Here is a 121342-nt window from a genome sequence, read left to right as displayed (position 1 = left end):
TCAGTGAACACCGTAAAAAAAATAAAAAAACGAGGCAAAAAAACCCCGCTTTATTATCATACCACCGAACAAAAAGTGAAATAACACGTGATCAAAAAGACGGATACGAATAACCATGGTACCGCTGAAAACGTCATCTTCTCCCGCAAAAAAACGAGCCACCATACAGCATCGTCAGCGAAAAAATAAAAAAGTTATAGTCCTCGGAATAAAGCGATGCAAAAATAATTATTTTTTCTATAAAAAATAGTTTTTATCGTATAAAAGCGCCAAAACATAAAAAGAAGAAATAAATCAGGTATCGCTGTAATCGTACTGACCCGAAGAATAAAACTGCTTTATCAATTTAACCAAACGTGGAATGGTATAAACGCACTCCACAAAAGAAATTCATGAATAGCTGGTTTTTGGTCTTTCTGCCTCACAAAAATCGGAATAAAAGCAATCAAAAAATGTCACGTGCCCGAAAATGGTACCAATAAAAACGTCAACTCGTCCCGCAAAAAACAAGACCTCACATGACTCTGTGGACCAAAATATGGAAAAAGTATAGCTCTCAAAATGTGGTAACGCAAAAAATATTTTTTGCAATAAAAAGCGTCTTTTAGTGTGTGACGGCTGCCAATCATAAAAATCCGCTAAAAACCCGCTATAAATAGTAAATCAAACCCCCCTTCATCACCCCCTTAGTTAGGGAAAAATGATAAAATTAAAAAAATGTATTTATTGCCATTTTCCCATTTGGGTTAGGGTTAGGGCTAGGGTTAGGATTAGGGCTAGTGTTAGGGATGGAGTTAGGGTTAGGGTTGAGGCTAGGGTTAGGGTTGGGGCTAAAGTTAGGGTTAGGGCTACAGTTAGGGTTGGGGCTAAAATTAGGGTTAGGGTTTGGATTACATTTACGGTTGGGATTAGGGTTAGTGGTGTGTCAGGGTTAGGGGTGTGGTTAGGGTTATGGTTAGGATTAGGGATAGTGGTGTGTTGGAGTTAGGGGTGTGGTTGGGGTTAGGGGTGTGGTTGGAATTAGGGGTGTGCTTGGGTTAGGGTTTCAGTTAAAATTGGGGGTTTCCACTGTTCAGGCACATCAGGGGCTCTCTGTTGTGAATTCTGCTTTCGAACTCCCTCCTGTGGTCATGAATGGTACTTCGGCGAGTTCTGTCCATGGATTCCCTCTGGTGGCTGTGAGTGGAGCTGCTGCTTCTGAGGTTCCTTCCACAGGTGACGTAGTTTATTCTTTGGCTGGCTGTTCTATTTAACTCCACTCAGATCGTTACTCCATGCCAGCTGTCAATGTTCTTGTACTGGTTCAGTTCGCTCTTGGATCTTTCTGGTGACCTGTCTACTCCAGCAGAAGCTAAGTCCCTGCTAGTTAATTATTTGTTCATTGTTTCCTTGTCCAGTTGGCTATCATGATTTTGCCTTGCTAGCTGGAAGCTCTGGGATGCAGAGTGGCACCTCCGCACCGTGAGTCGGTGCGGAGGTCTTTTTGCACACTCTGTGTGGTCTTTTGTAGTTTTTTGTGCTGACCGCAAAGATACCTTTCCTATCCTCAGTCTGTCTAGTAAGTCTGGCCTCCCTTTGCTGAAACCTGTTTCATTTCTGTGTTTGTGACTTTCATCTTAACTCACAGTCAATATATGTGGGGGGCTGCCTTTTCCTTTGGGGAATTTCTCTGAGGCAAGGTAGGCTTTATTTTCTATCTTTAGGGCTAGTTAGCTCTTAGGCTGTGAAGAGGCGTCTAGGTCGTGTTAGGTACGCTCCACCGCTATTTCTAGTTGTGTGATAGGATTAGGGGTTGCGGTCAGCAGAGCTCCCACTTCCCAGAGCTTGTCCTGTGTAAGTTTAACCATCAGGTCGTTCCGGGTACTCCTAACCACCAGGTCCATAACAGTACAGCTGGCCCAAAGTATTAATGCATCTCAATAGAGGGAGAAGAGAAGTTCTGAGACCATTTTTTTTTCTCTGCAGTGTTTTTTGACTTTCTTTTTCCCTTAACCTCTGGGTGGTTCAGGACACAGGTGTAGATATGGACATTCAAGGTCTGTCCTCTTGTGTGGATCATCTCACTGCAAGGGTACAAAACATTCAAGATTTTTTGGTTCAGAATCCGATGTTAGAGCCTAGAATTCCAATTTCTGATTTGTTTTCTGGGGATAGATCTAAATTCCTGAATTTCAAAAATAATTGTAAACTGTTTCTAGCTTTGAAACCCCGCTCCTCTGGTGACCCCATTCAACAAGTAATCATTATTTCTTTGTTGCGTGGTGACCCTCAAGACTGGGCATTTTCCCTTGCGCCAGGAGATCCTGCATTGCGTGATGTAGATGCGTTTTTTCTGGCGCTTGGATTGCTTTATGATGAACCAAATTCAGTGGATCAGGCAGAGAAAATCTTGCTGGCTTTGTGTCAGGGTCAGGATGAAGCGGAGGTGTACTGTCAGAAGTTTAGAAAGTGGTCTGTGCTTACTCAGTGGAATGAGTGTGCCCTGGCGGCAATTTTCAGAAAGGGTCTTTCTGAAGCCCTTAATGATGTCATGGTGGGATTTCCTACGCCTGCTGGTCTGAACGAGTCTATGTCCTTGGCCATTCAGATCAATCGGCGCTTGCGTGAGCGCAAAGCTGTGCACCATTTGGCGGTATTCTCTGAACATAGGCCTGAGCCTATGCAATGTGATAGGACTTTGACCAGAGCTGAACGGCAAGAACACAGACGTCGGAATGGGCTGTGTTTTTACTGTGGTGATTCCACTCATGCTATCTCCGATTGTCCTAAGCGCACTAAGCGGTTCGCTAGGTCTGCCACCATTGGTACGGTACAGTCTAAATTTCTTTTGTCCGTTTCTCTGATTTGCTCTCTGTCGTCCTATTCTGTTATGGCATTTGTGGATTCAGGCGCTGCCCTGAATTTGATGGACTTGGAGTTTGCCAGGCGCTGTGGTTTTTTCTTGGAGCCATTGCAGTATCCTATTCCATTGAGAGGAATTGATGCTACGCCTTTGGCCAAGAATAAGCCTCAGTACTGGACTCAATTGACCATGTGCATGGCTCCTGCACATCAGGAGGATATTCGCTTTTTGGTGTTGCATAATCTGCATGATGTGGTCGTTTTGGGGTTGCTATGGCTACAGGTCCATAATCCAGTATTGGATTGGAAATCTATGTCTGTGTCCGGCTGGGGTTGTCAGGGGGTACATGGTGATGTTCCATTGCTGTCAATTTCGCCTTCCACTCCTTCTGAAGTCCCTGAGTTTTTGTCAGATTACCGGGATGTATTTGAAGAGCCCAAAACCGGTGCCTTACCTCCTCATAGGGATTGTGATTGTGCTATTAATTTGATTCCTGGTAGTAAGTTTCCTACGGGCCGACTGTTTAATTTATCTGTGCCAGAGCACGCCGCTATGCGGAGTTATATAAAGGAATCCATGGAGAAAGGTCATATTCGCCCGTCGTCATCACCGTTGGGAGCAGGGTTCTTTTTTGTGGCCAAGAAGGATGGCTCTTTGAGACCTTGTATTGATTACCGCCTTCTTAATAAGATCACAGTCAAATTTCAGTACCCTTTGCCGCTGCTGTCTGATTTGTTTGCTCGGATTAAGGGGGCTAGTTGCTTCACCAAGATAGATCTTCGAGGGGTGTATAATCTTGTGCGAATTAAACAGGGCGATGAATGGAAAACAGCATTTAATACGCCCGAGGGCCATTTTGAGTACCTGGTTATGCCATTCGGGCTTTCTAATGCTCCATCTGTGTTTCAGTCCTTTATGCATGACATCTTCCGAGAGTACCTGGATAGATTCATGATTGTATATTTGGATGATATTTTGGTCTTTTCGGATGATTGGGAGTCTCATGTGAAGCAGGTCAGAATGGTGTTCCAGGTCCTTCGTGCGAATTCCTTGTTTGTGAAGGGGTCGAAATGTCTCCTTGGGGTTCAGAAGGTTTCATTTTTGGGTTTAATTTTTTCCCCTTCTACTATCGAGATGGACCCTGTTAAAGTTCAGGCCATTTATGATTGGACTCAGCCGACATCTGTGAAGAGCCTGCAGAAGTTCCTGGGCTTTGCTAATTTTTACCGTCGCTTCATCGCTAATTTTTCTAGTGTTGCTAAACCGTTGACTGATTTGACCAAGAAAGGTGCTGATGTGGTCAATTGGTCCTCAGCGGCTGTAGAGGCTTTTCAGGAGTTGAAGCGTCATTTTTCTTCTGCCCCTGTGTTGTGCCAGCCAGATGTTTCGCTCCCGTTTCAGGTTGAGGTTGATACTTCTGAGATTGGAGCAGGGGCTGTTTTGTCGCAAAGAAGTTCTGATGGCTCGGTGATGAAACCATGTGCCTTCTTTTCTAGAAAATTCTCGCCTGCTGAGTGCAATTATGATGTTGGCAATCGAGAGTTGTTGGCCATGAAGTGGGCATTCGAGGAGTGGCGACATTGGCTTGAAGGAGCCAAGCATCGCGTGGTGGTCTTAACGGATCACAAGAATTTGACTTATCTCAAGTCTGCCAAACGGTTGAATCCTAGACAGGCTCGATGGTCGCTGTTTTTCTCCCGTTTTGATTTTGTGGTTTCGTACCTTCCGGGCTCTAAGAATGTGAAGGCTGATGCCCTGTCAAGGAGTTTTGTGCCTGACTCTCCGGGTGTTCCTGAGCCGGCGGGTATTCTCAAAGAGGGGGTAATTTTGTCTGCCATCTCCCCTGATTTGCGGCGTGTGCTGCAGAAGTTTCAGGCTGATAGACCTGACCGTTGTCCAGCGGAGAAACTGTTTGTCCCTGATAGATGGACTAGTAGAGTTATCTCTGAGGTTCATTGTTCGGTGTTGGCGGGTCATCCTGGAATCTTTGGTACCAGATTTGGTGGCTAGATCCTTTTGGTGGCCTTTTTTGTCACGGGATGTGCGTTCTTTTCTGCAGTCCTGTGGGACTTGTGCTCGGGCTAAGCCCTGCTGTTCTCGTGCCAGTGGGTTGCTTTTGCCCTTGCCGGTCCCGAAGAGGCCCTGGACGCATATTTCCATGGATTTTATTTCAGATCTCCCTGTCTCTCAAAGGATGTCGGTCATTTGGGTGGTTTGTGATCGCTTCTCTAAGATGGTTCATTTGGTACCCTTGTCTAAATTGCCTTCCTCCTCTGATTTGGTGCCATTGTTTTTCCAGCATGTGGTTCGTTTGCATGGCATTCCGGAGAACATCGTCTCGGACAGAGGTTCCCAGTTTGTTTCGAAGTTTTGGCGGTCCTTTTGTGCTAAGATGGGCATTGATTTGTCTTTTTCTTCGGCTTTCCATCCTCAGACAAATGGCCAAACCGAACAAACTAATCAGACTTTGGAGACAGATCTGAGATGCTTTGTTTCTGCTGATCAGGATGATTGGGTGTCCTTCTTGCCTTTGCCTGAGTTCGCCCTTAATAATTGGGCCAGCTCGGCTACTTTGGTTTCGCCTTTTTTCTGTAATTCTGGTTTCCATCCTCGTTTCTCTTCAGGGCAGGTTGAGCCTTCGGACTGTCCTGGTGTGGATACGGTGGTGGACAGGTTGCAGCAGATTTGGACTCATGTGGTGGACAATTTGACATTGTCCCAGGAGAAGGCTCAACGTTTCGCTAACCGCCGGCGCTGTGTTGGTCCCCGACTTCGTGTTGGGGATTTGGTTTGGTTGTCATCTCGTCATGTTCCTATGAAGGTTTCCTCTCCTAAGTTTAAGCCTCGTTTCATTGGTCCGTATAAGATTTCTGAGGTTATCAATCCTGTGTCATTTCATTTGGCCCTTCCAGCGTCTTTTGCCATCCATAATGTGTTCCATAGGTCGTTATTGCGGAGATACGTGGCGCCTATGGTTCCCTCCGTTGATCCTCCTGCCCCGGTGTTGGTCGAGGGGGAGTTGGAGTATGTGGTGGAGAAGATTTTGGATTCTCGTATTTCGAGACGGAAACTCCAGTACCTGGTCAAGTGGAAGGGTTATGGTCAGGAAGATAATTCCTGGGTTTTTGCCTCTGATGTTCATGCTGCCGATCTAGTTCGTGCCTTTCATTTGGCTCATCCTGATCGGCCTGGGGGCTCTGGTGAAGGTTCGGTAACCCCTCCTCAAGGGGGGGGGGGTAACGGTTGTGAATTCTGTTTTCGAACTCCCTCCTGTGGTCATGAATGGTACTTCGGCGAGTTCTGTCCATGGACTCCCTCTGGTGGCTGTGGGTGGAGCTGCTTCTTCTGAGGTTCCTTCCACAGGTGACGTAGTTTATTCTTTGGCTGGCTGTTCTATTTAACTCCACTCAGATCGTTACTCCATGCCAGCTGTCAATGTTCTTGTACTGGTTCAGTTCGCTCTTGGATCTTTCTGGTGACCTGTCTACTCCAGCAGAAGCTAAGTCCCTGCTAGTTAATTATTTGTTCATTGTTTCCTTGTCCAGTTGGCTATCATGATTTTGCCTTGCTAGCTGGAAGCTCTGGGATGCAGAGTGGCACCTCCGCACCGTGAGTCGGTACGGAGGTCTTTTTGCACACTCTGCGTGGTCTTTTGTAGTTTTTTGTGCTGACCGCAAAGATACCTTTCCTATCCTCAGTCTGTTTAGTAAGTCTGGCCTCCCTTTGCTGAAACCTGTTTCATTTCTGTGTTTGTGACTTTCATCTTAACTCACAGTCAATATATGTGGGGGGCTGCCTTTTCCTTTGGGGAATTTCTCTCAGGCAAGGTAGGCTTTATTTTCTATCTTTAGGGCTAGTTAGCTCTTAGGCTGTGAAGAGGCGTCTAGGTCGTGTTAGGTACGCTCCACGGCTATTTCTAGTTGTGTGATAGGATTAGGGGTTGCGGTCAGCAGAGCTCCCACTTCCCAGAGCTTGTCCTGTGTGAGTTTAACCATCAGGTCGTTCCGGGTGCTCCTAACCACCAGGTCCATAACAGCTCTCCAAACGCGACATGGCGTCCGATGTCATTTCCAGCCAATTCTGCGATGAAACAGTAAAACAGTGCTCCTTACCTTCCGAGCTCTCCCGTGTGCCCAAACAGGGGTTTACCCCAACATATGGGATATCAGCGTGCTCAGGACAAATTGGACAACAACTTTTGGGGTCCAATTTCTCTTGTTACCCTTGGGAAAATAAAAATTTGGGGGGCTAAAAAAACATTTTTGTTGGAAAAAATGATTTTTTTATTTTCACGGCTCTGCGTTATAAACTGTAGTGAAACACTTGGGGGTTCAAAGTTCTCACATCTAGATAAGTTCCTTGGGGGGTCTAGTTTCCAATATGGGGTCACTTGTGGGTGTTTCTACTGTTTAGGTACACCAGGGGCTCTGCAAACGCAATGTGATGCCTGCACACCAATCCATCAAAGTCTGCATTCCAAACAGCGCTCCTTCCCTTCCGAGCTCTCCTATGCGCCCAAACGGTGGTTCCCTCCCACATATGGGGTATCAGCGTACTCAGGACAAATTGGACAACAACTTTTGGGGTCCAATTTCTCCTGTTACCCTTGAAAAAATACAAAACGGGCTAAAAATAATTTTTGTGGAAAAAAATGATTTTTTATTTTCACGGCTCTGCGTTATAAACTGTAGTGAAACACTTGGGGGTTCAAAGGTCTCACCACACATCTAGATAAGTTCCTTAGGGGGTCTATTTTCCAACATGGGGTCAGTTGTGGGGGGTTTCAATGTTTAGGTACATTAGGGGCTCTGTAAATGCAACGTGACGCCTGCAGACTAATCCATCTAAGTCTGCATTCCAAATGGCACTCCTTCCCTTCCGAGCTCTGCCATGCACCCAAACGGTGGTTTTCCCCCCACATGTGGGATACTTGACCTCAGCTCCATTCATTCTCTATGGGGCTGTGTGAAAATACCAAGCACAGTGCCGGGCAGTCCAATAGAGAATGAATGGAGCGCAGGATGAACATGTGCACTCAGGCGCCAATCTAGGTGATAAACGCTCCCATTGGTCGGACCAACACGATCTATGTTACAGATGATAACTTGTATTCACCAGACAACCCCTTTAATTCCAGCGGCCCTGGGATGCTTCTATATGTTGCCATGGCAACCAGGTACCTATCAGCTACCATAACATAGAGGGGGCTAAAAAAAATCAAAATGCCTAAACAAGCCCTCATGCAGCTCCATCAATCATAAAGGTGCAGGAAGATGGTGACGACGTTATGGACACATTTCCCCAATGTCCTTCCAGCTATTATGTGGGATGGAGCCTGTTTGCGACTATCATTTCCGGCAATACTGGATTGTGGCCGCGGTGGGGCGCTGTTCTGAATGCGGGTAACTTTATAACAGCGCACAGTCCCTGTCACCCCAGACTGCGGCCGCACCGCGAGCACAGGTGGAAGACGGCTGCACGCCCAGACAGACAAACGGGGCGGGGACAGTGGACAATTAACCAATCAACTGAGCGGAAGATGCTCAACCCCGCCCATTTCTGCTACTCCGAAATAAACTTTTACGCCGGTCTAATAGACTCTCCGTAACCTGCCCCGGGGCAGTATGGGAAGTGTGCGCCTGTACAGGAGCCGGTACTCGCCCCGTATACTGGGTGTGGTAGGCACCTCGGTCCGGTACAGGTAACAGGAGGTTCCGTCACCCGGCTGTAGGGGGCGCTGTGCACTGTGGGAGGTAGGAGGTGGGTGTGGCGTCCTGCAAGGTACTGGCAGCTCTTACCTCAGCTGCGCTCACTCACGACATGTACATGACAGGGATGGAGCCGGAGGGGGTCTCTCTACAAGACTTGGCCAATTTGGCCATTGGGACCCCAGAAGTCGGGGCAGTGAATTTCACTGCACTGCACACTCTTCTTCATGCCTTCATCAAGCACCTACAGATCCAGAATGTTAGTGTACAGCTCCCAGGTGGCACCGGACAGCACCCACCATCAGGAGGAGTCCTGGTGATGAAAGAGAAGAATGGGCAGGTGGACAGGATGGAAAACAGGATCCTGCACTTGGAGCAGCAGCTAGAGGCCTTAAACACCTTGCCTTCTGGGTTAGATCTCATCGAAAGGAGCAAATCTGGACAGGAGAGGGGAAGTGGCGCCGTGGAGGACATGTGGCAGATACTGCAGCTGAAGAAGAGACTGGAGGTGAATGAGGAAGGAGTGAGCAAGGTAATGGATGTCCATCGCCTTACTGGGTCTTGGGGTTCAGACCGGAATATGTCATCTCCAGTAGTCACCAGTGTAGACCACATATCTCTGATCAGATCCTGGGGGTCCTGTATGAAGAAGACAATACTGACCAGAATATGTCATCTCCAGTAGTCACCAGTGTAGACCACATATCTCTGATCAGATCCTGGGGGTCCTGTATGAAGAAGACAATACTGACCAGAATATGTCATCTCCAGTAGTCACCAGTGTAGACCACATATCACTGATCAGGTCCTGGGGGTCCTATATGAAGAAGACAATACTGACCAGAATATGTCATCTCCAGTAGTCATCAGTGTAGACCACATATCACTGATCAGGTCCTGGGGGTCCTATATGAAGAAGACAATACTGACCAGAATATGTCATCTCCAGTAGTCATCAGTGTAGACCACATATCACTGATCAGGTCCTGGGGGTCCTATATGAAGAAGACAATACTGACCAGAATATGTCATCTCCAGTAATCACCAGTGTAGACCACATATCACTGATCAGGTCCTGGGGGTCCTATATGAAGAAGACAATACTGACCAGAATATGTCATCTCCAGTAGTCATCAGTGTAGACCACATATCACTGATCAGGTCCTGGGGGTCCTATATGAAGAAGACAATACTGACCAGAATATGTCATCTCCAGTAGTCATCAGTGTAGACCACATATCACTGATCAGGTCCTGGGGGTCCTATATGAAGAAGACAATACTGACCAGAATATGTCATCTCCAGTAGTCATCAGTGTAGACCACATATCACTGATCAGGTCCTGGGGGTCCTATATGAAGAAGACAATACTGACCAGAATATGTCATCTCCAGTAATCACCAGTGTAGACCACATATCACTGATCAGGTCCTGGGGGTCCTATATGAAGAAGACAATACTGACCAGAATATGTCATCTCCAGTAGTCACCAGTGTAGACCACATATCACTGATCAGGTCCTGGGGGTCCTATATGAAGAAGACAATACTGACCAGAATATGCCATCTCCAGTAGTCACCAGTGTAGACCACATATCACTGATCAGGTCCTGGGGGTCCTATATGAAGAAGACAATACTGACCAGAATATGTCATCTCCAGTAATCAGCAGTGTAGACCACATATCACTGATCAGATCCTGGGGGTCCTATATGAAGAAGACAATACTGACCAGAATATGCCATCTCCAGTAGTCACCAGTGTAGACCACATATCTCTGATCAGGTCCTGGGGGTCCTATATGAAGAAGACAATACTGACCAGAATATGCCATCTCCAGTAGTCACCAGTGTAGACTACATATCACTGATCAGATCCTGGGGGTCCTGTATGAAGAAGACAATACTGGCCAGAATATGTCATCTCCAGTAATCACCAGTGTAGACCACATATCACTGATCAGGTCCTGGGGGTCCTATATGAAGAAGACAATACTGACCAGAATATGTCATCTCCAGTGATCACCAGTGTAGACCACATATCACTGATCAGGTCCTGGGGGTCCTATATGAAGAAGACAATACTGACCAGAATATGTCATCTCCAGTAATCAGCAGTGTAGACCACATATCACTGATCAGGTCCTGGGGGTCCTATATGAAGAAGACAATACTGACCAGAATATGCCATCTCCAGTAATCACCAGTGTAGACCAGATATCACTGATCAGGTCCTGGGGGTCCTATATGAAGAAGACAATACTGACCAGAATATGTCATCTCCAGTAGTCACCAGTGTAGACCACATATCACTGATCAGATCCTGGGGGTCCTGTATGAAGAAGACAATACTGACCAGAATATGTCATCTCCAGTAATCACCAGTGTAGACCACATATCGCTGATCAGGTCCTGGGGGTCCTATATGAAGAAGACAATACTGACCAGAATATGTCATTTCCAGTAATCACCAGTGTAGACCACATATCACTGATCAGGTCCTGGGGGTCCTATATGAAGAAGACAATACTGACCAGAATATGCCATCTCCAGTAGTCACCAGTGTAGACCACATATCACTGATCAGGTCCTGGGGGTCCTATATGAAGAAGACAATACTGACCAGAATATGTCATCTCCAGTGATCACCAGTGTAGACCACATATCACTGATCAGGTCCTGGGGGTCCTATATGAAGAAGACAATACTGACCAGAATATGTCATCTCCAGTAATCAGCAGTGTAGACCACATATCACTGATCAGGTCCTGGGGGTCCTATATGAAGAAGACAATACTGACCAGAATATGCCATCTCCAGTAATCACCAGTGTAGACCAGATATCACTGATCAGGTCCTGGGGGTCCTATATGAAGAAGACAATACTGACCAGAATATGTCATCTCCAGTAGTCACCAGTGTAGACCACATATCACTGATCAGATCCTGGGGGTCCTGTATGAAGAAGACAATACTGACCAGAATATGTCATCTCCAGTAATCACCAGTGTAGACCACATATCGCTGATCAGGTCCTGGGGGTCCTATATGAAGAAGACAATACTGACCAGAATATGTCATTTCCAGTAATCACCAGTGTAGACCACATATCACTGATCAGGTCCTGGGGGTCCTATATGAAGAAGACAATACTGACCAGAATATGTCATCTCCAGTAGTCACCAGTGTAGACCACATATCACTGATCAGGTCCTGGGGGTCCTATATGAAGAAGACAATACTGACCAGAATATGCCATCTCCAGTAGTCACCAGTGTAGACCACATATCTCTGATCAGATCCTGGGGGTCCTGTATGAAGAAGACAATACTGACCAGAATATGTCATCTCCAGTAGTCATCAGTGTAGACCACATATCACTGATCAGGTCCTGGGGGTCCTATATGAAGAAGACAATACTGACCAGAATATGTCATCTCCAGTAGTCATCAGTGTAGACCACATATCACTGATCAGGTCCTGGGGGTCCTATATGAAGAAGACAATACTGACCAGAATATGTCATCTCCAGTAGTCATCAGTGTAGACCACATATCACTGATCAGGTCCTGGGGGTCCTATATGAAGAAGACAATACTGACCAGAATATGTCATCTCCAGTAATCACCAGTGTAGACCACATATCACTGATCAGGTCCTGGGGGTCCTATATGAAGAAGACAATACTGACCAGAATATGTCATCTCCAGTAGTCATCAGTGTAGACCACATATCACTGATCAGGTCCTGGGGGTCCTATATGAAGAAGACAATACTGACCAGAATATGTCATCTCCAGTAGTCATCAGTGTAGACCACATATCACTGATCAGGTCCTGGGGGTCCTATATGAAGAAGACAATACTGACCAGAATATGTCATCTCCAGTAGTCATCAGTGTAGACCACATATCACTGATCAGGTCCTGGGGGTCCTATATGAAGAAGACAATACTGACCAGAATATGTCATCTCCAGCAATCACCAGTGTAGACCACATATCACTGATCAGGTCCTGGGGGTCCTATATGAAGAAGACAATACTGACCAGAATATGTCATCTCCAGTAGTCACCAGTGTAGACCACATATCACTGATCAGGTCCTGGGGGTCCTATATGAAGAAGACAATACTGACCAGAATATGCCATCTCCAGTAGTCACCAGTGTAGACCACATATCACTGATCAGGTCCTGGGGGTCCTATATGAAGAAGACAATACTGACCAGAATATGTCATCTCCAGTAATCAGCAGTGTAGACCACATATCACTGATCAGATCCTGGGGGTCCTATATGAAGAAGGCAATACTGACCAGAATATGCCATCTCCAGTAGTCACCAGTGTAGACCACATATCTCTGATCAGGTCCTGGGGGTCCTATATGAAGAAGACAATACTGACCAGAATATGCCATCTCCAGTAGTCACCAGTGTAGACTACATATCACTGATCAGATCCTGGGGGTCCTGTATGAAGAAGACAATACTGGCCAGAATATGTCATCTCCAGTAATCACCAGTGTAGACCACATATCACTGATCAGGTCCTGGGGGTCCTATATGAAGAAGACAATACTGACCAGAATATGCCATCTCCAGTAGTCACCAGTGTAGACCACATATCACTGATCAGGTCCTGGGGGTCCTATATGAAGAAGACAATACTGACCAGAATATGTCATCTCCAGTGATCACCAGTGTAGACCACATATCACTGATCAGGTCCTGGGGGTCCTATATGAAGAAGACAATACTGACCAGAATATGTCATCTCCAGTAATCAGCAGTGTAGACCACATATCACTGATCAGGTCCTGGGGGTCCTATATGAAGAAGACAATACTGACCAGAATATGCCATCTCCAGTAATCACCAGTGTAGACCAGATATCACTGATCAGGTCCTGGGGGTCCTATATGAAGAAGACAATACTGACCAGAATATGTCATCTCCAGTAGTCACCAGTGTAGACCACATATCACTGATCAGATCCTGGGGGTCCTGTATGAAGAAGACAATACTGACCAGAATATGTCATCTCCAGTAATCACCAGTGTAGACCACATATCGCTGATCAGGTCCTGGGGGTCCTATATGAAGAAGACAATACTGACCAGAATATGTCATTTCCAGTAATCACCAGTGTAGACCACATATCACTGATCAGGTCCTGGGGGTCCTATATGAAGAAGACAATACTGACCAGAATATGTCATCTCCAGTAGTCACCAGTGTAGACCACATATCACTGATCAGGTCCTGGGGGTCCTATATGAAGAAGACAATACTGACCAGAATATGCCATCTCCAGTAGTCACCAGTGTAGACCACATATCACTGATCAGGTCCTGGGGGTCCTATATGAAGAAGACAATACTGACCAGAATATGTCATCTCCAGTAATCAGCAGTGTAGACCACATATCACTGATCAGATCCTGGGGGTCCTATATGAAGAAGACAATACTGACCAGAATATGCCATCTCCAGTAGTCACCAGTGTAGACCACATATCTCTGATCAGGTCCTGGGGGTCCTATATGAAGAAGACAATACTGACCAGAATATGCCATCTCCAGTAGTCACCAGTGTAGACTACATATCACTGATCAGATCCTGGGGGTCCTGTATGAAGAAGACAATACTGGCCAGAATATGTCATCTCCAGTAATCACCAGTGTAGACCACATATCACTGATCAGGTCCTGGGGGTCCTATATGAAGAAGACAATACTGACCAGAATATGCCATCTCCAGTAGTCACCAGTGTAGACCACATATCACTGATCAGGTCCTGGGGATCCTATATGAAGAAGACAATACTGACCAGAATATGTCATCTCCAGTGATCACCAGTGTAGACCACATATCACTGATCAGGTCCTGGGGGTCCTATATGAAGAAGACAATACTGATCAGAATATGTCATCTCCAGTAATCAGCAGTGTAGACCACATATCACTGATCAGGTCCTGGGGGTCCTATATGAAGAAGACAATACTGACCAGAATATGCCATCTCCAGTAATCACCAGTGTAGACCAGATATCACTGATCAGGTCCTGGGGGTCCTATATGAAGAAGACAATACTGACCAGAATATGTCATCTCCAGTAGTCACCAGTGTAGACCACATATCACTGATCAGATCCTGGGGGTCCTGTATGAAGAAGACAATACTGACCAGAATATGTCATCTCCAGTAATCACCAGTGTAGACCACATATCACTGATCAGGTCCTGGGGGTCCTATATGAAGAAGACAATACTGACCAGAATATGTCATCTCCAGTAATCAGCAGTGTAGACCACATATCACTGATCAGGTCCTGGGGGTCCTATATGAAGAAGAGAATACTGACCAGAATATGCCATCTCCAGTAATCACCAGTGTAGACCACATATCACTGATCAGGTCCTGGGGGTCCTGTATGAAGAAGACAATACTGACCAGAATATGTCATCTCCAGTAGTCACCAGTGTAGACCACATATCACTGATCAGATCCTGGGGGTCCTGTGTGAAGAAGACAATACTGACCAGAATATGTCATCTCCAGTAATCACCAGTGTAGACCACATATCGCTGATCAGGTCCTGGGGGTCCTATATGAAGAAGACAATACTGACCAGAATATGTCATTTCCAGTAATCACCAGTGTAGACCACATATCACTGATCAGGTCCTGGGGGTCCTATATGAAGAAGACAATACTGACCAGAATATGTCATCTCCAGTAGTCACCAGTGTAGACCACATATCACTGATCAGGTCCTGGGGGTCCTATATGAAGAAGACAATACTGACCAGAATATGCCATCTCCAGTAGTCACCAGTGTAGACCACATATCACTGATCAGGTCCTGGGGGTCCTATATGAAGAAGACAATACTGACCAGAATATGTCATCTCCAGTAGTCACCAGTGTAGACCACATATCACTGATCAGGTCCTGGGGGTCCTATATGAAGAAGACAATACTGACCAGAATATGTCATCTCCAGTAGTCACCAGTGTAGACCACATATCACTGATCAGGTCCTGGGGGTCCTATATGAAGAAGACAATACTGACCAGAATATGCCATCTCCAGTAGTCACCAGTGTAGACCACATATCACTGATCAGGTCCTGGGGGTCCTATATGAAGAAGACAATACTGACCAGAATATGCCATCTCCAGTAGTCACCAGTGTAGACCACATATCACTGATCAGGTCCTGGGGTTCCTATATGAAGAAGACAATACTGACCAGAATATGTCACCTCCAGTGATCACCAGTGTAGACCACACATCACTGATCAGATCCTGGGGGTCCTGTATGAAGAAGACAATACTGACCAGAATATGCCATCTCCAGTAGTCACCAGTGTAGACCACATATCACTGATCAGGTCCTGGAGGTCCTATATGAAGAAGACAATACTGACCAGAATATGTCATCTCCAGTAGTCACCAGTGTAGACCACATATCACTGATCAGATCCTGGGGGTCCTGTATGAAGAAGACAATACTGACCAGAATATGTAATCTCCAGTAATCACCAGTGTAGACCACATATCACTGATCAGGTCCTGGGGGTCCTATATGAAGAAGACAATACTGACCAGAATATGTCATCTCCAGTAATCAGCAGTGTAGACCACATATCACTGATCAGGTCCTGGGGGTCCTATATGAAGAAGGCAATACTGACCAGAATATGCCATCTCCAGTAATCACCAGTGTAGACCACATATCACTGATCAGGTCCTGGGGGTCCTATATGAAGAAGACAATACTGACCAGAATATGTCATCTCCAGTAGTCACCAGTGTAGACCACATATCACTGATCAGATCCTGGGGGTCCTGTATGAAGAAGACAATACTGACCAGAATATGTCATCTCCAGTAATCACCAGTGTAGACCACATATCACTGATCAGGTCCTGGGGGTCCTATATGAAGAAGACAATACTGACCAGAATATGTCATTTCCAGTAGTCACCAGTGTAGACCACATATCACTGATCAGGTCCTGGGGGTCCTATATGAAGAAGACAATACTGACCAGAATATGTCATCTCCAGTAGTCACCAGTGTAGACCACATATCACTGATCAGGTCCTGGGGGTCCTATATGAAGAAGACAATACTGACCAGAATATGTCATCTCCAGTAGTCACCAGTGTAGACCACATATCACTGATCAGGTCCTGGGGGTCCTGTATGAAGAAGACAATACTGACCAGAATATGTCATCTCCAGTAGTCACCAGTGTAGACCACATATCACTGATCAGGTTCTGTGTCCTGTATGAAGAACATATGACCAGAATATGTCATCTCCAGAAGTCACCAGTGTAGACCAGGGGTCCCCAACTCCAGTCCTCAAGGCCCACCAACATGTCATGTTTTCAGGATTTCCTTAGTCTTGCCCAGGTAATTGCATCACCTGTGCAATGCAAAGGAAATCCTGAAAACATGACCTGTTGGTGGGCCTTGAGGACTGGAGTTGGGGACCCCTGGTGTAGACCACATATCACTCATCAGGTTCTGTGGGTGCTTTATGAAGGATGCTTACCAGAATATGTTATCTCCAGTAATCACCAGTGTAGACCACATATCACTGATCAGGTTCTGGGGGTCCTGTATGAAGAAGACAATACTGACCACAATGTGTCATACTAAGTGATCACCAGTGTAGACCACATATCACTGATCAGGTCTTGGGGGTCCTGTATGAAGAACATATGACCAGAATATGTAATCACCAGTGTAGACCACATATCACTGATCAGGTTCTGGGGGTCCTGTATTGAAGAAGACAATACTGACCACAATGTGTCATATCCAGTGATCACCAGTGTAGACCACATATCACTGATCAGGTCCTGGGGGTCCTGTATGAATAAGACAATACTGACCAGAATGTACTATATAATTGTCTAAGGGTCACTTCCTTCTGTCTGTCACGGATATTCATTGGTCGCAGCCTCTGTCTGTCATGGAAATCCAAGTCGCTGATTGGTCGTGGCAAAACTCCCACGACCATTGCCACGACCAATCAGCGACAGCCATAGTCTGGCAGCGAAATGGCCACTGCTTTACTGCCCTGCAGTCAGCGCTGAGCGCTCACAAAGGGTTAATGCCAGCGTTAACGGACCGCGGTGTTACGCACTCCGTTAACGCAGCCATTAACCCTGTGTGACCAACTTTTTACTATTGATGCTGCGCATGCAGCATCAATAGTAAAAAGATCTAATGTTACAAATAATAATAAAAAGGTTATTCTCACCTCCTGACGTCGCGCGCTGAAGGTTCCGGTGCCAAGGATGCTATGCGAGAGGGACCTGCCATGACATCACGGTCATGTGACCGCGACGTCATCACAGGTCCTGCGCTCATACCAACCCTGGGACCGGAAGCTGCCGCGTGAACCGCACACAGGCGCCAGGACTTCAAGGGGCCTTCGGAAGGTGAGTATATGTTTAATTTTTATTTTAAGTCTTTTTTAACCACTCATATAGTGCCCACATTGCTATATACTACGTGGGCTGTGTTACATACTACATCTCTGTGCTATATACTATGTAGCTGGGCAATATACAACGTGACTGTGCAATATACAACGTGACTGTCCAATATACTACGTGGCTGTGCAATATACTACGTGGCTCTGTTATATACTACGTGGCTGTGCAATATACTACGTAGCAATGCAATATTCTACGTGCCTTTACAATATACTACGTGGCTATGTTATATACTACGTGGCTATGCTATATACTACGTCGCTGACCAATATACTACATAGCTGTGCAATACACTACGTAGCTGTGCAATACACTACGTGACTGTGTTATATACTACGTGGCTGTGCAACATCCTACGTGCCTGTGCAATATACTACGTGGCTATGTTATATACTACGTGGCTCTGCTATATACTACGTGGCTGACCAATATACTACATACCTGTGCAATACACTACGTGGCTATGTTATGTACTACGTAGCTATGTTATATACTGCGTTGGTTGTGTTATATACTACGTCACTGTGCAATATAGTATGTAGCCTGTGCTATATACTACCTACATATTCTAGAATACCCAATACGTTAGAATCGGGCCACCATCTAGTATGTCATATCCAGTGATCACCAGTGTAGACAAGATATCACTGATCAGGTCCTGGGGGTTTTGTATGAAGAAGACAATACTGACCAGAATATGTCATCTCCAGTAATCACCAGTGTAGATCACATAGCACTGATCAGGTCCTGAGGGTCCTGTATGTAGGATACTTACGATAATATGTCATCTCTAGTAGTCACCAGTGTAGACCACATATCACTGATTAGGTCCTGGGGGTCCTGTATGAAGAAGACAATACTGACCAGAATATGTCCTAACCAGTGGTCACCAGTGTAGACCACATATCACTGATCAGATTCTGGGGGTCCTGTATGAAGAACATATGACCAGAATATGTCATCTCCAGTAGTCACCAGTGTAGACCACATATCACTGATCAGGTTCTGTGGGTCCTGTATGAAGATGACAATACTGACCTGAATATGTCCTATGCAGTGGTCAAAAAAACACAAGAGGAAAAAAAGACCTCCACTATTCTTGACAAAAAACCAGTACACAGGCAGAGATGCTTACCTGTCCAAGGCCGCCAAACAATTACACTAACCAAAGTGCAGCGGACCCAAGTTAACATTGGTGGATGACAGTTGCACAGGTGCAATAATACCGATAATGCAGCCAGCCTACAATCAGGATTTGGCCGCCTGGCACACCTGTGCAAAATAATCTGTATGTGGCATGTTCACACAGAAATGCAGAGCATATGGCTCAAGGCCTATTAGTGACGCCATAAAGCGGGCCAGCCATTGCTATAATGCATCCTGTGTGAACAGAGGCCACAGTTTACAGAGCCATCTAGGGCCCAGCTGCACCCTGAAAAAATGACGTGCCCAAAAACATTACAATGTATGTAAGGTATTGGTTGGTATTATGGCCATAATATTTAAGCTTGCAACCCACGCCAAGGGTCCTTACATATTGCCAGTCCTACTCTAACAAAAAACACCAGTGTAGACCTCATATCACTGACCAGGTTCTGGGGGTCCTGTATGAAGGATACTTACCAGAATATGCCATTTCCAGTAGTCACCAGTGTAGACCACATATCACTGATCAGGTAGTGTATTAAGCAGACAATACTGACCAGAATATGCCATCTCCTGTAATCACCAGTGAAGACCACATATCACTGATCAGGTCCTGGGGGTCTGTATGAAGAAGACACTACTGACCATAAAATGTCATCTCCATGTAATCACCGGTAAAGATCACATTGACCTGGGGGCCCTGTTTTAATCATTTAATGCTCTATGTTGGATATATCTGTTACTAGATGGTAGCCCGATTCTAACGCATCGGGTATTCTAGAATATGTATGTAGTCTATTTATGAAGATTTTCGAATAATACATTGAATACACAGGATTTGGCCGGCCGCTACCAATTAGCAAAGCATGGTTCAACTCCCGCACCAATTCGCGGCCGTACTGCACCTGTCGCTGATTGTTCGCGGCCGGCCACGTAGTATATAGCACAGCCAGGTAGTATATAACAGCCCACGTAGTATATAGCACAGCCACGTAGTATATTGCACAGCCACGTAGTATATAACAGAGCCACGTAGTATATAGCACAGCTCACGGAGTGTATAGCACAGCCCACGGAGTATATAGCACAGCCACGTAGTATAGAGCACAGCCCATGGAGTGTATAACAGCCCACATAGCATATACCACAGCTCACATAGTATATAACAGCCCACGCACGCAGTATATAACACAGCCCACGCAGTGTATAACACAGGCCACATAGTGTATAACAGGCCACGTAGTGTATAACACAGGCCATGTAGTGTATAACACAGCCCATGTAGTGTATAGCACAGCCCACGTAGTATATTGCACAGCCCACGTAGTACATTGCACAGCCCACATAGTACATTGCACAGCCCACGCAGTATGTAGCACAGCCCACGCAGTATATTGTACAGCCCACGCAGTATATTGCACAGCCCACGCAGAATATAGCACAGCCCACGCAGAATATAGCACAGCCCACGCAGTATATTGCACAGCCCACGCAGTATATTGCACAGCCCGCGCAGTATATTGCACAGCCAGCGTAGTATATTGCACAGCCCGTGTAGTATATTGCCCAGCCCGCTTAGTATATTGCCCAGCCCGCATAGTATATTGCACAGCCCGCATAGTATATTGCACAGCCTGCGTAGTATATTGCACAGCCGATGCAGTATATTGCACAGCCTGCGTAGTATATTGCACAGCCCGCGTAGTGTATTGCACAGCCCGCGTAGTATGTTGCACAGCCCGCGTAGTATATTGCCCAGCGTGCGTAGTATATTGCACAGCCCGCGTAGTATATTGCCCAGCCTGCGCAGTATATTGCACAGCCCGCGTAGTATATTGCATAGCCCGCGTAGTATATTGCCCAGTCCGCGTAGTATATTGCACAGCCCGTGTAGTATATTGCCCAGCGCGCATAGTATATTGCCCAGCCCGCGTAGAATATTGCACAGCCCGCGTAGTATATTGCCCAGCGCGCGTAGTATATTGCACAGCCCGCGTAGTATATTGTCCAGCTTGCATAGTATATTGCACAGCCCACATAGTATATAGCAATGTGGGCATCATATCCCTGTTAAAAAAAAAGAATTAAAATAAAAAATAGTTATATACTCACCTTCCGTTGGCCCCAGGATCTAGGAAGCATTTACCGACGCTCCTCGCGCGCTCCGGTCTCAAGAGTGCATTGCGGTCTCGCGAGATGATGTCGTAGCGGTCTCACGAGACCGGTACGTCATCATCTCGCGATATCGCAATGCATGAGTGGTCACCGGAGCGTCGCGAGGAGCGGGAAAGGCCTGTTGTGGATCTGTGGGTCCAACAGACGGTGAGTATATAACGATTTTTTATTTTTTTTATTATTTAACATTAGATCTTTTTTATTATTGATGCTGCATAGGCAGCATCAATAGTAAAAAGTTGGTCACACAGGGTTAATAGCAGCGTTAATGGAGTGCGTTACACCACGGCATAACACGGTCCATTAGCGCTGCCAGTAATCCTGTGTCAGCGCTGACTGGAGGGGAGTATGGAGCGGGCACTGACGCAGGGCCGCGCTTAGTAACCCGATGTTTACCCTGGTTACCATTGTAAAAGTAAAAAAAAAACACTACATACTTACATTCCTGTCGCGTCCCCCAGCGTCAGCTTCCCTGCACTGTGTAAGCGCTGGCCGGAAAGCAGAGCGGTGATGTCACCGCTGTGCTCTGCTTTACGGCCGGCCGGCGCTGACACTGGGGGACGCAGGGAAGCTGATGCTGAGGAACGCGACAGGAATGTAAGTATGTAGTGTTTTTTTTTTACTTTTACAATGGTAACCAGGGTAAACATCGGGTTACTAAGCGCGGCCCTGCGCTTAGTAACCCGATGTTTACCCTAGTTACCAGTGAAGACATCGCTGAATCGGCATCACACACGCCGATTCAGCGATGTCAGCGGGTGATCAGCGACGAAATAAAGTCCTGATCATTCCCCAGCGACCAACGATCTCCCAGCAGGGGCCTGATCGTTGGTCGCTGTCACGCATAACGATTTTGTTAACGATATCGTTGCTACGTCACAAAAAGCAACGATATCGTTATGTGTGACGGTACCTGTAGACAATGATATAGTAGATGGAGCTTGTTCTGATCACTGCTGTTAACCTTCAAAATGTCGCTGTCAGTCACTTATACTGGCATTTAAGCCATGTGATCTTGCCTAGGCATTCTTCTGGGTGCCCATCACCCTCCTTCACGTGAAATAATCACTTGGTACCTATGGCTTGCAATGGCAGCCAGTGGCCTGTTGAAGGTCCTTGTCGCCTTGCTGGTACTCCTGTGAAGCCAGGGTTTCATAGATAGGAGACCAGGATTAGGACTATGTATTGTAGTATACTGTACAATGATAGGTTCTAGTCCGCTATGGAAACTACAAAAAATTGTTTTGAAAAATAATCTAAAAATAAATTATGGTAACCCTTTTTTCCAATTAAAATAATTACATGTAAAAAAATAAGCATAATGAATATTGTAGCCTCTGTAAAAGTCTGATGTATGAAAATATGAAAAGTTTATCCCGTACAGTAAACATAAAGAAACCAAAAGTTGAAACTGCAAAATTACCATTACACACCCCATGGACAGAAAACTAAAAACGTTATGGGACTCTGTGTGGCATATTTATACATATTTATACTGTTTTCGCCTATTTCGTGTTTCGTTCCCCTTCTTTTTCCCTGATATTGATTGGACAGCACTGCATACCTACTAGATGGTTTGCAGTAAAAATAGTATATATTTAGGGGTGTGATGTTTATCTATCAATTATGTGTGCTCCTAAGCATCAGCATACTATCTATTTAGGATAAGGTTGTTGTGAGTGTGGATTTACATTTTCCGTACCTTACGCAATTGTTGGACCATGTGTGCCCAGTTCTAGAGAACACGTTTTGGGATAACTATCTCAGGTAGATATCCATATATAACATCATCTTTGGGGGCATCATTAGGGGCTTTGTTTTTTGTGCATCTAGCTATGTCTTTTTATGGACACATAGGTTTGTATACCTATACACATCGAGTTACAGAGTAATACACTGTCACATATAAATGGGGCTGGTTTTGTGGCCATCGGAAATACCGATAAGGGAAACAACATGGCCAGTCATAGGGTAGGTGGCTCAGTACCGACAATATGGCGCCTGCACGGTTGCTACTTAGTGTGAGATGACACACAAGAGAATGGTGGCCAGGACGCGTGCGCAGTTATATGCTGTGCATTTTGGCCTTCAGTACCTAATAATGGTGCGTGCAATTGGAGATATGCCGGTTAGCCATACAGTAGAGTCGGTGGAAAGTGTATCAAGAAAAACGGGGTGCTCTGTGGGTCACTATGTAGATATGACAATGTATTGCAGGCACATGTGGTTATGTAGCTTTATATCGGCGGTATGTAATCTATGTGATCCTATTTCTATGCGGGGCGGTGCACAAGAAAATGGCGACTGGGCGCATGCGCAGCCGCTATCCGTGCATCACGACCTCTAGCGCCTAATATCGGCACATGCGCAATGGAATAGGAGCGATGCACGGTAAAATGGCGGCGGGATGTGTGCTGAGTCGCTAGCTATGCATTTCGACCTCTAGTGTTTGTTATCGGCGCATGCGCAGTGTGAGGACGCCGTTTGGCCATGCAGCAATGGCGGCGGAAGATGCACTCAGGTAAATGTGAGGCCCTGCAAGTCTTTACATCTATGAGACAACATGAATAATAATGCGTCTGTATGGGTTACAGCCCCTGTATTTTCTATTCTGAAGGAGGGGGCTATTTAAGAGGGGTTTTGGTTAATGTTCTTCCTGCACCTGCAACTAGGCACAGCATGCATCTCCGATGTGATATGAACACACGGAAGTCTAATTTCCCATTTGCCTCCTGAGGAACCATATCATGGGGGGGAAACGCGTAGAGGCAAAACCGGACCGCAGATAAGTGGATCTGGTTTTTTATTGTTATTTCTGTTCTTTGGTATTTTTCACCAACTGTGGATATATAATTGGTACACATAGGACATCAGTGTTCTGAGTATTTGGGATAGAACTTTATTTCATTATTTATGTGAATATTTACCATGTGTCCTATCGTGGTTGGGGGTGTAATTCTGGCTACACTGTTGAGGCCAGTGCGTCTTCATCTATGTATATATCTTTAAAAGCTCAGCAGCCAATTTGTGTTCAGTACCTTAGAAGGTGCAGTGTATACATCTATATATTACAGTTAGCACCAGTTTGTGTGCCTTCATACAGCTTGTATCTTGTTTTTTGGTCTGGCCGAAGGCTGAGGGATTTAGAACTACGGGTCACCGCTTTAGCCCCCAAGGCACCATCTCTGTTTAGGCTTCCCTTGTTTATAGGGACGGAGTAAGGGCCAACAGGGATAGCCGCCGAGGAGCGGGGGCGCCATTTTGCGTTCAAGAGGGTGCCAACCTCCGCTGGCAGGCAGGGACGTTTTACTAGGGACTCAGTAGGGTATACTAGCCTTAGCCATCTATGTAGTTTATTAGGGCGTAGGGCCCTGTATGGTCAGACCTGTCTATTTGTTTATTGTTGGTGAAATACTACCTGGTATTTGGTTTATGTAGGTTTTTTCAATTTTTCCTTGGGCCCGGTGGTGTAGGCCATTTAGATATATCAATAGGCATTTTTCATCATCACATCAAGGGACGTACAGGGCATTTAGGGTGAGCCGTCGTGGAGCGGGGGCGCCATAGTGCGTTCAAGAGGGTGCCAACCTCCGCAGACAGGCAGGGAATAATCTTTAGGGATATTTAGAATTTTTGTACCCCTTTTTTTCCCTTTTTTCGTCCCCTGTATTTTTGCCCTTTTTAACCAGACCAGGCTTTTATGGACCCACTCCCATTATCAGGGGTTTGGGTGTCGTGCTTATTTTTTAATCCTATGGTTTTGAAATAAAGTTATTGTGTATATATTAGTTTTTTTGTTTTTTCATATTTATACACACAGCACATAAACATGCACATCTATACACAGCACACACACACACACACATACAGTACAGACCAAAAGTTTGGACACACCCTCTCATTTAAAGATTTTTCTGTATTTTCATGACTATGAAAATTGTACATTCACACTGAAGGCATCAAGACTATGAATTAACATGTGTGGAATTATATACTTAACAAAAAAGTGTGAAGCAACTGAAAATATGTCTTTTTCGGACTGACTGACCTTCATTTCTTAAAGTAATGATGGCCACTAGTTTTTCTTTACTTAGATGTTTTTTTCTTGCCATAATACAAATTCTAACAGTCTATTCAGTAGGACTAACAGCTGTGTATCCACCAGACTTCTGCTCAACACAACTGATGGTCCCAACACCATTTATAAGGCAAGAAATCCCACTTATTAAACCTGACAGGGCACACCTGTGAAGTGAAAACCATTCCGGTGACTACCTCTTGAAGCTCATCAAGAGAATGCCAAGAGTGTGAAAGCAAAAGGTGGCTACTTTGAAGAACCTAGAATATAAGACATTTTTTCAGTTGTTTCACACTTTTTTGTTAAGTATATAATTCCACATGTGCTAATTCATAGTTTTGATGCCTTCAGTGTGAATGTACAATCCAAACTTTTGGTCTGTACTGTATATTTGCAAAGCAAATAGATACACATGTATATACACAGAGCACATACAGATACATGTATATACACACAGCATGTACACATGTACAGTATTATATACATACTGCACATCTATACACATATATATACAGGGTGGGCCATTTATATGGATACACCTAAATGGGAATTGTTGGTGATATCAACTTCCTGTTTGTGGCACATTAGTATATGGGAGAGGGAAAACTTTTCAAGATGGGTGGTTACTATGGCGGCCATTTTGAAGTCGGCCATTTTGGATCCAACTTCATTTTTTCCAATGGGAAGAGGGTCATGTGGCACATCAAAGTTATTGAGAATTTCACAAGAAAAACAATAGTTTGCTTGGTTTTAACATAATTTTATTCTTTCATGAGTTATTTACAAGTTTATGACCACTTATAAAATGTGTTCAAAGTGCTGACCATTGTGTTAGATTGGCAATACAACCCTCTTCTCCCACTCTTGACACACTGATAGCAACACCACAGAAGAAATGCTAGCACAGGCTTCTAGTGTCCGTTGTTTCAGATGCTGCACATCTTGAATCTTCAAAGCATAGACAATTGCCTTCAGATGACCCCAAAGATAAAAGTCTAAGGGGGTCAGATCGGGAGACCTTAGTGGCCATTCAACTGGCCAATGATGATCAATCCACTTTCCAGGAAACTGTTCATGAAGGAATGCTCAGACCTGACATCCATAATGCGGTGGTGCACCATCTTGGTTGTCAGGTCCGAGCATTCCTACATGAACAGTTTCCTGGAAAGTGGATTGGTTGTCGTGGGCCAGTTAAATGGCCACCAAGGTCTCCCGATGCATGTTTGTACGCACAGCAAATAAAGCACACACATACATGTATATATATGCAGCAAATACATATATATGTATTGTGGGATTGCTACTTCCTTGAGTGCATCGTGAGGCAAGACAGCAAGCGTGTAAATGTCCATGCCGGTTTATCGCTGCTTCATAAACCAGCCACAAGCAGATAAAAAAAACAGCCTTTTAGTGCAGGCAAAATAAAATAAATAGTTCTTGACAAAGTCTCTTTAGAGCTAGTCTTGGTTACACAAGCTGGAGAGCATTTAGTATACCGGCTCAGTCTGGATATAACACAGAGGAGGTCTTCTTCCTCCATACACACAGACCATGTGTCAACAACAGACTCCATTTTAACATCTGAATTAAACCCAAAGGTGGGATATGTGGGCAACCAGACCCACCCATCTCTCGGGCTGCCCATAAAACCAGGCCCAAATGCACCAAACCAGCCTTTTAGTACTATGTGCACTAGAGAAACAGTCCAAGATTACATTACAGATGACAACCACCTCTGTGATACATCAACTATGTGGCCGGTAGTTACCTTACTGTATATACTGTTATGACCTGGTGGTCAGGACAATAATGGACCTGGTGGTTAAGAGCACACGGAATGACCTGATAGTTACTGATAATAAGGACGAGCTCTGGGACGTGGGAACTCTGCTGACCGCAATCCCTAAACCTATCAAACACACTAGAAATAGCCGTGGATTGCGCCTAACGCTCCCTATGCAACTCGGCACAGCCTAAGAAACTAGCTAGCCCTGAAGATAGAAAAATAAAGCCTACCTTGCCTCAGAGAAATTCCCCAAAGCAAAAGGCAGCCCCCACATATAATGACTGTGAGTAAAGATGAAAATACAAACACAGAGATGAAATAGATTTAGCAAAGTGAGGCCCGACTTACTGAACAGACTGAGGATAGGAAAGGTTACTTTGCGGTCAGCACAAAAACCTACAAAAAGACCACGCAGAGGGCGCAAAAAGACCCTCCGCACCGACTCACGGTGCGGAGGCGCTCCCTCTGCGTCCCAGAGTTTCCAGCAAGCAAGACAACAAAAAAATAGCAAGCTGGACAGAAAAATAGCAAACCAAAGAAATACAAGCTGGAACTTAGCTTCTGATGGGAAGACAGGCCACAAGAACGATCCAGGAGTGAACTAGACCAATACTGGAACATTGACAGGTGGCATAGAGCAAAGATCTAAGTGGAGTTAAATAGAGCAGCAGCTAACGAATTAACCTCGTCACCTGTGAAACTCAGAAACACCCACCAGAGGAAGTCCATGGACAGAACCAGCCGAAGTACCATTCATGACCACAGGAGGGAGCCCGACAACAGAATTCACAACAATATACACACTCACATACATACACTACAGAGGGCTTACCAGCCTCTCATCAGTACCTCTAGACTCTCGCAGGGCAAAGGACCTTTGGTGACATCTTGGTCACATGATTGTGATGTCTCCAAAGCTGCTTCTGAAGACTTAACCTCGGAAACTACATTGATGATACAAGTCTCTTATTATCACTTCAGTCTCTGCTTGAAATGCTGAGGGCACCTAAGATGGTGGAGGCTATGGGAAACTACCCATGAAACCCCTTTCATTTTTTATTATAGTTATACCTTTGTAGAGGGAATTACTTTTACAAAATGGGAGGAAGAGAACTAAGCATCAGCACGTGTGAAAAAGACTTGGGTATACTAATAAATCACAGACTACACACGAGTCAGCTGTGTGATGCAGCAGCAAAATAAAGGCAAACATGTTGTGAGTTCTGTTTTTGGGCTCCCTCTGGTGGTTACTGATGGTACTGGGTGATTTGTGTTCTGCTGTCTCTGGTGTCCACCTGTTCTATTAGGATTTGGGAGTTTCCTATTTAACCGGGCTTTCTTGTCATTTCCCCGCCGGCTATCAAGGTTATCAGAGTGTTTTGTTACCTCAGCTTCTGGCTTCAGTAATCTTCAGGACTAGCTAAGTTTTTGATTTTCTTGTTTCTCGTTTTGCTTTATTTTTGTCTTGTCCAGCTTGCATGTAATTGTTTCTTTGCTGCTGGTTGCTCTAGTGGGCTGTAATTGCTCCTCATGTTCCATGAGTTGGAACATGAGTTCAAGTAATTACAGGATGGTTTTACAGGAGGGTTTTTTGCTGACCGCGCAGTTTACTTTTGTATCCTCTGCTATCTAGTTTTAGCGGGCCTCATTTTGCTAAATCTGTTTTCATACTGTGTATGTGCCTTCCTCTCATTTCACCGTCATTATATGTGGGGGGCTGCTATTTCTGTGGGGTATTTCTCTGGAGGCAAGAGAGGTCTGTGTTTCTTCTAATAGGGGAAGTTAGATCTTCGGCTGGTGCGAGACGTCTAGGATCAACGTAGGCACGTTCCCCGGCTATTGTTATTTGTGTGTTCAGGTTTAGGGTCGCGGTCAGCTCAGGTTCCATCACCCTAGAGCTCGTGGGTGCTTGTCCTTTTGTGATTCCCTGCCATTGGAATCATGACACAAACACTTCTAGGATGTATTAAGAAAAGCATAGAGATTTAAGTCATGTTAAATAATTATCCTCGTCTACTCCTCCTTGGTCAGGCCTCATTTGGAATACTGTGTCCAGTTCTGAGCACCATATTTTAAAAATGACATTGAAAAACTGGAGCAAGTTCAGAGAAGAGCTACCAGGATGCATACCAGGACTAAGAGGAGACTTAATAGGTGTCTACAAATATCTGAAGGGATGTCACAGTGTAGAGGGATCATCATTATTATCATTTGTACATGGAAACACGAGAAGCAATGGAATGAAAATGAAGAGTAGAAGATACATATTAGAAGAAACTTTTTGACAGTGAGGGTGATCAATGAGTGGAACAGGCTGCCACGAGAGGTGGTGAGTTCTTGTTCAATGGAAGTCTTCAGAGGCTGGATAGACATCTGTCTGTGTTGGTTTAGTGAATCCTGCATTGAACACAGGATGGACATGATGACCCTTGAAGTCCCTTCCAACTCTAACATTCTATGATCTCCATGTAATCATCTGTGCCCCCCATCACTATGATAGACCACATGTCAGTCATGCAGCCAGCCTGGGCTCACATCTGCATTTGGGAATTCCCATTGTCTGCTCCAGTCTAGGAACAGATAAACAGAATTCATGTCCAGAACAGATGTGTTGAATAACTGATGCAAATAGAAGCAGAGGGTCTCCACTGATTATTATGGGGTCCCTCTGAGTTACCGTATATACTCGTGTATAAGCCGAGTTTTTCAGTACTTTTTTGTGCTGAAAACGCTCCCTCGGCTTATACACGAGCCATTGTCCCAGAAAGACAGCAGGGAAGTGGCGGATCAGCCGGTCACAGAGGCAGGAGCCGGCGGCTACGGCTCAAGACTGTGCCTGCTGCTAAAGAGAAATGAATATTCATTGCGCTGGCAGTGAATATTCATTTATCTCATAGCGTGCACAGTTACAGCCACCAGCTCCCAGCAGCAGCCGAGCTCTCACGGGTGCCCGCTCATTAAGGTAATGAATATTCACCTCTCCACTCCCATAGGCATGGAGTGAATATTTATTACCTTAATGAGCGTGGACACATGATCGCTCGGCCGGAAGAGCTGCTGGAAGCTGCAACGAGATGCAGTTAGGGCATGCAGGGAAGGTAAGTAGTTTTTTGTTTTTTTTATAGGAAGCATGCATACAGGGATGGGGAGCCATGCATACAAGGATAGGGGATAAGGAGCCATGCATACAAGGACAGTGATAAGGAGCCATGCATACAAGGATAGGGGATAAGGAGCCATGCATACAAGAACAGGGATGGGGAGCCATTCATACTAGGATGGGGATGAGGAGCCATGCATATCAGGATGGGGATGAGAAGCCATGCATACCAGGACAGTGATTAGGAGCCATGTATACCAGGATGGGGATGAGGAGCCATGCATACCAGGATGGGGGTGAGGGACAATGCATACCAGGATAAGTATGAGGGGACAATGCATACCAGGATAGGGGATAAGGAGCCATGCATACAAGCACAGGGATGGGGAGCCATGCAGACAAGGATGGGGATGTGGAGCCATGCATACCAGGATAGGGATGAGGAGCCGTGCATACCAGGATGGGGATGAGGGGACAATACATATCAGTATATGGGATAAGGAACCATGCATACAGGGACAGGGAGCCATGCATACAAGGACAGGGATGGGGAGCCATGCATACAAGAACAGGCATGAGGAGCCATGCAAATAAGGACAGGGATGGGGAGCCATGCATACAAGGACAGGGATGTGGAGCCATGCATACAAGGACAGGGATGGGGGCCATGCATACAAGGATAGGGATAGGGAGCTATGCATACAGGGATGGGGAGCCATGTATACAAGGACAGGGATGGGGAGCCATGCATACAAGGACAGGGATGGGGAGCTATGCATACAAAGGCAGGGATGGGGAGCCATGCATACAAGGACAGGAATGAGGGAGCCATGCATACAAGGATAGGGGTGAGGAGCCATGCATACAAGGACAGGGAAGAGGGCCATGCATACAGGGACGGGGAGCCATGCATACAAGGACAGGGATGGGGAGCTATCCATACAAGGACAGGGATGGGGGCCATGCATACAAGGACAGGGATGGAGAGCCATGCATACAAGGACAGGGATGGGGGCCATGCATACAAGTACAGGGATGGGGAGCCATGCATATCAGTGTAGGTATGGGGAGCCATGCATACAAGGACAAGGATGGGGAGCCATGCATACAAGGATAGGGGTGAGGAGCCATGCATGCAAGGACAGGGATGGGGGCCATGCATACAAGGATAGGGATAGGGAGCTATGCATACAGGGATGGGGAGCTATGCATACAAGGACAGGGATGGAGAGCCATGCATACAAGGACAGGAATGGGGGCTATGCATATCAGGGTAGTGATGGGGAGCTATGCATACAAGGATAGGGATGGGGAGCTATCCATACAAGGACAGGGATGGGGGCCATGCATACAAGGACAGGGATGGAGAGCCATGCATACAAGGACAGGGATGGGGGCCATGCATACAAGGACAGGGATGGGGAGCCATGCATATCAGGGTAGGGATGGGGAGCTATGCATACAAGGACAGGGATGGGGAGCCATGCATACAAGGATAGGGGTGAGGAGCCATGCATGCAATGACAGGGATGGGGGCTATGCATACAAGGACAGGGATGGGGAGCTATGCATACAAGGACAGGGATGGGGAGCCATGCATACAAGGACAGGGATGGGGAACCATGCATACAAAGGCAGGGATGGGGAGCCATGCATACAAGGACAGGGATGGGGAGCCATGCATACAAGGGCAGGGATGGGGAGCCATGCATACAAGGACAGGGATGGGGAGCCATGCATACCAGGACAGAGATGGGGAGCCATGCATACAAGGATAGGGATGGGGAGCCATGCGTACAAGGACAGAGATGGGGAGCCATGCATACAAGGATAGGGATGGGGAGCCATGCATACAAGGACAGGGATGGGGAGCCATGCATACAAGGACAGGGATGGGGAGCCATGCATACAAGGACAGGGATGGGGAGCCATGCATACAAGGACAGGGATGGGAGCCATGCATACAAGGACAGGGATGGGAAGCCATGCATATAAGGACAGGGATGGGGGCCATGCATACAAGGACAGGGATGGGGGCCATGCATACAAGGACAGGGATGGAGAGCCATGCATACAAGGACAGGAATGGGGGCCATGCATATCAGGGTAGTGTTGGGGAGCTATGCATACAAGGACAGGGATGGGGAGCCATGCATACAAGGACAGGGATGGGGAGATATGCATACAAGAACAGGGATGGGGAGCTATGCATACAAGGACAGGGATGGGGAGCCATGCATACAAGGACAGGGATGGGGAGCCATGCATACAAGGACAGGGATGGGGAGCCATGCATGCAAGGACAGGGATGGGGAGCCATGCATACAAGGATAGGGTTGAGGAGCCATGCATACAAGGACAGGGATGGGGAGCTATGCATACAAGGACAGGGATGGGGGCCATGCATACAAGGACAGGGATGGAGAGCCATGCATACAAGGACAGGAATGGGGGCCATGCATATCAGGGTAGTGATGGGGAGCTATGCATACAAGGACAGGGATGGGGAGCCATGCATACAAGGACAGGGATGGGGAGATATGCATACAAGAACAGGGATGGGGAGCCATGCATACAAGGACAGGGATGGGGAGCCATGCATACAAGGACAGGTATGTGGAGCCATGCATGCAAGGACAGGGATGGGGAGCCATGCATGCAAGGACAGGGATGGGGAGCCATGCATACAAGGATAGGGATGGGGAGCTATGCATACAGGGATGGGGAGCCATGTATACAAGGACAGGGATGGGGAGCCATGCATACAAGGACAGGGATGGGGAGATATGCATACAAGGACAGGGATGGGGAGCCATGCATACAAGGACAGGGATGGGGAGCTATGCATACAAGGACAGGGATGGGGGCCATGCATACAAGGACAGGAATGGGGGCCATGCATATCAGGGTAGTGATGGGGAGCTATGCATACAAGGACAGGGATGGGGAGCCATGCATACAAGAACAGGGATGGGGAGCCATGCATACAAGGACAGGGATGGGAAGCCATGCATACAAGGACAGGGATGGGGAGCCATGCATACAAAGACAGGGATGGGGAGCCATGCATGCAAGGACAGGGATGGGGAGCCATGCATACAAGGATAGGGATGGGGAGCTATGCATACAGGGATGGGGAGCCATGTATACAAGGACAGGTAAGGGGAGCCATGCATACAAGGACAGGGATGGGGAGATATGCATACAAGGACAGGGATGGGGAGCCATGCATACAAGGACAGGGATGGGGAGCTATGCATACAAGGACAGGGATGGGGGCCATGCATACAAGGACAGGGATGGAGAGCCATGCATACAAGGACAGGAATGGGGGCCATGCATATCAGGGTAGTGATGGGGAGCTATGCATTCAAGGACAGGGATGGGGAGCTATCCATACAAGGACAGGGATGGGGGCCATGCATACAAGGACAGGGATGGGGAGCCATGCATATCAGGGTAGGTATGGGGAGCTATGCATACAAGGACAGGGATGGGGAGCCATGCATACAAGGATAGGGGTGAGGAGCCATGCATGCAAGGACAGGGATGGGGGCCATGCATACAAGGACAGGGATGGGGAGCCATGCATACAAGGACAGGGATGGGAGCCATGCATACAAGGACAGGGATGGGAAGCCATGCATATAAGGACACGGATGGGGATCTATGCATACAGGGATGGGGAGCCATGCATACAAGGACAGGGATGGGGAGCCATGCAAACAAGGACAGGGATGGGGGCCATGCATACAAGGACAGGGATGGGGAGCCATGCATACAAGGACAGGGATGGGGAGCTATGCATACAAGGACAGGGATAGGGGGCCATGCATACAAGTACAGGGATGGGGAGCCATGCATACAAGGACAGGGATGGGGAGCTATGCATACAAAGGCAGGGATGGGGAGCCATGCATACAAGGACAGGAATGAGGGAGCCATGCATACAAGGATAGGGGTGAGGAGCCATGCATACAAGGACAGGGAAGAGGGCCATGCATACAGGGACGGGGAGCCATGCATACAAGGACAGGGATGGGGAGCTATCCATACAAGGACAGGGATGGGGGCCATGCATACAAGGACAGGGATGGAGAGCCATGCATACAAGGACAGGGATGGGGGCCATGCATACAAGTACAGGGATGGGGAGCCATGCATAACAGGGTAGGTATGGGGAGCTATGCATACAAGGACAGGGATGGGGAGCCATGCATACAAGGATAGGGGTGAGGAGCCATGCATGCAAGGACAGGGATGGGGGCCATGCATACAAGGACAGGGATGGGGAGCTATGCATACAAGTACAGGGATGGGGAGCCATGCATACAAGGACAGGGATGGGGAGATATGCATACAAGGACAGGGATGGGGAGCCATGCATATCAGGGTAGTGATGGGGAGCTATGCATACAAGGACAGGGATGGGGAGCTATCCATACAAGGACAGGGATGGGGGCCATGCATACAAGGACAGGGATGGGGAGCCATGCAAACAAGGACAGGGATGGGGGGCCATGCATACAAGGACAGGGATGGGGAGCCATGCATACAAGGACAGGGATGGGGAGCTATGCATACAAGGACAGGGATGGGGGCCATGCATACAAGGACAGTGATGGAGAACCATGCATACAAGGACAGGAATGAGGGCCATGCATATCAGGGTAGTGATGGGGAGCTATGCATACAAGGACAGGGATGGGGAGCCATGCATACAAGAACAGGGATGGGGAGCCATGCATACAAGAACAGGGATGAGGAGCCATGCATACAAGGACAGGGATGGGGAGCCATGCATGCAAGGACAGGGATGGGGAGCCATGCATACAAGGATAGGGATGGGGAGCTATGCGCACAGGGATGGGGAGCCATGTATACAAGGACAGGGATGGGGAGCCATGCATACAAGGACAGGGATGGGGAAATATGCATACAAGGACAGGGATGGGGAGCCATGCATACAAGGACAGGGATGGGGAGCTATGCATACAAGGACAGGGATGGGGGCCATGCATACAAGGACAGGGATGGAGAGCCATGCATACAAGGGCAGGAATGGGGGCTATGCATATCAGGGTAGTGATGGGGAGCTATGCATACAAGGACAGGGATGGGGAGCTATCCATACAAGGACAGGGATGGGGGCCATGCATACAAGGACAGGGATGGAGAGCCATGCATACAAGGACAGGGATGGGGGCCATGCATACAAGGACAGGGATGGGGAGCCATGCATATCAGGGTAGGGATGGGGAGCTATGCATACAAGGACAGGGATGGGGAGCCATGCATACAAGGATAGGGGTGAGGAGCCATGCATACAAGGACAGGGATGGGGGCCATGCATACAAGGACAGGGATGGAGAGCCATGCATACAAGGACAGGAATGGGGGCTATGCATATCAGGGTAGTGATGGGGAGCTATGCATACAAGGACAGGGATGGGGAGCTATCCATACAAGGACAGGGATGGGGGCCATGCATACAAGGACAGGGATGGAGAGCCATGCATACAAGGACAGGGATGGGGGCCATGCATACAAGGACAGGGATGGGGAGCCATGCATATCAGGGTAGGGATGGGGAGCTATGCATACAAGGACAGGGATGGGGAGCCATGCATACAAGGATAGGGGTGAGGAGCCATGCATGCAATGACAGGGATGGGGGCCATGCATACAAGGACAGGGATGGGGAGCCATGCATACAAGGACAGGGATGGGGAGCCATGCATACAAGGACAGGGATGGGGAGCCATGCATACAAAGGCAGGGATGGGGAGCCATGCATACAAGGACAGGGATGGGGAGCCATGCATACAAGGGCAGGGATGGGGAGCCATGCATACAAGGACAGGGATGGGGAGCCATGCATACCAGGACAGAGATGGGGAGCCATGCATACAAGGATAGGGATGGGGAGCCATGCGTACAAGGACAGAGATGGGGAGCCATGCATACAAGGATAGGGATGGGGAGCCATGCATACAAGGGCAGGGATGGGGAGCCATGCATACAAGGACAGGGATGGGGAGCCATGCATACAAGGACAGGGATGGGGAGCCATGCATACAAGGACAGGGATGGGAGCCATGCATACAAGGACAGGGATGGGAAGCCATGCATATAAGGACAGGGATGGGGGCCATGCATACAAGGACAGGGATGGGGGCCATGCATACAAGGACAGGGATGGAGAGCCATGCATACAAGGACAGGAATGGGGGCCATGCATATCAGGGTAGTGATGGGGAGCTATGCATACCATGACAGGGATGGGGAGCCATGCATACAAGGACAGGGATGGGGAGATATGCATACAAGAACAGGGATGGGGAGCCATGCATACAAGAACAGGGATGGGGAGCCATGCATACAAGGACAGGGATGGGGAGCCATGCATACAAGGACAGGGATGGGGAGCCATGCATGCAAGGACAGGGATGGGGAGCCATGCATACAAGGATAGGGATGAGGAGCCATGCATATAAGGACAGGGATGGGGAGCTATGCATACAAGGACAGGGATGGGGGCCATGCATACAAGGACAGGGATGGAGAGCCATGCATACAAGGACAGGAATGGGGGCCATGCATATCAGGGTAGTGATGGGGAGCTATGCATACAAGGACAGGGATGGGGAGCCATGCATACAAGGACAGGGATGGGGAGATATGCATACAAGAACAGGGATGGGGAGCCATGCATACAAGGACAGGGATGGGGAGCCATGCATACAAGGACAGGTATGTGGAGCCATGCATACAAGGACAGGGATGGGGAGCCATGCATGCAAGGACAGGGATGGGGAGCCATGCATACAAGGATAGGGATGGGGAGCTATGCATACAGGGATGGGGAGCCATGTATAGAAGGACAGGGATGGGGAGCCATGCATACAAGGACAGGGATGGGGAGATATGCATACAAGGACAGGGATGGGGAGCCATGCATACAAGGACAGGGATGGGGAGCTATGCATACAAGGACAGGGATGGGGGCCATGCATACAAGGACAGGGATGGAGAGCCATGCATACAAGGACAGGAATGGGGGCCATGCATATCAGGGTAGTGATGGGGAGCTATGCATACAAGGACAGGGATGGGGAGCCATGCATACAAGAACAGGGATGGGGAGCCATGCATACAATGACAGGGATGGGAAGCCATGCATACAAGGACAGGGATGGGGAGCCATGCATACAAGGACAGGGATGGGGAGCCATGCATGCAAGGACAGGGATGGGGAGCCATGCATACAAGGATAGGGATGGGGAGCTATGCATACAGTGATGGGGTGCCATGTATACAAGGACAGGGAAGGGGAGCCATGCATACAAGGACAGGGATGGGGAGATATGCATACAAGGACAGGGATGGGGAGCCATGCATACAAGGACAGGGATGGGGAGCTATGCATACAAGGACACGGATGGGGGCCATGCATACAAGGACAGGGATGGAGAGCCATGCATACAAGGACAGGAATGGGGGCCATGCATATCAGGGTAGTGATGGGGAGCTATGCATTCAAGGACAGGGATGGGGAGCTATCCATACAAGGACAGGGATGGGGGCCATGCATACAAGGACAGGGATGGGGAGCCATGCATATCAGGGTAGGTATGGGGAGCTATGCATACAAGGACAGGGATGGGGAGCCATGCATACAAGGATAGGGGTGAGGAGCCATGCATGCAAGGACAGGGATGGGGGCCATGCATACAAGGACAGGGATGGGGAGCCATGCATACAAGGACAGGGATGGGAGCCATGTATACAAGGACAGGGATGGGAAGCCATGCATATAAGGACACGGATGGGGATCTATGCATACAGGGATGGAGGCCATGCATACAAGGACAGGGATGGGGAGCCATGCAAACAAGGACAGGGATGGGGGCCATGCATACAAGGACAGGGATGGGGAGCCATGCATACAAGGACAGGGATGGGGAGCTATGCATACAAGGACAGGGATAGGGGGCCATGCATACAAGGACAGGGATGGAGAGCCATGCATACAAGGACAGGAATGGGGGCCATGCATATCAGGGTAGTGATGGGGAGCTATGCATACAAGGACAGGGATGAAGAGCCATGCATACAAGGACAGGAATGGGGGCCATGCATATCAGGGTAGTGATGGGGAGCTATGCATACAAGGACAGGGATGGGGAGCCATGCATACAAGGACAGGGATGGGGAGATATGCATACAAGAACAGGGATGGAGAGCCATGCATACAAGAACAGGGATGGGGAGCCATGCATACAAGGACAGGGATGGGGAGCCATGCATGCAAGGACAGGGATGGGGAGCCATGCATGCAAGGACAGGGATGGGGAGCCATGCATGCAAGGACAGGGATGGGGAGCCATGCATACAAGGATAGGGATGGGGAGCTATGCATACAGGGATGGGGACCCATGTATACAAGGACAGGGATGGGGAGATATGCATACAAGGACAGGGATGGGGAGCCATGCATACAAGGACAGGGATGGGGAGCTATGCATACAAGGACAGGGATGGGGGCCATGCATACAAGGACAGGGATGGAGAGCCATGCATACAAGGACAGGAATGGGGGCCATGCATATCAGGGTAGTGATGGGGAGCTATGCATACAAGGACAGGGATGGGAAGCCATGCATACAAGAACAGGGATGGGGAGCCATGCATACAGGGATGGGGAGCCATGCATACAAGGACAGGGATGGGGAGCCATGCATACAAGGACAGGGATGGGGAGCCATGCATACAAGGACAGGGATGGGGAGCCATGCATACAAGGACAGGGATGGGGAGCCATGCATGCAAGGACAGGGATGGGGAGCCATGCATACAAGGATAGGGATGGGGAGCTATGCATACAGGGATGGGGAGCCATGTATACAAGGACAGGGATGGGGAGCCATGCATACAAGGACAGGGATGGGGAGATATGCATACAAGGACAGGGATGGGGAGCCATGCATACAAGGACAGGGATGGGGAGCCATGCATACAAGGGCAGGGATGGGGAGCCATGCATACAAGGGCAGGGATGGGGAGCCATGCATACAAGGACAGGGATGGGGAGCCATGCATACAAGGACAGGGATGGGGAGCCATGCATACAAGGATAGGGATGGGGAGCTATGCATACAGGGATGGGGAGCCATGTATACAAGGACAGGGATGGGGAGCCATGCATACAAGGACAGGGATGGGGAGCTATGCATACAAGGACAGGGATGGGGAGCCATGCATACAAGGGCAGGGATGGGGAGCCATGCATGCAAGGACAGGGATGGGGAGCCATGCATGCAAGGACAGGGATGGGGAGCCATGCATACAAGGACAGGGATGGGGAGATATGCATACAAGGACAGGGATGGGGAGCCATGCATACAAGGACAGGGATGGGGATCCGATGCATACAAAGGCAGGGATGGGGAGCCATGCATACAAGGACAGGGATGGGGAGCCATGCATATCAGGGTAGTGATGGGGAGCTATGCATACAAGGACAGGGATGGGCAGCCGTGCATACAAGAACAGGGATGGGGAGCCGTGCATACAAGGGCAGGGATGGGGAGCCATGCATACAATGACAGGGATGGGGAGCCATGCATACAAGGACAGGGATGGGGAGCCATGCATACAAGGATAGGGATGGGGAGCTATGCATACAGGGATGGGGAGCCATGTGTACATGGACAGGGATGGGGAGCCATGCATACAAGGACAGGGATGGGGAGCTATGCATACAAGGACAGGGATGGGGAGCCATGCATACAAGGGCAGGGATGGGGAGCCATGCATACAAGGACAGGGATGGGGAGCCATGCATACAAGGACAGGGATGGGGAGCCATGCATACAAGGATAGGGATGGGGAGCTATGCATACAGGGATGTGGAGCCACGTATACAAGGACAGGGATGGGGAGCCATGCATACAAGGACAGGGATGGGGAGATATGCATACAAGGACAGGGATGGGGAGCCATGCATACAAAGGCAGGGATGGGGAGCCATGCATACAAGGACAGGGATGGGGAGCCATGCATACAAGGGCAGGGATGGGGAGCCATGGATACAAGGGCAGGGATGGGGAGCCATGCATATAAGGACAGGGATGGGGAGCCATGCATACCAGGACAGAGATGGGGAGCCATGCATACAAGTATAGGGATGGGGAGCTATGCGTACAAGGACAGAGATGGGGAGCCATGCATACAAGGATAGGGATGGGGAGCCATGCATACAAGGACAGGGATGGGGAGCCATGCATACAAGGACAGGGATGGGGAGCCATGCATACAAAGGCAGGGATGGGGAGCCATGCATACAAGGACAGGGATTGGGAGCCATGCATACAAGGGCAGGGATGGGGAGCCATGCATACAAGGACAGGGATGGGGAGCCATGCATACCAGGACAGAGATGGGGAGCCATGCATACAAGGATAGGGATGGGGAGCCATGCGTACAAGGACAGAGATGGGGAGCCATGCATACAAGGATAGGGATGGGGAGCCATGCATACAAGGACAGGGATGGGGAGCCATGCATACAAGGACAGGGATGGGGAGCCATGCATACAAGGACAGGGATGGGGAGCCATGCATACAAGGACAGGGATGGGGAGCCATGCATACAAGGACAGGGATGGGGAGCTATGCATACAAGGATAGGGATGAGGGGACAATGCATTTCCGGCTTATAGTCGAGTCAGTAAGTTTTCCCAGTTTTTTGGGGCAAAATTAGGTGCCTCGGCTTATACTCGGGTCAACTTATACACGAGTATATACGGGATGTGTCTGTTTTAGAACAGAAAAAGTGCAGTCTGCAGAACTTTTTATGGTTCTAAAAGACAACGTAAATAAAAGTTCTGCATACTGCACATTTTTTCTTTTCTAACAACTGACACATAACAGAACCCAGACGGACCCCACAATAATTAATAGGGCCCCTTTGCTTCCGTTTCCATTTGTTATGTGACAGATCCGTTTTGGACATGAATTCTGTTGACATGTTCTAAGGAGCAGACAATTGGTATTCTCCAATGCAGATGTAAAACCATCCTTGGGGTTAAGTCAGGTCATGTTTATGAGATGCTGGAGAATAGCAACTAAGCAACATTGTAATAGAAGAATGAAGTGCAGCTATAACTAGTAACATTGCATCTTCTCTTGTCTTCCCTGCGGCTCTTGTTATTCTCCATAGGGATCAGATGTATAAGGACTTTATACTCGGCTGGTGGAATAAAATGCCATTTGGGGAATCAGCCACAGACAGAATTGACCATTTCACCTTTGGAGCTGTTTTATTAACACTGCTAGCAGTCATCAGGGCACTCTTCTACACAGTGCAGCTCATCCACACATAGAAACTTTCCATTCACCGAGCAATCTGCTATAAGGGTATGAGCAAACGATCAGGAATTGGCTGCACATGTCCGCTGCATCCAAACCTCTGCCGTCTATTGAACGCAGATGAAGCCACGTGATCACTGACCTGATCGAATAGATTGTATGGGTGAAATTTCTCTTGCGTAGACTCGCGGGTGAACATGTACGTCTCTGTGGGTGATCCGCGGGCGTCGGTGCACACATAGTGGCCATGGGATTTCTTGAAATCCCATCCACTATGCTGTAACATCTGGACGCTGTGAGTTGGACGCTGCATAAGTACGTAACGTCCAACCGCGGCATTTACTGATTGTTGGGTTGCCCATATTTCTGTAGTCTTAGGATCAGTTCATCACTGTAGATTTTACTCTTCCATTGGGCGTTTTGGTATTTTTTTGGCACAAATAATGCCATCTTTAACCCTATTTTTGCTGACAAATCTAGCCTTCTTTATAAGTCAGTGGGGATTTGCCATTATTCCCAGGTCAATGGGAGTCTGACTGCTTGACCCCCAGCGATCCTCTGGAGGAATGACCTGCAGCACTAGCTAGAGAAAGCTGAGGGGTCTATGGTTCCTTTCTGCTCAGTATTGGGAGATCCCAGTGGTCGGCCCTCCGCGAACTGAGCTGTCCTCGATTATGAGGAGCTGTAGTGGAGCATTCAGCTGTATAGATGAATCGCTCATACGTCTTAAGTGGATTTTGCTGCTTAGAAACCAGGCAGGGAAAAGGGAGAGCATAGGAAGGAATGTTCTGGACAGGAGATCTGAACCACAGGGATACTAGATAATAATTTACCAACCTCCATAGAACAGCACTCACATCCATGTATCTCATAGTTGTCCCCTTTGAACTCATATTAGTCCATAGGATCAGCGATGCATAAAAAAGCAACTGAGCTATACAGAAAGGGAATCTGTCAGTAGGATCAACCCTCCTAGGCTTCTATATGGACATGTAGGTCATAGGAAGCTGAATAAAGTGATGCCTTTATATCTGCAATCAGATGTCTTATTCCAAGGAAATGCGTGTTTTTCTTATGGGAAGGTTAATCCTACTGACAGATTTCCTTTAATCTCCCCAAGTCCAGTGTAGTATCTCTTCCACCACCTCTGTGTTTGTTATTTGGCTGCAAAGGTGATGTCACTTTGACAGCGCTGCAGCTAATCACTGAGCTCAGCGACTTGTGTCTTGTATAGGGTTGAGCGAAACGGGTCAGCCAGATTCAGAAGTCGCCGACTTTTGGCAAAGTCGGGTTTCATGAAACCCGACCCGACCCCTGTGTGGGGTCGGCCATGAGGTCGGCGATCTTCTAAACTGGAATCGGAATTCCGATACCGATTCCCGATATGTTTAAGATATCGGGAATCGGTATCGGAATTCATATTAATGTGTAAAATAAAGAATCAAAATAAAAAATATTGGAATACTTACCCTCGGACGCGCCCTGGTTGTAACCGGGAGCCTTCCTTCCTAAGAATCAGCGCCTGAAGGGCCTTCGATGACGTCGCGGCTTGTAATTGGTCGCGTGAGCGGTCACATGGGCGTCACGCGACCAATCACAAGCCGCGACGTCATCTAAGGTCCTACAAGCGCTGATTCTTAGGAAGGAAGGCTGCGGGTTAGAACCAGGGCGCGTCCGAGGGTGAGTATATTCCCAATAGGTATATACTCACCTTCGGACGCGCCCTGGTTCTAACCCGCAGCCTTCCTTCCTAAGAATCAGCGCTTGTAGGACCTTAGATGACGTCGCGGCTTGTGATTGGTCGCGTGACGCCCATGTGACCGCTCACGCGACCAATCACAAGCCGCGACGTCATCGAAGGCCCTTCAGGCACTCATTCTTAGGAAGGAAGGCTCCCGGTTACAACCAGGGCGCGTCTGAGGGTAAGTATTTCAATATTTTTTATTTTGATTCTTTATTTTACACATTAATATGGATCCCAGGGCCCGAAGGAGAGTTTCCTCTCCTTCAGACCCTGGGAACCATTAGAAACCCAATGCACTGCATTGAGTTTCGTGTTTCGGCCGACCCCGACTTTTCTATAGGATTGGCCGATTTCACTCGACCCGTCTTTTGAAAAAGTCGGGTTTCGTGAAATCCGACCCGATCCTATAAAAACAAAAGTCGCTCAACCCTAGTCATGTATATTTAATTCACATGTGCTTTATCCAAAAAACAACTTGGCATCGACCAGTCGCTTTTGTTATTCTGATGAGACTGCCCTGTTGTGAATTCAGCTTTTGGGCTCCCTCCGGTGGTTGTAGAGGGTAATGCAGTTGTGCCTGTACTGCAGGAGTGGACAGGTGTGTCTACTAATTGCAAGACTGACTGGGGTATATAGCTTTGCTGGATCCTTTAGTCAGTGCCAGTTGTCCATTGTTCTTGAAGGATTCACTTCCCTGCTGGTCTCTCCAGTTTGCTGTGTTTTTCTACAAAGATAAGTCCTGGCTTTGTTTTTGCTGTCCACCTGCAGTGGACCTTATAGTTCTGTGCATTTTCATGTTTTTGTCTTGTCCAGCTTGGTCTGTGAAGGATTTTTTGCAGCCTAGCTATTTCTCTGGAGATGCAGATATACCCCCCATGTCTTTAGTCAGATGTGGTGATCCGTATTTTCTGCGGTGGATATTTTCTAGTGTTTTTATACTGACCGCATAGTACTCTGTTCTATTCTTTCTTTTTAGCTAGTATGGCCTCCTATGCTAAAATCTGATTTCATATCTGCGTATGTTATTTCCCTCTCCTCTCACAGTCAATATTTGTGGGGGGCTATCTATCCTTTGGGGATTTTCTCTGAGGCAAGATAGGTTTCCTGTTTCTGTCTTTAGGGGTAGTTAGATCTTAGGCTGTGCCGAGGGGTCTAGGGAGTGTTAGGTACCCCCCCACGGCTACTTCTAGTTGCGCTGCTAGGTTCAGGGTTTGCGGTCAGTACAGGGACCACCTTCTCCAGAGTACGTCTCATGCTGCTCCAAGGCCACCAGATCATAACACTGCCCATAGAAAATCCAAGCATGCATGCTTTAAAATGGATGCCATATTGACTATCTGGATTGCATGATTTTAAAGGGTAATTTGTCACCAGGATTGTTATGTCCCATGAATGAGACATTTTACAGACTGTCCTGTATATTTTACATGCTGTATTGCAGTATCTCATATTATTTATTGTTGCTATGTGTTCCTGTGTTTTGCATAGCTGAAATTCTCCCTTTCCATGAAGTTTGTCCCTTCTGTCTCCCAGTCTCCCTCAGCTGGGTGTCATGTCACTTCCTTCTTCTTCTCCCTGTGTCTCAGTCTCCATCTTGGTTCATTAGAGGCACATGTGCTTTCAGCTTGTCTGAAGAAAGTCTTTTTTACCTGCTGCTGTTTGTATGCATTCAACAAGAATTCTTAAAGAAGTCAAAGTCTCTTCTGGATTCTTCATGACATGTGTGCCTGCAGCTGAGTTAAGCTATCTGCGACCGTCGCCAATTGTAAGTAAGGTGAAGAGATCCAGCATCTCACAGAGCCATATTTGCAGCCACAGGCCCCGAGGACAGAGTAAGGTTTTTGTTCTGTAATCTGAGAGCAGCATTATGTAGTGGAAGAGAACCTGATTCCAATGTTGCATCACTTGCTGGGCTGTGGTTTGCTGTTTCAATACAATCAGTGTTTTATCAGCTGGAGATAATCACTACAAAACAAGCTGCCTCGTGCATCCTAGTCCAACCATTCTCCTAGCACTGATTAACAGCTTCCAGTTATTGCACAATGTACACAGAAAAAAATGTGGTTTGGTCGGGGTTATACACAACTCAACAACTGAGCTCTGCTGGATCTCCTGCAGAGAAAACTGTGACTATCATAACTGCTGCACCCAGTAAACTAAGTGATAAATCACAGAAATCAGGGTCTCTGTCTCTACATCTTATCTCTGTCAGATTGCATAACAATACCTGCCGACAGATTTCCATTTATGCATCCATTTTTTGAAAAAGTGGATGCAAATAAATAGGATGTCATTCATATGACAAAAATGGACATGCCAAAGACATACAGACATGAACAATGAACATATGGAACACCATACAGATGAAAAATTCTTTTTTTTTTTATTTTGAATAACAGACATTTTTTGGAAACACTCAACTGAACCCGGCCTTAAGATTGGATGGACAACCTTGGGGGCACACAACCGCATGAGCCATAATAAAATATTATACATAGGTGCCAGGCTATTGCCAAACTACAATTTCCAGCATTCTCGAGGCATGTTTGGAGTTGTATTGCAATGGCTGGTCACAGGTTGGGGCAACTGATTTGGGTCAATGGAAAATATATATTAGGCCTCTTTCCCACATCCATGTCTCTGGTGACCGTTTTCACATGAACCAGAGACACACATGTAGACTCATTCAAATGAATGGGGCTGTGCAGATGTCAGTGTGATTCCACGGACCATTTGTCCATGGGCAAAACACGTTAAGATGTCTGTTTTTACAGGCAGCACACATGGATTTCTTCTGTGTGACACGCATCGGCGACAGGGAAGTAGAAGTACAGTAATCGCTGTTCCTGAGTGCTGAAGACGGCTCTCATCATTCTCCCCTGCTCTGCAGTCAATCCGCGCGAGCAGGAGAGAATGATGAGAGTTATATCCAAGTGACAGCAGGAGCGGCTGATGAGAGTATTCCTCACCTGCCGTCTGCGCTATAAATAGATTTTAAAAAAAACCTGCTTGGGTTCCCCTGTATTTTTGATAACCAGCCAGACAAAAGTGACAGCTGGGGGCTGCAATCCTCAGCTGTCAGCGTTAGCAGCCTCGGTGACCGGCGATAACCATGATGATGTCACCGCTGGTTTATATTGCACTTGCAGCAGCTTATTCACTAGTGGTTCTCAGCCTGAACGGTCGCATCTTGGCACCGTCCAGTTTAAAAACGATTTATCCCCCTAACATGGATTACAGCGTGGGACTGAACGACAGACAGGTGAGGGATATGGTTATTTTTTTATTTTTGTTTTATTACAGGAGACGAGGAATTCAATGGAATTAGTCATTCAGTGAGTATAACTGTGTTTGTTAGTTTTAAATAAAAATGGAAAAGTGTTATGTTTTATTTCAAATTAAGTACTTTATACTTGCTGTGACAATTCAAACGTGACATCAACCTCAAAAATATGAACCCCATAAGAGGCGGGCAAAGTAAAAGATATGCTCCTTTTCTGGGTGGCTGCGGGCTGCTATTTTTAGGCTGGTGGGGTCAATAAAAATGGCCTGAGAATACCTGCCCCCAGCTGTCTGCTTTAGCAAGGCTGGTTGTCAAAAATGGGGGGGTCCCCACGCCGTTTTTTAAAATTATTTAAACCCCCCTCTATTCTTGATAACCATCCTTGCTGAAGCTGAGAGTTGCCACAGCTGTGAGTTTTGCCTGGCTGGTTATAGCAAGTACAGGGGAACCCACGCCGGACTTTCTATTTATTTATAGCACAGGACATTCCTGCTGTCACTGTTGTTAGTGGCAGCAGGTGTAGGCTGATGGGAGTAATAGTCCCAATAGCCGCTGCCTGCTGTCATTGTTATTACTTGAATATAACTCATCATTCTCCCCTGCTCGCGCTGATCGCCAGCAGAGCAGGAGATAATGATGAGAGCTGCCTTCAGCACATGGTGCCGTTGAACAGCGCTCACTGTACCGCTACTTCCCTGGCGTCCATCCTTGTGGTGCTGTTGCGGTACACGTGTGCCAAATGTATCACACACACGGACACTGACATCTCCGGCAGTTTTTTTCCAGTACCGGAAAGGTCTGGATGTGTGAAACCGGCCTTAGAAAGATGTGAACGGTCATCAAAATCAGTTCTGGAGCAAAAGCCATTCCAGTGTGAACCCAATCTAAGGCTATGCTAATACGGAGGGTGTTTTTATATTCACAGGCTATCATTTAGTGTCTGCCACTTTTTTCTGCAGTGCATGACTGCGTGTGTTGTCTTCCAGTATAAGACGTGCTTCGTAACCTGTATATTATTTCCTGAGTACATTGTAACGTGATCGTCTCCACTGAAGGCATTTTCTTTCAGGACATGAAAGCTTTTCCCATAAAGATGGCGTCTCTTGTTAACAGGCAGTAAGTCAAGGTTACACTGCCTCAGGAGGCGGCCTGTTTTGTGCAGCTTCTCCCCATGGATGTTGTTTATCTGGTTAGAATTATACAAGTGCTTCTTACTAAATTAGAATATCTTCAAAAAGTTAATTTATTTCAGTTCTTCAATGCAAAAAGTGAAACTCCTATATTATATATAGTCCTTACAAACAGAGTGATCTAGTTCAAGTGTTTATTTCTGTTAATGTTGATGATTATTTATGTCTTACAGCCAATGAAAACCCAAAAGTCATTATCTCAGTAAATTAGAATACTTTATTACACCAGCATGAAAAATGCAAACTGTTGGCCTACTGAAATGTATGTTCAGTAAATGCACTCAATACTTGGTCGGGGCTCCTTTTGTATCAATTACTGCATCAATGCAGCATGGCATGGAGGCGATCAGCCTGTGGCACTGCTGAGGTGTTGTGGAAGCCCAGGTTGCTTGGATAGCAGCCTTCAGCTTGTCTGCATTTTTGAGTCTGGTGTCTCTCATCTTCCTCATGACAAAACCCCAGATACTCTGAGGGGTTAAGGTCAGGCGAGTTTGCTGGTCAATCAAGCACAGTTATACTGTTGTTTTTAAACCAGGTATTTGTACTTTTGGCAATGTGGACAGGTGCCAAGTCCTGTTGGAGAATAAAATTTCCATCTCCAAAAATCTTGTCGGCAGAGGGAAGCATGAAATGCTCTAAAATTTCTTGGTAAACGGCTTGCGCTGACTTTGGTTTTGCTAAAACACAGTGGACCTACACCAACAGATGACATGGCTCCCCAAACCATCACTGATTGTGGAAATGTCACACTAATCGTTTACATATGATAAATTCACATATTTTTCAACATTTACACTTTTTTAGCACATTTTTTTTAATGATTTTAAAATCCAAAATGTTGGCCTACTGAAATATATGTTCAGTAAATGCATTCAATACTTTGTCGGGTCTCTTTTGCATCAATTACTGTTGTTTTTAAACCAGGTGTTGGTACTTGTGGCAGTGTGGACAGGTGCCAAGACTGGCTGGAGAATGAAATTTCTATCTCCAAAAAGCTGGTTGGTAGAGGGATGCATGAAATGCTCTAAAATTTCCTAGTACATGGCTTGCTGACTTTGGTCTTGATAAAACACAATGGACCTTCACCAACAGATGACATGGCTCCCCAAACCATCACTGATTGTGGAAACTTCATACTGGACCTCAAGCAGCTTGGATTGTGTGCCTCTCCACTCCTCCTCCAGACTCTGGGACCTTGATTTCCAAATGAAATGCTAAATTTTCTTTCATCTGCAAACAACACTTTGGACTACTGAGGAACAGTCCAGTTCTTTTTCTCCTTGGCCCAGGTAAGACATTTCTGGTGTTTTCTATTGGTCATGAGTGGCTTGGCACAAGGAATACGACACTTGAAGCACATGTCCTGGATACGTGTGCGTGTGTGTGTGTGGTGGCTCTTGAAGCAATGACTCCAGCAGCAGTCCACTCTGTGACGCTACTCACTTCTCGCGGCGAAGCCGTGAGTCAGAATTGTCAAGGAGTCCAAAGTCAGAAGCCAGGAGAGTACGTCATAAACAGAAGGAAGAAACAAAAGCATGATCAGGTAACGTTCCGAGGTCAGAATACCAGGAGGATGACTGATCACAGCAGAAGGGGTTAAACAGTTGGATGGTCAGAACGAAGTACAAGGTCAGGCAGCAAATGATCAAGCATACAGAACTCAAGGCACAGGGAGCACAAACCTCACAAGCTGAATGTACATCTGGCAGAGGTCTGGGAGAAGCAGCTCAGTTAAGTAGCATGGCAATCACCTGGAATAGTGAAGACTTGGAGCCATCCGATGCATCCCAGTCACAGATTGGATAGCTGACTTGACAGCTCAGCCCCCCTGTATCAGATTGGATGGCCAAGCTGTCAATCAAAGTACTGATAGCTTCAGTACGCCTCTGTACCGGATTGAACGGCCGAGCTGTCAGAAACTGCATCCCAGACACCCTGAGGGGTGGAACCATGACACACTCCTTGTGAATCTCCCCCAAATTTTTGAATGGTCTTTTCTTAACAATCCTTTCAAGGCTGCAGTTATCCCGCTTGCTTGTGCTCCTTTTTCTACCACACTTTTTCCTTCCACTCAACTTTACATCAAAGGGAACCTGTCACCCCCCCTGGCATTTTTAACTAAAAGAGCCACTTGTGCAGCACTAATGCATTCTGTGAAGGTGGCTCTTTTTTGGGGGTTCCTTCCAACGCTGCAATATCACTTTTTATAATTTGCCCACCATACCTTTAGTCTGTCCGGGGGGCACTTTTCCCCGGACACAAACGCTTTTCCAGCCATCACTCAGCCCCTCTGTGTGCCGGGCGCCGCCTCCTCTGCCTTCATTAACGTCCCCGGCGCCTGCGCTGTAAGTTCCCATCATGTGATGTGAGTCGAAGGGCAGCGCATGCCCAAAAAAGGAACTTACAGGGCAGGCGCCGGGGACGTTAATGAATGCAGAGGAGGCGGCGTCCAGAAGGGCTAAGTGATGGCTGGGAGGCGTTTGTGTCCCGGGGGAAAAGATGTGCCCCCCGGACAGACTAAAGTTATGGTGGGCAAATTATAAAAAGTGATATTGCAGCGTTGGAAGGAACCCCCCAAAAAAGAGCCACCTTCACAGAATGCAGCATTAGTGCTGCACAAGTTGGCTCTTTTAGTTAAAAACGCCAGAGGGGGGTGACAGGTTCCCTTTAATATGCTTGGATACAGCACTCTGTGAACAGCCAGCTTCTTTAGAAATGACCTTTTGTGGCTTACCCTCCTTGTGGAGTGTGCCAATGACTGCCTTCTGGACATCTGTCAAGTCAGCAGTCTTCACCATGATTGTGGAACCTACTGAAACAGACTAAGGAACCTTTTTAAATGTTTAGGAAGCCTTTGCATGTGTTTTTTGTTAATTTTTCTAGAGATAGTGGCTTTTGTGTTTTCATTGGCTGTAAGTCATATTCATCAACATTAACATAAATAAACACTTGAAATAGATCACTCTGTTTGTAATGATTCTATATAATATGAGTTTCACTTTTTATATTGAAGAGCTGAAAGAAATTAACTTTTTGATGATATTGTAATTTAGTGAAAAGCACCTGTATGTTGTCCTGTAAAAACATTATTATAAACTTGTATGTCCTTACAGTGATACCTCTGCTCCCAGTTCCTAGACCACCATAGTCCTGGAGGAAGAGATCAGGGCTGTTATACTGGGCTTGTAATGACTGATAAACATTACATATTAATTACATTCGTTATTAAGTGTGTTGTTTTACACAGGTATGGCAGAGCCACAATCCCCACATGTGTTGCAGATGTCTACTGCCACAAAACATGCAGCCGCAGCAGTAGCATAGCTACCGGGGGGGGGAGCAGAGGGTACGGGCGCCCCGGGCCCTGAGTGCAGAAGGGGCCCACCCAGAGCTACGCTACTGCAACTGCATCGGCGCGCAGCACCGAAGATCGAAGAATCGATCTCCCTGCTCTGCCGCTATGGGGCCCTTGAGCAGGCTGGGGGGCCCGGTGCCAGCAGTGGGCCCCCCGCCTGTCATCGCAAGGTTGAGCTGTATCGGTATCTAGCCAATACAGCTCACTGCATTTGTGGCACCCCTAGGGGTATTTGCCACAAAAATAGTTACTGACACTAAATGCGAATACTAAAATAGCAAGACTGCACTACCACCTCCGGCCAGAAGGGGGCGCTCCAGAGACTCCCCTTGATCCATTCTGGTCTGAGAGAAGAAATGGCAGTTGGGCCAAGGAGCTGATAGTGAGAGGTCATACAGCTGAATTTCTAACAGCCCTATGATGGTTTCCAGGCCCAAATCACCGGCCTGAGGAGAAGAGGGACAGAGAAAAGGGACATTGTGAGAACCGGGTAGCATTAATCACTACCCAGAACAGGCGCAAAGACGGATACCGGATCCGTGGCTGTATTCATTATATATAATACAGCAACCGGAAAAACGTGAGGTGATATCAGCTTCACTAGGGCCGGACGCAGCAACAGACACAGAGTTCAGCGGTACTCCCGGAGGGGGTAAGCCGATAAAAGGACTCGGGTTGCCCGTCGAACCAGGACCCGGAGGGGACAGATTGGGCCGGCAGCCAGTTCACATACAGCAGCAGGGCCACACAGAAATTGCGCACAATAAGAGGCGAAGACCCCGGCAGGGTCAAAGTAACTCAGAGTTCCCATACAGACTCCGGTGACAGGACTGGTTGTAAATCCTTTTATGTTAAAGTAAACTGGTTAAACATTTCAGTGCCTCAGTCTTTCATTTGGACAATAGCCATCTATCCAGGATCGGGATCGTCACCGCTGGGAGAACCTGCTGCTGATCAAGTAAGTGCCTGTCCCCTCACGATACCCCTTACACTGTGCATTGCCTGAGGCCACAGCACCGGGTCAAGCCACCTGTGACATCCCCCTCAAGAGACAGACCCTATTGGTCCGGTGCTGGGTATCCCGGTCTCCTGGGCGTCACAATTGGCGTCACGAACAGGATCTAGCCAGCCCATATACCGGGTATTGTGTGCCGTGATTGGAGCCCAAAACTGTGAAAACTTGGATGAAAAATCTTGAAAATTGGCTTTATTAAAGAAAAATCCATTCCCCATTGAAAACTATTGAAAGTGACTTTTCCCCATTGGTTATAATGGAGTAAAGATGGCCGCCATCCCCTGAGGTAATCACCTCATAACCGTTAGGCACGAGACTGTTAATTGAGTTACGCCATCACCTGAGCCCCAGTCTAACTGAAAAACTTCAGAATCCGCCATTACGGAGCGCGCGGCCGGCAGGAGCAGCAGGGGGCGTGTCATTGTGGGCGGCACCAAGCTGAGCGCTCTGACGTCAGAGCAAGGGGAAAACCAATCCTGCTGCACAGCAGAACGAATCTACACTATCCCGACGGAAGCGGAGGACCGGAAGGGTCCGGATTAACTAAGGGGGCACAGTATGTCGCAGCACGGAGACGCCGCAGCATCCGGCGACGCTAATGCAGCTGAAAGACAGAGTGTCGATAGAGAGTCCGGTAGCGCAGCGGTGCAAGGAGTGGCGCCCATCATGCCGGTGCTGATGCCATATACCCCGGGTGGCCCATGGCTTCCAATGTATGAAGGTGAGCCTAATACCCTTGACGATTTCAGAAAAAAGATGCTGGCCCATTTTGACATGTTCCCCGTGGGTGAAGTTCAGCGTGTTAGTCTCCTGATGATGCAGTTAAGTGGCCATGCTAAGCGAGAAGTCACAGCATGGGCAGCTGATCTAAAAGGCACTGTTGAACGCATATTTGCTGGATTAAAAGCTACATTTGAAACCACTGCCAGCAGCAAAGCTAAAGTACGATTCTTTAATTGCAAACAAAAAGTTAATGAGGGCGTGAGAGACTTTGCCTTAAACCTGCAGGAAGCCCTTAAATCACTTACACTGGCTGAACCCATTTTTAACACCGGAGCGGATAAACTGCTAAGAGATCAATTTATTGAGGGACTCTACACCCCTTCTCACCGGGGGCATGTGAGCATGCTTGTTTTTAAGAACCCTGAATTGACATTTGCCCAATTAAAGGAGAGCGTTATACGTCTCCAGCTGGCAGAGGCACCTCGGGATCAGGAGCCTGCGCAACTCATGGCAGAGGCTCCTCAACAACATGGAGTACCAGTGACATCAGCTATGTCCGGGGCCATTGCTAAGCCCCTGGGGCCCAGTACTAATGAGGCTTTTCAACAAAAGCTTGACTCTTTAACTGATGTTGTTGCTTCAATGGCTAAAACCATGCAGGAGATGAGAGGACCCAAGATGGAGTTGTCAAACCGTAGAGAAGGTGTTCCATGGATGAGACCCCGGAGATACCCGACATGGAGAGGACGACCCCGCGACCGCTACCAACCGGATGGACAGCCCATTTGCCGCCGTTGCCAGCAGCCAGGTCACTTTGCACGAGATTGTGATTTAAACGGGAATCCCCTGGGAATGCGGGCCGCTTCGCAGGAATGAACTTTCAAGGCCCAACACCCTGGCACGACAGGTACATCGGAGGCAGACCCATTATCCCTATCGTGCTGGACGGAATGCCCCTCAACGCTTTGCTGGACACAGGTTCCCAGATTTCATCTATACCGTATATCCTTTATAAGAGGTACTGGGCTGATGCAGATATTGATAAAGGGCCCTCTGATGTTGAACTAGATATATGGGCCAGTAATGGTAAGTTGGTACCGAAACTAGGATTCAGGGAGATGACCATAAAGATTGGTAAAGTAGAATTGAAGAAACAGGGTATAATTGTTGTTGATGTTGACCGGCGGAACTGTGAACCAACTGTATTGATAGGAATGAATGTGTTAGAGAACTGCTTTTCCGAAGTAATTTCTGTCTTACAGCAGATTGCTGAAACTGCCCAATCCTGCCAGCAGAGAGTTCTCCGGAGGGAAATAAAAGTATTGATGTTAAGGCAACAGGTAGAAGTTGCAGGTGGAGAAATCGGCAGTGTGAGGGTAAGTGATCCAACGTCTATTGTAATCCCACCAAAAACAGAAATGCTGGTATGGTGTAGAGCAGCCATTGGTACTAAGGGACGAGATTATCAAGCCTTAATAGAACCAGTGTACACCGACAGCAGGCCCACTATACTCACAGCACGAGGGATAGTCGAGGTACACCGGGGACGAGTGCCGGTACAACTTTTGAACTGTGGAGAGGAAGAGGTCACTTTGCCAAGGTATGCTACAATGGCAAAGCTATATACTGTTGACAACAATGCCATCACAACCATTGAGCCCTTAGAACCAACCTGTCAGGTGGAAGGCAATGGCTCAGACGGAGAATTGGAGGATTGGTGCCAACAGCTACACGTAGGCATAAATTCAACACCTACCCATCAAAAACAAGGGGTGTATAGGCTAGTGACGGAATATGAACAAGTCTTCAGTAAACACCCATTGGACTTCGGACGGATAGAAGGGGTAGAACACACAATCCCCACCGGTGACCATCCCCCAATAAAAGAAAGATATAGACCCATACCGCCCGCTCACTATCAGTGTGCAAAAGATATGCTGAGGGAGATAAAACAGGCCGGGGTAATAAGAGACAGCTGTAGCCCCTGGGCGGCCCCTCTAGTGATTGTCAAAAAAAAGGACGGAACCATGAGAATGTGCGTAGACTACCGGAAGATTAATAACATCACCCATAAAGACGCCTACCCCTTGCCTAGGATAGAAGAGTCCTTAACTGCTTTGAAATCTGCTAATTATTTTTCCACCTTAGACTTAACAAGCGGGTATTGGCAAGTCCCTGTGGCTGAGAGAGATAAGGAAAAGACGGCATCCACCACACCAATGGGTCTATGTGAATTTAATCGCATGCCGTTCGGACTCTGCAACGCATCCGGTACCTTCCAGCGGCTGATGGAATGCTGCCTCGGACACAAGAACTTCGAGACCGTCCTCCTGTACCTAGATGATGTGATCGTCTACTCAAAGACTTACGAACAACACTTAATAGACCTGGCAGAAGTGTTCGAAGCCTTATCCAGGTATGGCATGAAAGTCAAGCCATCCAAATGTCACCTTCTCAAGCCAAAGGTACAGTACCTGGGACACATCGTGAGTTCGGAGGGACCAGATCCCGAGAAAATAAGCGCCATAAGGGATTGGCCAAGACCTACCAGTGCAAAAGAAGTGAGACAATTCCTGGGATTGGTGGGTTACTATCGCAGATTTATAAAAGGATTTACCAAGTTGGCAGCACCCTTGCAAGACACCTTGGTAGGGCAGAGAAAGAAACCTTCAAACCGAAACCCTCCTTTTCAGTGGAACGACGAAAGGGAAGACTCCTTTGAACAACTAAAGAAGGCACTAACCGGAGAAGAGGTTCTGGCATACCCAGATTACCATCAACCTTTCATCCTCTACACCGATGCCAGTAATGTGGGACTAGGAGCGGTGCTGTCACAAAAGCAAGAAGGTCGGGAGAAAGTCATCGCCTTTGCAAGTAGAAAGCTCCGGCCTACTGAAAGAAATCCGGAAAATTATAGCTCCTTCAAATTGGAACTACTGGCAGTAGTTTGGGCTGTGACTGAACGTTTCAAACACTATCTGGCCGCTGCAGAATTTATTGTCTATACTGACAACAATCCGTTGACCCACCTGGACACAGCCAAATTAGGTGCGTTAGAACAGCGATGGATAGCCCGGTTATCTAATTACAACTTCAAGATCAAGTATCGAGCAGGTCGCAAGAATGGAAATGCCGATGCCCTATCCCGGATGCCACACTTGAGAGATGTAGAAGAAGAAACGGGGGAGCTTGAAGAAATTGAACTACCAGCCTTCCATCATCCCAAGGCAAAACATCATCAGTCAAGTACCTATCAGAAACAAGAGGTGAATTTTAATCCGTTAGCACACCATAGATGGGCTGACACCCAAGACAGCAATCCGGCTGTGAAGTTGGTGAAGGAACTGTTAACTGAGCAAAGTGCATATCCCGATGAGGATGCCCCAGAAGAGACGCATCAACTCTGGAAAGAGAGAGGCAAAATGTTCCTGTATCAAGGGAAGCTCTGTAGAAGGTACACCAATCCGAAAACACATGAATTGGTTTGGCAGATTATCGTGCCTAAACAAGATGTCAAGATGGTCCTCGAAGCTTACCATAATGGTGCTGGTCACTTTGGTTGGAAAAAGTTAGAAGTACTTCTAAGAGAAAGATTTTATTGGGTCGGGATGAGAAAATCAATCGAACAGTGGTGCAGAAATTGTGGCCCGTGCAACCTCAGAAGAAACGATCAAAAGAACCAAAGAGCACCACTGCAGCCCATAATCACCAAACAACCACTTGAACTTGTAGCCATAGACCACGTGAAGTTAATACCAAGCCGGTCCGGCTATGTCTATGCCTTGACCATCGTGGACCATTATTCACGCTTCTTGGTAGTAGTACCCGTAAAAGATCTGACAGCAAAAGCAGCAGCCAAAGCGTTCCAAACGTACTTTTGTAGACCCCATGGATATCCGGAACAGGTTCTCACCGACCAAGGTACAGCCTTTGAATCAGAGATCTTCAGAGAATTCTGTAATATGTATGGTTGCAAAAAGATCCGGACGACGGCCTATCATCCACAAACAAACGGCTTATGCGAGAAGATGAACCATATTGTAATAGACCTACTAAAGACTTTACCTGAGACAGAAAGGAATCAATGGCCAGAGAAATTGCCTGACTTGGTGGATCTGTATAATCATGTCCCGGTGAGCTCCACCAACTGCACCCCAGCTTACCTTATGCGTGCAAGACCCGGCCAATTACCAATCGATCTAGAAATGGGAATTCTGAAACCAGACGCAGGAGTTCAAGACTCCAATTGGGATATCATACGGCAAAAGCAGTATCGCCAAGTGCAAGAGAGTGTGGAAAGAAGCCTTCAGAAAACTAGAGAAAGACAAGAGCGAACTTTCAACCAGAATGCTCTAGCGACCCCATTAAGACCGGGTGACCAAGTGCTCAAGAGAAATCGTCGAACCAATAAACTGGACAATCAGTGGGAAGCCGTACCCTACACAGTTTTACCAACAAGAGTGGATAATCCTAAAATGTGTCTCATTAGCAAAAACGGAGGCTTAACATCTGTACTAGTGTCAAGAGACAATCTTAAATTATGTCCGGAAGCATTGAAAGAGCCAGACGTTGTCCAGCCAGAACCAGAAGTTATTCAACCCATACAGGTTCAACCAGTAAAGGAAAAAGAAGAGGAAGTGTATCACACCTGTATAGGAGACTTTCCCAAAACCCTACTAACATACCATGGTGCAGTAGTGGTTCCCATGGTGGCCTTTTACCCAACACCGAACCCAATACCAGAAGTCCCAAGACAGGAAGAGGCTGACCCCGTACTACAGGAGGTTCCAGGCCAGGAAGAACAGATTCCTGGTCAGAGTAATCCCATTCACGGTGGACTTGCCAACTCCATAGTCGTGGAATTATCTTTAGCAGAGCGGGCAGATACTACATCCGCAGTAGACAGTAGTACACCACATGAAGAGACACCGCTATTACGTAGATCACAGCGTAGTACCCAGGGTCAATTACCGGCCAGGTATGCAGATTACCAACTATAAAGCTCATAATGTGAATTGTATATATGTTATGCCGTATATAGTTAAACAGAAAATGTAGTATAGTCATTGTTATCAGTCTGCAACGTTTAAGCCAGTGCCTACAGAGACTTGTCTGTATGAACTTCTTGCATATTCTTGAACTTTTTATCAGCCTGGAGGCACTAAATCAAAGCTCCGGAAAGACTGCTTTTTGAATTTTGCTTTTTGCTCTTTTTGAACTTTCTTTAGACTTTATATTGATAACTCCGTTGGAAAAATGGAACTAAATTCCTGGACACTAAGTACAGTGCCTTTCCTAGTACCTTCAAGGATAGAACTGTATTAATGGACGCTATTTGAAGTGACTTTTTACAGAACTCTATTTTTGTTTCCTTGAGTGGTTTTTGTAACTTTTCATTTTTAAGACTCTGTACATATTAATTGTTATTTCAAAATGTTATCGTCCCACAGTCCCGGAGTACTGTTCTTAACTAAGGGGGAATGTGGCACCCCTAGGTGTATTTGCCACAAAAATAGTTACTGACACTAAATGCGAATACTAAAATAGCAAGACTGCACTACCACCTCCGGCCAGAAGGGGGAGCTCCAGAGACTCCCCTTGATCCATTCTGGTCTGAGAGAAGAAATGGCAGTTGGGCTAAGGAGCTGATAGTGAGAGGTCATACAGCTGAATTTCTAACAGCCCTATGACGGTTTCCAGGCCCAAATCACCGGCCTGAGGAGAAGAGGGACAGAGAAAAGGGACATTGTGAGAACCGGGTAGCATTAATCACTACCCAGAACAGGCGCAAAGACGGATACCGGATCCGTGGCTGTATTCATTATATATAATACAGCAACCGGAAAAACGTGAGGTGATATCAGCTTCACTAGGGCCGGACGCAGCAACAGACACAGAGTTCAGCGGTACTCCCGGAGGGGGTAAGCCGATAAAAGGACTCGGGTTGCCCGTCGAACCAGGACCCGGAGGGGACAGATTGGGCCGGCAGCCAGTTCACATACAGCAGCAGGGCCACACAGAAATTGCGCACAATAAGAGGCGAAGACCCCGGCAGGGTCAAAGTAACTCAGAGTTCCCATACAGACTCCGGTGATAGGACTGGTTGTAAATCCTTTTATGTTAAAGTAAACTGGTTAAACGTTTCAGTGCCTCAGTCTTTCATTTGGACAATAGCCATCTATCCAGGATCGGGATCGTCACCGCTGGGAGAACCTGCTGCTGATCAAGTAAGTGCCTGTCCCCTCACGATACCCCTTACACTGTGCATTGCCTGAGGCCACAGCACCGGGTCAAGCCACCTGTGACATCCCCCTCAAGAGACAGACCCCATTGGTCCGGTGCTGGGTATCCCGGTCTCCTGGGCGTCACACATTGATGGGAAAAGCAGCATTACGCTCCTCCCATCCCCTGTCAGCATCTGGCGTCGCAGACACTGAGAGCAGGAGCGATGACGTCACTGCCCGGCGCCCTCTGTCAGGAGATGAGCGAGAGCTCGTCGCAGCGCAGGAAGCAGGAGGAAGAAAGGTGACTTGTTTTTTATGGGACTGCCTTAAACTACAGGGTCTGCCTATGGGGGTACTGTCTTATACTACAGGGTCTGCCTATAGGGGTATTGTCCTAAACTACAGGGTCTGCCTATAGGGGCAGTCTTAAACTACAGGGTCTGCCTATGGGGTACTGTCTTCAGCGCTGCCACTAGAAATTTCGGGGCCCCATACAGGCAAAATTTTCTGCCCCAGTGTCTCCATTCTACCTCAGTGTCTTCATTCTGCCCCAGTGTTTCCATTCTGCCCCAGTGTCTCCATTCTGCCCCCATGTCTGCATTCTGCCTTTGTGTCTCCATTCTGCCTGTGTCTGCATTCTGCCCCTGTGTCTGCATTCTGCCCCTGTGTCTGCATTCTGGCCCCGTGTCTCCATTCCGCCCCCGTGACTCCATTCTGCCCCTTTGTCCCATTCTGCCCCTTGTCCCATTCTGCCCCTTTGTCTCCATTCTGCCCCCGTGTCTCCATTCTGCCCCCTTGTCCCATTCTGCCCCCTTGTCTCCATTCTGCCCCCTTGTCTCCATTCTGCCCTGTGTCTCCATTCTGCCCCCGTGTCTCCATTCTGCCCCGTTGTCTCCATTCTGCTCCGTTGTCTCCATTCTTCCCCCCTTGTCCCATTCTTCCCCCTTGTCCCATTCTGCCCCTTGTCTCCATTCTGCCCCTTTGTCTCCACTCTGCTCCCTAGTCTCATTCTGTCCCGTGTCTCCATTCTGCTCCCTTGTCTCATTCTGCCCCCTTATCTCCATTCTGCCCCCTTGTCTCCATTCTGCCCCCTTGTCTCATCCTGCCCCCTTTTCTCCATTCTGCACCCTTGTCTCCATTCTGCCCCCTTGTCTCCATTCTGCCCCCTTGTCTCATCCTGCCCCCTTGTCTCATCCTGCCCCCTTTTCTCCATTCTGCACCCTTGTCTCCATTCTGCCCCCTTGTCTCATTCTGCCCCCTTGTCTCATTCTACCCCCTTGTCTCCACTCTGCTCCCTGTCTCCCTCCTGTACCGGGCTGGATGGAGACACATGGTCCACATTGCGGCTTGCCTCTTTCAGTTAAAAAAAATAAAAAAAACCTTTCTTCTAAACTTGCTGCGCTCCTGCGGCGAAGCGAAGATCTCTCCCGGCGTTTCAGCACGCACTCGCTGGCGAATGACAATGACGTCATACGCTGGCGATGCGCACTGACGTCAGCTGCCAGCCTCCGATTGGCTGGCGGCTTTAACCATTGTAGTGCGGGCCCACACCGGCCCGCAAGGATGCAATAGAGCAACTGAACTTGCGTCTCGGATGCAGGTTCAGTTACCGATAGAAGCCTGCCGCTGGGGCCCGGGTCCGATGAGCAGAAGAGACAGGGCCCGATGCGGGCCCCCTCTGCCACCGGGCCCCATATGCCAGTCAGGGCAGTAATGCCCTGATGGCGGCCCTGACTGTCTTATACTACAGGGTCTGCCTATAGGGGTGCTGTCTTATACTACAGGGTCTGCCTATGGGGGTGCTGCCTTATACTGCAGGGTCTGCCTATGGGGTACTGTCTTATACTACAGGGTCTGCCTATAGGGGTACTGTCTTATACTACAGGGTCTGCCTATGGGGGTACTGTCTTTGGGTGGTTTCACACTTGCGTTTTTGTCTGCAGCGTTTTTTTCAAAAAAACGCATGCGTTTTTTCCCCCTATATTTAACATTGAAAACGCATGCGCTTTTGTTTGTACGCGTTTGGTCGCGTTTTGCAACGCATGCGTTTTTTACTGCATGCGTTCATTTTCAGAAATGCAACTTGTAGTATTTTTTAGAGGCGTTTTTTGAACCAAAAAAACCGCATGCGTTTTCATGCATTTTTTTTGGGTCAAAAAATACATTGGAGTCAATGGGGACGCATGCGTTTTTTTGTGCATGCGTTTTTTTGCGTTAAAAACGCATGCGTTTTTATATTAAAAAACCAGAAAACACACTGATATGCCACCCCCCAACATAAAGGTGATAAAGGGATCCTAACCCTACCCCTAACCCTAAGGGATCCTAACCCTACCCCTAACCCTAATCCCTTTAGGGGTAGGGGTAGGGTTAGGATCCCTTAGGGTTAGAGGTAGGGTTAGGATCCCTTTAGGGTTAGCGGTAGGGTTAGGGTTAGGATCCCTTTAGGGTTAGGGTTATGATCCCTACCCCTAACTATTTCTGTTTATAGTGGGTTTTTTACTTTATTTTGATGATTGGCAGCTGTCACACATTTCTCAGCATGCGTTTAAAAAACGCAAACGCATGAAAAAACGCATGTAAACGCGTCAAAACGCCGCGCTTTTTTCACCACATGCAAAAACGCATGCGTAAAAAAAACGCAGCGTTTGCACGTGTTTACATGCGTTTTTTCACCATGCTTCTTTTGCGTTTTTTACCGCAAAAACGCACCCAAAAAAACGCAAATGTGAAACCAGCCTTATACTACAGGATCTGCCTATGGGGGTAATAATAATAATAATAATTTTATTTATATAGCGCCAACATATTCTGCAGCGCTTTACAAATTATAGAGGGGACTTGTACAGACAATAGACATTACAGCATAACAAAAAACACAGTTCAAAACAGATACCAAGAGGAGGGCCCTGCTCGCAAGCTTACAAACTATGAGGAAGAGGGGAGACACGAGAGGTGGATGGCAACAATTGCTTTAGTTAGTCAGATCAGCCATAGTGTAAGGATCAGGTGTTCATGTAAAGCTGCCTGAACCAGTTAACTGCCTAAGTATGTAGCAGTATAGACACAGGGGGCTATTAACTGCATAAAGTGTATGAGAACATGATGCGAGGAACCTGATTATGGGTGTTTTTAGTTTTTTTTTTTTTAACCCCTTCAAGACCCAGCCTATTTTGACCTTAAAGACCTTGCCGTTTTTTGCAATTCTGACCAGTGTCCCTTTATGAGGTAATAACTCAGGAACGCTTCAACGGATCCTAGCGGTTCTGAGATTGTTTTTTCGTGACATATTGGGCTTCATGTTAGTGGTAAATTTAGGTCAATAAATTCTGCATTTATTTGTGATAAACACGGAAATTTGGCGAAAATTTTGAAAATTTCGCAATTTTCACATTTTGAATTTTTATTCTGTTAAACCAGAGAGATATGTGACACAAAATAGTTAATAAATAACATTTCCCACATGTTTACTTTACATCAGCACAATTTTGGAAACAAAATTTTTTTTTGTTAGGAAGTTATAAGGGTTGAAATTCGACCAGCGATTTGTCATTTTTACAACGAAATTTACAAAACCATTTTTTTTAGGGACCACCTCACATTTGAAGTCAGTTTGAGGGGTCTATATGGCTGAAAATACCCAAAAGTGACACCATTCTAAAAACTGCACCCCTCAAGGTACTCAAAACCACATTCAAGAAGTTTATTAACTCTTCAGGTGCTTCACAGCAGCAGAAGCAACATGGAAGGAAAAAATGAACATTTAACTTTTTAGTCACAAAAATTATCTTTTAGCAACAATTTTTTTATTTTCCCAATGGTAAAAGGAGAAACTGAACCACGAAAGTTGTTGTCCAATTTGTCCTGAGTACGCTGATACCTCATATGTGGGGGTAAACCACTGTTTTGGCGCACGGCAGGGCTTGGAAGGGAAGGAGCGCCATTTGACTTTTTGAATCAAAAATTGGCTCCACTCTTTAGCGGACACCATGTCACGTTTGGAGAGCCCCCGTGTGCCTAAAAATTGGAGCTCCCCCACAAGTGACCCCATTTTGGAAACTAGACGCCCCAAGGAACTTATCTAGATGCATAGTGAGCACTTTGAACCCCCAGGTGCTTCACAAATTGATCCGTAAAAATGAAAAAGTACTTTTTTTTCACAAAAAAATTCTTTTAGCCTCAATTTTTTCATTTTCACATGGGCAACAGGATAAAATGGATCCTAAAATGTGTTGGGCAATTTCTCCTGAGTACACCGATACCTCACATGTGGGGGTAAACCACTGTTTGGGCACATGGTAAGGCTCGGAAGGGAAGGAGCGCCATTTGACTTTTTGAATGAAAAATTATTTCCATCGTTAGCGGACACCATGTCGCGTTTGGATAGCTCCTGTGTGCCTAAACATTGGCGCTCCCCCACAAGTGACCCCATTTTGGAAACTAGACCCCCCAAGGAACTAATTTAGATGCCTAGTGAGCACTTTAAACCCTCAGGTGCTTCACAAATTGATCTGTAAAAATGAAAAAGTAAATTTTTTTCACAAAAAAATTCTTTTCGCCTCAATTTTTTCATTTTCACATGGGCAGTAGGATAAAATGGATCATAAAATTTGTTGGGCAATTTCTCCCGAGTACGCCGATACCTCATATGTGGGGGTAAACCACTGTTTGGGCACTCGGCAGGGCTCGGAAGAGAAGGCGCGCCATTTGACTTTTTGAATGGAAAATTAGCTCCAATTGTTAGCGGACACCATGTCGCGTTTGGAGAGCCCCTGTGTGCCTAAACATTGGAGCTCCCGCACAAGTGACCCCATTTTGGAAACTAGACCCCCCAAGGAACTTATCTAGATGCATATTGAGCACTTTAAACCCCCAGGTGCTTCACAGAAGTTTATAACGCAGAGCCATGAAAATAAAAAATAATTTTTCTTTCCTCAAAAATGATTTTTTAGCCTGGAATTTCCTATTTTGCCAAGGATAATAGGAGAAATTGGACCCCAAATATTGTTGTCCAGTTTGTCCTGAGTACGCTGATACCCCATATGTGGGGGTAAACCACTGTTTGGGCGCACGGCAGGGCTCGGAAGGGATGGCACGCCATTTGGCTTTTTAAATGGAAAATTAGCTCCAATCATTAGCGGACACCATGTCACGTTTGGAGAGCCCCTGTGTGCCTAAACATTGGAGATCCCCCAGAAATGACACCATTTTAGAAACTAGACCCCCAAAGGAACTAATCTAGATGTGTGGTGAGGACTTTGAACCCCCAAGTGCTTCACAGAAGTTTATAACGCAGAGCCATGAAAATAAAAAAAAAAAATATTTTCTCAAAAATGATCTTTTAGCCTGCAATTTTTTATTTTCCCAAGGGTAACAGGAGAAATTTGACCCCAAAAGTTGTTGTCCAGTTTCTCCTGAGTACGCTGATACCCCATATGTGGGGGTAAATCACTGTTTGGGCACATGCCGGGGCTCGGAAGTGAAGTAGTGACGTTTTGAAATGCAGACTTTGATGGAATGCTCTGTGGGCGTCACGTTGCGTTTGCAGAGCCCCTGATGTGGCTTAACAGTAGAAACCCCCCACAAGTGACCCCATTTTGGAAACTAGACCCCCAAAGGAACTTATCTAGATGTGTGGTGAGCACTTTGAACCCCCAAGTGCTTCATAGAAGTTTATAATGCAGAGCCGTGAAAATAATAAATACGTTTTCTTTCCTCAAAAATAATTATTTAGCCCAGAATTTTTTAATTTTCCCAAGGGTAACAGGAGAAATTTGACCCCAATATTTGTTGTCCAGTTTCTCCTGAGTACGGTGATACCCCATATGTGGGGGTAAACTACTGTTTGGGCACATGCCGGGGCTTGGAATTGAAGTAGTGACGTTTTGAAATGCAGACTTTGATGGAATGCTCTGCGGGCGTCACGTTGCGTTTGCAGAGCCCCTGATGTGCCTAAACAGTAGAAACCCCCCACAAGTGACCCCATTTTGGAAACTAGACCCTGAAAGGAACTTATCTAGATGTGTGGTGAGCACTTTGAACCCCCAAGTGCTTCATAGAAGTTTATAATGCAGAGCCGTGAAAATAATAAATACGTTTTCTTTCCTCAAAAATAATTATTTAGCCCAGAATTTTTTATTTTCCCAAGGGTTACAGGAGAAATTGGACCCCAAAAGTTGTTGTCCAGTTTCTCCTGAGTACGCTGATACCCCATATGTGGGGGTAAACCACTGTTTGGGCACACGTCGGGGCTCAGAAGGGAAGTAGTGACTTTTGAAATGCAGACTTTGATGGAATGGTCTGCGGGTGTCACGTTGCGTTTGCAGAGCCCCTGGTGTGCCTAAACAGTAGAAACCCCCCACAAGTGACCCCATTTTAGAAACTAGACCCCCCAAGGAACTTATCTAGATATGTGGTGAGCACTTTGAACCCCCAAGTGCTTCACAGACGTTTACAACGCAGAGCCGTGAAAATAAAAAATCATTTTTCTTTCCTCAAAAATTATGTTTTAGCAAGCATTTTTTTAGATTCACAAGGGTAACAGGAGAAATTGGACCCCAGTAATTGTTGCGCAGTTTGTCCTGAGTATGCTGGTACCCCATATGTGGGGGTAAACCACTGTTTGGGCACACGTCAGGGCTCGGAAGTGAGGGAGCACCATTTGACTTTTTGAATACGAGATTGGCTGGAATCAATGGTGGCGCCATGTTGCGTTTGGAGACCCCTGATGTGCCTAAACAGTGGTAACCCCTCAATTCTAACTCCAACACTAACCCCAACACACCCCTAACCCTAATCCCAACTGTAGCCATAACCCTAATCACAACCCTAACCCCAACACACCCCTAACCACAACACTAACCCCAACACACCCCTAACCCTAACCACAGCCCTAATTCCAACCCTAACCCTAAGGCTATGTGCCCACGTTGCGGATTCGTGTGAGATATTTCCACACCATTTTTGAAAAATCCGCGGGTAAAAGGCACTGTGTTTTACCTGCGGATTTTCCGCGGATTTCCAGTGTTTTTTGTGCGGATTTCACCTGCGGATTCCTATTGAGGAACAGGTGTAAAACGCTGCGGAATCCGCACAAAGAATTGACATGCTGCGGAAAATACAACGCAGCGTTTCCGCACGGTATTTTCTGCACCATGGGCACAGCGGATTTGGTTTCCATATGTTTACATGGTACTGTAAACCTGATGGAACACTGCTGCGAATCCGCAGCCAAATCCGCACCGTGTGCACATAGCCTAATTCTAAAGGTATGTGCACACGCTGCGGAAAACGCTGCGGATCCGCAGCAGTTTCCCATGAGTGTACAGTTCAATGTAAACCTATGGGAAACAAAAATTGCTGTACACATGCTGCGGAAAAACTGCACGGAAACGCAGCGGTTTACATTCCGCAGCATGTCACTTCTTTGTGCGGATTCCGCAGCGGTTTTACAACTGCTCCAATAGAAAATCGTAATTGTAAAACCGCAGTGAAATGCGCATAAAAACGCGGTAAATCCGCCATAAATCCGCAGCGGTTTAGCACTGCGGATTTATCAAATCCGCAGCGGAAAAATCCGCAGAGGACCAGAATACGTGTGCACATTCCTAACCCTAACCCTACCCCTAACCCTACCCCTAACCCTAGCCCTAACCCTACCCCTAACCCTAACCCTAGCCCTACCCCTAACCCTAACCCTAGCCCTAACCCTACCCCTAACCCTAACCCTAACCCTATTCTAACATTAGTGGAAAAAAAAAAATTTCTTTATTTTTTTATTGTCCCTACCTATGGGGGTGACAAAGGGGGGGGGGGTCATTTATTATTTTTTTTATTTTGATCACTGAGATAGATTATATCTCAGTGATCAAAATGCACTTTGGAACGAATCTGCCGGCCGGCAGATTCGGCGGGCGCACTGCGCATGCGCCCGCCATTTTGGAAGATGGCGGCGCCCGGGAGAAGACGGACGGGACCACGGCTGGATCGGTAAGTATGATAGGGTGGGGGGGGACCACGGGGGGGGGGATCGGAGCACGGGGGGGGGAATCGGAGCGCGGGAGGGGTGGAACGGAGCGCGGGGGGCATGGAACGGAGCACGGGGGGGCTGGAATGGAGCACGGGGGGGTGGAACGGAGCACGGGGGGGGTGGATCGGAGTGCAGGGGGGGTGATTGGAGCACGGGGGGGTGATTGGAGCACGGGGGGAGCGGACACGAGCACGGGGGGGAGCGGAGCACAGGACGGAGGGGAGCCGGAGCAGTGTACCGGCCAGATCGGGGGGGTGGGGGGGCGATCGGAGGGGTGGGGTGGGGGCACACTAGTATTTCCAGCCATGGCCGATGATATTTCAGCATCGGCCATGGCTGGATTGTAATATTTCACCCGTTATAATGGGTGAAATATTACAAATCGCTCTGATTGGCAGTTTCACTTTCAACAGCCAATCAGAGCGATCGTAGCCACGAGGGGGTGAAGCCACCCCCCCTGGGCTAAACTACCACTCCCCCTGTCCCTGCAGATCGGGTGAAATGGGAGTTAACCCTTTCACCCGATCTGCAGGGACGCGATCTTTCCATGACGCCGCATAGGCGTCATGGGTCGGAATGGCACCGACTTTCATGACGCCTACGTGGCGTCATGGGTCGGGAAGGGGTTAATGGGCCACACAGGGATAGTTAGGTTAATGCGTTGAGGTGGTAGGCCAATCTGAACAAATGAGTTTTTAGGGCACGCTTAAAACTGTGGGGATTGGGGATTAATCGTATTAACCTAGGTAGTGCATTCCAAAGAATCGGCGCAGCACGTGTAAAGTCTTGGAGACGGGAGTGGGAGGTTCTGATTACTGGGTATGCTAACCTGAGGTCATTAGCAGAGCGGAGGGCACGGGTAGGGTGGTAGACTGAGACCAGAGAGGAGATGTAGGGTGGTGCTGAGCCATGGAGTGCTTTGTGGATGAGGGTAGTAGTTTTGTACTGGATTCTTGAGTGGATTGGTAACCAGTGTAATGACTGGCACAAGGTAGAGGCATCGGTGTAGCGGTTGGTGAGGAATATGATCCCGGCTGCAGCATTCAGGACAGATTAGAGCGGGAGAGTTTGGTAAGAGGGAGGCCGATTAGTAGAGAGTTACAATAGTCCAGATGAGAATGAATAAGTGAAACAGTTCATTGCAGAGTCGAATAAGTGAAGAGTTTTTGCAGAGTCGAAAGTAAGAAAAGGGCAAATTCTAGAAATGTTTTTGAGATGCAGATAAGAAGAGCAAGCCAGTGATCGAATGTGTGGGGTGAATGAAAGCTCGGAGTCAAGTATGACCCCAAGGCAGCGGGCATGTTGCTTTGGAGTAATGGTGGAACCGCACACGGAGATGGCAATGTCAGGCAAAGGTAGGTTAGTAGAGGGAGAGAACAAGAGGAGTTCAGTTTTTGACAGGTTCAGTTTCAGATAGAGGGAGGACATGATGTTAGAGACAGCGGTAAGACAATCACTGGTGTTTTCTAAAAAGGTCGGTGTGATATCAGGAAAAGAAGTGTATAATTGGGTGTCGTCAGCATAGAGATGGTACTGGAAACCAAATCTACAGATTTTTTGTCCAATAGGGGCAGTATACAAAGAGAAGAGGAGGGGGCCTAGAACTGAACCTTGAGGAACCCCAACAGTAAGGGGAAGGTGAGAGGAGGAGGAACCAGTAAAAGATACAGTGAAGGAGCGGTCAGAGAGATAGGAGGAGAACCAGGAGAGAACGGTGTCCTTGAGGCCGATGGAGCGGAGCATAGTGAGGAGGAGCTGATGATCCACAGTGTCGAATGCTGCGGAGAGATCCAAGAGAATTAGCATGGAGTAGTGACCATTAGATTTACCTGTTAGTAGGTCATTAGAGACTTTAGTGAGGGCAGTTTCAGTAGAGTGTAAAGAGCGGAAACCAGACTGAAGAGGGTCGAGAAGACAGTTATCTGAGAGATAGCGGGTAAGACGGGAGTGGACCAGGTGTTCGAGGAGTTTAGAGATGAAGGGAAGATTAGAGACAGGTCTATAATTAGCGGCACAGTTTTGATCGAGGGATGGTTTTTTAAGTAATGGATATATGATGGCATGCTTAAATGAGGATGGAAAAATACCGGAAGTGAGAGAAAGGTTGAATATTTTTGTTAGGTGAGAGGTGACAGCTGGGGAAAGGGACTGGAGGAGATGTGACGGAGTGGGTTCACTGGTGTAAGTGGTTGGGCGAGAAGATGCAAGGAGCCTGATTACTTCTTCTTCTGTAACTGGTTCAAAGTCAGAGAGTGAACTAGATGCAGTGGGGGAAGGACAGTGCATGATATGAAGAGATTGGGAGATGATTTCCTGTTGAATGTGGTCAATTTTTTCTTTGAAGTAATTGGCCTGATTGTCAGTGCGGAGATCTGTGGTTGGGGCCTGCACTCTTGGGTTGAGTAGGGACTGGAAAGTGTCAAAGAGATGTTTAGGGTTATTGGACAGCGAGGTGATGAGGGTGTTGAAATAGGTTTCTTTGGAGAGGTGAAGGGCAGAGTTGTATGTTTTTAACATGAACTTATAATGGATGATAATAATGGGTACTGTCATATACTGCATGGTCTGCCTATGGGGGTACTGTCTTATACTACAGGGTCTGCCTATGGGGGTACTGTCTTATACTACAGGGTCTGCCTATAGGGGTACTGTCTTATACTACATGGTCTGCCTATGGGGGTATTGTCTTATACTACAGGGTGTGCCTATAGGGGTACTGTCTTATACTACAGGATCTGCCTATGGGGGTACTGTCTTATACTACAGGGTGTGCCTATAGGGGTACTGTCTTATACTACAGGGTCTGCCTATAGGGGTACTGTCTTATACTACAGTGTCTGCCTATGGGGGTATTGTCTTATACTACAGGGTCTGCCTATAGGGGTACTGTCTTATACTACAGGATCTGCCTATGGGGGTACTGTCTTATACTACATGGTCTGCCTATGGGGGTACTGTCTTATACTACAGGGTCTGCCTATAGGGGTACTGTCTTATACTACAAGGTCTGCCTATAGGGGTGCTGCCTTATACTACAAGGTCTGCCTATAGGGGTGCTGTCTTATACTACATAATCTGTCTATAGGGGTGCTGCCTTATACTACAGGGTCTGCTTATGGGGGTACTGCCTTGTGATATTTTGAGGACTATCTGGCACATTGTACTATATGGAGGCTATCTATGGGGCCATCATACAGTGTGGGGATTACAGTGAAGGGGCCATTATACAGTGTTGGAGCCATCAAACAGTTTGGGGGCTACTAAGGGGTCAGTATACTGTGGGTGGTACTATTCATTGAGGGGGCATTATATTGTGTATAAGAGAGCATCATACTGTGTATAGGGGAGCTGTACAGGGAGGAGACTTGGGACATTATTAAATGTAAAGTGGGCACTTATTGTTATAGGGGAACTCAGGTTACTGTGACTGTCAAAGGGGCACACACGGGTTAATATTACTTACTAGGGGGCACAATATGGGCACTGTTTTCTAGGGCACTTGCGCCCGGCATTACTATATTATAGAGGGTTGCTTTAGAATTTATAGGGCACAGAGAACCACACAGCAGGGGCAGTAATAAGGACACATACGGCAGCAGCAGCTCAGTATTGGGGTATCAGGTGCAGTAATAGGCAGAGGCGTAGCTAGAGCTTTTGCCGCCCGGGGCTGTTCCCGAGTTTGGCCCCCCCCCCTTCCGGCTCAATACACACAAAGGTTACCAAAAATGGTTTTCCTGTTTTGTAGAACTTAAACTGGGCCTAATGGTGTCACCCCCACATGCCACACCTGTGACTTAATACCACCACACCATGACCAGGCCACATAGTGACCGAATAATACTACATACAAGGGACAAATACCACAACACCATTTCCAGACCACATATTACCACCACATAGTGACTGAATACTACAATACTGATCAGTAATAAAAAAAAAACCCACAATACTATCACCATAAGTGCCAGTATTCACAGGAGATCTGTACTTAGTATGCAGTGTCTGTGTAGAGGTAATACAGAGATCACTGGTGACATTATACACAGGACCTCTATATAGTATACAGTGTATAGTGTCAGTGTATAGGTAACACTGACTCACCAGTGACGTCTCTAGGTGAAGTCCTTCATCTTTCATCCAGCACAGACCGCCATCATTCCTTCCAGCCAGGACTCGTTTCTGCAGGAAATAACACAGTTATCTCGTGCTCCGCTTGCAGAACACATTACTTAATTTTTCACAACTTCTACATTACATCACATGAAGAAAAAAAGGTGACATAGTGTCACTCTGCACAGTAACAGGACCGCCCCCCCATTTAAAACAGTATATTCAAAAAATAAAATAAATACATCACTGCAGTAATAATATCCCTTAATTAGCCCCTGTGGTAACACTATTCCCCACCCTGGCCCCGTTTATCTCATTCCTGGCTCCAGCCATATGTTCTCGCATCCTGCCCTCATGAGTATCCATTCTACCCCATATTATCTCCCCATCCTGCCCCACCAGCCTCCATCGTATCCGTCCTGCCCCATGATCCAATCCTGCCCCGTGTCTCCAATCATGCCCCGTATCTACATTCTGCCCATGCCTCAAGTCCTGCCCCCAGTGTGTCCAGCATATTATCCCCATGTTGTCCAGCAATCTGCCCCAGTGTGTCCAGCATATTACCCCCATGTTGTCCAGCAATCTGCCCCAGTGTGTCCAGCATATTACCCCCAGTGTGTCCAGCAATCTGCCCCAGTATGTCCAGCACTGCCCCCAGTGTGTCCAGCAATCTGCCCCAGTGTCCAGCATTGCCCCAGTGTGTCCAGCAGTCTGCCCCAGTGTGTCCAGCATATTACCCCCAGTGTCCAGCATTGCCCCAGTGTGTCCAGCATATTACCCCCAGTGTGTCCAGCAATCTGCCCCAGTGTCCAGCATTGCCCCAGTGTGTCCAGAAGTCTGCCCCAGGGTCTCCAGCATTGCCTCAATGTGTCCAGAAATCTGCCCCAGGGTCTCCAGTATTGCCCCAGTGTGTCCAGCAATCTGCCCCATGGTCTCCTGTATTAACATAGTAACATAGTTAGTAAGGCCGAAAAAAGACATTTGTCCATCCAGTTCAGCCTATATTCCATCATAATAAATCCCCAGATCTACGTCCTTCTACAGAACCTAATAATTGTATGATACAATATTGTTCTGCTCCAGGAAGACATCCAGGCCTATCTTGAACCCCTCGACTGAGTTCGCCATCACCACCTCCTCAGGCAAGCAATTCCAGATTCTCACTGCTCTAACAGTAAAGAATCCTCTTCTATGTTGGTGGAAAAACCTTCTCTCCTCCAGACGCAAAGAATGCCCCCTTGTGCCCGTCACCTTCCTTGGTATAAACAGATCCTCAGCGAGATATTTGTATTGTCCCCTTATATACTTATACATGGTTATTAGATCGCCCCTCAGTCGTCTTTTTTCTAGACTAAATAATCCTAATTTCGCTAATCTATCTGGGTATTGTAGTTCTCCCATCCCCTTTATTAATTTTGTTGCCCTCCTTTGTACTCTCTCTAGTTCCATTATATCCTTCCTGAGCACCGGTGCCCAAAACTGGACACAGTACTCCATGTGCGGTCTAACTAGGGATTTGTACAGAGGCAGTATAATGCTCTCATCATGTGTATCCAGACCTCTTTTAATGCACCCCATGATCCTGTTTGCCTTGGCAGCTGCTGCCTGGCACTGGCTGCTCCAGGTAAGTTTATCATTAACTAGGATCCCCAAGTCCTTCTCCCTGTCAGATTTACCCAGTGGTTTCCCGTTCAGTGTGTAATGGTGATATTGATTCCTTCTTCCCATGTGTATAACCTTACATTTATCATTGTTAAACCTCATCTGCCACCTTTCAGCCCAAGTTTCCAACTTATCCAGATCCATCTGTAGCAGAATACTATCTTCTCTTGTATTAACTGCTTTACATAGTTTTGTATCATCTGCAAATATCAATATTTTACTGCGTAAACCTTCTACCAGATCATTAATGAATATGTTGAAGAGAACAGGTCCCAATACCGACCCCTGCGGTACCCCACTGGTCACAGCGACCCAGTTAGAGACTATACCATTTATAACCACCCTCTGCTTTCTATCACTAAGCCAGTTACTAACCCATTTACACACATTTTCCCCCAGACCAAGCATTCTCATTTTGTGTACCAATTGCCCCAGTGTGTCCAGCATTCTGCCCCATGGTCTCCAGTATTGCCCCGGTGTGTCCAGCAATCTGCCCCATGGTCTCCAGTATTGCCCCAGTATGTCCAGAAGTCTGCCCCAGGGTCTCCAGCATTGCCTCAATGTGTCCTGAAATCTGCCCCATGGTCTCCAGTATTCAGTGTGTCCAGCAATCTGCCCCATAGTCTACTGTATTGCCCCAGTGTGTCCAGCATTCTGCCCCATGGTCTCCAGTATTGCCCCAGTGTGTCCAGCATTCTGCCCCATGGTCTCCAGTATTGCCCCAGTGTGTCCAGCAATCTGCCCCATAGTCTCCTGTATTGCCCCAGTGTGTCCAGCATTCTGCCCCATGGTCTCCAGTATTGCCCCAGTGTGTCCAGCAATCTGCCCCATGATCTCCAGTATTGCCCCAGTGTGTCCAGCAATCTGCCCCATGGTCTCCAGTATTGCCCCGGTGTGTCCAGCAATCTGCCCCATGGTCTCCAGTATTGCCCCAGTGTGTCCAGCAATCTGCCTCTTGGTCTCCAGTATTGCCCCAGTGTGTCCAGCATTGCCCCCAGACAGACATAAAAAAAAAAAAAAAAAAAAGTAAAATCCTCACCTCTCCCGTTCCTAGCGCAGGTCCGGTGCGGTGCAGCCAGTCAGCGTCTCTCCGGCTCTGCGACGCTCAGGACAGAGAGGCTGAGCGGCGCGCACAGTAGTGACATCATCGCGCCCTCTGCTCTGAGACGTCGCAGAGTCAGAGGACGCTGAAGCCGCAGGAACCAGGAGAGGTGAGTATTAGAGCGGGGGGCGGGGGGAGCCTGGTCGTGGCGGCGGACGGCGCCGCCCGAAGATTTAAAGGGGCGTCTTTTTTTTTTTTTCTCCTCATGCAGCGCCGGCCGCCCCCCGCATTGTGCCGCCCGGGGCGGACCGCCCCCCCCCCCCCGCACCCCCCTTCCTACGCCACTGGTAATAGGGACACATACGGCAGCAGTGGCTCAGTATTGGGGTATCAGGTGCAGTAATAGGGACACATACGGCAGCAGCGGCTCAGTATTGGGGTATCAGGGGCAGTAATAGGGGCACATAAGGCAGCAGCGGCTCAGTATTGGGGTATCAGGGGCAGTAATAGGGACACATAAGGCAGCAGCGGCTCAGTATTGGGATATCAGGTGCAGTAATAGGGACACATACAGCAGCAGCGGCTCAGTATTGAGGTATCAGGTGCTGTAATAGGGTCACATAGGGCAGCAGCGGCTCAGTATTGGGGTATCAGGGGCAGTAATAGGGACACATAAGGCAGCAGCGGCTCAGTATTGGGATATCAGGTGCAGTAATAAGGACACATACAGCAGCAGCGGCTTAGTATTGAGGTATCAGGTGCTGTAATAGGGTCACATAGGGCAGCAGCGGCTCAGTATTGGGGTATCAGGTGCAATAATAGGGACACATACGGCAGCAGTGGCTCAGTATTGGGGTATCAGCAGAATGAGCAGTTTGTGCAGGTTGGGAATAGGTGGTGATGGGGCTGGAATATGAGAAGTGAAACGTGTCTTTGTTGTATTCTCTGCAGACGAGTCCTGGCTGGAAGAAGTTGTCATATCGGTCTGGGCCAGATGGAAAATAATAATAATCTTTATTTATATAGCGCCAACATATTCCGCAGCGCTTTTTACAGTTTAACAGTTTCAAACACAACAGTCATAAGTAACAATGTTAACAATACAATAATTAGAGCAAAATAAGACGACCCTGCTCGTGAGAGCTTACAATCTACAATGAGGTGGGGGAGATACAAAGTACAGGTGTGTATTTACAATGGTGTATTTACAATGATGGTCCAGCCATCTTCAGGGGGTGGGGGGTAGATGGAGATAGTGAATGGGCTACACACACACACAGACATAACATGACTTTGATTAGGAAGAGACGTGAAAAGTGAACGATTCCATCAGAAAGCACGTCAGTGGTAAGTCATTATCTGTAACTGTGCAGTGATCTATGTTCTGTAGGGCTGGTATCTACCACTGACTATATGGCGGTAATATCCATGTTGGTCGTTATATAGAGATTATCTTCAGTAACAGCGCGGTCATCTGCTGAGGTTCTCCTCCGCTATAAGGGAAGGCGAGGCTAAAAGACTTTGGAGCAGAATCATCAAGCAGTGTACACCAACTTTCTGGCTGTGGAGGTTTTTTGCAACTTTTTTCACGCCAGTCCCGGCTAGCTCTGCCATCTTCTGAAAAGTTTGAGGGACTCAGACAGGAAGGGAAATGTCCCAGCTGGTCCGAACATTTTTAGCGGTGGTGCACAACTCTTAATGAATTTGGCGCTTCTTACACCTGTGCACACTTAGTGAAAACTGTCTTACAAAGTGCCAGTCTTGATGAATAGGGCTCTTTGTGTTTCACTCATTGGAGGGTATCCAATGCATGGGAGAAGTAGTCTTAAGTTTGATTATGAATGGCTTCACCCAGATGATATTTAGTAGCTATGATATAGCTTTCTGCAATAAATGTTTCTTTATATTGTTATTATACTGCCCCTCATCCTGATGTTCTCTCTCCTAATTTCAGGCTATGGCAGTGCTGCAGGACCTCATGCTGGAGGTTAACACCATCAAAGGTTCCCAGCTTAGGATAGAAGATCAGATACAGAACATGACCGGGGCTGCAGAGTTGGTACGTGGCATACATTATTAGTAGTGGCAGAGGAGACTTTAGATGATAGAGAAGTGGTAGACGTATGATCTACCTATATGCTTGGAAGTTAATTAGAATATTTTATAGTCGATAGATCTTTCCGAAGGGCTGACCCCACTTATACTGTGCATGATTATTCTCTATGAGCACCCGTAGGAGAGCTGTACGTGCACGATATTATAATAAGAGTATTAGCTCAGCATGATTTCATCCAAATCCATTTTTATCTGTGAAACTTTATAGACTTGAAATGTTAAAAATCTATACCAGGGGTGTCAAACTGCATTCCTCGGGGGCTGCAAACAGGTCATGTTTTCAGGATTTCCTTGCATTGCACAGGTGATAATTTAATCACATGCAGAGAATGATTCCAGCACCTTGTGCAATGCTAAGGAAATCTTGAAAACACGCATGGTTTGAGGCCCTCGAGGAATGCAGTTTGACACCCCTGATCTATATGATACTTGATATAAGAGGAGATATTCATTTAACTTGGATGTTACTGGGGTTGTCTCCAGCGGACCCGGCTTCCTAAGGCTACTTTCACACATCAGTTTTTTGCTATCAGGCACAATCCGGCGAATTTTGAAAAAAATGGATCCGGCACAAATTGTGAAAAACTGATGCGACGGATCCGTTTTTTTTGCTGGATCTGTTTTTTTTTTTTAACTCCGAGATAGAGTTTGGATTTCCTGTTCCGGGGATCGAGAGAGAGAGAGCGAGAGAGATTTCTTGATTTGAATGGAAAATGCATGATTTGTGTTAAAAAAATGGATTCGGTCATTTCACCTCACGTTTCATACGTTTTCGCTGGTCTTTTTTTCGCTGGACAGAAAGTTCATTCCTATGTACGTTTTCTCCGGCCGCCGTAAAAAGAATTTTCAACGGATCCAGCAAGAAACGGATGAAACGTGAGGCCATCCGTCACAATCCGCTAATCGCTAATACAAGTCTATAAGAAAAAAACGGATCCAGCGGCAACTTTTGACGGATCCGGTCCGATTTTTCAAAATTTGGCGGATTGTGCCTGACGGCAAAAAACTGATGTGTGAAAGTAACCTAAGACCCTGGCAAACAAATGATTTTACTAAAGCCCCTTTACTTGGCGAAAATAATACATTTCTAGAAGATTGGATTATGGGTTTTCCCCAGATCACAGGTCTGGCTTGTGAAAACCCTGATATCATTTGGGAAGCACTAGATGTTCACAGGGTCTATTCAGATGGATTGCAGGCTGAAGGTACATGGTCGTGCTCCTTTGTAACGGGAGTAGCTCCTTCTACTTTTGATCAGTGGGTCCCCGATATGTGTATAACAAGTGTATATATTTAGTGGTCCTTCTGACTTGGTTAAATGTACTGTAATATCGTCCTTCTAGAAGGCCATGCAGACATTGGAGCAGAAGCACGGTCATGGGAAAAACGAATTGGAGAAGGGAAGTTTAGCGGAAGAGCTGGAATTGTTGAAGACCCAGATGGTAGGTTTAAAAGATGGTGAGGCTATTTTATAAATTGTGAAGGTTTCACCACTCTTGTAAGTGGATCCTACATATAGTTAAGATGTTCAGTGTATGGACATCAGATGAGCCTCTGAAGGCAACTGCATTGTACTATTAAGGGTAAATTGACGTCATAAAATGGACCCCCCATCTCAAGACCACTCTGAGACCCAGTACTTGTGATGAGGCAGCCCCCTTAAGTCAAATTTGAATCTTAAAATCCAAACACAGAAAATGACATCTTGTGGCACCTGCATGACCTGCATCTTAGGTGCTCGACAGCCTGAGCAGGCCACAAATATATCAGAAGAAGTCAGCACTACATTTTCTTTGATTCAATACTTTATTGGAAATCCATGTGCACAAATGACATATAGTGCCATCTTCAGTGCATCTTACACATTTTGGAATATCATTCCTTCTGCTGATATAAATCTTAATGGTATTCCCACCTTAGGCATTTATGGAAGCCTTTTACGGACGTGTTCACCCAATGCCTTTTTTTGCCACGATTTTCAAATAATGATTTTACCATGTTTTCAAAAACATTCTTCCTAAAAATTGCATTGCAAATTCATCATGTGAACATTACCTATGTCTTGGGGCACCTATTGTTAGAATTTAGCCCCCCTGACCCTGGACCCTCTAATGGTTTCTGCATCCAGATGTACAGTATATTGAATAGAGAGGTGGCAGCTCATTTTCTGGGAAATACCCCTTTTTTTTTGTTCAAATAAATTTTTATTAAGAATAACAGTACAATTAACATGTTTCATTTGCATTTTCAATACAGAGTATTTTTCCCCCCTCTCCCTTCAAACAGCCCCCTTCGATCCCAAAGCCCCCCTCCCCCACCCCACAAAGCAGCTCGTCTTGTTAATTACTACCATCATTAAAACAATTGAGTGTCTAATCCCTCAACCAATCGTATAAGCCACACTTCACATTACTATCCCATAGCAATCCATGGAGACCACATTTTATTGAACGTTTCAGTTTTCCCTTTCTTCTTATAAATCCCTTTTTCTAGTGTCAGGCCCTGTTTTACGTACTGGAGGAATTCTCCTCTTGACGGCGGCTCTTCCCTAATCCAGTTTCTAGCTATCACCTTCCTAGCCATGTACAACAATCTGGCTATAGCTATCTTTAGGTGTTTATCCACTCCAATCTCATCCACGCATCCCAACAAACAGACAACTGGATCCCTTGGCACCGTGCACCCATACGCACCTTCCATACGACTTAAAACTACCACCCAAAAGGCAACCAACCTCGGACATGTCCACATCATATGGAAAATGTCTGCATCCGTAGACCTACACCTCGGACATTCAGAGTCATTATGCAATCCTGCCTTATATAGCACCATCGGAGACCTATAAACTCTGTGTACCACATAAGGCTGTGACAGTCTATACGGTTCACTCAGCGACAGTCTTGGGATCCATTCCAACACCGACTCCCAAGTCTCATTATCCATTGGGCCCAGATCTCTTTCCCATTTAGCTCTCGCCATTATTGGAAACCCCAATAGGAAAGTGTGCAACAGATCCCTGTACAGAGTGGATATGACTCCTCCAGTCGTCCCGTCATTACACACATACTCCAGTACTATATCCCTTTGAATCCTAATACCTCCGTTCCTACTCTGAGCTCCAAAAGCATGCCTCATCCGCAGATACTGATACTCCCCTGCATTTCCAAGGCCAAATTCCGCCTGCAATTGGGAGAATGATTTCAGTTCACCTTGCTCAATTATTTGATACACATACTGAATCCCTTTGCCCAGCCATTCTATCAATACCCCTAATGCCTCAAATTCTTTCAGATTGTTATTATGCCATAGCGGCGAGTATCTAGTCAAGTCCGTGATCCCACGTACATGCCTCAATCTACTCCACAGCTTGCGTATCAACAGCAAAGTCGGGTATAGCTTCCCCAAACTCTCCAAGGATCCATCCTCCAAACATTGCACCACTGGCCTTCTTTTTGTCACCACTTCCATCAACCGCTGTACCGCTCCAGATGACCCTTCATGCGCCCAGCCCCTTAGATGCTGACTCTGGGCTGCGAGGAAGTACAATTCAGGGTTAGGCAATGCCAGACCCCCATCATCCTTGGGTCGCTGAAGTGTCTCTAGTTTAATACGCGGATGTTGCCTCCCCCAAATCAAGTTCCTAAACAGAGAGTTGATCTGTCTAAATTTCCCACGTGGTATCCAAACCGGTGCATTGTGAAGAATATACAGTATTTTTGGCATCAGAATCATTTTGATAAGATTCACCCTACCTACCACAGACAAATGTAGCTTGAGCCATGCATCCGCTTTTGCCTTGAGTGCACCCAAGATTGGAGTCAGATTCTCATGTATATAGTCAGTGACCGGCATAGATACCCATATTCCCAGGTACTTAAATTTACTCGTCACCTCCAGTCGGGGAAATACCCCTTTAATGCAAGCCTCACCTATTCGAAGCCTGCCAGCACGTGCTTTACCAGCAGACCACATTCATGGGTTCTTTAAATTTGGATGAGGATGTTAGTGAATGGATTGCAGATGTCATTTCGTTGCCAGAAACGGGGTGTGATTGTAGTCAAGTGCGTGTTTTGGTGTGAATTATAGATTGATTACACATTAAGGTAACTGGAGGTGGCACCAATCAACTCAGTTTACATTCTCCATGTGTAACCCAAACTGTTGTAATGAATTGCATTGTGTGCTGCAATAGGATAGCCTCATATTGTACCGTACATTTAGTGAGAACAGCAAGGACCTCTGGAAGTAAGGGAGAGTGCCAAAAGAAGCCAAGGAGGGATCGTTACGTGCAGCAATACTGTTTTATTGAAAGAAAATACGTTTGTCTGTTTTTTCCTTCATATATACCTTAGGTGCTGCATTTAGCACTGACCGCGGCATATAAGTGGCTAATTGGCTGGGGTTAAAGAGCAAAATGGAAGATCAAGTAGCGTGCAAAGGGGAATCTGAAGTGACAGATCCTTGGGAGAATGTGCTTGGACGTAGGTCACCAGTAGTTTGATGGGATTAAATATGGAGCTGTAAGGTAACCAGTCCATTGGGGAAATTGACCAGTACTACCTGTGGGGGTTAGTAGTGGGATGTAGGACTGCAGCCTGGTTTACCTTTTGGGGAAGAGCACTGTGTACCATGGATCTCACTAACTTATGTACAGTGACTCTTGCTGCCTGATGAAGGGTGTTATAACCGAAACATTGCGTCACTTACTTCTGCACCTATACAGTGGAATTGATGGATATGCTCATAATACATCCTATTTACAGCATCCCCTCTGCGCCTCTTGGTTGCAATTCCTTCCTCCTATCTGCTGCAGTCTTACAGCTCAGTGGTGGGCTCTGAGGAAACTAGCACCTCTATTATCAACACTATTTCCTAAGGGTGAGCCGCCTACTCTATTGGTGATTTGAAGTCCATTTAAAGGGAACCTGTCACCAGGCTTTCTCTATATAAACTATATCCACCAACTATCACTCATCTTTAATGGCATTCCTACAACCTCTTCATTAGAGCTCGGCTCCCCTGATTACGTACGAAAATATCTTTTATAATTATCCCTTGCCATATACTAATCGGAGCCATCTGGTCCGAGAGGTGTGTCTCCGCACCAAGCTTGGTGCCTCCTCTGTGTCCGCGGTCACCGTCCTCCTGCCTTCGTTGACATGGATGACGTCATCCACATAGCCTGTTGCGCCTGCACGGCTCTTGATCCCTGCTGATGTGAGAGTTGAACAGATTGTGGAAGAAGATGCAGGAGATGTCGGCCTCGTCAATCTGAGCAGGAGGACACCGAATGAGGGGACAGAGGAGGTGCCATGTGTGGTCTGGAGACAACCATCAAGCTGGATGGCACCAATAAGTATATGGTGTGGGACAATTGTAAAAGGCATTTCCTTAGGTATGTGGGGGAGCTGGGCTCTTATGAAGAGGCTGCCAAAGCACTGTTAAAAACTACTGAAAGGTGCTGGATACAGTTTATATAGGGAAGACCTGGTGACCGATTCTTTTTACCCCTGAAATGGAGCCAGCAGAAGTATTGTAGTTAGTAGTTGTACAAACGTGACATTCTTCCTTATGCGTTTACTTACTTTTCAGCTGGGTGACAATGACAACAGCCGTATGTATGAACCTATTCAACAGTCTAAATTATCACATCAAGATGGACCCATATTGACCACGTCCCAGATGACAGCGTCTCTGACACAAGGGTCCTGTCAGGCTGAAGACCCTGCTCTCCTTGTGGAGACCCCACATGTTGCTCAGGATGGTATGACAACAACTACATTGAAGGACAGTGAGATAGAGATGTCAGGACAACATCATGATGGAGACCTAACCCACGCTGACCCTGCGGCCCCTGTACCTCACAATACTGAGATTAACCCCACTATGACTGGCATGGATAGTACTGCTGCCCCAGAGTCACCTGGAGCCACTTCTCAGGAATATGCAGTGCTCCATACAAGAATAGAAGCCCTGGAGAAAGGCAAGGCAGACCGTAGTGAACTGGGACTTCTACAGAAAAATACAGGTAATGCTTCTCAGGCACTTCAATGCAGATAACGTATGGCTACTTTATTAGCAGAAATTAACACATTTTTTTAATTTGACTTCTGTACCACAATGTACAGTTTGAGAAGCAAAGTGCCATTCACAATACATGCATTGAATCTCTGTGGGACAGGGTTAGAAAGCCTGTAAAGACGCTGAGCCTGTGACTGCATTATGTGGTCAGCAACTCATTATATACCCTGATCAGGACACTGGCCGGAGGATGCCTAGAAAATGAGGCAAAGTTTGCAACACTGAATCATTTTTACTATTATGGGTTGTATGAAATCTTATGAAGATTAGAGAAGATGTTTAAGGCCAAAATGGAGCAGTGTGTTTTCTTACATTTTTTGGGGTCATTTCATTGGAGGGAGGAGGGGGGCAGGAATCTTGGGACGTCCTAAAACTTTCCCTGGGATGAGAAAACCAATACCAGTATTACAGAAGGAAGAATAGCAATCCTTCAGGTTAGCACCCAAGCAATTATTATTATTGTTTATTATTATAGCTCCATTTATTCCATGGCGCTTTACATGTAAGGAGGGGTATACATAATAAAAACAGGTACAATAATCTTGAACAATACAAGTCATAACTGTACAGGAGGAGTGAGGACCCTGCCCGCGAAGGCTCAATCTACAAGGAATGGGTGAGAATACAGTAGGTGAGGAGAGAGCTGGTCATGCAGCAGTTTGGTCGATCGGTGGTTACTGCAGGTTGTAGGCTTGTCGGAAGAGGTGGGTGTTCAGGTTCTTTTTGAAGGTTTCGATGTTAGGTGAGAGTCTGATATGTTGGGGTAGAGGGTTCCAGAGTAGGGGTGATACGCGAGAGAAAACTTGTATACGATTGTGGGAAGAGGAGATAAGAGGGGAGTAGAGAACTTGTGAGGATCGGAGGTTGCGGGTAGGTAAGTACCGGGAGACGAGGTCACAGATGTATGGAGGAGACAGGTTGTGGATGGCTTTGTATGTCATGGTTAGGCTTTTGTACTGGAGTCTCTGGGTAATGGGGAGCCAGTGAAGGGATTGACAGAGGGGAGAGGCCAGGGAATAGCGGGGGGACAGGTGGATTAGTCAGGCAGCAGAGTTTAGAATAGATTGGAGGGGTGCGAGAGTTTTCGAGGGGAGGCCACAGAGCAGGAGATTACAGTAGTCGAGGAGGGAGATAATGAGGGCATGAACTAGGGTTTTTGCAGATTCTTGGTTTAGGAATGTACTGATCCGTGAAATATTTTTGAGTTGACTGGTAGTACCCTTAGGGCGCAGTAAGCTGCCGAATAAATCGGACGGAGATCGGAACGCAGTGCTCAAACTGGCAAATGGCTCTCCTGATCCATGTGTGACAGCTTCATGTATTTTATGTAACTGTCATGCCCAGGTCGGGAGACCCGCCGGCCAGTCGGATTATTGCGTTCCATTGTTGGTGCGATTTGTACAGCTGACTGACTGCGGCCTTATGCTAAGACTTGCGTCCCTAAATGCAAAGGTAAGAGATCTATAAAAAAAAGAGAGAAGGTTAGCGCCTAACCTACCAAAGGCAAGAATAATCTGCATACCCATGTCTGCCTCTAACTGACACTGAGATAAACTATGGAGGCCTGGTGCCAGCAGGCGAGGTATCGTCTTGCTGAAGAGGAGCCAACTTTTTTTTTAAGGTACCGTATATTGTTAGTTCCAGCCTCTAGGTGGTAGCAGACTAACCCATGCTTCCTGTGTCCCCCAATAAAGCCCCCAAGAAACAGGTATTTTCTTTATCGTGGATTTACTGCTTTGCTGTGCTATTTTTACAACATTTGCAACAAAATCATTAAAAAATGTGGATTTTTACAATTGATATATGAATTAGTATTTATTACCTGTAAACCCTGCACAGTAAAACTGCTTTCTGGTTTGTTTTTTTATCTAGTTTCATCCGCAACTCCTAAGTATACCCTTACTCTGTCCTCCTATGCCTCCGCTTGTATACGGTTCTAATTACTTATTGGGAAACCCTCTTGATATACTGCCTTTTCAATGACCAGAGCATGCCAGGACAGGACCCGAGTCCTGCGAGCAATAAAGAAGCTATTTTGTGGCCTCCAATTGTGCAACATTTTCCGTTCTTAGTTTGAGTCACCCTTGGCTCTGTAACCATATACTGTACATAATAGGATGTGTTTCCCTCTTCCAGATGAGCTTGTCATGACTGTGCAAGACCTGCAGGAGACGCTGTGCAACCTGAACGGAGAAATGCAGGATATGAGAGGAGATGCTGATACGGTGAGACAGTACTTTTATGTCGGGCGCGTTGGTGACTATCCAGCTTGCAAGACCAAGAGCAAACTTATCAAGGAAGGTTCACCAGCAATATCTATGGTGCTCTTGGGTGGCAACAGGTTAATATTGCTGGAGTTCTGGTTGCTTTACAGATGCCTAATATTCCTGGTGTTTTAGGGGATATCTGTATGATCTGCAATGATTTAGTGAAGTGACGGCCTTAACTCATTTTATAATTTATTTATTTTAAGAATTATTGCAGTAAAATGAATATTGGAGCTCTATCTTTCTGTAGGAAGCAACATTGCATTTTCATTTCTATTAAAAATACTCTTTGTTATCATGAACGGACTGTTTTATAATTATATTGTTTATTCCTTGTTGCCTTTCTAGTCTATCGGCGGTGGCCAAGCATGCACACTGCTTACAAGCTCTTTCTAAAAGAGCTTGTAAGTGCTTGCTCAGAAGCTGGCCAAGTTGTTGGAGCACACTGTGAGCTCACGATACCAGCCGGCTTCAGTGTCACTCTGCTGCTCATATGCTGCAGAACTAACGCTGTCTCATTTAGAAGCATAAGAAAGCGGACTGTTCAGGCCAGCGGCTCCACACTGCCACTGGTCCGAACTGCCAATCACGCAGGAGCACACTGCCTCCGAGCAAGCCGGGCGAGCTGTGCGCTCCTGCAGGAGATGAGACAACCCCTACTAATGAACTGACACTTGGGGTAGTGGCAATGGATGCTCTACAGAGAACATGGTGACCAAAACCCTTTAATACTCCAGTTATTTCTAGTGTATTTTTCAGTATGTGCAATAATAGAAATGAAAGAATCTGCCTGGTCGAGGATGGCAGTGAGTGAATACATTCTCAGACTTCTTGCTGTGTTTCTCCATTTGCCCAGTAACCCTAGTGGCTGGCATTGTGCACATGTGAGATAAGCTGGACAGTATTTTGTAGTCTCCTCTCTACTATCATGCAGTCAGTTATATTGGCACATTCTACAGAAAAATATTTGTAAAGGATTTGTCAGTGCTGAAGTGTCCATGCCTAAAGAGCGTATATTTAGGTCTGTATACTGTAGGCTCCAGTAACGCAAATACTAATTATCTGCATGTTGTTGATATTGTCATGTTAGTGGGTAACGAATGGGTATTTGGCATGTGCAGAATTTATGCCAAATGGCCATTTTGCAAACTGCTATTCTTCCCGACTTCCCCATACCCATCCACACTTGGCTCATGTGTTTTTTTTTATCTGATGTATGTTTGGAGGAAGGAAGTCTCCAGCCTCAAGCTCCTGTGGGAGCAGAAGTGTGTTGTGTCCCAGAGGGCTGGAGCCATACTGGGGAAGACTTTTTGTATGGACTTTTTATTTTCATTTGTGCCAGAAAGGCTGATTTGTGTTATTACTTTGCTTTGTGGTTTATGAAGACTTTAATACTAAGTGTTCCTGGGTCTACCTCAGGGAGCAGCTAAGTGAGCCGACCTGCCACAATGCTTACTAATCATCTTTTGTGTTAGCAGGACCTACTACAGAGAAGAAAAGATCCTACAAAGACTTCACAAAATAGTGACCAGAAAATGGAGGACACTAGCCTCCAGTAAGTAAGCAGACTTTTTCATAATAAAGAAAAGAAGTGAATAGTGATGAGCGAATATACTCGTTACTCGAGATTTCTCGAGCATGCTCGGGGGTCCTCCGAGTATTTTTTTAGTGCTCGGAGATTTAGTTTTCTTCACGGCAGCTGAATGATTTACAGCTATTAGCCAGGCTAAGTACATGTGGGGGTTGCCTGGTTGCTAGGGAATCCCTACATGTAATCAAGCTGGCTAACAGATGTAAATCATTGAGCTGCGGTGAAGAAAACTAAATCTCCGAGCACTAAAAAATACTCGGAGGACCCCCGAGCATGCTCAAGAAATCTCGAATAACGATTGTATTTGCTCATCACTAGAAGTGAGACATCAGAATAGGTGATATACAATTGTTTACTTTAAATATCTAATTTTCTTCCTAAGTACTATCATCCAAGAAATTGAAAATGAGTTAAAGGAATTGCGTAAAAGTCAGAAGCTGGGAAAATCCTTAATGGAGCATACAGTGGGTGATAAAGAGCCCTACCTGCAAGATCAGGTTAGTGGAGTGCCGGAATTGTGCAATGTTTGTGTACTCATCTTCTCTCTCTATCTCTTATATGTGTAAATGGATTTCTTTTTCCCTTAATAATAAAGACCTTCATTTATAAACTGCATTTTGTGGTTACTTGTGTTATCTTTCTCTAATATTTAAATTTGTTCGGTGATCTGAAACATTTAAGTGTGACAAACATGCAAAAGAAAAGCAAATCAGGAAGGGGGCAAACACTTTCACACAACTGTATATATACTTGTATACTGTATATTGTGGTAGATCGGTTCACTCGGCTGGACATGGAGGTAGAAACGGGAACACCGTCTCTTTAAGAATGTGGTTGGTGTATTAGGTGCAGCATAAACCAAGCTGGAAAATGTAAACACGGCCCTCTGGGCAAAACAGCAAGACAAAATACAACAAAACACAGTCCTTCTGCTTGCGGGGATCATCCCATTCTGGGCTAGCAAGGTCCACAATTCAGGTTTTAGCATGAAGCATAAAACACTTCGCTGCAGTGTTTTTGGGTGTTTGATTCACCCTTTCCTTACCCGCTGGCTGCATGCTGGCTGCAATATTGGATTGAAGTTCATTCTCTGTCCTCCATAGTACACGCCTGCGCAAGGCAAGATTGCACTGTGCAGGCATGTACTACGGAGGACAGAGAATGAACTTCAATCCAATATTGCAGCCAGCATGCAGCCAGTGGGTAAGGAAAGGGTGAATCAAACACCCAAAAACCCCGCCTCCATGGCTGAAGATTGTTCCCTCCAAATTCAGGTGACAGTGTCCCTTTAAGCCCCAGAACACACCCTGGGGTGGAGATAAGGTGGACAACCTCCCACCCACTCTATGGTCATTCACAAAAAAATCTAGCTCTTTATTTAAATTGGCTGTTAAAGAGAACCTGTCAGCAGGATTGGGCTGAGTAATTTACAGACAGTGTCAGGTCGGCGCCATTATACTGATTAAAATGATACCTTGGTTAATTAAATCTGTCTTGTGGTTGTTGTTTAATCTTTATTTATAGTTTTGAGTTAATGATATGCTTGTGTTCCCAGGTGACCCATGGGGGTCCTTCATGTGTTGCTCTGATTAGGTATTCATCTGTATGGCTTCTGACAGGTCACTGATCCCTCAGTGACCTTCCCCTTATTTTATATGATGAATATTATATATATTGTAAAAAAACAATCACCTGCAGCAAGCAGGCACAGGCGCTTGCGCTGCAGCATGATCACATCTATAATGTGTATTAAATTGTTTTATTTGATGATATAAGTAAATTCATTAAAAAAATGCTTCCCAACAGATGACGCCGCCAGCACCTGCGAAGCAGCATCCATCGTATTGCCAATAGATGCTGCTGTGCAGGCGTGGCCAGCGCCATCTTAGTGAAGATAGTTTGGTTTTTTTCACTCCAGCAAGATGGCACCGCCTGCACAATAGCATCTATCGGTGATCCGATGGATGTTGCTTTGCAGGCGCTGGCGGCGTCATCTTTGAGGAGGCTTTTTTTAATGAATTTACTTATATCATCAAATAAAACAATTTAATTCACAATACACATGTGATCATGCTACAGTGCAGGTGATTTTTTTTTTACAATATATATAATATTAATTATGTAAAATAAGGGTCAGTTCATTGAAGGATCAATGACCCGTCAGAAGCCACACAGATGAATGTGTAATCAGAGCATCACATGAAGACCTCCCACAGCCCGCCCCAGAGCACGAGCATATCATTAACTCAAAACTGAAAATAAAGATTAAAGAACAATCACAAGACGGATTTAATCAACCAATGTATCATTGTAATCAGTATAATGGCACCGACCTGACACTGTCTGTAGGTTACTGTGCACAACTCTGCTGACAGGTTCCCTTTAACTCCTTTCAACACTTAGTGTGCTGAAGGAAAAACTTCTGGGTTTTTAGATCACTGAAGCCATGAGGCTCAGCGAAACATTTCTCCCCTCCAGCACCTTGTCTGTGATGTTGTCACATATTCCCACCTCTGCCCAAAGCTGGGTGTTTTGGCGCCTTCATTTGCTAAACAGGGGAGTCTGGACAGGGCACTTGCGTTGCTATGTAACTTCCTGGTCCTATGCACCACATGAAAACTAAAGTAATGGAGCACTAGAAACCACCTAGTCACCCGGGCATTCTTCCCCTTCTTTTCCCTAATCCATCTCAGGAGTGCACTAGCCTGAACTTCCTGCCTACAGGTAGTATCTCATGGTGTCAATTGCCCACTTGATAGCCAAGCACTCTTTATCCATGATGGCATAGTTCTTTTCACAGGATGAGAGTTTCCTTCTCAGGTATAGGACTGGATGTTCGTCCTCATCCATTTCCTGGGACAACACAGCTCCCAAACCGACCTAGGAGGCGTTCGTCTGGAGCACAAACTCCTTGGTGTAGTCAGGTGCGACCAAGACCGGCTGTTTGCAAAGGGCAAGGTTAAACTCCTGGAATGCTATCTCAGCTTCTGAGGACCATTTGGCCATTGAACTCTTTGTGCTCTTGAGAAGATCAGTCGGGGGGGCGGATATCATGGCAAAATTCGGGATAAGTCACCGATAGTATCCCCCAATTCCCAGAAAAGCCCTAGCCTGCTTTTTGGAGACCGGCTGTGGCAACTTTTGTATTGCCTCCACCTTGTCTATTTGTCTCAAGATCGCATCTCACCACCTGTGCACTTGACCCACTCCCATCCCACTTCATCCCAAACCTCACCACAGTCTTCATCCCAACCCTAACCCATCTCTTTAACCTATCACTAACAACTGGCATTTTCCCCTCAAGCTTTAAACATGCCTCAATCACACCTATCCTCAAAAAGCCCTCTCTTGACCCATCCTCTGTATCTAGCTATCGCCCTATATCACTTCTCCCCTTTGCCTCAAAACTACTGGAACAACATGTCCATCTTGAACTGTCCTCCCATCTATCTTCCTGCTCCTTCTTCGACCGCTTTCAATCAGGCTTCCGGTCACACCACTCCACTGAAACTGCCCTAACTAAGGTCACCAATGACCTATTAACCGCCAAGAGCAAGCGACACTACTCTATCCTCCTCCTCCTGGACCTGTCCTCTGCCTTTGACACAGTGGACCATTCCCTGCTGCTGCAGACCCTCTCATCCCTTGGAATCACAGAATTGGCCCTATCCTGGATCTCATCATACCTAACTGACCGTACATTCAGCGTCTCCCACTCACACACCACCTCCTCACCTTGCCCCCTATCTGTCGGAGTCCCGCAAGGTTCAGTTCTAGGACCCCTGCTCTTCTCCATTTACACCTTTGGCCTGGGACAGCTCATAGAATCTCACGGCTTTCAGTATCATCTCTACGCTGACGACACACAGATCTACATCTCTGGACCAGATATCACCTCCCTACTAACCAGAATCCCTCAATGTCTGTCTGCTATTTCATCCTTCTTCTCCACTAGATTTCTAAAACTTAACATGGACAAAACAGAATTCATCATCTTTCCCCCATCTCACACGACCTCCCCAACGAACCTATCCATTACAGTAAACGGCTGCCCGCTCTCCCCAGTCCCACAAGCCCGCTGTCTTGGGGTAATCCTTGACACTGATCTCTCCTTTAAACCACATATCCAAACCCTTTCCACTTCCTGCCGCCTCCAACTCAAAAATATTTCACGGATCCGCACATTCCTAAACCAAGAATCTGCAAAGACCCTAGTCCATGCCCTCATCATCTCCCGCCTTGACTACTGTAACCTCCTGCTCTGTGGCCTCCCCTCTAACACTCTTGCACCCCTCCAATCTATTCTAAACTCTGCTGCCCGACTAATCCACCTGTCCCCCCGCTATTCCCCAGCCTCTCCCCTCTGTCAATCCCTTCACTGGCTCCCCATCACCCAGAGACTCCAGTACAAAAGCCTAACCATGACATACAAAGCCATCCACAACCTGTCTCCTCCATACATCTGTGACCTCGTCTCCCGGTACTTTCCTGCACGCAACCTCCGATCCTCACAAGATGTCCTTCTCTACTCCCCTATTATCTCCTCTTCCCACAATCGCATACAAGATTTCTCTCGTGCATCCCCCCTACTCTGGAATTCTCTACCACAACATATCAGACTCTCGCCTACCATCGAAACCTTCAAAAAGAACCTGAACACCCACCTCTTCCGACAAGCCTACAACCTGCAGTAACCACCGATTGACCAAACCGCTGCACGGCCAGCTCTACCCTCACCTACTGTATCCTCACCCATCCCTTGTAGATTGTGAGCCCTCGCGGGCAGGGTCCTCTCTCCTCCTGTACCAGTTGTGACTTGTATTGTTCAAGATTATTGTACTTGTTTTATTATGTATACCCCTCCTCACATGTAAAGCGCCATGGAATAAATGGCGCTATAATAATTAATAATAATAATAATTTGTGGCTTTATCGTGCCCCTTCTGACAATATAACCCAAGTATTTTGCCTCTTCTTTCCCAAGGGTGCACTTCTTTGGGTTTATGGTAAACCCTTCCTTCCTTAGTGCATCGAGTACCACCTCGACCTTCTGCATACATCTAGTATTTTGTATGATCTTCATAATTTTTAAGGACAACACCAAGTCTTCTAAGAATTAAATGAACAAGTTAGCGACAAATTGCAATATTTGTCTGTTTCCATAATTCAAGAACGACCTATTTAGAGCCCGAATGCTGGACGGAGAGTGACACTCAACTTGTCTCTTCAGAATTCCCCATAGGTGTTGGACAGGCTTCCGATGAGGAGACATAATAATCAATTAATCACTTTCACCTGCTCTTCAGAAATGCAACAGATGTGTGTTTTGGATCATTTTCATGTTGGAAAAGTGCATGTCTACCAGGGGCATTGGGTGATTGTATCTTCTTGTCTTTCAATATGGAGCAGTACAGCTGTGAATTCATGATACCTTCAATAAAATATAGCTCCCTGACACCAGGAGCACTCATGCAGCCCCACATAAGGACACTGCCACCAATGTGTTTCATTTTAGGTACCATGTATTTTTCTAAATTAATTGTTCAAAATGCATGGTGCCTACAGTGAAACATGGTGGTGGCAGTGTCCTTATGTGTGGCTGCATGAGTGCTCCTTGTGTCAGTGACCTGCATTTGATTGATGGTATCATTAATTCACAGATGTACTCCTCTATATTGAAAGAGAAGATGCTATCATCACTGTGCCCTTGGTAGACTTGCACTTTTACAACATGGCAATGATCCAAAACACACAGAAGGAAAGGGTGAAAGTGATTCAGTGACCTAGCATGTCTTCTGCTCCTGATCTTTTTTTTTTTTTACTTTATTTTTATTGAGCAAAACTGAGAAAAAAACAATAAGATACAGAAAAAGGTTCTAACCGTGCCAGGTAATATGCAGATAAACAATGACTAAGCAATGGAGCTATTATCCAAAACAATTTATTGGTTGCTCAAATCCTAAGGATTATGTAAAATAACACCACCACATGAGCATTAAATAGCAAGATATTAAAATACGTATCCAAATTGCTGAAATGAGTTATAGCAAACCTGATGAAAAAGTAAACACAGAAGAAAAAATGATAAAGAAGAAAATACAGAATAGAAGAACAGTAAAAGATGAAGCCCACAGCGTCACAGTATCTTTCTTCCAATGTATGGGAATGTACACTCTTGCAGTCGCGATTAGATGTCTCAATATTGAATGCCTTTAGGTTTTTAAGGGAATGTCACAGTGATGGAGAAGGACGAGAGCCGGATTTGTGATTTTACGTATCACCAGCTGCTCCTTCTCCCAAAAAAGAGAGAGAAGCCTGCAGGACTAGAAGAGGTGTAACGTATCACCTTCCTCCTCTCCGTATATCCAACACAAGGGACTCACCTCCGGAAAGATAGAGTGTAGGCGAGTCAGAACTCTATACCACCTAGAGAGTAATTTATACCCGTCTTCATGGAAACCGCAACAGTTGCCTAAAAGTGAATACGCGCCTCTTCTGATTCTTCCTTAATGAAAGGCCCAAATCCCAAATAGGTCTGAAAATGAAGGAATGAAGATTGCAGACTAAAACGTAGTGAAATTTAATTAAAGGTACTCCGTAACATTTGTTAAAATCATCTTTTTTTTAAAGTCAAAGGTATCCATAGCATCCAAGTTTAAACTCAAATGTTAACAGATATTCGGGAGGCAAGGAATCGTGGCAGTCGGTATCACAGTAGGTAGGCTCTAAGTCTCGCTGTAATATCCAAACAAATGTCCGCACTCTCCAAGATTTGTATTTTCATTTAAATTTTAGAGAGAAATTGCCTTTTTCTCCTTTTATTTCCGCCTTTATAAAAGTAAGAAGAAGTGGTAATTAATGTATAATCTGGGCTATTTTCTGTCTATCCCAACCATGTTATTTTGCTGGTGTTTGCTGGTTTCTCACAATGTTTGTAACTGTTAATGTTCTTCTTTTAGGATGGAAAACTGTTTGCTCATATCCAGAAAACAATGAAGCAGCTGCAGGAGGAGTGCGAGCGGCTGGACAGAACAACAGGATCTTTAATTCAGGACCATGAGCAGAAACAGCAACACATTGATGTGAGAACGACTGTGCTGCCAATATTCTTCCTCCTGTTTTTTTTTTTTTTTTACTTATCCCAAACCAAACTTCGTTGCCATTTTCTACATTATTTTAGGAGATTCAACAATTTTCTGTCATCCAGGACCAAAATGACTCTCTTATCAGCTTTGAATAATTTGGATATTTTATCATAAATTTAGTACATATTGGTTAATTGCAAATAATACAGCTTCATAATTTAAGGTGACTTGCATACAAATTAATCACCTGACCCCCCTCCCCTAAAGAGAATATGTAATAAATATTAAACATAATGGGGTTTTCCCATGAGCAAAGTTAATTTTAATCAACAGATCTTGGAATAATAATAACTTCCACAATTAGATGTGTTTAAATAAAATGTTCCTGTGCTGAGATAATCTTGTAAATGTGCCCATGCGGTGTACTGTGTAATGGCTGTGTCTGACCGTACAGGGACATGGTCTGATCATACCACAGCTCCTGGGCAGGGGAGGAAGAAAAAAACTATACAGATTTACACCACGGGATCGCAAATAATTATTTCTTTTAGGTAAAATATTGCTAAAAAACAGGTAAAGAAATGCTTTATCTCACAAAAAGAGTCAGCTGTAATCCCCTGCTGTCCTGTCTATATACTCTATTTTGCGTCCTCCCCTACCCAGGATATGTGGTATGATCAGACCATGTTCCTGTACGGTCAGACACAGCTATTACACAGTACACAGCACGGGAACATCTATAAGATTATCTCAGCACAGGAACATTTTATTTAAACACATCCAATTGTGGAAGTTATTATTATTCCAAGATCTATTGATTGAAATCAACTTTAAAATTAACTTTGTTCGAGGGAAAAACCCTTGAAGAAAAAAAATTTAAGTGGATATGGTAGTTATGGACATTACTTTACTCTCTATTTGCCCTACATCACTGTATTGATCACATTTCCTACAGGTCCTTTATCAGACAGTGGCGAACCTGGATAAGAACAAAGTAGACAAAGAACCCATCGGATTGGAGACTGATGTGGTGAGATTGTAGTCCCTGTATGTCAGTTAATGCCTGCCACAGCTGATTGATGCTTTACCTACCTTTCTCTCTCACTTTGCTCTGCTACTATAGTCTAATGGTCTCTAACCTTTCACCTTTATAATACATGGATTATTCCTTGCTACGGTTGAGCTCACAAAAAATGAATAACAAAAGGGAAATACCAGCTTACAAAAAGAAAAAACCCCCATAAAAAAGATACTTTATTAGATAACAAAACATAGAAAAAATAGAAAAAAAACCCAAAAAAAAGGACAGGAAAGCCCTAAATACTCCGGCAATCCACCACGGGAGAAAAAATCCTGCCCACCTAGATAGTCTAATGGAAGGCTGAAAGACTATATAAAATAGGACCAATGTATACACTGACAATATACTGGTGATACAAACATGTGTTGACCTACATCAAATACCAAGGGTGCAAGGATATATGTGAAAATAACCCTACAATAGATGAAAAAATACCCCTGAAACTGTACACCTACCTAGATGCGGAGGTTGGCACCCTAGAAGATGAAACGAGAATGGCGCCCCCGCTCGTGCGATGGCTGACCCTAAACTCCTACTATCTCCCTATAAGGAGTAGAGCAGGAAAGAGAGGCCAGGTGGCTGATAATGTTCAATGAAGTTATGTGTTATGTGATTTAATAACACAGTCGGTCCTCCCCTCCAATGTGATGTTAGCAAAAAGGGATAGTACTTATAGATAAACAACGCACATATCACATATCAAATCTTAGCATACCTAGTAAATTGCCCTTATACACAGTACCAGGTGCAACAGAGATCCTATCCTAACCAGTCCTACCACAAATACATAAAAAAGCCAAATACAAAACAGATAAGCATGCCGCGCCACATATCCAAATGTGTCACCACATATAACCACTCCACATAGCAGCACAGAAAATGTACAATATGCACAAGACGATACTTATCTGCTATGTTCAAATCAAATCAGTAGTGGACAGACCAATACGGTGACACTTAGGCGGCTACAGGCACATAGACGACTCTCGACGCGTTTCCCCCAACACGGGTTCATCAGGAGAGGTAAGAAGACAACATGGCAGTAGATAACATGGCAGTGTGGAATTGTCCAAAAAATAGGGCTGCCCCTGATTTGATTTGAACATAGCAGATAAGTATCGTCTTGTGCATATTGTACATTTTCTGTGCTGCTATGTGGAGTGGTTATATGTGGTGACACATTTGGATATGTGGCGCGGCATGCTTATCTGTTTTGTATTTGGCTTTTTTATGTATTTGTGGTAGGACTGGTTAGGATAGGATCTCTGTTGCACCTGGTACTGTGTATAAGGGCAATTTACTAGGTATGCTAAGATTTGATATGTGATATGTGCGTTGTTTATCTATAAGTACTATCCCTTTTTGCTAACATCACATTGGAGGGGAGGACCGACTGTGTTATTAAATCACATAACACATAGCTTCATTGAACATTATCAGCCACCTGGCCTCTCTTTCCTGCTCTACTCCTTATAGGGAGATAGTAGGAGTTTAGGGTCAGCCATCGCACAAGCGGGGGCGCCATTCTCGTTTCATCTTCTAGGGTGCCAACCTCCGCATCTAGGTAGGTGTACAGTTTCAGGGGTATTTTTTCATCTATTGTAGGGTTATTTTCACATATATCCTTGCACCCTTGGTATTTGATGTAGGTCAACACACGTTTGTATCACCAGTATATTGTCAGTGTATACATTGGTCCTATTTTATATAGTCTTTCAGCCTTCCATTAGACTATCTAAGTGGGCAGGATTTTTTCTCCCGTGGTGGATTGCCGGAGTATTTAGGGCTTTCCTGTCCTTTTTTTGGGGTTTTTTTTCTATTTTTTCTATGTTTTGTTATCTAATAAAGTATCTTTTTTATGGGGGTTTTTTCTTTTTGTAACCTTGCTACGGTTGAGCAGAAAGCAGACGAGCGTGCATTAGAAAGCAAAGTGGGCCGCACGCATTTTGATGCCAGCACAGAACATCTGAGCAGAATGATGCAGGAGCTGCTTGGCAAAGTGAGCGCCCAGGAGCAAGACTGGCAGCGACTATTGGAGAAAATCAATGTGGAGATGCAGAATAAAGTGAGTAGGGCTATACAAGTATTAGATTTAGTTTCTGTTTCTTACACATTGCCTTAGGATGCAAAGAACCTACGTTATAATTAAAAAATGCATATCCCACTGATATGTCATTAATATTTAAGACAGCGCCTGTCTGATTGGGGCAGGTCTCCTTGCTCTAATGAACACTTCCCGAGGATGGAAATAGTGGAGTTGATGCACTGGTGTAGCTCATCAGCACCACTGCCACTTTGCTTTAGTTAGTGGACCACTTCTGAGTGGACATTCATGGTATATTATAGAGAAACACCATTGTTGTTGCTGAGATGACTCCTTTTAAAGGCTTGTACCATTACTGTAAGTTTTCACTTATAGCTTGCTGATCGCTGAGAGTCCCACTGATGAAACCCCCATTTGATGCTCTCTGGAGTCTGCTATTTGAATGGAAGATGGATCCAGCAGTGGCTTAGACGATGAATAGAGTAGTGGGGCCCACACGGCACCATGCTCCAACCCAGAGCAGCATTCTTGGAGATCAACAAGTCAACATTTATCCTATCGATAGGTGATACTGTAGCTCACATTTGTACAACCCCATTAGGGATGAATAAACTATGGACTGGCTTTTCTAGCAGAAGGGTTCTGGCATTGCTTTATTCTCATTTACCTCCTTCCACAAATTCAGCATCATGAAAGAACAAGGGAAAGGCCTGAACCTGCGTGACTAAATAACCAATGTATGCTGAGACCTCGCAGCGCCAGTAAGCAATATGACTTGGACTGAGTTCAGTATCACTGCAGACTCTAACATGATCACACACTTTACAGCTGGACCGCATGGAACTGGAGCCAATGAAGAACATCTTGGAACAATGCTGGAGAGACCTACGGGGACAGCTGCAGGGACATCCACCGCTGTACGAGGCTGATGAGGCTGCTGGTATCCGCAAGTAAGGGGACAGATCTGCAGATGACAGCAATAGCCCATCATGTACCGAAATAGGGCTGTGCTCATGTGTGCAGGAGGGCGGCATGAGGTATGTTCTTGGGGGGCATTGAAAGTACTGAAGTAGGTGGCTGAGACTGAAATCTAGGGGACAGCATGGCTGACACTTTGCAATTAGGGGCATCCTAGTTGGCCGTGAGAGACTGTGTTACATTGGGAACTGTGTAAAGTATTCTGGTGGACAATGGTGAAAATAATAGTAGTAACTCATTAGCTTACAGAAAACCAAGGGCGTTCTACTGAATGAGTCAGTACAAAAATGTGTCCATTCTAGGATAGTAGAAGAAGTAATTGTTGTAGTACGACTAAGAACAAAAGCAAATCTGTTCTATATTGTATAACATTAATGCTGAAATAATTAAAGGGAGTCTGTCTGCCACCAAATTTGAATTAAATTGTTGGTACAGTCATGTAGGGGACTTAGCCCCTGTACAAAATCATATCTGTACTGGAGATGTTACTGCTTTTGCTGTCTAGAAAAAAAATATGTAAATCAGGATTCCTTAGTGCACATTGGTGTTGCAAAGGGATCCTTGCACTGTTCTGCCTCCTCATACTGCCCCTTAGCATGATTGATAGTGCTCACTTGCCCAGAGTAAGCTTTGCTTTAGCTGAATTGCATGTGCGCACTGACACTGTAGGAATCCATTAGTGCATGCGTCTTCTCCTTCTTTCCTCCTAACTAGTGACTGTTCACTAGACTTACACACCCGTCATTGTAGCTAGAGACCGCTGATACACCGTCATTGTAGCTAGAGACCGCTGACAAACCCATCATTGTAGCTAGAGACCGCTGACACACCCGTCATTGTAGCTAGAGACCACTGACACACCAGTCATTGTAGCAAATGACTGCTGATACACCCGTCATTGTAGCAAGAGACGCTAATACATCCGTCATTGTAGCTAGAGATCGCTGATACACCCATCATTGTAGCTAGAGACCGCTGACACACCCGTCATTGTAGCTAGAGATCGCTGACACACCCATCATTGTAGCTAGAGACTGCTGATACACCCGTCATTGTAGCTAGAGACCGCTGACACACCCGTCATTGTAGCAAACAACCGCTGATACACCCGTCATTATATTATTATTATTATTATTATTTATTGTTATAGCGCCATTTATTCCATGGCGCTTTACATGTGAGGAGGGGTATACATAAAAACAAGTACAATAATCTTAAACAATACAAGTCATAACTGGTACAGGAGGAATGAGGACCCTGCCCGCGAAGGCTCACAATCTACAAGGGATGGGTGAGAATACAGTAGGTGAGGGTAGAGATGGTCATGCAGCGGTTTGGTCGATCGGTGGTTACTGCAGGTTGTAGGCTTGTCGGAAGAGGTGGATCTTCAGGTTCTTTTTGAAGGTTTCGATGGTAGGCGAGAGTCTGATGTGTTGTGGTAGAGGGTTCCAGAGTAGGGGTGATACGCGAGAGAAATCTTGTATACGATTGTGGGAAGAGGAGATAAGAGGGGAGTAGAGTAGGAGATCTTGTGAGGATCGGAGGTTGCGGGTAGGTAAGTACCGGGAGACGAGGTCACAGATATATGGAGGAGACAGGTTGTGGATGGCTTTGTACGTCATGGTTAGGGTTTTGTAGTGGAGTCTCTGGGCAATGGGGAGCCAGTGAAGGGATTGACAGAGGGGAGAGGCCGGGGAATAGCGGGGGGACAGGTGGATTAGTCGGGCAGCAGAGTTTAGAATAGATTGGAGGGGTGCGAGAGTGTTAGAGGGGAGGCCACAGAGCAGGAGGTTGTAGTAGTCAAGGCGAGAGATGATGAGGGCATGGACTAGGGTTTTTGCAGATTCATGGTTGAGGAATGAACGGATTCATGAAATATTTTTGAGTTGAAGTCGGCAGGAAGTGGAAAGGGCTTGGATATGTGGTTTGAAGGAGAGATCAGCGTCAAAGATTACCCCGAGGCAGCGAGCTTGTGGGACTGGGGAGAGTGGGCAGCCATTTACTGTAATGGATAGGTTCGTTGGGGGGGTCGCGTGAGATGGGGGAAAGATGATGAATTCTGTTTTGTCCATGTTAAGTTTCAGAAATCTAGCGGAGAAGAAGGATGAAATAGTGGACAGACATTGAGGGATTCTACTTAGAAGGGAGGTGATATCTGGTCCAGAGATGTAGATCTGTGTGTCGTCAGCATAGAGGTGATACTGAAAGCCATGAGATTCTATGAGCTGTCCCAGGCCAAAGGTGTAAATGGAGAAGAGCAAGGGCCCAAGGACTGAACCTTGTGGGACTCTGACAGATAGAGGGCGAGGTGAGGAGGTGGTGTGTGAGTGGGAGACGCTGAATGTCCGGTCTGTTAGGTATGATGAGATCCAGGATAGGGCCAAGTCTGCGATGCCAAGGGATGAGAGGGTTTGTAATAATAGGGAATGGTCCACTGTGTCAAAGGCAGCCGACAGGTCGAGGAGGAGGACAGAGTAGTGTCGCTTGCTCTTGGCAGTTAAGAGGTCATTGGTGACTTTAGTTAGGGCAGTTTCGGTGGAATGGTGTGACCGGAAGCCAGATTGTAGGCGGTCAAAGAGGGAGCAAGAAGAGAGATGGGAGGACAGTTCAAGGTAAATGTGTTGTTCAAGTAGTTTGGAGGCATAGGGGAGAAGTGATATAGGGCGATAGCTAGATACAGAGGATGGGTCAAGAGAGGGCTTTTTGAGGATAGGTGTGATGGAGGCATGTTTAAAGCTTGAGGGGAAAACACCAGTTGTTAGTGATAGGTTGAAGAGATGGGTTAGGGTTGGGATGAAGATTGTGGTGAGGTTTGGGATGAGGTGGGATGGGAGTGGGTCAAGTGCACAGGTGGTGAGATGCGATCTTGAGAGTAGAGTGGAGAGTTGATCTTCTGTAATGGTGGAGAAGTTGGTTTTGGAGGTGGAGGGCTGGGAAATCGGGAGGAAGGGCTCTGGGGGTTGTTGACCAAAACTGTCTCTAATGCTATCAATCTTCTGCTTGAAAAATGAGGCAAAGTCTTCGGCGGAGATAAGTGGGGAGGGAGGAGGTGCTGGGGGACGGAGGAGAGAATTGAAGGTGTTGAATAACTGTTTAGGGTTGTGAGAGAGAGAGGATATGAGAGATGAGAAGTAGGTTTGTTTAGGTGTGGCGAGTGTGGTCTTGAAAGTAGTGAGGGACTGTTTGAATGCGATGAAGTGCTCGTTAGAGTGGGATCTTTTCCATCTGCGCTCAGCAGCCCTGGAAGCTTGCCTCAGTTCTTTGGTCAGGCTGGTGTGCCAGGGCTGTCTGTTGATTTTGCGAGCTTTGGTATGTGTAAGTGGGGCAGCAGATTCCAAAGCTACAGCTATTGTGGTGTTATATAGAGCAGCAGCGTCATCCGCATTGTGTATGGAACTTATGTCTGTGAGGGGGAGGAGGGATTCAGAGAATGAATGTAGGTCAAGATGTTTAAGATTTCTGCGAGGGTGTGAAAGTTTGTGGGGTGGGGATTGTAGACATGGAGTGGAGAGGGATGAGAATGTGAGAAAGTTGTGGTCAGAGAGTGGAAGAGGTGAGTTAGAGAGGTTAGATAGAGAGCAGAGGCGGGTGAAGATGAGGTCCAGTGTGTGACCGTCTTTGTGAGTGGCTGCAGAAGACCATTGAGTGAGGCCGAAGGAGGAAGTGAGAGTTAGAAGTTTAGTGGCAGCTGAGGGGAAAGTGTCAATGGGTATGTTGAAGTCGCCCATGATGATAGTGGGGATGTCCGCAGAAAGGAAATGAAGTAGCCAGCTGGTGAAGTGGTCAAAGAAGGCGGTGGCTGGCCCTGGGGGGCGGTAAATGACAACCAATTGGAGGTTGGTGGGGGAGTAGATGCGCATAGAGTGCACCTCAAAGGAAGGGAGGGTAACAGAGGGTGGCAGTGGGATTGGGGTGAAGGAGCAGTTATCTGACAGGAGAAAACCAACTCCTCCACCATGTTTGCTGCTGGGGCGGGGTGTGTGGGAAAGGTGGAAGCCACCGTAAGAGAGTGCAGCAGGGGAGACTGTGTCAGAAGGGGTGAGCCAGGTTTCGGTGATGGCGAGGAAGGAAAGTTTGGTAGTAACAAAGAGATCATGGATGTAGGAGAGCTTGTTGCAGACAGAGCGAGCGTTCCACAGAGCTCCTGTTAGTGGGACTGGGGAGGCGGGGGCTGGGCGAATGGGTATAAGGTTAGAGAGGTTACAGAAGTTTGTGCTAGAGCGTGGATGGGAGGTAGAAAATGATTGTGGGAATATGGTGAGGAGGACCAGGATTTGGAGAGATATCACCAGCAGTGAGAAGGAGCAGAGAAAGTGTTAGCAGGTGGGAGCGGGAGAGGGCATGAGGGGGCTGTCTGTGCTTGGAGACAGAAGATTGTATGTTAAGGATCAGTTCTGAGGAGGAGGTGAGGTGGATTCCCTTTGGAACGGCCAGAGAGACCAGGAGGAACATGAAGTACGATCTACCTGGGTGAGACCGTTCCATTTATTACCATCTTTTAGCAGATGTCATTTTTTATGCGAGGGTAACCATATGGTATATTATGTTGATATGGTACAGCTGGATTCTCTACTTTTGAGGTTGCTGATATTACCCAGGGACACTGCTGTATTTGTGAGTAGTGCTCGGCCTTATTAGCTGTTATTGACCGGGACTTATCTATCCACCCAAGTAGCTTATTTATGATACACTCAGAGGCTGATTTTTTTGAACGGTGGGTGTTTTTTGCTTCTTTGGGTGGCTTGCGGTATATGTATTTTGTGTGTTAGCTGTTCTTGTCTTGTACGATTTTAATACTAATATTAAAGGTTAAATTTTAATTTAGTACCATTTCTACCCTGCTGCATATTATTACCTGTCATTGTAGCTAGAGACCGCTGACACACCCGTCATTGTAGCAAGCGACCGCTGATACACCAGTCATTGTAGCAAGCGACCGCTGATACACCCATCATTGTAACAAACGACCGCTGATACACCCGTCATTATAGAAAAGGACCGCTGATACACCCGTCATTGTAGCTAGAGACCGCTGATAAACCCGTCATTGTAGCTAGAGACCGCTGACACACCAGTCATTGTAGCTAGAGACCACTGACACACCCGTCATTGTAGCAAGCAACCACTGATTCACCCGTCATTGTCGCTAGAGACCGCTGACACACCCGTCATTGTAACAAACGACCACTGATACACCCGTCATTATAGGAAAGGACCGCTGATACACCCGTCATTGTAGCAAGCGACCGCTGATACACCCGTCATTGTAGCTAGAGACCACTGACACACCTGTCATTGTAGCAAGCGACCACTGATTCGCCCGTCATTGTAGCTAGAGACCGCTGTCACACCTGTCATTGTAACAAACGACCGCTGATACACCCGTCATTATAGGAAAGGACCGCTGATACACCCGTCATTGTAACAAGCGACCGCTGATACACCTATCATTGTAACTAGAGACCGCTGACACACCCGTCATTGTAGCAAACGACAACTGATACACCCGCCATTATAGGAAAGGACCGCTGATAAACCCGTCATTGTAGCTAGAGACCACTGACACACCCGTCATTGTAGCAAGCGACTACTGATTCACCCGTCATTGTAGCTAGAGACCGCTGACACACCTGTCATTGTAACAAACGACCGCTGATACACCCGTCATTATAGGAAAGGACCGCTGATACACCCGTCATTGTAACAAGCGACCGCTGGTACACCCATCATTGTAGCAAGCGACCGCTGATACACACGTCATTGTAGCTAGCAACCGCTGATACACCCATCATTGTAGCAAGCGACCGCTGATACACCTGTCATTGTAGCAAGCAACCGCTGATACACCCATCATTGTAGCAAGCGACCGCTGATACACCCGTCATTGTAGCAAGCGACCGCTGATACACCCGTCATTGTAGCTAGCGACCGCTGATACACCCGTCATTGTAGCAAGCGACCGCTGATACACACGTCATTGTAGCAAGCGACCGCTGATACACACGTCATTGTATCCCATCCTCTGTATCTAGCTATCGCCCTATATCACTTCTCCCCTATGCCTCCAAACTACTTGAACAACACATTTACCTTGAACTGTCCTCCCATCTCTCTTCTTGCTCCCTCTTTGACCGCCTACAATCTGGCTTCCGGTCACACCATTCCACCGAAACTGCCCTAACTAAAGTCACCAATGACCTCTTAACTGCCAAGAGCAAGCGACACTACTCTGTCCTCCTCCTCGACCTGTCGGCTGCCTTTGACACAGTGGACCATTCCCTATTATTACAAACCCTCTCATCCCTTGGCATCGCAGACTTGGCCCTATCCTGGATCTCATCATACCTAACAGACCGGACATTCAGCGTCTCCCACTCACAAACCACCTCCTCACCTCGCCCCCTATCTGTCGGTGTCCCACAAGGTTCAGTCCTTGGGCCCTTGCTCTTCTCCATTTACACCTTTGGCCTGGGACAGCTCATAGAATCTCATGGCTTTCAGTATCACCTCTATGCTGACGACACACAGATCTACATCTCTGGACCAGATATCACCTCCCTTCTAAGTAGAATCCCTCAATGTCTGTCCACTATTTCATCCTTCTTCTCCGCTAGATTTCTGAAACTTAACATGGACAAAACAGAATTCATCATCTTTCCCCCATCTCACGCGACCCCCCCAACGAACCCATCCATTACAGTAAATGGCTGCCCACTCTCCCCAGTCCCACAAGCTCGCTGCCTCGAGGTAATCTTTGACGCTGATCTCTCCTTCAAACCACATATCCAAGCCCTTTCCACTTCCTGCCGACTTCAACTCAAAAATATTTCATGAATCCGTTCATTCCTCAACCATGAATCTGCAAAAACCCTAGTCCATGCCCTCATCATCTCTCGCCTTGACTACTGCAACCTCCTGCTCTGTGGCCTCCCCTCTAACACTCTCGCACCCCTCCAATCTATTCTAAACTCTGCTGCCCGACTAATCCACCTGTCCCCCCGCTATTCCCCGGCCTCTCCCCTCTGTCAATCCCTTCACTGGCTCCCCATTGCCCAGAGACTCCACTACAAAACCCTAACCATGACGTCATTGTAGCAAGAGACCGCTGATAAACCCGTCATTGTAGCTAGAGACCGCTGACACACCCGTCATTGTAACAAGCGACCACTGGTACACCCATCATTGTAGCAAGCGACCGCTGATACACCTGTCATTGTAGCTAGAGACCGCTGACACACCCGTCATTGTAGCAAGCGACCGCTGATACACCCGTCATTATAGGAAAGGACCGCTGATACACCCGTCATTGTAACAAGCGACCGCTGATACACCCATCATTGTAGCAAGCGACCGCTGATACACCTGTCATTGTAGCTAGAGACCGCTGACACACCCGTCATTGTAGCAAGTGACCGCTGATACACCCGTCATTATAGGAAAGGACCGCTGATACACCCGTCATTGTAACAAGCGACCGCTGGTACACTCATCATTGTAGCAAGCGACCACTGATACACCCGTCATTGTAGCAAGAGACCGCTGATAAACCCGTCATTGTATCTAGAGACCGCTGACACACCCGTCATTGTAACAAGCGACCACTGGTACACCCATCATTGTAGCAAGCGACCGCTGATACACCTGTCATTGTAGCTAGAGACCGCTGACACACCCGTCATTGTAGCAAGCGACCGCTGATACACCCGTCATTGTAGCTAGAGACCACTGACACACCTGTCATTGTAGCAAGCGACCACTGATTCACCCGTCATTGTAGCTAGAGACCGCTGACACACCCGTCATTGTAACAAGCGACCGCTGGTACACCCATCATTGTAGCAAGCGACCGCTGATACACCTGTCATTGTAGCTAGAGACCGCTGACACACCCGTCATTGTAGCAAGCGACCGCTGATACACCCGTCATTATAGGAAAGGACCGCTGATACACCCGTCATTGTAACAAGCGACCGCTGGTACACTCATCATTGTAGCAAGCGACCGCTGATACACCCGTCATTGTAGCTAGAGACCACTGACACACCTGTCATTGTAGCAAGCGACCTCTGATTCACCCGTCATTGTAGCTAGAGACCGCTGACACACCCGTCATTGTAAGAAAGGACCGCTGATACACCTGTCATTGTAACAAGCGACCGCTGATACATCCGTCATTGTAGCTAGAGACCACTGACACACCCGTCATTGTAGCAAACGACAACTGATACACCTGTCATTATAGGAAAGGACCGCTGATACACCCGTCATTGTAGCTAGAGACCGCTGATAAACCCGTCATTGTAGCTAGAGACCACTGACACACCTGTCATTGTTACAAACGACCGCTGATACAACCATCATTATAGGAAAGGACCGCTGATACACCCGTCATTGTAACAAGCGACCGCTGATACACCCATCATTGTAGCAAACGACCGCTGATACACTCGTCATTGTAGCAAGCGAACGCTGATACACCCGTCATTGTAGCAAGCGACTGCTGATACACCCGTCATTGTAGCTAGAGACCGCTGACACACCCGTCATTATAGGAAAGGACCGCTGATACACCCGTCATTGTAACAAGCGACCGCTGGTACACCCATGATTGTAGCAAGCGACCGCTGATACACCTGTCATTATAGCTAGAGACCGATGACACACCCGTCATTGTAGCAAGCGACCGCTGATACACCCGTCATTATAGGAAAGGACCGCTGATACACCCGTCATTGTAACAAGCGACCGCTGGTACACTCATCATTGTAGCATGCGACCGCTGATACACCTGTCATTGTAGCTAGAGACCGATGACACACCCGTCATTGTAGCAAGCGACCGCTGATACACCCGTCATTATAGGAAAGGACCGCTGATACACCCGTCATTGTAACAAGCGACCGCTGGTACACCCATCATTGTAGCAAGCGACCGCTGATACACCTGTCATTGTAGCTAGAGACCGATGACACACCCGTCATTGTAGCAAGCGACCGCTGATACACCCGTCATTATAGGAAAGGACCGCTGATACACCCGTCATTGTAACAAGCGACCGCTGGTACACTCATCATTGTAGCATGCGACCGCTGATACACCCGTCATTGTAGCAAGAGACCGCTGATAAACCCGTCATTGTAGCTAGAGACCACTGACACACCTGTCATTGTAGCAAACGACCGCTGATACACTCGTCATTGTAGCAAGCGACCGCTGATACACCCGTCATTGTAGCAAGCGACTGCTGATACACCCATCATTGTAGCAAGCGACCGCTGATACACCTGTCATTGTAGCTAGAGACCGATGACACACCCGTCATTGTAGGAAGAGACCACTGACACACCTGTCATTGTAGCAAGCGACCGCTGATACACCTGTCATTGTAGCTAGAGACCGATGACACACCCGTCATTGTAGCAAGCGACCGCTGATACACCCGTCATTATAGGAAAGGACCGCTGATACACCCGTCATTGTAACAAGCGACCGCTGATACACCCGTCATTGTAGCAAGAGACCGCTGATAAACCCGTCATTGTAGCTAGAGACCGCTGACACACCCGTCATTGTAACAAACGACCGCTGATACACCCATCATTATAGGAAAGGACCGCTGATACACCTGTCATTGTAACAAGCGACCGCTGATACACCCATCATTGTAGCTAGAGACCGCTGACACACCCGTCATTGTAGCTAGAGACCGCTGATACACCCGTCATTGTAGCTAGAGACCGCTGACACACCCGTCATTGTAGCAAATGACAACTGATACACCCGTCATTATAGGAAAGGACCGCTGATACACCCGTCATTGTAGCAAGCAACCGCTGATACACCCATCATTGTAGCAAGCGACCGCTGATACACCCGTCATTGTAGCTAGCGACCGCTGATACACCCGTCATTGTAGCAAGCGACCGCTGATACACACGTCATTGTAGCAAGCGACCGCTGATACACACGTCATTGTATCCCATCCTCTGTATCTAGCTATCGCCCTATATCACTTCTCCCCTATGCCTCCAAACTACTTGAACAACACATTTACCTTGAACTGTCCTCCCATCTCTCTTCTTGCTCCCTCTTTGACCGCCTACAATCTGGCTTCCGGTCACACCATTCCACCGAAACTGCCCTAACTAAAGTCACCAATGACCTCTTAACTGCCAAGAGCAAGCGACACTACTCTGTCCTCCTCCTCGACCTGTCGGCTGCCTTTGACACAGTGGACCATTCCCTATTATTACAAACCCTCTCATCCCTTGGCATCGCAGACTTGGCCCTATCCTGGATCTCATCATACCTAACAGACCGGACATTCAGCGTCTCCCACTCACACACCACCTCCTCACCTCGCCCCCTATCTGTCGGTGTCCCACAAGGTTCAGTCCTTGGGCCCTTGCTCTTCTCCATTTACACCTTTGGCCTGGGACAGCTCATAGAATCTCATGGCTTTCAGTATCACCTCTATGCTGACGACACACAGATCTACATCTCTGGACCAGATATCACCTCCCTTCTAAGTAGAATCCCTCAATGTCTGTCCACTATTTCATCCTTCTTCTCCGCTAGATTTCTGAAACTTAACATGGACAAAACAGAATTCATCATCTTTCCCCCATCTCACGCGACCCCCCCAACGAACCTATCCATTACAGTAAATGGCTGCCCACTCTCCCCAGTCCCACAAGCTCGCTGCCTCGAGGTAATCTTTGACGCTGATCTCTCCTTCAAACCACATATCCAAGCCCTTTCCACTTCCTGCCGAGTTCAACTCAAAAATATTTCATGAATCCGTTCATTCCTCAACCATGAATCTGCAAAAACCCTAATTCCATGCCCTCATCATCTCTCGCCTTGACTACTGCAACCTCCTGCTCTGTGGCCTCCCCTCTAACACTCTCGCACCCCTCCAATCTATTCTAAACTCTGCTGCCCGACTAATCCACCTGTCCCCCCGCTATTCCCCGGCCTCTCCCCTCTGTCAATCCCTTCACTGGCTCCCCATTGCCCAGAGACTCCACTACAAAACCCTAACCATGACGTCATTGTAGCAAGAGACCGCTGATAAACCCGTCATTGTAGCTAGAGACCGCTGACACACCCGTCATTGTAACAAGCGACCACTGGTACACCCATCATTGTAGCAAGCGACCGCTGATACACCTGTCATTGTAGCTAGAGACCGCTGACACACCCGTCATTGTAGCAAGCGACCGCTAATACACCCGTCATTATAGGAAAGGACAGCTGATACACCCATCATTGTAACAAGCGACCGCTGATACACCCATCATTGTAGCAAGCGACCGCTGATACACCTGTCATTGTAGCTAGAGACCGCTGACACACCCGTCATTGTAGCAAGTGACCGCTGATACACCCGTCATTATAGGAAAGGACCGCTGATACACCCGTCATTGTAACAAGCGACCGCTGGTACACTCATCATTGTAGCAAGCGACCACTGATACACCCGTCATTGTAGCAAGAGACCGCTGATAAACCCGTCATTGTAGCTAGAGACCACTGACACACCTGTCATTGTAGCAAGCGACCACTGATTCACCCGTCATTGTAGCTAGAGACCGCTGACACACCCGTCATTGTAACAAGCGACCGCTGGTACACCCATCATTGTAGCAAGCGACCGCTGATACACCTGTCATTGTAGCTAGAGACCGCTGACACACCCGTCATTGTAGCAAGCGACCGCTGATACACCCGTCATTATAGGAAAGGACCGCTGATACACCCGTCATTGTAACAAGCGACCGCTGGTACACTCATCATTGTAGCAAGCGACCGCTGATACACCCGTCATTGTAGCTAGAGACCACTGACACACCTGTCATTGTAGCAAGCGACCTCTGATTCACCCGTCATTGTAGCTAGAGACCGCTGACACACCCGTCATTGTAACAAACGACCGCTGATACACCCGTCATTATAGGAAAGGACCGCTGATACACCTGTCATTGTAACAAGCGACCGCTGATACATCCGTCATTGTAGCTAGAGACCGCTGACACACCCGTCATTGTAGCAAACGACAACTGATACACCTGTCATTATAGGAAAGGACCGCTGATACACCCGTCATTGTAGCTAGAGACCGCTGATAAACCCGTCATTGTAGCTAGAGACCACTGACACACCTGTCATTGTAACAAACGACCGCTGATACACCCATCATTATAGGAAAGGACCGCTGATACACCCGTCATTGTAACAAGCGACCGCTGATACACCCGTCATTGTAGCAAACGACCGCTGATACACTCGTCATTGTAGCAAGCGACCGCTGATACACCCGTCATTGTAGCAAGCGACTGCTGATACACCCGTCATTGTAGCAAGCGACCGCTGATACACCCGTCATTATAGGAAAGGACCGCTGATACACCCGTCATTGTAACAAGCGACCGCTGGTACACTCATCATTGTAGCATGCGACCGCTGATACACCTGTCATTGTAGCTAGAGACCGATGACACACCCGTCATTGTAGCAAGCGACCGCTGATACACCCGTCATTATAGGAAAGGACCGCTGATACACCCGTCATTGTAACAAGCGACCGCTGGTACACCCATCATTGCAGCAAGCGACCGCTGATACACCTGTCATTGTAGCTAGAGACCGATGACACACCCGTCATTGTAGCAAGCGACCGCTGATACACCCGTCATTATAGGAAAGGACCGCTGATACACCCGTCATTGTAACAAGCGACCGCTGGTACACTCATCATTGTAGCATGCGACCGCTGATACACCCGTCATTGTAGCAAGAGACCGCTGATAAACCCGTCATTGTAGCTAGAGACCACTGACACACCTGTCATTGTAGCAAACGACCGCTGATACACTCGTCATTGTAGCAAGCGACCGCTGATACACCCGTCATTGTAGCAAGCGACTGCTGATACACCCGTCATTGTAGCTAGAGACCGCTGACACACCCGTCATTATAGGAAAGGACCGCTGATACACCCGTCATTGTAACAAGCGACCGCTGGTACACCCATCATTGTAGCAAGCGACCGCTGATACACCTGTCATTGTAGCTAGAGACCGATGACACACCCGTCATTGTAGCAAGCGACCGCTGATACACCCGTCATTATAGGAAAGGACCGCTGATACACCCGTCATTGTAACAAGCGACCGCTGGTACACTCATCATTGTAGCATGCGACTGCTGATACACCCGTCATTGTAGCAAGAGACCGCTGATAAACCCGTCATTGTAGCTAGAGACCACTGACACACCTGTCATTGTAGCAAGTGACCGCTGATACACCTGTCATTGTAGCTAGAGACCGATGACACACCCGTCATTGTAGCAAGCGACCGCTGATACACCCGTCATTATAGGAAAGGACCACTGATACACCCGTCATTGTAACAAGCGACCGCTGATACACCCGTCATTGTAGCAAGAGACCGCTGATAAACCCGTCATTGTAGCTAGAGACCGCTGACACACCCGTCATTGTAACAAACGACCGCTGATACACCCATCATTATAGGAAAGGACCGCTGATACACCTGTCATTGTAACAAGCGACCGCTGATACACCCATCATTGTAGCTAGAGACCGCTGACACACCCGTCATTGTAGCTAGAGACCGCTGATACACCCGTCATTGTAGCTAGAGACCGCTGACACACCCGTCATTGTAGCAAACGACAACTGATACACCCGTCATTATAGGAAAGGACCGCTGATACACCCGTCATTGTAGCTAGAGACCGCTGATAAACCCGTCATTGTAGCTAGAGACCACTGACACACCTGTCATTGTAACAAACGACCGCTGATACACCCATCATTATAGGAAAGGACCGCTGATACACCCGTCATTGTAGCAAATGACCGCTGATACACCCGTCATTGTAGCAAGCAACCGCTGATACACCCGTCATTGTAGCAAGCGACCGCTGATACACCCGTCATTGTAGCAAGCGACCGCTGATACACCCGTCATTGTAGCTAGCGACTGCTGATACACCCGTCATTGTAGCAAGCGACCGCTGATACACACGTCATTGTAGCAAGCGACCGCTGATACACACGTCATTGTAGCAAGCGACCGCTGATACACCCGTCATTGTAGCAAGCGACTGCTGATACACCCGTCATTGTAGCGAGCAACTGCTGATGCACCCGTCATTGTAGTGAGTGGCTGCTGATACGTCCATCATTGTAGCAAATGGCCACTATAGTCAGGGGCGAGTCAGGAGAGCGCGTACTTGCTAACACAGTGCATTCACTGCTTGGCATCAGGAGTGTCAGTGTGCACGTGCAATTCATTTAAGATGTTAAGCACTGGCTGTTGGCAAGCGAGTGCTGTCAATTAAGCTAAAGGACAGTGCACCCCATGCTAATTGAGGGGTGGAACGCTGCAAGGAGCCCTTGTCAAGATTGCACTGAGGAGCCCTGATTAAATACTAAATAAAACTTTTTCTAGACAGAAAAAGTTGAAAAAAATCTATAGTACGGCAATGATTTTTATAGGGGCTTAGGCTCTTGTATGACTGTACTAATGAAGTCTTACTGACCGCAACAGGAGCAGTGATATAAAGCTGCCAGCAGGGGGCATCCGTACTTTGTGTCTGGAGTGTCACATAGACGTTTACTGATGTTGCTATTGGCCGGATTTCTTCTCATTTTATAGATTTTCCTGTTTATATATCAATGAAAGATCGAGTCTATAACCAAAATTACCACTAGGGCACAAAACGTTAATTATTAACTTTTTGACATATAGACACATATCTTATAACAAACATTAGAGGTACAGTCTGAATATAAATTAGTGTTTCCCGTTCTCCAATCCGGACAGCCCACAACACGTCATGTTTTCAGGATTTCCTTAGTATTGCACAGGTAATGGAATTATCAACATATCAGACATTGCCGCAGGTTCTCTCACCTGTCAATACTAAGGAAATCCTGATCTGTTGGCTGCCATGGGGACTGAAGATTGGGAAACACTGCTATGAATGGTTCCATGCACAGTAGATGTTACTATTACACGGACACAGAGCAATAATTCTCTATTATTATCCTTTACATTCAGGCAGCTGATTCAAAGATTTCACTGCATCTCCTGTAACCGCGTGGTGGACATGGTGGTGCCCGGCCCGTGAGTCTTGTTTTTATGACTTTTACTTGATACAGTCTGTATAGATCATCCACCAGTATTGTGTGTTGTTCCTTTCCCTCTATTTCTGGTTTCTCAGGGAGATATTGACCATCCCAAACAATCCTGGCCTACCAGCACGTGGTTCCAGCCGGCCGTACACTGTATTTGAACTGGACCAAGTCCGTCATCAGAGCCGGAGGTGGGTAAAGGTGGCACAGAATTAATGGCCAACACTAATAGTTTAAAATAATATTTTTTAAAGACTCGGACGACATTTAAGGCAGCATTTACCAAGATCACCGTTTCATAAGAGCACTTGAGTAAAATTTGCCCAATCTATTGTGAGGCCCACACCACATGATAAATTTGTCTTTTCTCGAGCAATCTGTGTGCCAAAGAGTGAAATCTATGCTGGCTGGCTAATAGCCAGAAACTGCCATATGCAAGATGGTGAGATGCAGTAGGATTGCACCATGGTGGGATGAAGCCCATGAGGGGATATTTTTCACCATTTTGTGGTCTGAGGAGAAACGTCAGACCCGGCAAGGGCATAAGAGGTGGATTTAGGGATAGACTATCACCAGAAGGCAATAATGGTGCACTCATTGGGTTAAGGCGCTAGAACTCTACAAACTATAAAGTCTATGCTTGTTTCTTACTGAAAACATCAGTGAAATTGTCATACTTTGAGGCTGGGCAAGTATTGGAGACAGGAGAGAAATGCAGACTGGTTGAGCAGGAACACTTCTGACGACAGGTATGAGTCTACTTAGTGATGTCAGTGACTATGCGGTTCTAGGTAAGGAGCATGTTCTCTGAAGAATAGAAACAGAACAACCCTGACGTCCTAAATGTCCTAAAGCCAAGTATACACCTGAGGCTTCATTCACACATCTGTGAAAGTGGACCATTTTCTTTCTGCGTGTCATCTGTTTTGCCTCCTTGTCGCATCTGTGTTTGTCACATCCATTTTTAAAAATTGAAGGAGATACAGATAACTTTCGTCTTATCCATGGACTCTTAGCAATGGATCAGCAAAAAAAAACAGATGGAGCACTGAAATAATGAGAATGTCTTACAAATTTCATCTCTTTTTAATGGATCCCCGTAGTCATTAATTATCGAGTTGGATCCGCAAAGCGGATGAGAATAGGACATGCTGTGAGTCTCACAGGTCAGACACTCTGCTCCATTTTTAATACAGATGTGTGTATGGATCAGTGAAACTCTATGGGTCCGACTTGGCCGTGTGCTGTGAACGTAGCCTAAAGCTATGGACTAAAGTTAGACTATTTCGGCAGGATCAGCCAAAAATCGAATGCGTATTAATGAAGCTCCACAATCCATAATTTCAGGAGAAAAAAACAGATATGTATTGATTGATTCTGCTCATTCTATATTTTTCATTTTGATCAGTGACCGCTTACCACCACTTAGTGACTTCGGATATACATCTAGCTCCCGCAACTGTGGAGGAAGTCACACGCTGACCTTTCCGCAAAGACGTTATTCTAGGCTGCAGGCCAGTACCCCATGTACTGTGGAAAAGGAAGATTTTATGGGGGATTTAAAGGTAAGAGGGGTGAAACTGAAACATAAAGCAGGGAAGGCACCGAAAGAGGCGCAGTCACAAAGACACTAGTGGTGAAGGTTTCGTCTATAAATTACTTGTTTGATTTATCAATATAACTTTATGCTTCTGTCAAATAAGTGCACATCTTTTTTCAGGTGGATCCGCTCTAAAATCTACCTGAAAAAGCATCCTAAACATGCTCCAAAGATTGATCATGTGCATTTCTATGTCAAAACAACTTGTTGTTCATATGCTTAAAAAACTCAGTGGGTACACCCAAGCCTGAAAAATATGGTGTGCACATACCCTAAAGAATATTCTTCAGACTGATCTTCATTCCTTAGTTCCTTAACATTTAGGCCTCATTCAGACATCTGTTTTTCGCGTACGAGTGCTATCCGTGTTTTCCATGGAGAGCACTCATACCTGTAATAGTCTGTGGGGCTATTCACATGTCCAATTTTTTCTGCAGACCACGGAAAATATCAGAGACATGTCCGATTTTTATCAAAATCTGCAATGCAAATCAATGGGTCATCCAAATGCAGTCCAATTTTCATGGACTGTAAGAATGAAGAAGGTGAAAAAAAATTTTTTTTATTTCTCCACGTACGAGAAAATTGGATGACACTTGTACCAAACTCTGATCAGAATCATCAATTTGATTTTCTCGTACGTGAAAAAATTGGACACCTGAATGCGGCCTTAGTTAGTTTCTTATCAGTCTATGAAGAACCCACACAATCAACAGACCAACTGAATTGGCATTATTTGATATTAAACTGAGAAAAAGGCAGTGACCGTAGCATTTGTTATATCCCAGGCTCCTGATGAAGCCATTAAAAAGACAGAACATGCTGGGAGGAACAAGATGTAGAGGCTTGTGATGAGCATCATACTCTACTTACTGATCTTCGTCAGCAGTGTATATACTACATATAGTAAATATATACTACTTTGGTTTTAAAAAAGTGGAGCTGAATACATTTCTAAAAAAACCTGTACGATAAACAAAATAATTTTGTTAACATGGGACTGACTTTTTCATGTTTTCTGTCTTGCACCATACATCTCGCAATACGATGGGTGTAGAGACAAGTTAAAGAAGTTGTCCACTACTTGGACCACCCCTTCTCATACGCCCTGTTAAAATAAAAATAAGATTACGGTATACTCCCCTCCCGTCCCGGTGCCGTTCCAGCAGTGTTGGTACTCGCGCTCCCGGAGCTCACTTGACTCGACTAAGTGCGAATCAAGAGGAAATCAGGGCTGCGGCTGCTCTCTGACTTTCTCTTGATGTTTGATTCGTCTGAAGGGGGCGCTAGTGCTGATTGGGCGCCAGGCTCACGTGTCAAACATTTAGATCAAGAAAGGGTTGTCCCTAGTAGTGGACAACCCCTTTAAGGAAGGTCACATATAATACGCAGTGATGATTAATGGTTAGTGATCTCCAATCATACTTATAGACTATATGCAAGAATATGAGAGGCATTTTCCAATATATCAGCACTTTGATCCTTTTAAATAAAGGCACATTAAGTCTGATTTTGTTATACACTGCATGCCATAGTGTGTAATGGATCCATAGTCCGCATGAGTTCCCAGAATAGCACACAGCGTTAAGTACAGTTATATGGCCCATTGGGTCAGTTAAATGGGCTTGAACTAACTTTTTTTTTATAAATTGTACATAATTAATAATTCTATATTGTTTTTTATTCTACATTTCAATTACAGGGGGAAGTTTTTATTCTGGGCCAGGACGGGCACATCTATCGTGGCAGGAGGGACAAACATTTGCAACCTTAGAGACTAAAGATGGCAAGAAATCTACAGTTGCTCATCAGAATCTTTGTGACTGTAACTTAAAAGGCGAATAGAATTTGTTTGACTGTCCGATATTCATTATGATAAATAGGATCCGCCTAACAATAGTTATTAATGATACGAGGCTGGAAGCACAGTTGATGCCATTTTTCTTCACTAACCAAATATTGATCTAGTAGTTTAGCGTGTAAGCCTTTCCTTTCCTATTGAATTCTTCAGAACTGCACCAAAAACTGCAAGTGTGATTCGAGCCTAATGGCTGCCTCGGCATTTTTATGCTGGTGATCAATGGTTTCAAGGACTGGACAGTTTCTGCTTATACATTGATGGAATATCCTAGGAATATGCCTTCATTACTAATGCTGAAATAACCCCAACAAATCCAATATTCATTGCTAGCTCTGCTTAAGAAGATTCTGGTTATGTGTCATTGGGTCTGGATATTATACACATAGATGCAATTTTCAGTTCTCAGCAATAGAGCCAGTTGTCTGACTACTTGATGCCAGGATAAATGAACAAGCGCTTTCTTGAGGACCAGGTGACAGCCCCATGGGACATACAATATCTTACACAAAATCTAAAGACAGAATTCCTGGAGCACAGGTTCTGTTAAATGCACAAATGAAACACTGCAGCGGCTTAGATGGCCCGATAACCTACAAATACCTGCTTACAATTCTAATACCTTCAGATTTAGCTTAAAAGCATTGTTCCATCCACCTTATCCCTGACCTATTGTTTCCTCCTGCTAAATACATGTGTTTATGTGTTTTTTTGTTTTTAAAGAGAACCTTTCAGCAGGATTTAGCATTATAAAGTAAGGGAATGGAAATAATGGTGCTGTTATGCTGATTAAATTGATACCTGCGGAGAAGGAATCCAACCAGTGGTTGTTGATTAATCATCCTCTAAATTTTTCAAAAAGGAGGCAGGTCACTGAATAGTCAGTGACTTGTCAAACCACATGAGAGGCAGAGGAGCAGAAGCAACCCCTAGTTTGGCCCCGATGCACAGAGATATCCTTAGAAGAAAACTGATCAAACAAGAACCACAGTTCGGATTCCTTCACCAAAGGTATTAGTTTACTCAGCATAACGGCACCATGCCTTTACATTAGGCCGGTTTCACACATCCTGATATTTTCAGTACCGGAAAAACTGGAGTGGTAACCGTGTGCTGCATCAGTACCACACGGACGGCCGCCGAGGAAGAAGTGTTACAGTAAGTGCTGTTCCCCGGCGGAAGGTGGTGAAGACGGCTCTCATCATTCTCCCCTGCTCTGCCGGCAATCGGTGTGATGCAGAAGAGAATGATGAGAGTTATAATGAAATCCAAATGATGACAGCAGGCGGGGGCTTTTGGGACAATTACTCCCATTATCCGACACATGCTGCCGCTAATAACAGTGACAGCAGGAGCAGATATTCGGGGTATTCCACAGTTGCCACCTGCGATCTAACGAAATAAATGAATTAAAAAAACCTGACGCGGGTTCCCCCCTATTTTCTTGAACCAACCAGACAAGACTTACAGCTGGGGGCTGCGACCCTCAGCTGTCAGCTTCTGCAAGGTTGCTTATCAAGAATAGAGGGGTCCCCACAATGTTTTTTAATTATTTAAATAAATAATTTTAAAAAACGGCGTGGGGTCCCCCCCATTTTTGACAACCAGCCTTGCTAAAGCTCACAGCTGGGGGCTGCTATTCTCAAGCTGGTAAGGGGCCATTGATATAGCCTCCCCCCCCAGTCTAAAAACAGCAGCCCACAGATGCCCAGAAAAGGCGCATCTATTAGATGCGCCTATTCTGGCGCTTTGCCCAGCTCTTCCCACTTGCCCTGTAGCGGTGGCAAGTGGGGTTAATATTTGTGGGATTGATGTCACCTCTGTAATGTCAGGTGACATCTATAAGACACCTATCCATTACTAATCCTATATATTTGTAAGGTAAATAAAGACACAGCCAGAATAAAGTCTTTAAGTTGAAATAATGACACAGACTTTGAGCTTACTAACAAGTCTTCGACCTCACCACAGAGCTGGATTCACATCCACACAGCTTAATACTGCTGTATATTGTCCTAAAATATAACTTTTATTAGTATCCACTAAAAAAAAAATCACAAAGCTACTCTCAAAGTATAAAATTAAAAGGCATGTCTATATACTACGTTTATTAGGCCCCAACAATAAATAAATCAAGAGGTAGGGTCCCAGGGGACTTCAAATCCCTATAAATCCCTAATGTGTGGTTAAAAAAAGAAATGAAGAGCAGGAATCTATATATGCGTGCAGTGAGAGATGATAGCAGCCACTGTCCTCATTTCAGCTCACAGTCAATTGCAAATTAAGCTTGGTGAAAATGCAGGATACAATACAGTGGGTATAACTAGTCTTCATATTTCTGATGAATGCCAGGTTTTTGTAAAAAATAGCCAGAGGAATCATTTCAAATGTCAGTGATAATCTGTACACATCTATTGAGAAACCAGTAAAATCATTGATGGTGACAATAAAAAAAAAAAAACAACTAAAATACTGTGGTTACATTTATTGTGTTCAGAATTAGCTAATCAGATTTAAACCCACATTAAATAGTAATCCGTCCACACCAGCCATTATTTATAGTGATTCTGATTAACCCCATGTAAAGTTTAGCTGTTAAAGTAGTATTTTCCAAACAATTTCTTATCTGCAGTTTACAGTAAAACCCATGGTCTGTAAACCGCTTACAACACAGCAAAGGGATCTCATTGTTGAAAGTTATATTTTCTGGTAACATGGTATCACAATATATATGTAAACACTCTTTTTTTCACATTTAAGATTTATTGGTTTTCCAAAAGAGAAAATCATACGTAACATACAGCCACCATCCAGGGGCAGAAGGTATGGTAAATACTTGACATATCTTGAAAGTACATAAGCAAATTTGAAGAAAAAGCGTGAAGAAGGGGGTGTATGGGAAGAGGGAGGAGAGGAGGTGGGGGAAGGGAAAGATGCTGGGAAATTTAGCAAACAAAAGACCACAGGGATTCATTTGTACACTAAACAGTCTTTGATACATTATAAGTGAGAAGAAAGTCAGAAATAGTTTAGAAGCTGATAATAAGAGCAAGAAGAAGGGACTCTGAGACCAACCCTTCCAGCATTTTTCAGATGCACAAGAATGTTGCTCTGAATCCTTGGATGACCAAGAAGGCTCCAAAGGTAAAAAAAAAAAAAACAAGGTAAAGAGTGAAGTCCAAAAAAACAAAACACAAAAGACCTAAAAAAATTAACTTTAATAATGTATTAAAAGTTCCCAAAAAACAAAATTGTAGGGAAAATTGTAGGGTCTAATCTGATGCTGATGAAGCATAGATACCTCCACAAGCAATGTTGTTCAGACACAGTTATACAGGCAAAAAATGGTCAGAATTCTATTGATCCACAAAATAAGGAAAACGGACTAGGGAGGATAGACAGTGCCTTCCTCTATCAATGTCCCTTCCTTACAGCGGAGGATGGCACCCTGGGAAGCGATATATCTAAATTGATAAAGATCCTATGATATCTCTATTGGTTTTTCTAGAGAGTGAAGTCCCGAAGCATCCAACGTGCATTTCACAAGAACTGCTTCTTTGTTACCTTGTTTTTTGTGTACCTTTGGAGCCATGTGGGTATATATTGTGACTTTTTGGAAATATAGACTAATATTGACATAGGTGTCTTTTTTGGGAGGCTTAGGCCGGGTTCACATTGCGTTAATAGCAGCCCGTTCAACACATACGTGAACGGGCTGCTATTAACGCAAGTGCCGGTATTGGCACCACGCTAGCGCAGATAGCGCATCTGCTATCTCTATCTGCGCTAGTGGTGACGGACCCGGAAACACTGCAGCCCGCGTCTCAGGGTCCGTCACTCAATGACGGCACATCGCTAGCGCACGCCCATTGTGGGCGTGCGCTAGCGATGCGTCCGACATTGAATTCAATGGCGGTGTTGACGGACTACATTACACCGCGTTTATGCCGCGGTGTAACGTAGTCCGTCTAACGGACGAGATGAACGCAATGTGAACCCAGCCTTACATGAACTACTATGTTCATTTGCCTTCCTAATTTATTCACCTTTTTTCATTTTTTTTCTATTTCTTACTGTTATATGGATAACTGTTGTTTGTAGTAGGTACACCGTTTTTGGTGTCATATATTATCTACCTAGCAAGGTAATTTTTGTCAGTGAAACATCCCCCTTTTTTTCTTTTACCTGTGGTGTCCCATTCCTCTTTCTGTCTATTATTGTATTTAACTGTTTATTAAATATTAATAATGCCAATCCTAATGTGATTTCATTGGGTTGCATTTTCACTAATTTTGGTGTTTCAGAAACCTACTGGGCAAAACTATGATGTATAAGCAAAAAAAAAGACAAAAAACGGCACTGTCCGAACAAAGCCAAGGCTGCTCCGCTTCTGGAGCCAGGTGCCAATCAGCCGTCATAGAGCCACCAGCCACACATTTTCAGATCAGGTGCTCTTCAGAACAAAAGAAGACGATTCCAATAATATGTGCAAGAGAAAAAAAAGGCACTCACCGGTCTAAAAGTTAGCGATCTTTATTCAATCTTCATGTAAAAAAGCTTCATGGCCGGGGGAGTGAGCAAAGGAGCTCCTACGAGCAGGAGCAAACGACTGCCGTTTCGCACTGTGCTTGCGCTTCTACGGGTCAGTGTATGTGAAACAGGGAAAGGAAATATACCGGCCACAATACACTCCCCCTCCCGCCCAAACCCTCCCACACCACCAGAAATACAAAACATTAAAATTAGCACAATTAAACCCAAAATCATTACACATATCCCAAGCATTCCTAAAGACAGTGAAAGCATCAATCTTAACCCACTATTGCCTGAAAAAAAACAACCCCCCCAAAAAATGGATGGCATATCAATATACTGTACCTAATTTGGACGTGTCCATGTGTCTGCACAATGAGTCATCCACAGTTGGGCGTAACTATGGATACCTAAGGACAGGAGCTCCCCCTGGTGGTGAGTTAAGGCATAAGCCTTTTTTGAATGTTAGCCTGTGAGACAATACTGTGAGGCAACATTGCAAAGATGGATCAAATTGAGCACGCTGCTGCACATAGAGAAGCGAATCGCATACAGATGCGTAACCTGCGTCTTAATGAAACAGAAGATGAACGAAATTGTCGAAGAACTGCTGATGCAGCCCGACAGAGGGCGGCAAGAGTAATAGAAACGAATGAAGTAACCGAATCACGTAGAGCATCTAATGCTGCACGACAATGAGCAACACGCAATGCACAAAGTGATACAAATATTTCACAAAAGAGTACAAGACAGAATACGTGTCCAAAATGCAAGAGCCACTCAACGACGGCAAGTTACGTTTGCCGCTAGAGGACTTCTCAATCAAATTGATGAGACACGTA

General features: G+C 46.3%; 1 protein-coding gene across 3 annotated transcripts; it reads left to right on the top strand.

Moving 5' to 3' along the window:
• Positions 1 to 8656: 8656 nt before the first annotated feature.
• QRICH2 (glutamine rich 2) lies at positions 8657 to 118412 on the top strand. Of its 3 annotated transcripts, XM_069752076.1 has the most exons (15): positions 8675 to 9082; positions 76053 to 76157; positions 77557 to 77655; positions 81806 to 82241; positions 84431 to 84519; positions 86040 to 86116; positions 86535 to 86649; positions 93112 to 93234; positions 94193 to 94267; positions 96219 to 96383; positions 97191 to 97312; positions 112436 to 112501; positions 112599 to 112700; positions 113918 to 114074; positions 115812 to 116008. In XM_069752076.1, the coding sequence occupies exons 1-15, from the start codon at positions 8678 to 8680 to the stop codon at positions 115881 to 115883; spliced, it is 2208 nt and encodes a 735-aa protein (XP_069608177.1). In that variant the 5' UTR covers positions 8675 to 8677; the 3' UTR covers positions 115884 to 116008. The 3 variants fall into 3 exon arrangements, with proteins under 3 accessions (XP_069608178.1, XP_069608177.1, XP_069608179.1); XM_069752077.1 differs by lacking the exon at positions 96219 to 96383 and having other exon boundaries at positions 8657 to 9082; positions 115812 to 118412; XM_069752078.1 differs by lacking the exons at positions 86040 to 86116; positions 86535 to 86649.
• Positions 118413 to 121342: the final 2930 nt, after the last annotated feature.

This window comes from Ranitomeya imitator, chromosome 2 (assembly GCF_032444005.1).
Source record: "Ranitomeya imitator isolate aRanImi1 chromosome 2, aRanImi1.pri, whole genome shotgun sequence".
NCBI lineage: Eukaryota > Metazoa > Chordata > Amphibia > Anura > Dendrobatidae > Ranitomeya > Ranitomeya imitator.
This window is presented reverse-complemented; position numbering and strand designations above follow the sequence as displayed.

Bases quoted from the DNA above. Each gene is read 5' to 3' on its own strand.
- QRICH2 (XM_069752076.1), top strand. From the start codon at position 8,678: ATGGAGCCGGAGGGGGTCTCTCTACAAGACTTGGCCAATTTGGCCATT. The intron at 96,384-97,190 runs GTGAGTAGGGCT...CACACTTTACAG, and splicing joins ATGTGGAGATGCAGAATAAA to CTGGACCGCATGGAACTGGA. The intron at 114,075-115,811 runs GTAAGAGGGGTG...TTTCAATTACAG, and splicing joins ATTTTATGGGGGATTTAAAG to GGGGAAGTTTTTATTCTGGG.